The sequence below is a fragment of the Mesoplodon bidens genome (genome assembly GCF_964165515.1).
Source record: "Mesoplodon bidens genome assembly, chromosome: 5".
Classification (NCBI taxonomy): Eukaryota; Metazoa; Chordata; class Mammalia; order Artiodactyla; family Ziphiidae; genus Mesoplodon; species Mesoplodon bidens.
Genome location: NC_138161.1, coordinates 8650122 through 8757774, shown reverse-complemented (window position 1 = coordinate 8757774; position 107653 = coordinate 8650122). Strand labels below are relative to the sequence as shown.

The 107653-nt window shown below is 43.1% G+C and overlaps 1 protein-coding gene across 2 annotated transcripts; it reads right to left on the bottom strand.

The window, feature by feature from the left end:
* Nucleotides 1–43667: 43667 nt before the first annotated feature.
* Nucleotides 43668–97385, bottom strand: VPS26C (VPS26 endosomal protein sorting factor C). Of its 2 annotated transcripts, none has more exons than XM_081235987.1 (8): nucleotides 96717–97385; nucleotides 62363–62506; nucleotides 61116–61265; nucleotides 55165–55245; nucleotides 53005–53079; nucleotides 51126–51276; nucleotides 50693–50845; nucleotides 43668–46960 (listed from the first exon to the last, which is right to left on the bottom strand). In XM_081235987.1, exons 1-8 carry the CDS (start codon nucleotides 96771–96773, stop codon nucleotides 46878–46880), a joined length of 894 nt encoding a protein of 297 aa, XP_081092113.1. In that variant the 5' UTR covers nucleotides 96774–97385; the 3' UTR covers nucleotides 43668–46877. The 2 variants fall into 2 exon arrangements, with proteins under 2 accessions (XP_081092113.1, XP_081092114.1); XM_081235988.1 differs by having other exon boundaries at nucleotides 97170–97385.
* Between the last annotated feature and the right edge of the window lie 10268 nt (nucleotides 97386–107653).

The following is a 107653-nucleotide window of genomic DNA, read 5'->3' as shown; positions in this document are numbered from 1 at the left end:
TTAAGAGTTTGGATTATTTTCCCTGCTGAAAAGTTTAATCTATGCTATAAATAATGCATAATCCAATATAAAATTGAAATGGTACCCCAGCATTGCAAAATGTTGCTACACTTTTAAGGTAATTTCAAAGACCGTAGAGTGGAAACAGGTGGGAAAAGTGATCACACCACAAAACTGAAGCAACGAAATTATTTTAGGTAGTTTTTCAATCAGATGTCACTCTCTGGAAAAATGGATTAAAGGAAACAAGTAAAAGAGATAATAGAAAAGTGGAAATTTCTTTCGTCAACATATGAGGTACTTGCTGATGAGGCTGATAAAAAGGGAAGACAGTGAAGTAGATGGGAAGGCTTGTCTGAATGAGGACCAAAACCATCTCCAGTATGACCCTTCGTGAAAGAAATAGGAAATACATTTAACTTTACTCAAACTTGATTAATAAACGTTAATCATCAAACTTTATTAAAAAAATAATTGTAAGAAGAATGGATCATCGGTTGTATCTAATCCCTTTTTCTCCTCTTCACCCTGATATGATCTACTGAGAGGACACGTCCACCTTCAAGTAGCCATATACCTTCAGTGCTTTGCTGAGAAGGGTGGGCAACCCTGGACAACAATGAAAACAAATGTGTACTGAGTATCTACTGTGCGCTAGGCCCTGGGCTCGACATCCTGATACGGCAGTGAAGGAGAGACAAGGACTGTGAAATTTATCTTCCAGTTACAGACAGTAAACAAATTTAGAATGTAATTTCAGGTGCTGAGAAGGGCTTTAAAAAAGTATCAAGGAAGGTGTGTAGATTAATAATAAAATTCCTGTAAAGTGCTTAGCATAGTGCCTAGCACATAAGCCTGTGATAAAGGGGAGCCAGTGATTGTCACCAAGGTCAGGGCCTGGAAATTGCACAAGGGAGAGAGCTTGGTGGTCCTGTGTAAGAAAAGCTTTGTTAGATAAGGAGATTTCCTCAGTGTAGCCTAGACTGTGGAACGTAGTCAAGTAGAGAACAGAGAGAGAAGAGATCAAATCACCTCAAAGTCGTTTTGAAAAATAACAGCTTTGTTCCTGAAATCTCCCTGAGTTGACTTTGGTGACACTGTGATTCTGTAGCAAAGGATAATTTCACCTGTGGCTTTCCCAAATCACCTGGATGAGCAGTTTTGAGGTAGGTTTTCCATTCAGTTTGGTTTTAGGACCAGAGTTCTGTGCCTGGCTCGGCTGGGGGTTTGTACTGGAGCATGGGAGAGGCCTGGGGAGGCTCATCCCAGTAGAGGAGGCATGTGATCCCAGCTCCCCGGTTTGGGGGGAGAACTGCTGTTACCATCACCTCCAGTTTATATTGTCTCTTCCTATCTACCCTTTAAAGGTGAAAGAAAAAAAGACAAAATATTCAGCCCAAATCCAGAAATTAAACAGCATTAGTAAACGACAAAATCCTAATGCGACAACCATCAATAATCAGAAAAAAGTTTTTAGCCACATTAAGAACACTAATTTGGGGCATACATATGGGAAAAAATGAAGCTTGACCTCAAACCATATATAAACATCAATTCCAAATGGATGGATTCCAGTGGCCCTAAATATGAAAAGTAAAATAATAAGGCTTCTGCAGAAAACACAGTCTTCTTGGCCTTGGCAAAGATTTATTAGGACATGAAAAGCACCATGAAGATAAAAATCTGATAAATTGTATCATTACAATTAAGAACTCTATCAAGTCAAGCTATGAAGTGGAGGAAATTTTTAATATTTCCAACAAAGGCTTCGGAATATATTTAAAAATGTTAAGAAGAAGAAAAGAAAATGATGTTAAGAAAAAGGTGATATATTTAGAAATGAGCTAGAGACTTGAATAGGCTCTTCACAGATATCCAGATGGTTAATAGGCATCTTGATAGCCAGATTTGTTCAATATCCATCATCAGAGAAATACAAATTAAAACCAGTGACATAGGTGCCCACCAGGATGACTAAAATAAAAAAAGACTTGACAGCTAATACTGTAGTACCCTATGACAGAGTGCCCTCCCAAGGCATGCACTTAGCAGAATCGCGTGCCGTAGTACAAGTATTTTAATACTCGCTTCATTCATAATAGCCTCAAACTAGAAACCATCCAGATGTCCCTCAACATAGAATGGACAAATCATGGCCTATTCACGTGATGGGATACTCGGCAATGAAATGAAGGAATGACTACTACACAAAACCACACAGACGATTCTCACAAACAGTACTGAGCCAAAGTAGTGAAACAAAATAGAATTCCCTTGATGTGAGTTTCGAGAACTGGAAACTGGTCAGAGAGGTCAGCATCCTTACCTGTGAGGTGATGCTGCTAACGGGGAAAGGGCATTGGAAATGGTCTGCAGTCTTCAGCTGAGCAGTGCTGACCGGAGTCATTCAGAAAATTCATGGAGCTGTACATTAAACATGCGTGCACTTTTGTTTTCAGTAAAACTGAACAGCAAGTGTAAAAAACAAGACAAAGCTGATACACCTGGGCCCCAGAGGCATAGTGAGTATGTGGTCCCTGGCGAAGCTCATGGGAAGCTGGTCCTGCGCCTGTGTGCACGGCCCTCACAGCTGTTAGATTACATTCCCACCAGAGGCCCGGAGTGACCTGAACGCCCCGCCGTGGAACAGGTGCCCCCTCCTTGGGTTGCCGGCTCCTGCAGCCTCCCAGCAGGGACCTCAGCCCGCCAGCGGGCCTTCGGGAAGTTGCTCCGTAGGGTGGTGAGGAAGTGAGCCTGATGCCAAATTCGTTATTGCTGCCGAGTTGAGAGGAAAAAAGCCAGACCACACCTTGCTAGGATGGTGGTGCCAGTCATCTTGGAGTTGCCTGGTACTAGCATGGAGGACCGTCCCCTTTGCAAGAACCGGTGCTGGCATCCTTGGCGTGGGTGAGGTCTGGGGTGCTGGAGTCTGCTCGAACTGGCCCCAGTAACAAGAGCGAGTTGTTAGGTTTTCAGAACTTTTGTGATCTGGCTGTTAAACACAAACTACTCTTAAGAGTTGAATTACATAAACTTATAATTAATTATATAGAAAACAAAAGCAATTACTTCCTAATTACTACAGTTTATCATTCATGCTTTTGCTGGTTACTGACGTATATAGTGTCTGTAGGGTGGAAATACTACGTAATGGGATTCTATGCATCTCTTCCCAACTCTGTTCAATGGTGTCACATAGCTACCTTAGAAATTACATAGGTGTCACATAGATGGCTTGAAATTGGCTATGGTGGGAGTATTTACACCACAGAAATTGGCAAATGCTACATATAAGGCCCCCGCCCACTGCAAAGAATTTGTGAAAGCAGGAGTCTTGTCTGTACGAGAAAAAGCCTGTCTGATGGCACTGAAGATGCCCTTTGTGTCTTTCTCATTTCACACTTGACCTGGTGATTAGGGGACTTTAACACGTAAGCCCTCTGAGGCGATTCAGGCTGAATGAGTCCCTCCCCACGGCTCCATTTGGTGGGGGTCTCCACTCTCACTGCCATGGCTGCTTCCTGCCTCCCCCGGCCCTGGCCCCATCCTGGGTCTGTCATCCTGGGAAGAAGACGCTGCTCACTGCAGTGCCCAGGACGTGCTGGACCAGAGTCAGAGGCCCAAAGTCCATCGCCGAGTCAGCCTCTCCCACAGCAGCTTTGCTCCCCGACCTCGCCTGGCCCTGCTGCAGGTCCTCCTGTGCTGAAAACCAAGGCAGGCCCTCTTCTTGCCTCTGGCGACGCCCTGCCTTGAGAGCTTGCAGGTAAATCCAGAGCAAGTGTGCTTCAGGAGGGTCAAACAAGAAACAACCACGAGGACACCTCCAAGCCAGAGGCAACCGACTCATCTGCCCTCCCCTTGAAATTGGGCCAGCCCTCGGCATGCCACAGGAGCCTTCACAACACAGCAGTTAGTATTTAGTACCCGGGCCTCTGTGGCAGGACACTTCAAAGAGAAAGACTTGCTCTTTCTAACATGTATTTTTGTGTCCAACAGAGGTGTCATTGTTTTCAGCAAATACCTTGGGATTCGAGTGAATAAATACCATTCTGTTTTCGTAACTTTTTTCTCTCCACTTTTCAGAAGTTATGTATAAAGGCACTTTGCCTAATTCCTTGAGCGCTCTATTTCAGCTACTATTGATTTGGTGTGATAGAAAGGTCTTAATTTAGATCTCCCTGCTGCCAGTTCCAAGAAACCTGCCACCAGCTCCAAGCTTCGTGTCCTGAAGTGCCACCCCGTTCTAGCGGGGTGAGCCAACAGCCTCCCAAAAAAGAAAGCAATTGAACAGATCGACGTTACGCTTCCTGACGCTCTCTGCTGTCCCAGTGCCAGCGGGGCTTGGGCTTTTACTGGGGCCTCATTGGAGGCCACATTGCTTTTGCTTCCAGTTTCAAAACTACCACAGCCTCTTAAGTTGGCCAGACCTTTGACAGCTGAGGCCTAGCACTTGCTATACCCCTTCCCTGTGAGGGACGTGGCCATCAAACGTTTCCTGGGCCCGTATGAGACGACTGAGCCTGCGTCTCCTTGTCCCCACTGTGGACCTCTCCTGGGGGACCCGGGCCTTGTCGCCCCTTCCCTTCTCCCGGGGAGCCTCCGTTCATCCCTGCTGTGCTCTCTGGGGGTGAGTCACGTGGCCCTGACATTTCAGTGCGCTGTCCGTTCATTCGTGCGTCAAATCTCTGTCTAGCTCGTGCAGGCACCGTTCTAGGTGCTGGAGATGCGACAGGGAGCAGAAGCGATGAGAGGCCCAGCCTCAGGCCCTTGACGTTCCCGTAGGGGAGGCCGGCGTCAACTGTGCTGGTAGGTAGGTGTTTGGGTATGTCTCTGGTAATCTGGAGGAAGATGCAGCCAGAAAGCAGTGTGGGGCTTCCCTGGTGGCGCAGTGGTTGAGAGTCCGCCTGCCGATGCAGGGGACACGGGTTCGTGCCCCGGTCCGGGAGGATCCCACATGCCGCGGAGCGGCTGGGCCCGTGAGCCATGGCCGCTGAGCCTGCGCGTCCGGAGCCTGTGCTCCGCAAGGGCAGAGACCACAACAGTGAGAGGCCCGCGTACCACACACACACACAAAAAAAGAAAGCAGTGTGTATGGGAGGGGGAGGGTCACGATTCTAAACAATGGCCGGGGGTAACATCAGCCCTGAAGAGTTGGCAAGGAGCTCGGAGGACGGAGAAGGGAGGGCGTCCAGGCAGACAGAAGGCGGGAGCAGGGCCTGCAGGGGGCGACCTGCTGGCGTCTAAGGAGCGCCGCAGGCCAGTGTCCCCCTGGCTCTGGTGGACTGTGCAGAGGTGGGAGGTTCCCGGGGCAGGGACAGGGCACCCCGGGCAGGGGTTGGGTCTTGGGCCTTAGACCAGCCGATGTGGAGGCATTTCAGCATCTGACGGGCAGTGCGGCCTGCAGGTGACCCCTTGTTTAGTTCTACATGTGGACGTAGCGTCACAGAGGACCGGCTCCAGGCCAGGCAGGGGGCATTTCTGATACCTTTCAACTGCATTCCGTCAGCCTCCTAACTGAACCTTTGCTTCTAACCTGGGCGCCCCAGCCCCTTTCCCATCCCCCTCCAGTCACTGGAAATTCTGGCCCCAGTCAGGCCCCTAGGAGCTGCCTTCAGCGGATCTGCCTTATAGGGCTCTGGGGACACCGGTGGGTCCACGTATCCAGGCCTGAGCCCCTTCATTCACTGCCACCCTCCACCACCCGGTCATCAGCCTCTTCCCTGCCTCACTTCCCACACCGGGACCTAACGTAGTCCCTGGCCTGCAGCAGCCGGCCCCCTTCCAGTGCTCCCACCACGGGCTGGCACCAGAACCTCCCCTCTCTTCCTGCCACACTGCCTGCATCCCTTCAGTGGTGTGGCTGGCAAATTATTTCACCTCTTGGAGCTTCAGTTTCCACATGCGTATAATGAGAATTAATGAGTGTACTCGTACAGAGTTAGCTGCTCAATACACACTTAGAAAAACACCCCAGTTCAGGGTCAGAGCCACCACTGCAAACTGGCCTTGGCGGCCTCCGAATCTGGTACCTCCAGCCCCCATCCAACCTTCCTCACATCCCCGAGACACAGCCTCTTACCCTCACGGTCTCCCAACATGCTTTTCATGAATGACTTTCTCAAGTGTAGTAGAATGTTCTGGCTACTGCACGGAGTGATTACACACATCGCAGCACTTACTTTCTCCCAAGTACCCTGCAGAGCAGAGCTAACTCTTACCCGTTTTACAGGTGAGAAAACAAACCCCAAAGTTTACATAACTTCCCCAAGTTCACGTAGCTGGAAAGTGTCGAGTCAGGATTTGCCCCTGCTGGGCTGACTTGCATCTCTAGCTATTTATCTGCTGGCCACTTCCCCTGCAGCCAAAAGAGCTCAGGTTCCCAGGCCGCAACAGAAACTTCTCCAACCACATATTCTGAAAGCCTTCAATGTTTTACCACTAAGCATGTAGGTTTTCCATAGATGCCCTTGATCAGATCGAGCAAGTTCTTTTATATTCCTAATCGGCTGAGAGTTTTTTTAAGTCAGAAATTAATGTTGGATTTGTTAAATGCCTCTTCTGTGTCCATTTGGGTGGTCATGCAGTTTTCCTTTTTCAGTCTGTTCATATGGTAAATTATACTGATTGACTTTCAAATATTAAGGCAATCTTACTTTCCTGGGATAAATCCCATTTAACCATCCTTTTTCATATTGTTGAATTTGATTTTCTAATTTGTTTTAGAATTTTTGCATCTATGTGCGTGAGGAATATTAGTCTATATTATCTTTTCTTGTAATATCTTTCCTCTGGTTTTGATAACAGCGTTATTTTTGGCCTCATATGGTGAGTTTAGAAGTATTCCTCCTTTCTGATTTTCTAAAAGAGTTTGGGTAGAATTGGTAGTGTCTTTCATAAATGTTTGGTAGAATTTGTCATTAAACCCATCTGGACCTGGATTGTTGTGTTTTCATTTTGATTCACTTCAAAATACTTTTTAATTTTGATTTTCTCTTTGACCCATTGGGTTGTTTTAAAAGTATGTTATTTAGTTTCCAAATATTTTGGGGTTTTCATATATCTTTTTGTTATTTCTAATTTATTAATTTTGTTATTTCCACGAGTCAGAGAGCATACTTCGTATGATTTGAATCCTTTTAAAATTATTGAGTTGGTTTATGGCCCACGATGTAGGGCCAAAACTTGGCAAACATTCCATGTGCACTTAAAAAGAATGTGTATTCTGCTGTTGGTAGGTCAAGTGTTCTATAAATGTCAACCAACCAGTGAAATTAGTTGATAGTGTTGTTCAAGCCTTCTGTATACTTTCTGATTTTCTGTCAATTTGTTCTCCCCATTAGAGTGTGAAACTTCTGACTATAATTGTGGATTTCTTCTTGGAGTTCTAACAGATTTTACTTTGTGTGTTTTGAAGCTGTGTTATTAGGTACGTAAATATTTAGTATATGTCCTCTTGATGAATTGACTCCTTATCATTATGAAATGGCTGTTTTTTTTATTTCCAGTAATATTCTTTGGTCTGAGATCTACTTTGTCTGATATTAACATAGTTACTCCAGTTTTCTTTTGGTTAGTTTTGGAACAGTGTATCTTTTCCCATTCCTTTACTTTTAACCTAATTGTCTTTATGTTTAAACTAGGTATTTTGTAAGCAGCATATAGTTAGGTGTTACATTTTTAGCCAACCTGATAATTTATGCCTTTTAATTAGGGTGTCTGGACATTTACATTTGATGTAATTGTTGGTATTGTTGGGTTTAAATCCACCATCTTGCTATTTTCCTATTTGTAGTATCTTTTCATTCCCACTTCCCTCTTTTTGCCATATTTTTGAGTAATTGTGTATTAAATTTTTTGGTTTATTATCTATTTGATTTTAGTTGTTTTATGATTTATAATATGCATTTTTAACTTTCTTCAAATATTGATAATATCGTGCCAGTTTTCTTATGAATACCTTACTACAGTATTCTTCCATTTCCCCCTCCTGGCCTTTGTGTTATTGTTGCTGTACATTTTAAACCCTTTAAGTTAAATTATAAACTCTATAATACATTGCAATTGCTTTTGTTATAAACAGTCAACTGCTTCTTTTCTAACAACTTTATTAGATATAATTCACATACTATACAGTTCACGCATTTAAAGTGTATAATTACATCGTTTTCAGTATATGCAGAGTTGTGCAACAATCGCCACAATCAATTTTAGAATATCTTCATCACCCCAAAGTGAAACTTTATATCTTTTAACAGTCGCTCGCATTTCCTCCATCCTCCTAAATTCTAGATGACTGCTAATTTACTTTTGTCTCTATAGATTTGTCTATTCTGGACATTTGATATAAATGGAATCATAGAATATATGGCCTTTTGTGATTGCCTTCTTTCACTTAGCATAATGTTTTCAGAGTTCATCTATTTTATAGCATGTATCAGTACTTCATTTCTTTTTAATTGCTGAATACTATTCCATTGTATGAATACGCCACATTTTATTATCCATTCTTCAGTTGATGGACATTTTGTCTGCTTCCACTTTTTGACTTTTATGAATAATGCTGGAATGAACATTCACATTCAAGGTTTTATATGGACATATGTTTTTATTTCTCTTGGGTATGTACCTGGCAGTGGAAATGCTAGGTCACATGGGAACTCTACATTTAACTTTTTGAGAAACTGCCAGACTGTTTTCCAGAGTGGCTGGCTGCACCATTTTACATCCCCACCAGCAATATATGAGTGTTCCAACTTCTTCACATTCTCATTGGCACTTGCTATTTCTCATCTTTTTGATTATAGCCATCCTAATGGGTTTGAAATGCCATCTCATGTAGTTTCGATTTGTATTTTTTTTAACAGCTAAGGCTATGCATCTCAATGACTTCTTCCCCCCTCCCAGCTTTATATTGCAAAGTGATTACCATAATAAGGTTAGTCAGTACATCCATCACCTCACATAGTTACATGTGTGTGTTGGGAGGGGGTAAGAACTTCAAAGTTCTAGCAACGGTCTCTTAAGGAGATTTTTTAAATAGGGGGAAAACTCTCTTTTATATTTATGTATGTAGTATTTCTAGTATTCTTTCTTCCTTTATGTAGATACAGATTTCATTCTGGTATAACTTCTGCCTGGAGGACTTCCTTTAACATTTTTTGTGAATCAGGTCTTCTAGTGATGAATTCATTCAGCTTTTAAATATCTGAAAAACCCTTTATTTCACGTTTTTGTGAAATATATCTTTGGTGAATATACAGGTCTGTGTTGATAGCTTTTTGTTTTCAGTTCTCTAAATATATTTGCTTCATTGTCTTTGGGCTCACTTTGTTCCCAATGTGACATCTCATGTCATTCTTATCTTTGCTTCTCCGTATGTAACGTACCTTTTTTCTCTGGCTGCTTTTTAAGATTTTCTCTTTATCAATGGTGTTAAGCATTTTGATTATGATGTGCCTTTGATTTAGTTTTCTTCATGATTCTTATGTTTATGGTTCGTTGAGTTTCTTGGATTTGTGGGTTTATGATTTTCATCAAATTTAGAAAATTCTCAGCCATTATTATTTTTTTAATTTAGAAATATTTATTTATTTATTTTGGCTGTGCTGGGTCTTTGTTGTGGCATGCAGACTTCTTAATTGTGGCATGCATGTGGGATCTAGTTCCCCAACCGGGGATCAGACCCGGGCCCCCTGCATTGGGAGTGTGGAGTCTTATCCCCTGGACCACAAGGGAAGTCCCTCTCAGCCATTATTTAGTCAAATCTTTTTCTTGTTCTTCTCCCTTTTTTCCTGTGGTGTCCAGTTACAGGAATATTAGGCTACTTGAAGTTATCTTACAGCTCAATGATATTATGTTCATTTTTTTCAGTCTCTTTTTTTCTCTATGTTTCATTTTGGGTAGTATTCGTATGTCTTTAAGCTTACTAATATTTTTTTTACTACAGTGTTTGATCTGTTTGTAATCCCACCAAATGTATTTTTCATCTCATTGTAATTTTCAAGTCTAGAAGTTCACTTTAGGTCTTTTCAGTATTTCTGTGTCTCCACTTAACATGCTTGGCATTTCCTCTACCTTCTTGAATATGGTTATAATAACTGTTTTAATGTCCTTGTCTAATTCTATCATCTATACCCTTTTTTGGTCTGTTTCTATTGATTAATTTTCTCATCATTATGGGTCATGTTTCCCTGCTCCTTTGCATGTCTGGTAATTTTTTATTGAATGCTTGACAGTATAGCTTTTCTCTTATTGTATGGCGGATAGTTTTCTATACCTATAACTATTCTTGAGCTTTGTTCTGCAGTGTAGTTCAGTCACTTGGAAGTAGTTGGATACGTTTATCATTTGCTGTAAACTTTGTTAGTTCACACTAGATTTTAGTCTGGGGCTAATGTTTTCTTTACTGCTGTAGCAGTACCTTCTGAGCATTCTATCTGATGCCTTGTAAATTACAAACCTTTGTCTTCTAGCTGTTTGGAACAATTCCTGGTCCTGGGCGAAGCATAGGGGTTATTCCCTGCAGTCCTTTTGAGTGATTCTTTCTCCAGTCTGTTAGTTTCTTTATTTGCATGTGTTGGTCAGTACTCAGCTGAAGACTCAAGGGGGACCCTCTGCAAATCTCTGGGACTCTCTGTATGATTTCCTTTCCTCTGGGTACTCTGCCTTCTCAACTCTGGCCGCCTTGGCCTCTTTCGACTCTCAGCTCCATTTCCTCAATTCAGGAAGCCCACGGGCCTCCATTGGGGTTTCCCCTCCCTATGCTGTAGTCTGGAAGCTCTGTCCATACGGTAAGTTGGGGACATTATATAGCTCACCTCATTTTTTCCCGTTTCTGGAGGATTAGTCTTGTGCTGCCTGATGCCCAGTGTCTGCGTATCGTTTCTTTTTTTTTTTTTTTTTTCTGGTGTTTCAGTGTTTTGAGCAGGAGAGCACCTCTTATCCTTGCTATTCCTGGAAGCAGTAGTCTTAGAAGGCATTTTTTAAAATTGTGGTAAAATGTACGTAACATTAACTTTACCATTTTAACTGTGGTTTTTTTTTTTTTTTGGCTGCATTGGGTCTTTGTTGCTGCAGGTGGCTTTCTCTACTTGCGGCGAGTGGGGGCTACTCTTCGTGGCGGTGCGCTGGCTTCTCACTGCAGTGGCTTCTTTTGTTGCAGAGCACGGGCTCTAGGCGCATGGGCTTCAGTAGTTGCAGCACGTGGGCTCAGTAGTTGTGGCACGCGGGCTGTAGAGTGTGTGGGCTTCAGTAGTTGTGGCTCGCGGGCTCTAGAGCACAGGCTCCATAGTTATGGTGCACGGGCTTTGTTGATCCACGGCATGTGGGATCTTCCCTGACCAGGGATCAAACCCATGTCCCCTGTGTTGGCAGGTAGATTCTTAACCACTGCGCCACCAGGGAAGTCCCTTAACTATTTTTAAGTGTACAGTTCAGTGGCATTGAGTACGGTTGACCCGTGAATAACTGATTAGCATCATCCCCCTCAGCTGAAAATCCATGTGTGATTTTATAGTTGCCCTCTGTGTGTGAGGGTCCATATCCATGGATTCAGCCAATCGTGGATTGTATAGTGCTCTAGCATTTATTGAAAAAAACCCCACATCTTACTGGACCCATGCAGTTCAAACCCATTTTGTTCAAGGGCCAACTGTACATTCATATTTTTGTACAACCATCACCACCGTCCATTTCTAGAACTTTTCATCTTCTCAAACTGGAACTCTGTCCCCATTAACCACTAATGCCCTTGGATTATATACTTGATACTGTGGATGCTTCACTGTTGAGAGTCTCTAGTTCATTGTCTTCCCTTAAATAATGTGTCGTTTTATGCTGAAAGGCAGTTAATTTGCTGATAGAGCTTAACCTTCCCAGTCTTGTTAGTAGGCTTTGTGAGGGACAGATGGCCCTTGCCCTGGGGCTGGAGGAGTCTCAACTAAACGACCGGGTTGTTAGGCTAGGTGTCTCCGCTCTGGCTGGTCAGAACTCCAGCACTGTGTGATTTCCCAAAGCTCCCCTCGTCGCACGGCCCCCCAGTAGCTGTTCTCTGCAAGGCCTGTGGAGTCTTGTCCTGCACACACACAGCTTAGCATCTGGCTGAGGTTCAAGGGAGCTTCAATGGCAGTTTCTGAAGCCCCTTCTTTGTGCAGGTTTTCTCCTCCCTTGTGCCCTGCCCCGCGGATTCCAGCCACCTCAGCGGCCTGAACTCCAGTCTCTCTTGCTTGTCCCCAGCGGAGAGCCCAGCTGCTGTCGGGCCCCTTCCCTGTGCCCCGGGTTGGGAAGTGTCCCCAGGCAGAAAGCCATGGTGAGTCTGCACTCACCTCAGGTTTCACTCTCCTCCAGGGTCATCATGGTCCTGTGATGGTTTTCATCCAAAGTCCAAAAGCGACTGCTTCCTATTTGTCCAGCTTTATATTCTTTTACTGTGAGGGAACAGGTCCTGTACCTGTTCTTCAGTTCTGACGAGACCTGAAAGTCCTGGAGGGCATTTTAAAAACAGCATGTCTCACTCACCATTTGAAGTTGTTTGCATTTCTCTAATACAGACTCCTACTTCCCAACCCTCCCGCTTCTTCATGACATATAGTGCAATTACATCTCTGTGTAGGGCACGGTTTTGTGGAAGGAACAGATTGAGGAAGAGTTTCATGACTCAGTTGAGGTGTCAGAGCAGCAGAAACCCGGAGCAAGAGCCACTCTGAGGACAGAAACCCCCGTGGAACTTGCCAGTATATTGAGGGGAAATTTGGATTTTGATGAGGCTGGGCAGAAAAAGGAATGGATTCAACTTAACCTTGCCTGACTCAGAAATCCAAGAAATCCTGCTGACACCTTAGTTACCTTTATATTCCCCATAGCACCTAACAGGGGCTACCGCTTAGAAATGGAAAGAAGTTATCATAGAAACACAATAAATAAATGGATGAGTTTATGGTCTCACTTCAAAGGCAAAAGAGAATTTTTTCCTATATATTTCTGTAATTTGTTTTCTCAAGTGGTCAAAGGATTTTAGATTTAAGTTCCAATAGCAAACTCTCTTATATCCTAATACTTTTCCCCTGTGCCACACTTTAAAAGAGGTTGACTTTTTCTGTCTCAGGAAGCTTCTGCGTGGGCTTCCCTGGTGGCACAGTGGTTAAGAATCCGCCTGACAATGCAGGGGACACGGGTTCGATCCCTGGTCCGGGAAGATCCCGCATGCCACAGAGCAACTAAGCCCGTGCGCCACAACTACTGAGCCTGTGCTCTAGAGCCCGTGAGCCACAACTACTGAGCCTGCGCTCTAGAGCCCGTGAGCCGCAACTACTGGGCCTGCGCTCTAGAGCCTGCGAGCCATAACTACTGAGCCCTCACACCACAAGTACTGAAGCCCGTGCGCCAGAGCCCGTGCCCCGCAACAAGAGAAGCCACCACAATGAGAAGCCCGCGCACTGCAACCAAGAGTAGCCCCCACTCGCCACAGCTAGAGAAAAGCCCGCACGCAGCAACGAAGACCCAACACGGCCAAAAATAAATAAATAAATTTATTTCTAAAAAAGCTTCTGCATGTCAGGGCAGCCCGACCGCCCCAGAGACAGGTCGTTAGGCGTCTGGAGCGGCGCCCCTGGCAGGGCCTGCGCTCCCTTGACACGGCAGCTGGTGGAAAAGGGCCTCGGGGGACAGCGAGGAGAAGAAAGGAAAGTGACTGTGCAGAATGGACTCTACAGCTTGTCTCCACATGCCTGCTGCTCTGACCAAAGCCCTGAGGCTCTGCCAGCCTGGGGACCAAGCCTGTGACTGTGGAGCCCAAAGAGCCCTCATATGGCCTTCCCATCTCAGGGGGGGCCTGGGGCGCCGGCTTTGGGGCTTTGTGGCGGCCCTGGTTTCCTGTCTTCTCGCTGACCCTCCACTGCTTTCTCAGCAACTTCTGCCTCCCTCGCTGGCCCATCAGGCCGGGAGCTGTTCTGTGGGCAGCAGTAGGGCCTGCGGAGCCGCCCTAGGTTGTCAGTCTGAGGAGGCAGAGGCGCTTTCTGCTGGGACGGGACTCGGGGGAGGGGCGGGAGGACCCTGCAGACCCCTGTTGCCACCGAGAGGAAATATAAAGAGTGGCCTGGATGTGTGTGCCCTTCCAAATGTAAACTGGATGGCTAGTGGGAAGCAGCCGCATAGCACAGGGAGATCAGCTCGGGGCTTTGTGACCACCTAGAGGGGTGGGACAGGGAGGCTGGGAGGGAGACCCAAGAGGGAGAAGATGTGGGAACATATGTATACGTATAACTGATTCACTTTGTTATAAAGCAGAAACTAACACACCATTGTGAAGCAATTATACTCCAATAAAGATGTTGAAAAAAAAAGCGGGGGACAGTCCAAGGGGTGAGATGAGCCCGGAGCTCAGACAAAGGAGATGCGAATACTGGAAAAGTCTTGCCAGTGGTCACCACATCAATCCTAAAAATAGTCTCTTTAATCCTGAGGAAGCAACTAGAGGAGAAATTGGCTGGTTGGTTTTTAACCCTTCCGTGTCTGTTAGATGGACTGGCTGTCAAAGCCCCCGACCAGGGGGTGTGCTTGTGGAGGAGGGGAAGCAAGAGGTGGCGAGGCCACAATGAATAAACCCCACCAACATCCAAACCCTGCGGCTAAATAATACAGGCGGCTCCCTCCTCCTCTTTTACTGCCGTGCTTCCCTCACAGCCTGAGGCTCACTGGGGTTTAGTGGAAAGAGAATCTTGGAGTGGAGCGGATGGGCATTTAATGCCTGGCTAATGGCTCCTATTTAGTGAGCCTCGCTCTGGGCTGTGAGTATATTACACAGCTGATCCCAGGACCATGCAAGGCGGAGGAAGTGCCTGAAACAGAACCCTTTCCCGTCACGGACTTGTTCACAGAGTATCCTTCAGGGCGTCCAGCTGCTCTCGTCACTCTGAGTTTGCAGGGCCCGGGAGGGCCTGCGGACTCGGCTCATCCACAGGTTGAGACCTTAGTCTTCACCCAGTGGTTCTCCACTGTGTTCTACTCATTACAATCCCTGGAAGCCTTGAAGCATCCCATGACCAGGGTTCCCACACCAGCTAAATCTGACTCTTTAGGGGTGATAGCCACGTTATAGACTGATTTTGTGTCCCCCTAAGTTCTGAAGCCATGACCCCCCATGTGACTGTCTTTGGGAGCAGAGTGTTTAAGGAGGTAAATAAGGTTAGAAGAGACCATCAGTTCAGAACCCTAGTCCAATAGGATGGTGTCCTTGTAAGAAAAGGAAGAGACACCAGAGATGCACGTGCCCAGAGAAGGGATCCTGTGAGGGCACAGTGAGAAGGCTGTTTGCAAGCCAAAGAAGAGGCCTCAGGAGTAACCAACCCACAGCCGTCTTGATCCAGGATCTGGGACTTCCAGCTCCCAGCACTGTGAGTGACAGAATAGACTTCTCGTTTAACTCAGCCCATTTGTGATACTTCGCTATGGCGGCCCTTGCAGATGAACACAATCCAGCCTCAGCATTTTTCGTGTTTCAAAATAACTTTGGCTCTTCTAGGTTTTTTGCATTGCCAAATACAATTTAGAAGCAGACTGTCTAAAGCCTGCTGGGGGTTTTGGGATTGCATTGAATCTGTGAATCAATTTTGAAAGACTAAACACCTGAACAATATGGATTCTTCCAATTTCTAAACACAATATATCTCTCCATTAATTTATATCATTTTTAATTTTTCTCATCAATTTTTCTTTCTATATCATTTTAAATTTCTCTCATTGATGAGACACCAGTTTTCAGTCTGGTGTTTCATATCTTTCATTAAATGTATCCCTAAGTATTCTATGTATTTTGATACTACTGGAAATGCTATTTTTAAACTTTATTTTCTAAAAAAATAAGTTTTTGCTGGCACCCAAATATAATTTTTGTATATTGACTTTGTATCCTGCAACTTTGATAAATGTTATTAATTCTAGTAGTATTTTTTATTCCTTAGAATCTTCTATGTAGACAACCATGTCTGCAAATAGAGACAATTTTACTTTTTCCCTTCTAATCTTATGCCTTTTACTTTTTTCTTAATACACTGGCTAGGACCTCTGGTACAAGACGTTCTCACATCGTTCCCAGTTTTAGGGGAAGAGAATTTAGTCTTTCACCATTAGTATGATGTTAGCTGTAGGTTTTCCATTAGATGCCCTTTATCCAGTTAAGGAAGTTTCCTTCATATTCCTAGTTTGGTGAGAGGGTTTTGTTGTTTTTTTTAAATCATTAATAGATGTTGAATTTTGTCAGTTTTTTTTTTAGTGGTATGATTTTTCTCTTTTATTCTGTTAATGTGGTAAATCACATTGATTTTCAAGTGTTGAACCTCCAAGAAACCCTATTTGTTCAAGATGTATAGCTGGATTACATTTGATAAAATTCTGTTGAAGACTTTTGCATCTGTGTTCATGAGGGAGCTCAGTCTGTAAATTTCTTTGTTGGAATGTCTTTGTCAGGATGTGGTATTAGGGTTTTGTTGACCTCGTAAAATGAATTGTAGTGTTCCCTTTTCTGAAAGAGTTTGCATAATGTTGGTATTATTCTTTGTTAAATGTTTGATAATTTGGATTTTTCTCTGTGGAAAAGTTTTATATAGTGATTATATTTTTAAAATGCAAGGCCATTCCCATTTTCCATTTCTTTTTGAATCAGTTATGGTAATTTGTGTCTTTCAAGGAATTTTTCATTAATCTGAATTGTCAAACTTGTTGGGATAAAGTTGTTTAAATATTTCCTTACTATCGTTTTAATATGTAAAGGACGAGTAGATATTTCTTCATTCTTACTATTGGTTGTATTTTTTTTTCTTCATTAGTTTTGCCAGTTTATCAATTTTACTCATCTTTTCAGAGGACCAACTTTTGGCTTTGTTAAATTTTTCTATTGTTTATAGCTCTTCTTTTTCTAGCTTCTTAGATCGTTTTAAACTTATTGTCTTTCTTATCACATGCATTTAAATGGTAAATTTCCCTCTAAATCATGCTCTAGCTGCATCTTACAAATTTTGATGTGTTGTGTTTTCCTTTTTATTCAGTTCAAAATATGTTCTAAATTCCCTTATATCTTCTTTGATCCATGGGTTATTTAGAAGTGTATTTAGTCTCCAATATTTAAAGTTTTTCTAAATACCTTATTGTGATATTCAATTATATTGAACTACTGTGATCTAATATAATTCGGTTGTGATCGGAGAGCATACTTTGTATGATTTGAATCCTTTTAAATGTACTGAGATTTGTTTTATGGCCCAGCTTTTGAACCATGTTGGTAAATATACTAAGTGACCTGAGTCTGTGCTGCCAGAGGGAGATTTGAAACATCATCAAAGATGAATCCAGGGGCAAAACTGGGGTGTGAGTGGTGTCTGAGGAGTTCAGGGACGTGGAAGCATGGAGTGTGCAGCTGAGAGTGGGAGGGGGCTGGGCGGTGGGCAGGCCCTGGGAGCTTCATCCTGTAGGGCAGGGTGGTGCCCCGCCCCCTGCCCCAGGGTGGGTGTTTTGGAGATATGTGAGGATGTTCATGGTTGTTACAATGATTGGGAGTCAGGTGGGGAAGACCAGGGATGTGCGATATTGTGCAATGAGTTGGGTAATCCCATAGAGTGAGGACTGGCCCATTGCCCAGCGACTTTCCAAAGTCCCACCAAGCACAGTCCACACATCAGTGCTGCTGTCTGATAATGCAAGTCACATATCACATTTTAAATTTTCTAGTAGCTACATTAAAAAAAGTAAAAAGAAACTATTAAAATTAATTTTAGCAATATATTTTATTTAACCCAGTATATCCAAAATAATATTTCAACTGATATAAACATTATATATGTTACCATTGAGATATATCACGTCCTTTTTTTAAAAATTCTAAATCTAGCCTACAACATTCAGAGTAGCCACACTTCAAATGCTCAACAGTCACATGTGGCTAGTGGCTTATGGACAGTACGGGCTGAGACCCTAAAACTTCATTTTATGTATATAAATATCAAGTACCTTTTGAATTTTAATGTACTTGAATTTTCCAGGAACGTGTTACCATGCAAATAGAGGTTTGAGGGTTTTGGGTTTTTGGGGTTTTTTTTGGCCATACCTTACAACTTACATGATCTCAGCTCCCTGACCAGCGATTGAACTGGGCCCACAGCAGTGAAAGCCTGGAATCCTAACCACTAGGCCACCAAGGAACTCCCGAGGTTTGAGGTTTGACTCTACTTTTTTCTCTGAACGTTACCAAGAGTTGTTCATTTTGGAAAGTGGTATCATCCATCAGCACAGCACACCTGAATCAGCTACATTTGTAGCTGTCGCATTCATGGTGATCCTACCTGTGCATATAGGCACTGAGTATTTCAATATTCTGTCTTGATGTCTTCTAGTTTATCTATGTCTAAGCATCTACTTATTGAAATATATATATTATTTTATAACATTACTTTTTTTCTATTTAATTAATTTGGCTGCATTGGGTCTTCATTGCTGCGTGCGGGCTTTCTCTAGTTGTGGCGAGTGGGGGCTACTCTTCATCGTGGTGCATGGGCTTCTCATTGTGGTGGCTTCTCTTGTTGTGGAGCATGGGCTCTAGACATGCAGGCTTCAGTAGTTGTGGCACATGGGCTCAGTAGTTGTGACATGCAGGCTCTAGAGCACAGGCTCAGTAGTTGTGGTGCATGGGCTTAGTTGCTCTGCAGCATGTGGGATCTTCCTGGACCAGGGCTCGAACCCGTGTCCCCTGCATTGGCAGGTGGATTCTTAACCACTGTGCCACCAGGGAAGTCCCTATACCACATTACTTTTATTTCTTCTCTGTATTATAGTTGAACATTATATTGATTTTTAAAAATTATGTGCATAGGTGGCTTATACTATGTGTTCATTTCTTATCAGGTTACTGTAGGAGATATTTAAGTATATTCAGCTAATATTAAACTATTGCAAATCATGTAGATATTGGTTGTAAGTAAAAATATAAAAAGTACTAGTTATTAAAAGGAATATCCTTTCCCCTGTGCTGGAGGCAGGGAAAGTCCCTGGAGGCCGTGCAGCAGAGGAAGGGCCCTGATTTAGGTTTTAAGTCCCTCTCTGTCTGGAAGCAGGATAGAAACCAGAGCTGGTCTCGAATGTTGGGACAGAGAAAAGGGACAGATAATTTGCTTTATTCACTTCTTTATGTGAAAGCCACACCAAAAGTTCCCTGACTGTAGAAAACTCGGTGATGCCTTCAGATTGTTTTCCAAGGTAAAGGCCTTCCCAGAAAATATCTCCTACCATGTAAAATAACTTTTTTAAATGCCATTTTTTCTTACTAAGCCAAATATTTACTTTACAATATCAGGACCACCTTTCATCCTCTCATCTTGGAACCAATTTCCTGGTCTTAATCTGATTACATCCACCAGCATCTTATGAGTTTCCTCCTCTGAGAATTTCCCTCTTAAAGCTGGGTGGAGAATTAATGGTTCATCTGAAGATCCAGAGTAGCATACTATGAAATCACTTAGTCTCATTATGCTGCAGAAGAAAATATGTTTTATGCTTTTACATTTTTCTCAATGGCAATAAAAAGAAAAGAACATGACTCCTTAGTATAGATGTAGTAACTAATAGGAGAAAATGAAAATTTATTTTTAGGATATTACAAATATAAATTCAGAATTTCTCAGACCCTGTAACTCTATTTTCTAGTCTGTCTTACCCTAAAGTGAGAGGCCAGTGAAAACAGGGATCATCCGCTTGACCACAGGGCCCGTCCCCAGCATAACGCTTGCCCCGCGGTGAGTGGCCAATAGATATTGATTAAGTTGCTCTGTTTGTCCCTGCGTCTTCGTTGCACACTTTGAGGGAATGATAGTGGCCACACCCAGCAGTTTTTAGGGGCCGGGTCTTGTGCCAGCTGTTTGAATCCTTCAAGGTGGAAGTTATTGTCCCTATTTCATAGATGAGGAAAGATCTGATTTATCTACGTGCTCCAGAGGCAGGTCTGGGGACTATATGCCGTCACTAACTAAATATGGTTGAGCTAATTTAGGTTTTAAGCTCATCTGTTCTTCAAAACAATGGCCAATTCAGCGGTACTAACCACAGGTGGGTGATCTCATCAGCTCTTCTCCAGGCCCTTATTCAACAAACTTTTGTTGAGCACCCGCCCCATGCAGGGCCCGGGGGACTTACTGAAGCCTCTCATGCTGTGTGATGTGAGCTGGGCCAGGGGTGGGGTTGGAAAACCTTGTGCCCCCAAATTACTGCTCCATATCCGAGGGAGAAGTTTTAGAAGTGCCAGAAATCACTGTCTTCAATGAGCGAATCCCCAGCACAGGCTGTGGTCCTCTGGCTTTGAATGAGAATCAACAGCTGCCAGCCTGGGCTTTCTCCTCAGTGCTTAATCAGTCCAACTGTGGCCTGTAGGCTTTTAAAAGCCCTGCCCTAGATACTTCCAACATGCAACCAAGGTTGAGGACCAGGGTACCTGCAGATGTTGGCCACTTGGACAAGTGAATCAATCACATGCATATCAGGCCTGGAAGGGCTTTCTTGAGAAGTGGCCTGGTCACCTCCCTCCCCATAGGCAGGGGCGTATTTGGGACTAGCAGTGACTGGGAGTGCCAGCTCCAGCACTCACCACTAGGTGACCTTGGGCAAGTTACACTGACCTCTCAATGCCTCAGTTTCCTCATCTGTAAGATGGGGACATAAGAATACTCTCTTTATGGCCTTGCTGTGAGAATTAACAGTTAATACACATAAGGCATCTAGAACACTGCCTGGTGCATGGCAAGCACTAGATAAGTGTTAGCTGTTGTTACTAGCTACATGCCAGACATGAGAGACTCTGTCTCTCCTACCTTTAGAGACTCAAGCAAAACAAAGAAGGAAACAGCAGCCTTCCTTACTCCTCTCTTCTAGCCTGAGAGGCTTTGTCTGTACACAGATATTACTGCCCAGGGTGGGTGGGACCCATGGTCATGGACTTAGGTGTGCTGGCCAACACCTAGGTGAGGACCATCCTTGAATCCTGAGGATGCTCTGAGTTACACAATCTCTTCTTCCCCAGTCTCATGCCTTTTTCTAGCTCTCTGTTTTTTAAGCACTCTCTAAGCCTTTACTCCATTTTGTTGGCTTGTTTCAGGTTTATCTAAATCCCAGGATGAACTGTATATGTTGACAAAGGTTTAACGTCACACATAATACAAAAATTATCATAGCATACTTTACCTTTAAAAAATATTTTTGTAGATATTTTTTATTTTTCCCTTAATCTGAACCATAAATATATTTGTATATGTGTGTGTACATACATCCAGATATATGCCAACTTACAGTCCCATCCGCAATGCATTAGAACCCATAAATTTTTTATTTTGCCACACCACGTTACTTACAGGATCTCAATTCCCCAACCAGGGATTGAACCTAGGCCATGGCAGTGAAAGCCCCGAATCCTAACCACTAGGCCACCAGGGAACTTCCAAAATGTTTTTTAATTAAAAAAAATTTTTTTTTGAAGTATAGTTGATTTACAATATTGTGTTAGTTTCAAGTGTACAGCATAGTGAGTGATTCAGTATTTTTTGTTTTTTTGGTTACACCACGCAGCTTGTGGGATCTTAGTTCCCCAACAAGGGATCAAGCCCAGGCCCTTGTAGTGAAAGCACTGTCCTAACTGCTGGACTGCCAGGGAATTCCCATGAGTATTTTTGCAGATTATTTTCCATTATAGGTTATTACAATATACTGGGTATAATTCCCTGTGCCCTATGGTATATCCTTGTAGCTTATCTATTTTACATATAGTAGTTTGTTAATCCCATACCCCCAATTTGTCCCTCCCACTTCTCTCTCCCACTTGGTAAACACAAGGTTATTTTCTGTATCTGTGAGTCTGTTTCTGTTTTGTACATACTTTCATTTGTATTATTTTTTAGATTCCACATATAAGTGATATCATATAGTATTTGTCTTTCTCTGTCTGACTTATTTGACTAAGCATAATATTCTCTAGGCCCATCCATGTTGTTGCAAATGGCAGTATTTCATTCTTTTTTATGGCTGAGTAATATTCCACTGTGTGTGTATGAGTGTGTGTGTGTGTGTGTATATTACACTTCTTAATCCAATCATCTGTTGATGGGCATTTGGCTATTGTAAATAGTGCTCCTATGAACACTGGGGTGCATGTATCTTTTTGAATTAATGGTTTCATTTTTTCCAGGTATATATCCAGGAGTGGGATTGCTGGGTCATATGGTCAAAGAGAGCTGGGTCATTGCTCTATTTTTACTTTTTTAAGGAACCTCCATAGTGGCTGTACCCATTTACATTCCCAGCAACAGTGCACAAGGAGCCCCTTTGCTCCACACCCTCTCCAGCATTGGTTATTTGTAGACTTTATGATGATGGCCATTCTGATAGGTGTGAGGTGATACCTCATTGCACTTTTCATTTGCATTTCTCTAATAACTCGCCATGTTAAGCACCATTTATGTGCCTGTTAACCACCTGTACGTCTTCTTTGGGAAAATGTCAATCCAGGTCTTCTGCCCATTCTTTAAATATTAATTAATCTTTGGCTGCATTGGGTCTTCGTTGCTGCGTGCAGGCTTTCTCTAGTTGCGGCTGGGGGGTGGGTACTCTTTGTTACGGTGCGTGGGCTTCTTATTGTGGTGGCTTCTCGTTGCGGATCACAGGCTCTAGGTGCATGGGCTTCCATAGTTGTGGCACGTAGGCTCAGGAGTTGTGGCTCATGGGCTCTAGAGCGCAGGCTCAGCAGTTGTGGCGCACGGGCTTAGTTGCTCCATGGCACGTGGGATCTTCCCGGACCAGGGCTCGAACCCGTGTCCCCTGCATTGTCAGGCGGATTCTTAACCACTGTGCCACCAGGGAAGTCCTTGCCCTTTTTTTTTTAACACGTATCTATTCTTTTTCAAATTCTTTTCCCATTTAGGTTATTATAGAGTACTGAGCCGTGCGCCCTGTGCTATACAGTAGATCCTTGTTGATGCTGCCCATTTTTTGATTGGATTGTTTAGTTTTGATACTGGATTGTATGAGCTGTTTGTATATTTTGGATATTAACTCGTCAGTAGCACCGTTTGCAAATATTTTCTCCCATTCCATAGGCTGCCTTTTTGTTTTCTTGATGGTTTCCTTTGCTGTGCAAAAGCTTTTAAGTTTAATTAGGTCCCATTTGTTTATTTCTGCTTTTATTTCTTTTGCCTTGGGAGACTGATCCAAGAAAATATTACTACAATTTATGTCAGAGTGTTTTACCTATATTCTCTTCTAGGAATTTTATGGTTTCATGTCTTACATTTAGATCTTTAAACCATTTTGAATTTTTGTATATGGTGTGAGGGAATGTTCTAATCTGTTTTACATGTAACTGTGCAGTTTTCCCAGCACCCCTTGTTAAAGAGACTGTCTTTTCTCCATAATATATTCTTGCCTCCTTTATCATAGATTAATTGACCATAGGTGAATGGGTTTATTTCTGGGCTCTCTATTCTGTTCCGTTGACCCATGTTTCTGTTTTTGTGTCAATACCATGCTGTTTTCATTGCTATACCTTTGTAGTATAGTCTGAAGTCTGGGAGGGTTATACCTCCAGCTTTGTTCTTTTTCCTCAGGATTGCTTTGGTAATTTGGGGTCTTTTGTGGTTCCATATAAATTTTAGGATTATTTATTCTAGTTCTGTGAAAAATGTCCTGGGTATTTTGATAGGGATTGCATGAAATCTGTAGATTGCTTTGGGTAGTATGGCCATTTTAATAATATTAATTCTTCCAATCCAAGAGCCTGGGATATCTTTCCATTTCTTTGAATCATCTTCAGTTTTCTTCATCAGTATTTTATAGTTTTCAGAGTATAGGTATTTCACCTCCTTGGTTAAGTTTATTCCTAGGTATTTTTTTATGTGATTTTAAATGGGATTTTTGTTTTTACTTTTTCTTTCTGATATTTCAACATTAGTGTATAGAAATGAAACAGATTTCTGTATATTAATCTTGTATCCTGCAAACTTGAATTAATTTATTAGTACTAATAGTTTTGGGGTGGAGACTTCAGGGTTCTCTATGTAAAGTGTCATGTCATCTGCAAGCAGTGATAGTTTTACCTCTTCCCTTCCAATTTGGATACCTTTTATTTCTTTTTCTTGTCTGATTGCTGTGGCTAGGACTTCCAATACTATCTTAAATAGAAGTGGTGAGAGTGGGCATCCTTGTCTTATTCCTGAATTTAGCAGGAAGTCTTACAGCTTTTCACCATTGTGTCTTACATTGGCTCAATGGGTTTGTCATAAATGTGCTTTATTAGTTGAGACATGTTCCCTCTATACTCACTTTGATGTTTTTATAATGAATGGGTATTGAATTTTGTCAAATGCTTTTCCCACATCTATTGAGATGATCATGTGGCTTTTGTCTTTTGTTAATGTGGTGTGTCACATTGATTGACTTGTGTATGTTGAACCATCCTTGTGATCCTGGAATACATCCAACTTGATCACGGTGTATGATCCTTTTTATGTATTGTTGGATTCAGCTTGCTAATATTTTGTTGATTTTTGCATCTATATTCATTAAACATATTGACCTGTAATTTTTTTTGTTTTGGTAGTGTCTTTGTCTGGTTTTTGGTATCAAGGTAATGGTGGCTTGTAGAATGAATATGGGAGTATTCCCTCCTCTTCAATTTTTAAAAATAGTTTGAGAAGTATACTGTCTTCTTTATATGTTTGGTAGAATTCCCCCATGAAGCCATCCAGTCCTGGATTTTTGTTTGCTGGGAGTTTTTAAATTACAGATTCCATTTCACTTCTAGTTATCAATCTGTTCAAATTGTCTGTTTCTTCTTGACTCAATCTTGCCAGGCTGTATGTTTCTAGAAATGTATCCATTTCTTCTAGGTTGTCAAATTACTTGGCATATAACTTCATAGTATTCTCTCAGGATATTTTTGTATCTCTGTGGTATCAGCTGTTATTTTCTCATTTCTTTTTTTAATTTAATTTTTTATCGAAGTATAATTGATTTAAAATGTTATGCCAATCTCCTGTATAGCAAAGTGACTCAGTTGTACACATATATTTTTTTAAATATTCTTTTCCATTATGGTTTATCACAGGATATTGAATACAGTTCCCTGTGCTATACAGTAGGACCTTGTTGTTTATTCATCCTATATATAATAGTTTACATCTGCTGATCCCAAACTCCCAGTCCTTCCTTCCCTGACCCCCTCCTCCTTGGCAATCACAAGTCTGTTCTCTATGTCTGTGAGTCTGTTTCTGTTTTGTAGGTAGGTTCATTTGTGCCATGTAAGTGATACCATATGGTATTTGTCTCTGACTTGCTTCACTTAGTATGATAATCTCTAGTTGCATCCATGTTCCTGAAAATGGCATTATTTTGTTCTTTTTCTACAGCTGAATAGTATTCCATTGTATATATGTACCACATCTTCTTTATCCATTTATCTGTCAATGGACATTTAGGTTGTTTCCATGTTTTGGCTATTGTGAATATTGTTGCTATGAACATAGGGGTGCATGTATCTTTTTGAATTATAGTTTTGTCTGGGTATATATCCAGGAGTGGGATTGCTGGATCAAATGGTAGCTATATTTTTAGTTTTCTGAGGAACCTCCACACTGTTTTCCATAGTGGCTGCACCAACTTACATCCCCACCAGCAGGGTAGGAGGGTTTCCTTTTCTCCACACCCTCTCCAGCACTTGTTTGTAAACTTTTTAATAATGGCCATTCTGACTGGTGTGAGTTGGTATCTCATTGTAGTTTGATTTCCATTCCTCTATTAGTGAGGTTGAGCATCTTTTCACGTACCTACTGGCCATCTGTATGTCTTCTTTGGAGAAATGTCTATTAAGGTCTTCTGTCCATTTTTCAATTAGGTTGTTTGGTTTTTTGTTGTTTAGTTGTATAAGCTGTTTGTATATTTTGGAGATTAAGCCCTTGTCTGCAGCATCATTTGCAAATATTTTCTCCCATTCTATAGGTTGTCTTTTCATTTTTTTTATGGCTTCCTTTGCTGTGCAAAAGCTTGTAAATTTTTGTTTTTATTTCTACTGCCTTGGGAGATTGACCTAAGAAAACACTGGCATGGGGCCTCCCTGGTGGCGCAGTGGTTGAGAGTCCGCCTGCCGATGCAGGGGATGCGGGTTCGTGCCCCGGTCTGGGAGGATCCCATGTGCCGCGGAGCGGCTGGGCCCGTGAGCCATGGCCGCTGGGCCTGCGCGTCCGGAGCCTGTGCTCCGCAACGGGAGAGGCCACAGCAGTGAGAGGCCCGCATACCGCAAAAAGAAAAAAAAAAAAAAAAAAAAAAAAAAAAACACTGGCATGATTTATGTCAGAGAATGTTTTGCCTATGCTCTTCTAGGAGTTTTATGGTGTCATGTCTTATATTTAAGTCTTTAAGCCATTTTGAGTTTATTTTTTTGCATGGTATGAGGGTGTGTTCTAATTTCATTGATTTACATGCAGCTGTCCAACCTTCCCAGCACCACTTGCTAAAGAGACTTTTTCCCATTTTATATTCTTGCCTCCTTTGTCGAAGATTGACCATAGGCGTGTGGGTTAATTTCTGGGCTATCTATTCTGTTCCATTGATCCATATGCCTTTTTTTTTTTTTTAACCAATACCACAGTTTTGATTACTGTAGCTTTGCAGTATTGTCTGAAGTCTGGGAGAGTTATGCCTCCTGCTTTCTTCCCCTCAGGATTGCTTTGGCAATTCTGGGTCTTTGATGGTTCCATATAAATTTTTGGATTATTTGTTCCAGTTCTGTGAAAAATATGAGTATTTTCATAGGGATAGTATTTTATCTGTAGATTGCTTTGGGTAGTATTGCCATTTTAACAAAGAAAGCAAGAGAAAAGATGTGGTTTTATTTATAATTTAGGTAAAAATAAAAAGCACAGTTAATGAACACTTTTATTTAACTTTTTTAATTTAAAATTTGAAAAAGACAGCATATCTCATTTTATCAAGCAATTTGTTTAAACCTAGAAGTTAAAGAATACGTTGGAAGGTGTTTAAAGATTGTTCAGATTAAGTTTGGCAGGAAGACAGTACTTACCTTTTGTCTAATTAATTAATCTATAAATTAATTGACTGATGTGTAATAGTTATTAGCAAAGAGTAACACCACAGAGAATTTGATCATGGAGCAGAACCATGTTTTAAGTTTTACTTAGTGTTCCTTGCTTGTTTCAATCTGATTCATTGGCAATAAGTTCTTTGTTTATCTCCCTGAGTAATAAATACTTTGTATTCTTAGTTTCTGTTGGGAGGAAAGAACAGAAATGTGTAACATAGAGCTCAAATGGGAAAAGGATTATAGGTCATGTGACTGGCATTACAGTTATTCTTTTTTTAAAAAAAGGATTCCCACATTTCTGATTTCATACATTTCTGAATCAAGGAAAGAACTTACATAATTTTATATTCCCACAGAAATCATGCTTTTTACCCCTATCACTAGGTATTCCAGAACAGTGGCTGATAAATAGTATTGTTTAATAAATGTTTGCATACATGATGAAATTAATGAGGCTAACCTTTTTTCCTGAGTTTATTGGCCACATGATTTTTTCTTTCTCTTTTAATAAATTTATTCATTTATTTATCTGTGGCTGCACTGGATCTTCGTTGCTGCACGCTGGCTTTCTCTAGGTGCCGCGAGCGGCGGCTACTCTTTGTTGCGGTGCGTGGGCTTCTCATTGCATTGGCTTCTCTTGTTGTGGAGCACAGGCTCTAGCTGTGTGGGCTTCAGTAGTTGTGGCACATGGGCTCAGTAGTTGTGGCTTGTGGGCTCTAGAGCGCAGGCTCAGTAGATGTGGTGCACAGGCTTAGTTGCTTCGCGGCATGTGGGATTTTCCCGGACCAGGGATTGAACCTGTGTCCTCTGCATTGGCAGGCGGATTCTTAACCACTGTGTCACCAGGGAAGTCTCTGATTTTTCTTTTCTGAATTGTCTACTCATATTTTGACCTATTTTTCTTCTGAAATGATATTTTTCTTACTGACCTGTGTGATATTTTTATGTGACATTTTTCCTAACTGGTCTTTTTTCTCTTTTAACTTATAGAAAAATGTAATGTATTGAAGGTTCTTAATTTTTCCATCAATATTTTTCTTCATGATTTTTGTCAGTGTCATGTTTTAAAAGTTTCACCATCCAACAGTTACATATTATCTATATCTTCTTGTGGTATTACGATGTCATTATTTACTTTCATAACTTTAGACCTTTGGTATTTACTTCCTTTTGAGGTGCTTATTGGTAATATAATTTTTTAAAATTAATTAATTTATCTCTGGCTGTGTTGGGTCTTCGTTGCTGCACGCAGGATTCCTCTAGCCGTGGTGAGCGGGGGCTACTCTTTGTTGCGGTGCATGGGCTTCTCATTGCGGTGGCTTCTCTTGTTGCTGAGCACAGGCTCTAGGCACATGGGCTTCAGTAGTTGTGGCCCACGGGCTTAGTTGCTCCACAGCATGCAGGATCTTCCTGGACCAGGGCTTGAACCCGTGTCCCCTGCATTGGCAGGTGGATTCTTAACCACTGCACCACCAGGGAAGTCCCTGGTAATATAATTTTTAACACAATTTATAATATCAATTCTCCTGCAACTGATTTGAAATGCCAGTTTTACTTAGTATTCCTTGCTTGTTTCATATACTGAATTCTTACATATACACGTGTCCAATTATGGATTTTATATTTATTTAATTGACCTGTCTCTTTTGGCACTACTACCACACTTTTAATTTTCATATAATACTATCTCACATCTGGTTTATATTACTTTTTTGTTTTTCAAAATGTTATTGAATATCGTAACGTATTTATTCTTCCATATGAACCTTAGAGCTAAAGAAAATATTACGTTAAGCTGTGCATGGAACAAAGTTAAATGTTAAAATTTAAAAATTAATCTGAGAACTGGTATCTTTACACTTGAGTCTATATATAATAACATGGCATTCTCCTCAACTTTAAAAAGTATTTCTAAATGTTTTATAGATTTCCTTAAATAAGTCTTACAGATGTTTTATTAACAAGTTATATTAAAATTATTTATTGTATTTTATAGTTTTATTTCTATTGTGAATGGAAACATTGATAAAATTAAATCTATTGTTTAGAAAGCTATTTTTACACATCTATAAATATAACAGGCTATTTTATTGAAGTGCCTTTATAGTTATAATATTTTTCTTATTCAGTTGATTTTCTTGGGTTTCAAAGTTTTCAATCATATTATCTGCTAATAATGATAATTTTATGCCTCCTTTTGCAGTGTTTATACCTAATATAGGGAACAGAAACTCACTCAGATTAGTTTCAGTGGAAAACTTGTTAGGATGCATCTAGACAAGACGACAAAAGCTGTTTGGGATCCAAGGGAAGTCTAGGGATTTTTATTTTCCTCACCTACTCTCACAGTCCCTGTGATCTCTGCATGCTGTGCAAACGGATCTATATCCTTTTCCCTTAGCGTGAACCCATGGAAGGGGTCCTGGATTGGATTATCACTATGTCAGATGGAACTACCCTCCTGGGTTACCATAGTTGAAGTACCTGATCTAATCAGTTAAATCCAGATTAGAAGGGTTTCTTTTTTTTTATTTGTGAATTTTATTTTTTAGACAGCAGGTTCTTATTAGTTATCCATTTTATACATATTAGTGTATACATGTCAATCCCAATCTCCCAATTCATCACACTACCACCACACCACCCCTGCTGCTTTCCCCCCTTGGTGTCCATACGTTTGTTCTCTACATCTGTGTCTCAATTTCTGTCCTGCAAACTGGTTCATCTGTACCATTTTTCTAGGTTCCACATATATGTGTTAATATACGATATTTGTTTTTCTCTTTCTGACTTACTTCACTATGACAGTCTCTAGATTCATCCACGTCTCTACAAATGACCGAATGTCGTTCCTTTTTATGGGTGAGTAATATTCCATTGTATATATGTACCACATCTTCTTTATCCATTTGTCTGTCGATGGTCATTTAGGTTGCATCCATGACCTGCTATCGTAAATAGTGCTGCAGTGAACATTGTTTCTTTATAAGCACACATAACCATCACTGCGAGGCTTCCTAGTGCATCTAGTAAATCCCTCTCTTTTCTGATCTTACTGCATTGGCCAAACAGCAAATTTGAATACTTACTAGGAGAGCAGATACCCTCTTGCTCTCAAAATTAACAAGATAGCTCTAACACTTTATTATATAGCTTATTTGCTATTAATTTCTGTAAATCCATTTTCTTATATATTTTAAATTCTGTATTTCTCTAATAAGAGTTTTTGAAAATCAGGAATAGATGCCATGACCAACTGCTTCTTTGAATATGTGAATACAGATGCAAAAATTCCTGAATAAAATTCTAGCGAAGCAAAACCAGCAACATATAAAAAGAAAGAATTATACCGTTGTTTCTCAGTATCGGTAGGAGACTGGTTCCAGGACAGTGCCCCCACCCCACCAGCCCCATGGATACCCAAATCCACAGATGCTCAAATCCCTTATATAAAATGGCAAATTTGACCTGCAGGTGGTTGAATCCATGGGATGTAGAACCTGTGGATTTAGAGGGCCAAGTGTACACACTGCCAGTTTATCCCAGGAATGCAATGTTAATATCTGAAAATCAATTAATGTAATATACCATATTAACATAATAAAGGTCAAAACAACCACATGATTATCTCAGTAGATACAGAGAAAGCAACTGACAAAATACAACACCCTTTCCTGGTAAAGAAGGACACTCAGCAAACTGGGGATAGCAGGGAACTTCCTCAACCTGATAAGAGCATTTATGAAAAACCCATGTCTAACAAACATCGTACTTAACGGTGAAGGACTGAAAGGTTTCCTCCACGATCAGGAACAAGATAAGGATGTCTGCCCTTGGCACTTCTACTCAAAACCATAGGATCTAACCTGGGCACTTGGGTAAGAAAAGAAATAAGAGACATCCAGATTGGAAAGGGAAACATGAAACTATATTTGCAGATAACATGATCTTGTATATAGAAAATCCTGAGGAATTTACCAAAACAAAAAAACTGCAAAACCACCAAAACCTTTTAGAGGTAATAAATATCAGCAAGACTGCTAGATACAAAACAATACGTAAAAATCAATTGTATTTCTATACACTAGCAAAGAAGAACCTGAAATTAGGGTAAGAAAACAATTCCATTTACAACAGCATCAAAAAGAATAAGATACTTATAAATTTAACAAAAGAACTATTAGAATTGTACATTGAAAACAAAACATTGTTGAAAGAAGTTAAACAGGGTGTAAATAAATCAAAAGACTTCTCATGTTTATGAACTAGAAGACATAATATTGTAAAGACGGTAATACTCCCAAAATTGATTCTTTGTAATCCCTATCAAAATACAAGCTACCTCTTTTGGCAGAAATTGACAAGCTGGTCCTAAAATTCATATGGAAATGCAAAGGACCTAGAGTAGCCAAAAGAATTTTGAAAATGAAGATAAAAGTTATAGGACTCACACTTGACAATTTCAAAACTTACTATAAAGCTACAGTAATCAAAACAGTGAGGTACTGACATAAGAATAGACTTGAGAGTTCAGAAACCCACACATCTATGGTCAATTTTTTTTTTTTTAAAGGAAAGAGGTGGCTACGTTGGGTCTTTGCTGCTGCGTGTGGGCTTTCTATAGTTGCGGCAAGTGGGGGCTACTCTTTGTTGAGGCGCACAGGCTTCTCATTGCAGTGGCTTCTCGTTGTGGAGCATGGGCTGTAGGTGCGCGGGCTTCAGTAGTTGTGGCACGTGGGCTCAGTAGTTGTGGTGCACGGGCTTAGCTGCTTTGCAGCATGTGGGATCTTCCTGGACCAGAGATCGAACCTGAGTCCCCTGCACTGACAGGTGGATTCATAACCACTGAGCCACCAAGGAAGTCCCTATGGTCAATTTGTGACAAGGGTGCCAAGACAATTCAGTGGGGAAAAAAATAGATTTTTTGACAAATGGTGCTGGGACAACTGGATATCTACATATAACATAATGAAGTTAGATTCCCTACTTCACACCATATAAAAAATTAACTCAAAATTGATTATAGGCATAAATCTAATAGCTAAAACTTTTAAAAAAAAAACCATAGGTCTTCCCTGGTGGCGCAGTGGTTGAGAGTCCGCCTGCCGATGCAAGGGACGCGCGTTCGTGCCCTGGTCCAGGAGAATCCCACATGCCACGGAGCGGCTGGGCCTGTGAGCCATGGCCGCTGAGCCTGCGCGTCTGGAGCCAGTGCTCCACAACGGGAAAGGCCACAACAGTGAGAGGCCCGCGTACCGAAAAAAAAAAAAAAAAAAAAAAAAAAAAACCCAAAAAAACCATAGGAGTAAATATTCATGACCTTTGGATTAGGCAGTGGTTCCTTAGATAGGACATCAAAAGCTCAAGCAACAGGGACTTCCTTGGCTGTCCAGTGGTTAAGACTCTGTGCTCCCAATGCAGGGGGCACGGGTTCGATCCCTGGTCTGGGAACTAAGATCCTGCATGCTGCATGGTGTGGCCAAAAACAAACAAACAAACAAAGCTCAAGCGACAGAAGAAAAAAATAGATAAACTGGTCTACATCAAAACTTACAACTTTTTGTACTGCAAATTATACCATCAAGATGGTGAAAAGACAACCCACACAGAATGGGGGAAAATACTTGCAAATCATATATCTGAAAAGAGACTTATATGCCAAATATAGAAAGAACTCTCACAGCTCAACAGTAAAAAGACAAATAATCAAATTAAATAATTGGCAAAAGATCAGCACAGATATTTCTCCAAAGATGATATATCAATACAAATGGCCAATAAACACATAATAAGATGCTCAATACCATTAGTTACTAGGAAAATTAGAATCAAAATCACAAGATACCACTTCACACCCACTAGGATGACTATAATAAAAAAGGTGGACAATTACAGGTGGTGACAAGGATGTGGAGAAGTTGGAACCTTGTGCATTACTGGTGGGAATGTAAAATGGTGCAAATGCTTTAGAAAACATTTTACAGTTCCCCTAAAGGTTAAACACAGAGCCATCATATGATCCTGCAATTCTATTTCTAGATGTATATCTAAGAGAAATAAAAACATATGTCCATACAAAACCTTGTACATGAATGTTCACAGCAGAATTTTTTCTTAATAGCCAAAAAGTTAAAACAGTTCAAATGTCTGTTAACTGATGAATGAATAAACACAATGTGCTATGTCTATACAATGGAATGTTATTTAGCAATAAACAGTAATAAGGTACTAAGGAGATCAGCCAAGATGGTACAGTAGAAAGACCCTGAGCTCACCTCCTCTCATGGGCACACCAAAATTACAACTATTTACAGAACAGTTATTGACGAAAAAGACCTGAACCTACCAGAAAAGATCTTCTGCAACTAAAGATATTAAGAAGGAACCACAACAAGATGGGTGGGAGGGGCAGAATTGCAATACAGTCAGGTCCCATACCCTGGGGTGGGTGACCCACAAACGTGAGAATAATTACAATTGCAGAGGTCCTCCTAAGGGAGGGAGGGGTCTGAGCCCCACAGTGGGCTCCGCAGCGCCTATGCTGGGAAAATGAGCCCCCAGAACGTTTGGCTTTGAAGGCCAGTGGGGCTTGCTTTCAGGAGTCCCAGAGGGCTGGGGGAAATGGAGACTCCTCTCTTAAAGGGCACACACAAAAGCCCACACTCCAGGATCCAGGAAAGAAGCAGTAATTTGAAAGAAGCCTGGGTCAGACCCACCTGCTGATCTCAGAGAGTCTCCCAGAGAGGCGGGAGGCAACTGGAGCTCATCCTGTGGACACCGACACAGGCAGCAGTAGTTTTGGGGAGCTCTTTCTGCCACATGGATACTGCTGCTGGCAAGCATCATTTTGGAATCCTCCCTCTAGTTTCAGGACCCAGCCCCGCCCCCACCCAATAGCCTGAAGGCACCAGTACTGGGAGGCCTCAGGCCAAGCAACTAACTGGGTGGGGACACAGCCCCACCCACCAGCAGACAGGCTGCCCTAAGTCCCCCTGACCCCATAGCCACCCCTGGACATAAAGCCCTGCTTACCAGGGGGTGCAGAACCTGGCCCCATAAACCAGTGTGCAGGCACTAGACTTGGGACCCACAGGACACAGCTCCACCTACCAAGGCACCAGCCCCGTAATCTCTGGCCTGTCCGCCAGCAATCCTGCTCTAGCCTTGGGATGAGCCTTACCCACCAGCAGGCGGACAACAGCCCAGGATAAACACAGCCCCACAGACTGCAGACCCAGCCCACCCACCAGCAGGCTGGCACCAGCCCTGGGGCTGGCTGGGCCCTGGACCCACCACTGGCAGGCTAACACGAGCTTCAGGACACTCCAGATCCTGCAGCCAGATGTATCAGGGACTGGCCCCACATACCAGCAGTCCGACATCAGCTCTGGAACCCCTGGGCCCTGCAGCCAGACTCTAGGACCAGCTCTGCCTGCCAGTGGACTAGCACTAGCCCCAGAACCTGGCTTCACCCACCAGTGGGCAAACACCAGCCCTGGGGTCTCCTGGACCCCAACTTTGCCCACCAGTGAGCCAGTACTAGCCCCAAGGCCCCCCGGGGTTCCACAGCCAGCTGATTTATTACACTGCCCTGCCAACCAGTGGTCAGCAGCCTCTGCACAAGACAGGGCCTGCAGCCAACCAGACCGAGGGCCAAGCAAGACTACCAGATGACCCACAGTCATCAATCTGCCACAGCAGGCCCCACACAGCCCACAGAGGGGGCACCCCTAGAGCATATAGCTCAGGTGACCAGAGGGGAGTGCCCTGCTGGGACGCACAAGACGTCACCTACAAAAGGCCACTTCTACAGGTTGGGAAACATAACCAACTCACCAGATACATAAAAATAAAGACAGCAAGCTAGGCAAAATTAGGAGACAGAGGAACATATTCCAAGCAAAGAAGCAAGATAAAATCCCAGAAGAACTAAGTGAAGCGGAAACAGGTAATCTACCCAAGAAAGAGGTCAGGGTAATGATCAGAAAGATGATTAAAGAACGTTGGAGAAGAATGGATACACAAGGTGAGAAGTTAGAAGTTTTTAACAGAGTTGGAAAATATAAAAAACGAACAAACAGAGATGAATACAATAACGTAAATCAATAATATAGTAGAAGGCATCAACAGTAGACTAAATTATAGAGGAACAGATCAGTGAACTGGAACACAAAGTAGTGCAAATCAATGCGCTGAACAGAAAAAAAATAAAAGAGTAAAAAGAAATGAGGACAGTTTAAGAGACCATTGGGACAACATCAACATACTACTACTTGCATTATAGGGTTCCCAGAAGAAGAGACAGAGAAAGGGACTGAGTACATATTTAAAGACATAATAGCTGAAAACTTCCCTAATGTGGAAAAGGAAATAGTCATCCAATCAAGGAAGTGCAAAGCAGCCCCAAAAAGATTAATCCAAAGAGGAACATACTGTAACATACTGTAATTAAAATGGCAAAAATTAAAGATAAAGAGAGAATGTTAAAAGCACCAAGGGAAAAGCAACAAGTTACATAGAAGGGAACTCCCATAAGGCTATCAATCAGCAGACTTTTCAAAGGAAACTCTGCAGACCAGAGTGGAGTGGCATGATATATTTAAAATGATAAAAGGGAAAAACCTACAAACAAGAATACTCTAACCCAGCAAGGCTTTCATTCAGATTTGATGGAGATATCAAAATTTTACAGACGAGCAAAAGCTAAAAGAGTTCACCACCACCTAACAAAAATGTTAGAGTGACTTCTCTAAGCAAAAAAGAAAAGGTCACAACTAGAAATGTGAACATTACAAAAGGAAAAATCTCATTGGTAAAGGCAAATATGCAGTAAAGATAGTAAATCATCCATGCACAAAGCTAGTAGGGAAGGTTAAAAGACAAATGTAATAAAATCATCTATATACACAATAGGCAGTTAAGAGATATACAAAATAATTATATGTAAAATATGATGTCAAAAACAGTAATTGTGAGGGGAGGAGAGTATAAATGCAGGGTTAAAATGCATTGCAATTCAGAGATCAGCAACTTAGAACAATCACATACACATATAGATTGCTATATATAAACATCATGGTAACCACAAACCAAAAATAATAGATATGCACAAGAGAAAAGAGAAAAGAGGGGCTTCCCTGGTGGCGCAGTGGTTGAGAGTCCGCCTGCTGACGCAGGGGACACAGGTTCGTGCCCCGGTCTGGGAAGATCCCACATGCAGCGGAGCGGCTAGGGCCCGTGAGCCATGGCCGCTGAGCCTGCGCGTCTGGAGCCTGTGCTCCACAACGGGAGAGGCCACAACAGTGAGAGGCCCGCGTAACACAAAAGAAAAAAAAAAAAGAATCCAAGCATAACACTAGAGATAGTCATCAAATCACAAGAGAAGAAAACAAAAGAAGAAAGGAACAAAAAAGACCTACAAAACAACTCCAAGACAATTTTTAAAAACTGCAATAAGAACATACATATCAATAATTAAATGTAAATGGACTAAATTCTTCAATCAAAAGACATATAGTGGCTGAATTGATACAAAAATAAGTCCCATATATATGCTGCCTACAAGAGATTCATTTCAGATCTAAAGACACACACAGACTGAAAGGGGATGGAAAAAGGTATTCCATGCAAATGGAAATCAAAAGAAAGTTGGGGTAGCAATACTTTTTTTAAAAAAAATACATTTATTTATTTATTTATTTTATTTTTGGCTTCTCTTGTTGTGGAGCACGGGCTCTAGGCACACGGGCTCAGTAGTTGTGGCTCGTGGGCTCTAGAACACAGGCTCAGTAGTTGTGGTGCATGGACTTAGTTGCTCCGTGGCGTGTGGGATCTTCCTGGACCAGGGATCAAACCCACGTCCCCTGCATTGGCAGGCGGATTCTTAACCACTGTGCCACCAGGGAAGTCCCAATACTTATATCAGTCAAAACAGACTGATAGAGGAAGGACATTACATAATGATCAAGGGATCAATCCAAGAAGTAGATATAACAATTGTTAACAATTGTTTATTAACAATTGTTAATAAATACACACAAACACACACCCACCCACCCAACATAGGCCACAGCAGTGGTCAGAAAAGAAAAAGAAATAAAAGGAATCCAAATTGTGAAGGAAGAAGTAAAACTGTCACTGTTTGCTGGTAACATGATATTATGCCTAGAAAATCCTAAAGATGCCTCCAAAAAACTACTAGAGCTCATCAATGAATTCAGTAAAGTTGCAGGATATAAAATTAACATAAAGAAATCTGTTGCATTTCTATACACTAACAACAAACTATCTGAAAGAGAAATTAAAGAAACAATCCCATTTGCAATCACATTAAAAAGAATAAAATACCTAGGAATGAGCCTACCTAAGGAAGTAAAAGACCTGTACTCAGAAAACTATAAGACATTGATGAAAGAAACTGAAGATGACACAGATAAAAAGATACACCATGCTCATGGATTCGAAGAATTAATATTGTTAAAATGATCATACTACCCAAGGCAATCTACAGATTCAATGTAATCTCTATCAAAATACCAATGGTGGGCTTCCCTGGTGGCGCAGTGGTTGAGAGTCCACCTGCCGATGCAGGGGATGCGGGTTTGTGCCCCGGTCCGGGGGGATCTCACGTGCCGCGGAGCGGCTGGGTCCGCGGCTGGGCCCGTGAGCCATGGCCGCTGGGCCTGCGTGTCCGGAGCCTGTGCTCCGCAACGGGAGAGGCCACAGCAGTGAGAGGCCCGCGTACCGCAAAAAAAAAAAAAAAAAAAAAAAAAAAAACCAATGGCATGTTTCACAGAACTAGAACAAATAAATTTTAAAATTTTATGGAAACACAAAAGATCCTGAATAGCCAAAACAATCTTGAGAAAGAAGAACAGAAGAATCATGCTTCCTGACTTAAGACTATACTACAAAGCTACAGTATTCAAAAACAGTATGGTACTGACACAAAAACAGACACACAGCTCAATGGAACGGAATAGAAAGCCCAGAAATAAACCTACCCACTTATGGTCAATTAATCTACAACAAAGGAGGCAAGAATATACAATGGAGAAAAGACAATCTCTTCAATAAGTGGTGCTGGGAAAACTGGATAGCTACATGTGAAAGAATAAAATGAGGACATTTTCTAATACTGCATACAAAAATAAACTCAAAATGGATTAAAGACCTAAATGTAAGATCTGAAACCATAAAACTCCTAGAAAACAAAGGCGAACACTCTTTGACATAAGTCATAGCAATATTTTTTTGTATCTGTCCCCTAAGGCAAAGAAAAAACAGCAAAAATAAACAAATGGGGCCTAATTAAACTTAAAAGCTTTTGCACAGCCAAGAAAACCAATAAAATGAAAATACAATGTCCTGAATGGGAATGGGAGAATATATTTGCAAATGATATGACTAATAAGGGGATAATATCCAACATACATAAATGGCTCATACAACTCAACATGAAAAAAACAAACAACCTGATTTAAAAAATGGACATAAGACCTGAATAGACATTTTTTCCAAAGAAGACATACAGTCAACAGGAATATGAAATGATGCTCAAGATCATTAATCATCAGAGAAATGCAAATCAAAACTACAATGAGATATTACCTCACACCTGTCAGAATGGTTGTTATCAAAAAGACAATAAATAAGCAGTAAAGTATTGGTGAGGGTGTGGAGAAAACAACAATGAGGTATCACCTCACATCTATCAGAACGGCTATCATCAAGAAGTCTAAAAATAACAGAAGTTGTAGGGGATGTGGAGAAAAGGTAACCCTCGTACACTGTTGGTGGGAATGTAAACTGGTGCAGCCACTATGGAAAACAGAATGGAGGTTCCTCAAAAAATTAAAAATAGAACTGCCATACAATCCAGCAATTTCCCTCCTGGGTGTTTATCTGAAGTAAACAAAAACACTAATTCAAAAAGATATATATGCCCCTATATTCATTGCAGCATTTACAAAAGCCAAGATATGGAAGCAAATAAGTACCCATCTATACATGAATGGATAAAGAAGATGTGGTATGTGTATACACACACACACACACATATACGAACAATGGAATATTATTCAGCCATAAAAAAGAATTGTTACCAACTGCAACAACACGGATGGACTTAGAGGGCATTGTGCTTAGTGAAGTAAGTTCAGAAACACAAATATTGTATGTTAATCACTTATATGTACAATCTAAAAAGTAAAACTAGTGAATATAACAAAAAAGAAAAAAGACTCACAGATATAGAGAACAAACTAGTAAGTTACCAGTGGGGAGAGGGAAATGGGGAGTGGCAAAAGAGGGGCAGGGGATTAAGAGGTACAAACTACTATGCATAAAATGAATAAGCTAGGATATAAAGCTTTGATATATTATATGGCACAGGGAACATAGCCAATATTTTATAATACCTATAAATGGAGTATAACCTTTAAAAATTGTGAATCAATGTGTTGTCTGTATACCTTAAACCTATATAATATTGTAAATCAACTATACCTCAATAAAATCAGCCAACATAATATAAAAATAAAATGACTATTGAAAAAATAATATCTACTTTACAAGCTTCTGATGACAACATGAAATAAGCTATGTAAAGCTTATAGCATAAGACACCTGGCACATAATAAGTACTCAATAAAGTTATTATACTTATTGTGGTAGAAGATTTTTCTAACTTCCATGTAGTCTATTCAAATATAAATAAAAGCTGCCATGGAATATATTTATATCCATATTCTAGAATGGATTTAGGTCTGCACACCCAGGAATGCAGGCAGTTCATTTCCATTTGATAGTCCAAACAAAAACATCTGGCTCTGGTATCTGAAAGAAACTGCATGAAGTTTTTTTTAAGTTAAGAGTGTTCTATTTGTAGATCACAAACCCTTATCCCCAGCTTTTTACTCTATAAAGAAAATGCATGTGTGAACTAACCATTTGGAATCCTCTCGTAAAAGATGGTCATTACCCACTAATTAAAAATAAATCTAAACTATTAGGTATAAAATAAGCTACAAGGATATATTGTACAACACAGGGAGTATAGCCAATATTTTATAATAATTATAAATGGAGTATAACCTTTAAAAATTGTGAATCACTATATTATACACCTGTAATTTATATAATATGGTACATCAACTATACTTCAATAAAATTGTTTTTTAAATTAACAACCTATTGAGTGACAACTTAAGACTACATTTTTAATTCAAGTACTTAATGTATTCCTATGTATATATTCAAACACTATATAAATAAAATGCAGCAATATACATATATACATATATTACTGCATTTAATTCTCATGATGTTCTTATGAATAAGTATCATTGGTCCCATTTTACAAATGAGAAAACTGTGGCCTATGGAATTCAGTTATCTTGCTTATTAGGGTTACACAAGAAATAAGTATCCCAGTGCCCTAGTTCTTAGTACAATGCCCTACATATAAAACTATTTAATAGGGGCTTCCCTGGTGGCGCAATGGTTGAGAGTCCGCCTGCCGATGCAGGGGATGCGGGTTCGTGCCCCAGTCTGGGAAGATCCCACATGCCGCGGAGTGGCTGGGCCCGTGAGCCATGGCCGCTGGGCCTGCGCATCCGGAGCCTGTGCTCCGCAACGGGAGAGGCCACAACAGTGAGAGGCCCGCATACGAAACAAAACAAAACAGAAACAAAAATCTATTTAATAAATAATTGTGGGATTAATGACTGTTAGAATAAATTAATTTTAAAAATACATCTAAAAATGTAAAAAAAAAAACAAAACCAAAAAACTTATGAGCGAGGGGGAGGGAAAGAAAGGCCAAGACAGAAGGAGCACAAGGTGGCTGACAGGAGGAGGCTAAGAGGCGGCGCTGCACTTGACAACCAGCGTGCCGAGATGTCAGACGAGGCAGAAGTAGATGGGGGAGAGAGAGAGAGACTGAGAGACAGAGAGCCAAAGAGGGCAAGAGACTGGACTCTAAGAGACCCTGGACTGACAGCTCCACGCAGTTCAGAACCAGAACGACTATGGCTGAACCCGGGTTCTTGGCGACATGGCAAAGCACTGATCCTAACCTCTTATTCAGAATGTCCCAACAGGTATCAATGTCAGGGTACCAGAAAGAACCCAAACCAAAGCCCTGCTCTAGACTTTGTGGAAAGACTTACTGTCCTGCTGTGGAAAAAACTGTAAAACCCCATATTGTCACGTGATAGCGCATTTGTATGTGGTGCACAGACAGGCAGAAAGTGTGCACCTGTCCTTTGGTTGGTTGTGGGAACGAAGTAATTCCTTTCTAGGTTTGTTGAGGATTTGTCAGTAGCTGCCTCAAATGCAGTGAGTGATGGACGGCTCACCCTAAAAAGGAATTCCCCATTTCAGGAATGTCAGTTTAATGATTCCTCACTTTGTAGACTTTTTGCTCCTTGAGGGTAGTTTTTTGGTGAAGCTCAGTGTCATTCACTGGGAAACAGCTTGATTGATTCTTACTTTGTGAATTGCCATGTTAATCCAGGGAAAAACTACAGTTATCTTCAAATGAGTTAGAACTAAGCTGGGATGGATAGACTGAGATTAGACTGACTCACACTTCAAACGTCTCATCATTTCCCTTCCCAACTGCTTCTTTTTAGTTTTCTTGGACAACTTTGGAAAGTAACTATGGGACTGAATAAATCTTAAAATATGCTACCCCCCCCAAAAAAAATAAAGCAGTTATGAGGTAGTGACAAACGTTTCAATGCAAATGAACCTTAAATACATTATGCTAAATGAAAGAAGCCAGTCACAAAAGACCACACAATGTATGATTCCATTCACATGAAATACCCAGAATACACAAACCTATGGAGACAGAAAGAAAATTAGTGGTTGCTTGGCGCTGAAGAGGAAGGGACTGGCTGCTAATGGCTTCAGGCTTTCTTTTTAGAGTGAAAAAAATAATCTAAACTTAGATTTTGGTGATGGTTCCACATCTCTGTGAGTATACTAAAACTACCAAATTGCGCACTTCACATGGGTAAATTTTATGGTCCATGAATTATATTTCAATAAAGATGTTAACAGATAGACATCTTTTGGGTATGACATAATCTATATGACTCTGTACTTTTCTATACATTTGAAATTTCCAAAATAAAAAGGTTGAAATAAAATAATATATACCTTATGGCGTCCATCAAGATGATCCTCAATGGAGTTGGGACTTGACCTTTGACCTTTTCCCACCTTCATCCTTTCTCCCATTCTGATGCCTGGAATGCAGATGTGACGGCTGGAGCTAGCTGCCACTATCTTGGAACATGAAGACAAGGGTCACACCCTAGAAAAGGCATCACAGTGAGCTGGAAGTAGCCTGGATCTCTAAGAACATCTTGGCTCTGAGCTGCTATGCCAGCTCTGGACTACCTACCTGTGAATATTTATACGAGTCCTGTTTAAGCCACTCTTCACTTTGGGTCTCCCTTACTCACAGCTAAACCTAATCCTAACTGATAATGGCATATTTTTATATTAGGGCTATGCTGGTTTCATAAAATAAATTAGAAGGCTTTTCATCCTTCTCTATATCCTGCACAAGGTCAAATAACAGAGGAACTATCTAATCTTTAAAGCTTTGATAGAAACCTCCTGTAAAACCATCTGGGGCCTGGCACCTTTTCAGTGATACTTCTTTGGCAGTTTTTTCAATTTCTTCCATAGGCTATCATTTTATTCTGGTACCCCATCTTTTCTGGAGTCACTCTGCATTTTATCGACATTTACAAATTTATTAGCAGGAAATGCACATACTGTTATATTATAATTCTTATCAGGTTCCTTTTAATATGAAATTGTTCCTAGTGTTACATATTTTTCTCCCTTCATTTTGTTCTATTAAAGATCAGCTGGTTGAATTAGGCTTTTCAAAGTATAAACTTGTGGACTTATTTATAAATTTCCAGCGTTTTAAATTTCATATCAATATCAATTGGTTCCTGCTTTTATCATGATTATTTCCTATTTATTTTGCTTATCTAGGGTTTTAACTTGAATGCCTAACTCATTAGTTTTCATTCTCTCTGGTATAATAAAAACATTTAAGGCTATGAATTTTCCTCTGACTGCAGCACTGGACATAGTGCAAAGCTCTTGCTAAATAGTATATACTCATTTTCATTAAATCTAAAAGGGTCCATAAATGAAGTTTTAGTTTCCTCTTTGAAGAATGTGATAAAATTTACAAGTGGTTATACTGAATTTGATTTTCCTTTTAGTATCGATTTCTAATTTTATTGCATTATGGTAGAGTATGTGGCTTGGGCAATTTCTACATGTTAACATTTTACTGAGTTTTTTTCTTTGTGGCAAGAACGTATCATTGATTTTTGCAAATTTTCCATGGATTGAAAAGTATGTGTTTTCTGTAAAATATAAAGGAACATGGTGGTGAACATTTTAGGAAGTAAACACTCAATTCTTAAACTTGTCTGCTCTTTTACTGTACTGGGTTTTGAATTTGAGTTTTCTTAATATATACTGATGTTGAAGCTATTTGAAAACAAAAATGAATATTTAAGATTTTTATTTTTCTGCTCTTTTCTACCACTTTTCCACAGCTAAGTCTGAGCACAGCCCTTTCTTGGTGTATCCAGCAGCAGTAGGTCTGGGTTGCTGGCCCAGCCTCCCCAAGGTGGCTGCTCATCTGAAGACAGAAAAGCTCCTCCCACTTCTGTCACACAAGACCCAGAGGTTGTGCTCTTAAAACTCTAATCCTTGATCGAGATGGGAGGCAGTGATCACATCCCCTGTCGTGGGGCCCTTGCTGAACAAACCCCATCTCTCAGAAATCCTTTTCTCTGGAGCTGCTTCTTCATGGACCTTCACGGAGCCTCCTGCCAGTACTGGTCTTTGTCAAGGGAACCAAACAGAGGCCTCTCCTGGAGAAAGGACAGCTGATCCAGATGACAAGCAACCAAACATTCTAGTGTTATCTCAACCCTTGGTCTTCAACAAGCAGATGCTCCCCCAAATCTGATGAGTCCTGAAGAAGCAGGCACCAATGACGTCCTTGTGCCTTTCCATCAGCCGCAATCCCCTCAGCTTTAAATGGGGATGAGTTCCCTCCTCACAGTGTTGCTACACAATTAACTAAGATAACACGTGCATGGCACTCAGCATGGGGTCTGATCCAGAATAACAGTGAATGCTCACAGAGCTCCTGCTCTCATTAGATGCACAGACATGGCCGGTATCTGTCAACACTCCAGCAACTGAAACCATCTGCGTGGAGGCCCCTAAGCGGGAGCGGCCCAGCCCTCGGAGAGGGCGGCCTCACTTGAGAAAGCAGTTCCTGCAGAATTCAAGGATGTGTGGGAACCAGCACCAGACAAGAGGAGCACCACACTCACCAGCCTGCGGCAGCTCTCCTCCCAAAGCACAGGAGGAAAGGGCTGCGTCACAGCTGTCATCACAGAATTTATCTTGGTATTGACACTTCTCCCAGGAAAACCTAACCAAATCTTTTAGATTTCTAGAACCGTGACAGTGAAAACCAGCCTGTTTTCCTTCCACTCTGGTCAGGGAGGTTTTACTGGGTAGGGCTGGGTCAGCTGGGTCCTGCGGTGGCTGGATGAGATCAGTAACAGCTCCGGGGAGGGCTGGTCTACACCCACCCTGGTGTTTGACCAGCTGGGCCCGGGCAAGGTTCTGGACCCTTAAGAATCTTGATGCAGAGGGTGGGCATGAAGATCAAGGAGTATTTCTTCATACTACATGCATGTGGACCTCAGGCTGTACGAGAGGCATGGGTGGGATTGGACCCTCCGTCACAAGCTCCAGGGCAGGACAGGGCAGGGCTGCTGAAGCCCAGACACCCAGCAACCCTGTGCTCTGAAGACGACCCATTCCTTTCCCTCTCCGGTGACCGCGACACAGGTGGGAGGCTAGCTGTTCTGCTCACACGTTCCTTGTGCTCGGCGTGGTCTAGGTGGGGAGCAGGCCTGTTCCCGTCCAGCCACGGGAAGGGCCCCACGTCCTCCCTACCACACTCCACTGCAAAGGAGTTGGCAGTCAGTCCCCAGTCAGGTGGACACGGCTTCACGGAAATGCAACCCTATTTCTGAACTTGGAAGGGAATCAGAGGGGGGCTGTGGAGAGCACTGGTGATCTGCCACAGCCCAAAGTGCCGCCAGCATGTGGGGGTAATCTTACCCCAAAGGTCTTAAAGGTAATTCAGACTCAGGCTTGGGAATTATGAGCCTCAAGAAGGCAGAAATGACACCAGGGACCCACCTCCCCCCCAGCTACCGGAGCAGGTAGGCTCGGGACATGAGCTCTGGGTGAAGACAGGCACGGTATTTTGGCTTCTTTTTTAAACGTTTTATTTCTGATTGACGTCTCCACCTTTCCTGTGGAGCTCACGATGTGGCCGAGAACCAGAGCAAGGCCCCATTTCTGCTGGAGCTCCAAGAGCCAGAAGGTGCTCCTGCCTAACCGGGCATTTCCCCCAAAAATGTACTGTTTTAGGTTCACGGCCTCTTTCCTTCACCTCCCCTTCCTCCTGCTGTAATGGGAGAACCTGACAACGGACACCCCCAGCTCCAGCCAGGGCAGTAGTGGGACTGCTGCTGCCCAAGATACCCAAACATCCGAGTTTTCCTTAATAACTCATAGTGGAGGTGCCCGTCCAAGAAGCGCAAGGAAATGGCCCTCGCTCGGGCCCCTCGAGGTTGAATAAAATGATAAAGGCGGCCGGGCTGCGGGCAGCTCTTCAGGTGATAATTATTCCCTCAGGAGAGGAAGGCCAGGCAGCGTGCACAGTGCGCGGCTTATTTCTGAGGTTAATTGTGGACCCAGAGAAACAACAGCAGGATGTGAAGGAAGAAATGTGTTGTAACAGACCCGCCGTACACCGCAAATTCCAACAGGAGGCGAGGGAGAAAATGGCTTCAGGCCAAACTACCTCCCCCAACCCCGCCAACGCAGGTCCCTCAGGTGGGATGGAGGTGGGCCAAGTTCATCAGGTCCAGGTCCCGCCCAGCACAGAGGGGTCTTCACTGCTGGCCTGGGCCCAGGTCCCCTGCCACTCAGAACCCAGCCAACAACGGGCGTGGACACATGTTTTTATCCCCGACAGAACCTAGCACTTAAACGGACTCCGGGAAGACGGCAGCAGGCAACTTCACACCAGGTCCTGAGACTCAGAAATACTCCAGCACCAGCCGTGGTCACCAGATCCCCTCACTCCTGGGAGGGCAAAGCACACTTTCCCCAGGTCCCCAAAAGTTCTGAAGTTATCACGACAAACGTTATAAAAGACAAGAGAGTGGGAACCACGCTGCACATCTGCAGCAGGCGCCACAGCACCCTCCTTGGCGGGTGTCCACCAACGTCATGAGCAACCAGCACGCCTGTCGCCACCCTGTGGGGTCGGGGAGCTGTCGGGAGCCTGGCCACAGCCGTCAGCCAGACAGGAGGTTTCCTCTGTCCCTGACCTCACTTTCCAGCGAAGTTCAGACTCTGCTACAACTGTGCCCTGAACCTAAGAAGGAGCAGCTTAGTCAGGAGTCACAGGAAGTCTACTCTCTGGGAAACAATCTTGCCAACGCCATGAAGAAATCCTGATGAACTTCAAAGGGAAGCGCTGACTAGAGGGGCCTCGAGGGAATGAAGAAGAAGGGTCGGACTCATCTGATTCAGAACCACCAGGAGAGCGAAGTGGGTGCTGCCGGCTTGGGCTCCCGTAGGTCGGCACGGCCGCATCTCCCCCCGTTCCCGCCTACACCCTGCAGAGCTTCAGCGGGAAGTTCTCCGTGATGAGGTGCTCAGGGTGAAGCAGCACAACGATGTTCACCTCGAACTCTGGGAAGAGAAAGGACAGGCTTTATGCCCACCGGCCCGGAGCAGCGGGAACCAGACACCAACCCCGCTGCGGGCGCGGCGAGCTCTCGACAGAGAGGGAGCGCCGGGCGCTGCGTGGGTTTGCACGTACATCATCCCAAGCGTCCAGGAGAATCAGTGTAGATGGCTACACTGGCAGGACTGCCTAAGTAAGTTGGTCTTCTCACCTTGGAACGTGCTGTAAGGCCTCAGCTTCCCCAAACACTCTCCTGGTCCTTCATCTTTACTACAGAGAATCTTCTAGAATCCTGTCAATTCACGTGTACTCTTTGGCTTTATTTTTACATTTCCTACAGTTTTTTTATTTTATTTTATTTTATTTTGGCGGTACACGGGGTTCTCACTGTTGTGGCCTCTCCCGTTGCAGAGCACAGGCTCTGGACACGCAGGCTCAGTGGCCATGGCTCACGGGCCCAGCCGCTCCACGGCATGTGGGATCTTCCCGGACCGGGGCACAAACCTGTGTCCCCTGCATCGGCAGGAGGACTCTCAACCACTGTGCCACGAGGGAAGCCCCTCCTACAGTTCTTAATGGAAGAGTGGACTCCAAACTGGCCCACTGCTGTCTGGGGACGCGTCTCCCAGCCCAGGCAAGAAACAATGTTCAGAAACAGCAAGCAGTCTAACTGTAGTTCCTTTGGATACTGGTTGGTTTCCCTACAACACCTGTTCAAACATTCCTCTTTTACCTTTCAGCAAACAGGAGTCTTCTCCCCAGCTCTCCAGCCGCTAAGGGTAAGCTTACTGACAGAAAGAGGGGCACGCGTGACGAGGGAGTCCCCAAAGAGAGTCCAGCCCGGGTCCCTCCCCAGCATGAAGAGCGAGGCGGGCAGCACCGCAGCGCGGGGCTCAGCTGGGGAAGGGCCTGGGGGTCAGCTCGTCCAGGACCCCGTCTGTGGCCCAAGGACAACGTCCCCGTGTGTGGCTGTCACCTTCGCCAAGCATCAGCCGGGACAGGAGTTGTGCACCAGCAGCACGCACCCTGTGCCTTTCCTTTCTGTTCCTTGATGATGGTCACGCACTGGAACAGCCCCTGGCCCTGCCCGGCACCATCCCTCCCCAGGTCCTCTAACCACCTCGCGGTCCTCCCTGGCGGGGGGGCACCGTGAGCTGGGCTGGAGGACGCCGTGGGCCTGGCCGTGCACACGAAGCCCCCTGCGGTCAAGGTGAAGTGGTACACCCAGATGCGCGCCTAACGCAGGACGCGGGGCTCACCCCGCCCGCACCCGAGACCCAGAGCCGGACCCCGCCAGCCACGCGACAGCAACCCAGGGACTGCGAGAGGCTGCGGCGCTCAGTGACCATGGGCCACCTCCTCCCTGTGGGACCCCCCCCAGCTGACGGGGCGGCCACTGCACAAGCCCCGAACAGATGAAACAGGAGCCACGAGGACAAAAGCATCAGTGATGGCCTGGCTGATGGACTGAGGGCGTTATTTCTATGGAAAAATCACAGGCACCTCATTAAATCTTATATGGACACTTAGTCTGACAAATATAACACACAGAAGATAGAGGTGCCTAATGCATAGCACAGCAGAAAAAGATAATTTTTGGACCCTTTTTGAAGTTTATGTAGGAAAACCAAGTTGAGAAATCAACAGACAAGCTCCTCGTCAACTTCAAATCAAAGTACAGCCGACCTTTGAACAACACCGACCCCGCACAGCTGACAATCTGCATGGAGTTTACAGGCTGCCCCTTATTCAGCAGTTCCTCCACAGCTGTGGTTCTCCATCTGCAGATTCAACCAACCACGGCTCGTGTAGCACTGCAGTGTATGCTCCCGGAAAAACACCCGTTTCAGAAGACGGTGTGCAGCGTGGCAGGGAGCACCCTGGTGGCCAGGGAGCACTCCCGGTGGGATGCGCGGGGCTGGCACGAGGCTGTGGCCGGGAGGATCCTGGTGGCTGCAGGCACTGACTCTGCACTCGAGGCCCTGGTGCCTCTGGATTGTGTATAGTGGGCATATACTACCTACTCAATAACCATACAGAGTTTTTGAGAAAAAACATGGTACCTTGTTACCTCGGGTCAAGTTTGACCCTATGTCATCTTTCAGCTGACCGTGCTGTGCTTTTCCGTATTCGGTGAACAGCTGGGTCTGTCGCTCTCATTTCTATTGACAAGGGTGTCCTGACCCCATTATGTTCTCGCTACAGTATAACGTTTCAGATAAAGCACTCGAGGGCTCCATTGGTATTAGACTGTGCTTCTAGCCTGCCAGGCTGGCGGTGCTCCGGGGCTCACGCTCACACAAGGGCACAGAAAGGTCCGAGCAGCACCCAGTGATGCCAGGTGCGACCACCTTTCCCTCTCTTAAAACAAAGAGCAAACACTCAACTTCGGTGACGAAACTCTACTTACTTCAAATTTTTTTGTTTTTTGGCTGTACCATGCAGCTCGCAGAATCTTAGTTCCCAGACCAGGGACTGAACCTGGGCCACAGCAGTGAAAGTGCCAAGTCCAAACCACTGGACCAGCAGGGAATTCCCTCTACTTTCTTCAATTTTAAATTACATTATTTGTAATTATTTAAAGTAAAATCACAGTCTAATTAAAAAAAAAAAAAGATTGTCTCTGGACCAGTAATAATGTATGTTAAAAGATTTAGGGGGGGACTTCCCTGGTGGCGCAGTGGTTGAGAGTCCGCCTGCCAATGCAGGGGACACGGGTTTGTGCCCTGGTCCGGGAAGATCCCACATGCCGCAGAGCGGCTGGGCCCGTAAGCCATGGCCGCTGAGCCTGCGCGTCCGGAGCCTGTGCTCTGCAACGGGAGAGGCCACAGCAGTGAGAGGCCCGCGTACCGCCAAAAAAAAAAAAAAAGAAAGATTTAGGGGGAATATGACATTAAGAAAACACATTGGCCTTAGGGACTATGCCCCCATTTCTCAGTGAAATGGGTATAAAAACAATCATTTACCAAAAGCTCCTTATTCTATCTATTCACCAGTGAGCCTGCGCATGACACAGAGCCTGGGGACACTTCTGTGGTCTTTTGGTCAGTCTGCAGAAGGTCGTGTCAGCCAGGGCAGAGGCCCGAGGGTCCGTCCTGCTGTGTCTCTGTGGCAGGGAGTAAGCTCTCCACTGAACTTCGTAAGCATGAGCATTTTATTAGGATGAATGCACCATCAAAATACTTTATAAGAACGCTTAAAACCATGGTAAGGTTCATAATATAAAGGGAAGGGAGGAAAAGCAGGATAGAAAACTGCATCTGTCACGTGATTCAGATCTTGTGGTCAAAATATCTACCCATGTATTCATGGAAAACGACCAACACACTCTCAGCTGCTGGAGCTAAAGCCCTCGGGAAGATTACCGTTCACACTGGGCTGTCTCAGGTCTTACGTCTCCGTCAAATACCAGCCCATCAGGGAGCCGACCTGACCTCCTCATGTGCCCGGCCGGCTGGTCCCTGACTGAGTTAGTGTCCTTCACAGAGCTCGTGGTCACCTACCCGGCCCACGCTGTCTCCCTGGGCGGGGCGGGGGGGGGGGGGCGACACAAGTTCTTCAGAGCCGGGACTGCTCACCAGGGACCCTGAGCGCCACACAGCTGCTCTGCCTGCGTTTTTGTTGAGCGACCAAAGGACTGGGTGCTCTGGGCTGCATCTGACCCCAGCGGACCAGCAGGCCCGTCCCCTCCGGTGGCTGCACCCCTCCCGGGGGCATCCCAAGGGTGGCACACATACCCACTTTGAAGTTGGTGGTCTCCAGTGTCGGGCAGGTGAAGAGCCGGGGGAAGACCATGTATATGGGGACAGAGAGGCCCCGACACACGTCCCCGTCGGCGATCTGAATGTTCTGAATCTCTGTGGCATCGCGGGCGTACCCTTCTGCACAGCCTGGAGCAGGGAGAAAGCATCACGCGGTCAGAACACAGCAAACATCCAAACAGGCTGAGCCACAGGCCCTGCGCGAGTCTAGGAGAACCTGCGTCAGCCCACTCACCTGCTCTCCCCGTCTCTGCAGGATTCTGCAGTCCTCCCTCCCTCCACATCCCACGCTCCTCAAACATACGTTTCTTGGAATTGAGAGGCGAGCTCGTGGCTAAGGGCTGGCGGCAGTGGGGGCGGGGAGGATGGAGGGGAAGAACGGGCGATGGGGACGGGGTGAGGACCTCACCGCACGTCTCCACGCGCACCAGCTGCAGCTCGATGCTTTTGATGGCGGCCTCCGAGCTCTCCACCACCAGCTCTCCCGTTAGTGGCTGCGTGATAACACAGTTGGTCGAGTTGAGATGTCCTCTGATGAGAAATTTGGGGAGCAAGGCTCTCTAAAACAAGACAAAAACAGACACGTCAGGAGTGGGAGGCGCCAGGAGAAGGTACTCAAGTCGCTTTGGTACAAATAAAAACTGAAAACAGGGTCAGGTAATTTTTATAAAATCCACTGGGGCCCTGGTTTACAAAATGGGAAAAAAGGTACAACAGTACTTACATTTTCTGTCAACTTAAGTAACAGGCTGAATTATTCAACAGCTCTATCTACAGACGTAAGGCACCTGATGTTGCTGGCACAGAATGACCAGCTCGCTCACAGAAGCATCCTGATTGCCTAGATCAGGTCTGGAACACTCCTTCTCACCAAGGACACGACATAAAAATGTCTAAAGAAGTTGCTGACAGTGTTTAAGGACAACCAGTCACCAAAAGGAAAAAAAGAGGTTTTAAAAAGATAATCAATTTTTAAATGTTCCCAATTATGCAATTTTGAAAAACCAAGACATTAACTTTATTTCAAGGAAATTTAAAGAGAACAGTTTTCTTTGGTGCTTGACTAAAAAACCTATGGACCTTTTCTCTGCAGACAGAGGAAAATGGTCATGGGTGGGTGACGATGCCACGGGAAAAGCAGAAGTAAAGCGTTAGAGATATCTGTCCTAGCAGTCTTTCCTATGGCTGTGTCCCAGTTACTGCAGATAATTCAGAGTTTAGACCACCACTGTCCAACAGAAACATAACGGAAGCTACAAATGTGAAGCAACTGTGTAATTTAAAATTTTCTAGTAGCCACATTAAAAAAGTAGAAGGAAACAGGTAAAATTAGTCAATATATCCACAATATTGTCAATTCCACACATCATCAGTATTTTACAGTTATGAATGATGTTTTATATTCTCTTTTTCATACCGAGTCTTTGAAATCCAGTCAGTATCTCACCCTGAAGCTCATCTCGATCCGACCAGCCCCACCTCAAGGGTCAGTGGTCACGCGTGGCTGGTGCCCTGTACTGGAGGTCAAGAGCAAGGGCGCTCTGTACCTGGTAGCCCCCAAAGGCAAAGAACTCTACAAAGAGTCTTGATTCAAGACAGAATTCTAAAAGAGGCTATTTGTTTAGAAAAAGGAAAAGCAGTAGCAGTTCCCATTAAAATTCTCTTAGGCAACTGCGTGTTTCCAATCAAGGTTCAAATTCCTGAGAAGAAAATCTCACTGGCCTACTGGGGTCACTGCTCCAGAAACCAGAGAAGGGAGAGATTGTCAATGGATTTCTGAAAGGCTCCCCACGACACACCCCCGCCTCAGCTGTGCCTCCCCCGAGATGAAGCCAATAATCCCCTCAAATTGGCCTTTGACCTGACCCCAGTCAGGAGGGTCCAGGGAGCAGAATGCAGGGTTAGGGTAGGGAGGAAAAGCCACATCCACAAAAGACAAGTGACCAGGGGCCCAGCTGAAAAACCAGGGTATGCGGCCCCCCTGACAGGCAGTGGCGGCCCTGGGGCTCAGGGGAGGGGGTCTCTGACCACAGTGCCATAAAACTGGGAGAAGACAGTAAAAAATTATAAACATATACCCTCTCTTTTAAAAACCATCCTTCTGCTAAGTAGTTACTGAATTTAAAAAGAAAGTAAAATTGAAAATACAGACTATTTCGGGTAGAGACAAAAATTTCCTCTTGCTGATGACTTGATACCCAAGTAAAGAACAGGTGGGCAACAGTCTGTCAGTGGGATCCGGTTACTAAGGAAGCATCCCTGGCACTGGCGTGTAAGGAACACGTTACCTCTTTGACATTCTGTAAGGTTTCAGGCGTGACAGTGAAGGCCACGGGACTCGGAGTCAGTTTCCGCTTCTGAGGCTGCAAGAGGAGGAGGAACCCAAATCAGCGGAGAGTCCCCAGGCCAGACTTGCCTTTCCCCACTTAAGGACACACAAGGTAGCGTCGTGAACCAGGAAGACCTTGGCGCTAAGAGGCAGGATGCCTGGATTCTCAACACGGTTCTGCCAAGAAACAAGGGAGGCTGTGTGCTGTCCAAGGTCCTCATCCCCGTGACTCAGTTTCCTCATCTGTAAGATGGGGGGCAGGCTTCTTCATCTCTAAGGTCCCTTTCAGGTCCAGAATTTAAAAACAGAGCAGTGTCGTTGGGAGACATTTATGTGGAACCTCTTTCTGAGAATCAAAGCCACTGAATCGGCACCATGACCCTGTGCAGTGCTGTTACTGGCCCTGGTCCCACTTCACAGATGACAGTGAGGCACAGAGGGCTCAAATAGTGGCTCAAGCACGGGGCAGAGCTGAGATCCAAACCCAGGCAGCCTGGCTCCAAGGCCGGTGCTGTTAGCCACTCAGCTGCACAACTGTCTACCAGGAGGAATCACACCTATAATGTAAGTAGGTCTATGTTAACGTAATTCATTATATGTTGCCGTGATGAGTTAACAAGGGTCATCTCCGCATTACACAGGTGCAGAATCCATCAATACAGCCAAGCTTCACCGGGCCTGCCCAGTGTCTTTTACTCGTGGGCTGGCGCCAAAAGGCCACTGACGCCCAGATGGCCGGGGAGCCGTGGAGGAAAAAGGGCACCGACCGATGTGCCAAGTTCACTCACTCACCAAAAGCTTATTCTAGGAAATATTCTTCTTGAATATATTCTTTTTACTAATAGCTTCATGAACATATTCTTTAGGGAATAATATATTCTTCCTCACAGTATACAGAGGAATATTTAACTTCATGCACTACAGGTCACAGCATGGTTTGGCTTCTAGTGAAATCAGTCACGAAGACTCTTGAAGGCCGAGTGCGGGTGAACCCCAGGAGCAGGGAGGAAGCCCGAGCTCTGCGGCCACCCGCGGGCCGGGGGCCAGGGTCTGCGGGCCCAGCTCTGGGCGGGGGCCTGGGCTTGGGCTCATTCTTCTTCACGAAGTTGGAGACGCTTTTTATTTAGCACATAAAATGGCAGGTGACTTTTTTAGGGCATAATCTATGTGAGAAAAAGTTTTTTTGCTTCACTTTGAAAACCCTTGATGGAGAAAGGGAAAATATCCATCTAAATCAAGTTAACTTCCAAAAAGGAAAAATATTTTCATTATATTTTACATAACATATTGTATCGCTGAAAGAAATTCTTAACACTATGATTATTAAAAATTTATAAACAGGGAAACTACAAATATTGGAAATCCTAAAAGGTCACAAAAATGATGCAAGGGCATCTGTGATTTTGCCGATCTTATGCACAAGTAATCTGTCTTACATTTTCACTTAATCATCACTAAAAGATACCCATGGACATTTCATAGTAGTGTAAAAGGCCCTGCCCCAAAGGATCTGGAGAGGCTGAGACACAAAGGAATCCAGGGCCGTGGGCACGACTACTCACCACCACGTGTCACCTGCAGCACTGGCACGTGTTTTAAGGACACTCTGTCACTGCAAAGTACTAGCAGAAGGTGTCAGGAGAGGCTCCCCACCCCGGCCCGAGCACCCCTGCATGTTCTTGCTGCACAGGCCGAGAATGCAAGGCCCTGACCTTCTTTCCCTGGGCTGGGCCATTTCTCCCAGCTGTTCGCCGAAGCTGCCTTGAGGGACGAGGTGATGTCTCCCTCCAGGACAAAGAGCAGGCTTGCTCACTGCCTGCTGTAACAAAGGCGGATTCCCCAGCTTGGGGTTCCGCAGCTGAGGCACAAAACCCCACAGGTGCAGCGCCCCTTTGGGCCCGTGGCATCACCCCACAGGGCTCTGGTCCAGGGGAATGACACACATGCTGACACCGGCCATGCCGGGAGAAATCCAGTCCCCTGTCTCTAACCCAGGAGTCCCGAGTCTCTCCCCAGCATCCACGAAACACTACCAGGCTATCGCTTGTAAGTGGGGTCCAGTCCCAGACCCCACAGAAGATTCCTATTACTGAGCCCAGAGCCCCCGCGTGCAGCTTACAGCAGAGTGAACGATGAATTCACAGGTCTTGGTCAAGTCCTTGGCCAGCAGGGACCGCCGCATGTCACAGCGCAGGGTGTACTGGAGGGAAAGGCAGAGGAGAATACATCCTTTCAGATGGTTTGCTTTCATCGTGGAATTTCTTACAGAGAGGCACGTCAGTCAACATGTTTTAGGGAAACTGTGTCCTATTAATGTTATATGAAATTAATAAACATAATAGGGGGAGTTAATGCTCAGAACAAAAACGGTGCTATTAAAAAAACACTTTAAGGTTATTGCTCAGCCCGTTCCCATGGCCACTCTGTAGCTGGGCCCCCTGGAACACAGGTGCAGAGTGTCCCCTGCAACACAGGAGAGGCCGGAGCGGCAGAGCAGCGAGCGCAGGCCTGGAGCAGCAGCAGCTCCCAGCCGGTCACCTGCCTTACTGGACGGGCCCAGACGAGGGGCACAGCTGCTCTGGGCTTCAGCTTCTTGCTCGCTAACACGACCTGAGTGAGGACCCAGCGAGGTCACGCGGGATAAGCCAAGGCCTGGCACACAGCAGCTCTGGGTAAAACGGCAGCTGTTTTGTAGTGAGGATGAGAAAACACAGGCAGCAGGACTGCAAGCCCCCGGACGGCATCTAGACTTCACAGGCCACCCTGGGAGATGTGGGTCGGCCCCCAAATCGCTCTCGCTCGCTGGGTCCTTTGCACGGGCAGCACCGCGCTGGGCGCCGGGGCAAGGGCACAGCTGCGCCCCACGTGGGGAAGAGAAGCGATGCTAGTGACAGGGCTCAGAGTCCTGGAGCTCAGGCCTCCAGGGCATCTCAAAATGAGCTCTTCATATCTTAACCTGAGGAGGAAAAAAGAGGGGAAAGTCTTTGCAAAATTGTTATTTTAGAAAATTGAAATGTATGCACACGTAAAGAGGAGCGTATACGGAAGCCCCAGAGTCCGTTAGCCAGCTTCCCCAGCGGCCGGTCCTGTTCTTCCCCTCGGCCCTCCCCCGTATGCCAGCAAAGACGTATCCTGCGAGCAAGAGAACGTGGACAGGAAAGGGACGGAGCATCACGCTTGCTTTGAACGTGGCCGTATTCAACTCCTCTGCTGTCCCTGTGCTGTCCCTCTGAACTAGCCCCAGCCGGTGCGCCTGCTGCAATGGGCCCCGAGCCGAAAGCTCGGCTCCACCCGGGGCCGTCCCTTCACGTCCCTGTCCACGACAGACTGTGCGGTAACAACACTCGACAGCACCAGCACTGTCTTAATGTGAATCTTAAGCAAAAAATCGCAGAATGTATGTTTGATAAACTGAGCTGTTGTTTTAATCATCCGAGAAAAACATTAAAATAATTTGTAGAACTGGAACTATATGCACAGTTGAGTCAAGAAGCTACAACTAGGGCTTCCCTGGTGGCGCAGCGGTTGAGAGTCTGCCTGCCAATGCAGGGGACACGGGTTCGTGCCCCGGTCCGGGAAGATCCCACATGCCGCGGAGCGGCTGGGCCCGTGAGCCGTGGCCACTGAGCCTGCGCGTCCGGAGCCTGTGCTCCGCAACGGGAGAGGCCACAACAGTGACAGGCCCGCGTACCGTAAAAAAAAAAAAAAAAAAAAAAAAAAAGAAGCTACAACTATTATGCCCAATCTGTCCACGTTAAACAAGAAGCTGCTATGTACTTAAGGTACTCCTGGGAGATTAAAACATTAAAGAAAAAAAGAATCAACCTTTGTCTGCAAGGGCCTTCATATATATATATATATATAGAGATATAGATATACATATAGATATTCTCTATCGAGATTTCAATCTGGTCTCCCCAACCAGACAAGCTCAGTGAGGGCTGTACCATATATGTATATGCTATATTTGTGTGTATAATATACAATATATACATGCACGTATGCATGTCCATTGTCTTTCTCCTGTACAGCCCACACGCTGCCTACAATAGGAGCATTTTGTTCGGGCTTTGCCTGGTCTCCCTGATCGTTTTCCCAATGGGAACGTCCCTTCCTCATTTTCAGTCTCAGGGCTTTGGGCGGGGCTGATTTCCCCCCATCCCACGGGGGTGTGGAAGTGACCAGAAAGGCAGGACTGCTGCTGGGCCATGGGAAACAGTCCCTTCTGCTGGGGCTGCCAGGCCAGGAGATTGTAAGCCTGCGGCCGCCGGCCAACAACCAGCTTCGCCCCCGAGAACACCAAGCTGGGGGCTGAATGGTGTCCGCCCTGGCCTAGATGGTCCCCTGGAATTGAGAGTTCCATGATCCAATATCCCTTTTTTGGCTAAGCCAGTTTGAGCTGGATTTCTATAACTTGCAGATGAAACAGTGTGAGTAACGGGCACCAACTCTTGGTCACTGAAGGTTTTTAAGTGTGAAAGCAATCATTAGTAATACAAGGCAGCTGGTGGGAAGTGGGGGGAAGGGGAGAAAGATGGAGGAAAGAGGAAAAACACTGAGGTTATGTTTTAGGAATTGTGTTAAGTTATTAAAATTTTTTTCTTTTTTTTTTGGCCACACAGCACAGCTTGTGGGATCTTAGCTCCCGGACCAGGGATGGAACCCGTGGCCCCTGCAGTGGAGGCGTGGAGTCCTGACCACTGGACCGCCAGGGAAGTCCCACGTTAAGTTCTTTCACATGTACTTTCTCAATTAATTCTGATAATACAAATGTAAGAACTGTTGACAAAATATAAGGATAGTCACCATTAAATCATTTATTTAATCATTCAGAAAATATTTACTTGGCATGTTCTATGCACCAGGCACTACGCTAAGTACTTCACACCAAGGGCTCATCAACCCCCCAGGAAGAGGGGTCATGAAGCCTGCTTGGGGTCACAGAGTTGGGATCTGAATTTATACCTGCCTGCCTGCCTGCTGCTGAAACCCAGGCTCTGAATCTTTACGCAGTACTGTAACTCCAGCCCAGATCTGTCTGATCTGTCTGCTGCAAAGCCCTGGATCTTCTCGCTCTATCATGATTCTTCCCAGTTACTAAGGAGTGATCTACACGGTGTGAGCTACAGGAGGTCAGAGGGGGTCAGGAGGGTCAGACTTGAGCAGGGCTCCAAGAGGAGGTGCAAGATTCGATCTTTTTTTTTTTTTTTCTTTATGGATGCGCAGCATGCAGGATCTTAGTCCCCCGACCAGGGATGGAACCCGTGCCCCCTGCAGTAGAAGCGCGGAGTCTCAACCACTGGACTGCCGGGGAACTCTCAAGATTTGATTTTTTCGACTGTCAGTAAACACACGACAGGAACGAGGAAAGAGAACGCGTGTCAACAGATTTAAAGCAGACTCCTAGAAAGGAGTCTGTGAACAGGAGGACTAGCATCTCTATCATTTAGTTCTGATACACAGTTGCAGCAGACATGTTGGTACTGCTGTATTTTGTGTTTTATAGTATAAAACCTTGCTAGTATGGCCACAAGAGTAAAACAACCATAATACAACTTCCCCGTGATTTAAACAACTTTTAAAGGAAAAAGTGGCTGCACAGAAGACGACTAGAAACACGGACAGCTTCCTGTACGCTCTATCTACGAATAGGATGAGAAATGGATGCAAGGTGGCTGAGAAGAAGAATCAGAGCAAATAAGATCAAGCCCTCTGAGAAGTTACAAGGAAATCAGCCCCTGCAAGTTGGCAATTTAATACTGGCTACATTTTAAATCCTTTATTCTCTCTTATGATTTTTCCTGTTTTTACATTATGTTACTACAACACAATTCAGAGGATAAATGTAAAATGTCTTTGCACCCGTATAATTTGAGAAAGATGTTATTAGGGCTCAACAACAACACTTTCTATCCCAAGTCACGCACCCGGGACGCTTCACGGGAAGCTCCAGAAGCGATGGCACTGAGAAGGTGACGCCCCGTGGGGCACCTCTCTGCCCCACTGTCCAACAAGGAGGGTAGAAAAAGCCCCATCTCTAGAGACTGAGTGACTGAGTGAACTGATGAATGAAAAAGAGATCAAGAAGCTATAATCCTAGCTTCTCTCAAGAAGTATATTTCTCAAAAGAAGCAACGACAATTTGAATAAGAGCTGAGAATTTGATGATATTGGGGAATATTTATTCATTCTGACAGGTATGAAAATAGTTAACTGGGATTATGTAGAAGAATGTCCCTATTTTTTGGTGATAGATATTGAAGTATTTTGAAATGAATTGTCAAGATTCTGTAACTAACTTTGAAATGATTCAGAAAAAGAAAAATACAGATGAAACAAAGGTGGCAGAATTCTAATAAATGTTGAATCTAGTGGTAAGTGTAAGGTGACAAGCTCTTATAAATTTGAGGTTGAGAAGACATCTCTACGTTTTCAGAAATTTATGAGATATTTGGGGAGGTGCAGAATTCCAAGTTGTAGCATTCTGAGGTTAACCCTCAAAGTGGTAAAACCTGCTCACCAAAATAAAGGGGGTCGGGGTGATTATTTACCTTACTAAAGAATTAACCACATGTTAACTCTTCTTCTGCATTTTAACTAGTTTCCAACTTACACACAGCTACACAGGAACCCAAGTTTTGTATGTACATCTGTCTGGTTTCTTGGCAATACTTGGAAAAGGGTGAGATTTCCAATTTTATTTTAAACAAATTAATCTTTTAACAAGAATGATAAACACAGGAAAAGAAAGTGACAAGTAAGAAGTATGACCACAGAAAATCTGATGTTATTCTATTCAGTTTCTAATGAATATATGCTTCTATTGCTAAATAAGCAGCATCAAAGAACTACTGTGTGGGTAAAGCAGGTTGATGCTGATTCTGGCAAGAGAAGAAAATAATTTTGAAAATGCAACGTTTGCGATATTTTCAGTCTTGCTAAAAAGGAAAAAGGCAATACTTTCTTTCATGGTGAAAGTATTCCCAACCTAGAAAGCTGGTCAGAGGATGCGGGTCTCCACAGCAGCGACCTGTATGTCTATACAAGGAGCCTCCTCTGAACCTAGACACTTCATTGTCACTTCTTATGAGCCGCCCAAAGCCTCCAGGATATTTATTGCCTGGAACAGGTGCACTGACAACAAAGGACTAGAAAAGTTTTTCTTTACAGAAAGGTATTTATTGCGATAGAGTACATCATACTACATGAGTTTCTTCTTGACCGATCTCTTAGGCCATACATAAAACTCACATACAGACAAACCTTTGGTTAAACTCTCACAACTGTTTGGAGGATTTCTATTTTAAAAGTGCTACATTTTAAGCAGGGGAATGGTCTCTACCAAGACCAGATTATCAGCTAAAAATTAATAAATCAAAAAATTTCCTAACTGCCAGCCCTCTTGCACATACGTAAGACAAAATACTTTTGTCTCATCCAGCAGGGGAACCGCTGCAAGGCTGATAACACAAAAGTACCTTTCTTTCCGCTGAATAAAGGAAAGGCTCTCTTTCTCTCGCTCTGAGTCATGACTCCAAACTGCGCCTGAGACAACAATAGGGACTGTGAAAAGAACCCTGAACCAGCGGAGGTAGACGGGAAGTCATAAATCCACTTCCCCCTCATTTACAAGGTTTGTTCAATAAAGAATACAAGCCTATGTCAGAGCGGGAGCCTTTGGGTATGAAACAAAGAGATATTTATACGTATAAAATAGAAAAGTTAGTGTGGGTGCCAGAGAGAAGTGAGGGCATGTCTACTACCAACAATAAAAGCACCCCCCTTACAGTGTCAGTGTGGCCTGAACAGAGCCCCAAAGAAACAACGGAATTTTGGAAAGAAGCTACAGCTTGGGTCCTCCTAGATCCCCATCAAAGATAATGGTCATACATAAAATATGTTCTGCAGGGCAAAATGAGAAATCAGTACAGAATATACACGGGAGGGCTCAGCAATAAATACAGTATTAAATTCTTGGGTCCACCTATGAACTTTCAGTGAAAGAAAGACCAAGCTGTTTTGCAGAAGAAAAGTTGTGAAATCAGCTTCACAGGATAAGGAAACTCTCACCTGAATGTTGACAAACACGCCGTGGTAAGTCTCATACAGAACTCTGTTACCCTTCACGTGCAGAGGAAATTCAAAAGGAATTTCTGTTTTGCCACTGGGAAATTTTCCTGGTTTCACCATTTCGATGGTACTGTTGATAATCTGGATGGGCTGTAAAGAAAACCCAAGTCAGTCCATCAACAAGCACTTCTTGATGCACTTTCTTTCATGTTACTGCATCTATTAAATAATCTCCTGAGACACCACACCCCAGCCGTCAGCCACTACCATCCTGGTGCCCTGTCAGCAGTGAGTCGGCCCAAGGTCTCTGGTTCATTTGCAGGACTGGATGCCTAGGTGTTTGGTGCACAGTAGGAAGTGAACTGATATACTTCCCTCCCTTATCCCGAAGTATCTCAGTTGACTGTCCTAACGACCCTTCCAGCGGGCACCTCCACCCTTCAGGCGTGCATGGCACTTGGCAAGGCGCGGGGCCCTCGTGCAGCCCAGGGCACCTGTGTAGGCCTCCTCGGCTGGGCCCTTGGAGGGAAACAGTACTCACACTTGGAACCTGCCTAAAAGGCAGGTGTTACACCTTCCTTAGTTAAGGTACTCTAAGCCATTGATGTACAACCACTTTGAGAAAATCCACAGCTTCTGAAGTGAGTCTCTAAGTGTTGATGGAAGAAAATAAGAAAACTGTGGAAAAACCCGGGAAGGTCCTGAATCTGAATACTTTTAATGAACCTTTCTTTCCTCTCAACTCTTTCCCCTTCAAAACTTAAAGAGTTAATAATATGTCCTTCAGGAAAAGGAAACTATAAGTATAGAAAAAAGATTTCACTTTCTAGAACACAGAACTTTAAGTGACAGAAAAGAATGGCTCTACCTGCATCTTACCTGAACGCCATATCCAACAGCAGCTGGATTAAAGTAACAGTTAAAATAACAGCTCTGTTTTAGGAAGGTAAGTGCCAGAGTCCCAGGCGCGACTTCTCCAAGCGCTAGGCTCTTTAATGGCTGAAATCAGTCCCCCTAAAGCTCCCCTAATCCTGTCTAATGGGAATAAAAACAAGCAGACTTTCAATAACAGAATATATTCAAAATCAAAACATCTGAATGTTTTTTCAGTTTGATTAGTAAATAGTAAAAGCATAACTACCACCATTCCTTGCAAAATAGCGACAAATAACAAGCCAGACAGCAAGTATAAACCACCACAGACGTTTGAAAAACGAACTACAAACGTGCAACGCTAGCATTCTTACCTTAACAGAATTATAGAATGCTTCGAACACACCCACACTCTTGGCACTGAGTTGGAGGTTCACGGTTCCTTCCACGGTCAAGGAGACTCCCTGGTGCTGGACTGAATCCTTCCCAGATACGACCACCACCCCGGAGAGCATTTCCTGGGGGAGGGAAGACAGCCACCCAACACGTTAGCACGGCTCTTTCATCCACCTGGTTTACTAGCAAAGTCAGCCTCCGTAACCGTCAATTTGCTCAAAGATGCAGACACTCACTGAGTGCTTATCTCAGACCAGATGCCTGGATAGCAGGATGGGGAAGGGCCAGCCCTGGGGGGTCCCGGGGGAGCAGGGCGAGGAATCTCATCCCATCACCGCCTTCCAGACACACCTTCGTTCCCACTGGAGAATCCAAACAAATGTCTGATTTCAAAAGGGCAAAGAGAAGGGCCTGGGGGAATGGCAGATTCACCGACCATTACAAAGGAGCGTGTATGACGATCTCCTCAGAAGGAATATGACACAATAAGACCCTTTTCTTTAGGTTCTTTCTCAATTATGCTGACTAAGATGATTACACACTGTCAAACGCATGAGTAATTGAGCATGGCTGCTGGTCGGGTCTCCTCTGCCCAGAGAGCCTCGTGGGGGGCCTGGCAGTCGTGGATGTACCACCCGACGGCCACACGGCCCTTCACTAAGCCCCCAGCCCCTCTGTGTCCTGCTTCCCGCTGGTGGACAGTTGAGCCCAGATTTCCCTGGTTCATGAATCATTTAAGAAAGCCTTCACAACAGAGCATCCATTCACTTCTCTGGCGATAATCACTGAGTCATAGACTATGGACATTAACTACAGTCCTTCCTGTCACCGTGGGCTTGATGGTCTCAAGTTGCCACTGGGGTTTGAGTGGAACAGGAAGTTGAGAAGATTAACTAGCACCAACCAAAGGAAATCCACAATAGACACAAAACAACGTGTTTCTGAAATGACCTCGAGAAACGGTTTGTGACTGTTCTCAAGTGGTAATGTGATGGCAGAACTGATGACAAAAAGACGAAAAAAAGAAAAACAACAAAAACTAAAAATGGCCCCACAGATCAAAGCATTAAAAACATCTGTCCTCCTGGCGTTTAAATCTGCTTACCTTTTATTTTCTCTAGTCATCTGGTGAAAAAACTTTCACCAAGTTCTCACATTATGTGAAATTTTGGGAGCGGGGACTATTCTAACGTCCCTTAAATATGCCAAGTATTTTGGCTTTGTTTCCCATTCCCCATCCCAAAGCGCTGAAGTCTAAATTAAACAAACACTCTCAGCTCCCTTTTAAGCAGAATTCAAGGGGCAGAACTCATTTTGTTCTTGACATAAGAAGCTCGTAAGAGAATTTAAGTGAAAACCCTTCTGAAATACTAATTTTACTTTCAAATTTAATTAAAATTAATTCTATTAATTTTTTGTACAACCTAAATGAAATTTAAAAATGTAATTTTTAAGAATTTAAATCCACTAGTATATTTTAAGAAATATGCTTTACTAGCATGCCCCAGAATTAAAATCAGAGAAAACAATTTCATGAACTTTATCAATTAAACAACACAATAGTACTTGGTTCTGCTTCTATTTAATCGTAACGTATTCAGTTAATCTCATGGGAACAGGATCTGGGTTGACCACTGAATACCATATTATAATCACGACATCAATAGAACTGTTTCCTTCCTTAATCCCTATGGCATAAGAAGGAAAAAGCAGTGAAGTACCCTGGAAATTAGCAGAGTAAATATTTTATGATTCTTTTGTCATTCCTTGATTTCAATTAAGAAATACAGTAGAGAGAATAAAAAATTAATATAAAATTTGCAGGTAAATTAGGCATTCTAACAATACACAGGTCCATTCAATCCCTACCAACATAAGAAGGATAAAGAATGAGTCCAAGCACAGCCCATGGAGCCAAGAATTTTAAAATATATTTCAACAAAGAGTTAAGACCCATGGTAAGAAGACGACTGACACTTCTTTTTGCTTTTTTAAACTGAGGTATAACCGACATACAACACTGTATTTGTTTTAGGTGTACCAGACAATTCTTGGTTAATCCTGGTGAGAGAGGAGAGAATAATTTGTGTAACTGAAATTAAGGAGAACCCAAGACCTCACCAAGAACTTCCCGCTCAGACTCCCACCTAGAAGGCTCAACAGGGAGAAAAGAAGTCAGGGCCGTGGACAGCGAGGGTACCTCGCTGGTACCGTGACGTGATAAGCGGGGGTCCCTCACTGAGGGCCATGATTTCAAAGAGGAGCCCCTCCTGGACGTAAGGACGACAATGAACCCCGGAAGCAATGTACAGTGTGTGCTGATTTTCGGGGTGAGAAGAGCCAAGGCTTCTGTCACGCCAGCATGGAGGCCCCTGCCCTGAGACAGGTTACGAAACGGAGAGAGACGCAGGCCCCGCACTCGTGCGCGCGTAGCCGACACGAGGAGACAGATCCCGGCGCTCTGGCCCGCCCGTGTGGCCCTCGGAGGGGACCCGCAGCCGCCACGCTCCCACCAGCATCGGCAGAAGCCGGGCCCTGCTGGGGGGCGCGTCCCGCGCGGCGCCCGCGGCCGGCCCGCAGCAGGGGGGCTCCGGGCTCTGCCCGGAGGAGCCGAGTCCAGAGGAAGGCCTGGAACCCCGGCACCAGAGCCAAACCAGAAGCGGGGGCGCCCAAAGGCTCCGGGTCTCCCCGGCAGACCGGCCGCCGGCTTTCTCCGCAGAAGCCGCCGCCGAGGCTTCCCGAGGGGGCTGAGAGGCTGCGGCTTGTAACTCTGTGTTCTCTAAACGGAAGAGGCCGCTGGCGGACTCCACGACTCTTTTCTTCTTTGTTCTCCGGAATCTAATGCCAAACCCATAATTAGGGCTCTGGGCTGCAGGAGGGCAGCGTCGAGTCAGCAACGCCCCCCGCCCGGCCTCCTGGAAATCACCCAGAAGAACAAGACCCAAAACCACAAACGCCCTTCTCGGTGAAGCACGGAGACGGCTAAGTGCCGTGAAATAGGTGAAGAGACGAGCAGGGGCCGCGCAGTCAAAAGCCGAGGTGAGGCCCGCGGCTGCAGGAAGCCGCTTCTGGAAGGTGAGGGGCACCCGGGAGGGAGCCTCCCGACGCCCCGCGCGGGAAGCAGGAGCTGTGTGACCCGCCCCGCAGCTGCTTCTCACATACGGGGGGCGGGGGTAAAGGTTAGAGAGACTCAGGTCAAACCTCAGCCCGCGCGGTCCCGGAGTAAACCATCTCCTGCAAGGAGGAGACATTGAGAGAGCCAAGCACCTCTGCTCTTCTACGTAAAGGAACTCCACAGGGTAAAGGCCAGTCATTTCCACGGCCCTACAGACGGGGGGCTCCCGCCCCACCTGTGTGACCCCATCTCTAAACCCTCCCCCTCTGCCACTCCTCTCCACCGTCCGGGCCCCTCATCCAGCCTCAGGACGTGCGCACACACTCCTGCCCCCACCTGGATGCTCTTCTTCCAGAACCCACGTGGCTCGTGACAGAGACTGTCTCCTTGACCAAACTCCACTCAGCCTCTCTTGAGCTCTCTTTCAGCCAGGCCTCGGCTTTTCATTTCCGTGTTCCTCTCTGCATCTCGTCCGATTGTCGCAAGAATTCTGCTAAGTCAGTTTAACCATCCTCCATATCCATCACCCTCAACACCTGACCAGGTTCCTCATTATCCACCTCTCCTGGCCCCGCGGGGTGTCTGATGGACCTGGCCTGCCTTCAGCAAGAACCCTGTGAGCTGGTTTATTCCTTTACCCTCCTGATGTTTCTTCTCAGTAATTTTCCATCCAGTGAGCACCCCCCCACTCTGCTCCCTGGCGATAATTACCACCTGCCCACACTGCACTCAGAGTCGAGCCTCTTTTCCCCACGGCAAGACCCCACTGCAGTGGTCCCTACATCTATGGCCACAGTTCCCCCCTGAATAAAGTCTGCTTTACCATCTTCAACAAGGGCCATGGATAATTTTTTCCCTCACACTCGCTCCCTCCTCTCCATCAAGTTGGTGCTCAAATGACAACATCCTCATAAGGACTCCCCTGACCACTCCTATTAAAACTGCACTACCCCCTTCCAACACTCACTTATCCCCCCTCCCTAACTTTGCTCTGCAGCACTTGTCGCCTTCTAAAATACTCCATAGGTGCTTATCTATTTTCCTTATCATCTGTACTCCTGGAATGTAAACTCCACAAGGGTAGGGTGACAGCAAGAGCAGGCACTCGATGTTTACTGCTCGGATAAACGACCACCCACCAGAAAAAGACAGCACCATCAAGCACATGGAAACTGTGAACGTGCATTTCACCGTGAATTTTTAAATGACATGATGCCATTGCTTCTATGAGGGATGAACACAAGACAGAGCTATGAGAGTTCAGGGATAAGATGGTGAGGCAAAAGAAAGAGATAAAAAATATAAGAAAAGCTCAGAAAAGAAGTGGAAGGAAAAAATAAAACAAAACCATCACAGAAAACGAGGTGAAACTGAAAGGGGCTCAAAATACATACAGGACAGAAATGGGAAAATTCAAACAAATCGTGTGAAAATTTAAGAAAGAATTAAAAAGAATCACCAGAGAAAAAGATAAATACAAGAGACCATGAGGAACATCCAACATATGCATAATGAAGTTCCCAAATAAGAAAACTGAAATAATGGAACACAACATATTTACTGATGTAAGTTTTAAATACTGAAAAAGCAAATGGATTAGGAACGGTTAAGAAAAAAGACTCTAGTAAAACTATTCTACTTAAAAAAAGAAAGAATTCTTTAGGAGTCAGGCAAAAGAAAAGTCCCTTACAAGAGGGGGAAAAGCAGACTTCTTTACAGCAAAATACAATCCAAAATGAAAGTACAGCAATGCTCAAGGAAACAAAGTGTGATGATACTAGGGTTTTATATTTACCTCAACAGTTGCTCACATATAAAAGAAGTTTTAAATGTGCAAAAGCAAACAAACAAAACCCCAAGGAGCACTGCATAAAAAGCCTTCTTGAGGAACTGACTAGATAGTGAACTATAACTCTTCAAGAGAAACCCTGCATCAAAAAAACCAACTGTGGGCTTCCCTGGTGGCGCAGTGGTTGGGAGTCCGCCTGCCGATGCAGGGGACGCGGGTTCGTGCCCCGGTCCAGGAGGATCCCACATGCCGCGGAGCGGCTGGGCCCGTGAGCCATGGCTGCTGAGCCTGTGAGTCCGGAGCCTGTGCTCCGCAACGGGAGAGGCCACAACAGTGAGAGGCCCGCGTACTGCAAAAAAAAAAAAAAAGAACCAATTGTGAGGACTGGATCCATTCAACTGAAAGAAGAAGACTAAGACGTACGTGATGATTATGGTGAGAGCGCAGAGTGCAAGTCCTGGCAGCGCAGAAACTACTTCAATAACACCAGCTGGGCAACTAAGGGGCTAGAGAGTGGGAGGCAGCACGATGTACGCGGCTTCCTTGTCCTTGACAGCTCGGGTTGAAAAACGTATCACTGAAACCATGCTCTCCAATACGGTAGTCACTAGCCATAGGTGGCTATTTAAACTTCAATTTATATTAATTAATATTAAGGAAAATTTAAAGTTCAGGTCCTCCGTTGCCCTAGCTACATTTCAACTGCTTGCAAGCCACATTATGGCTAGTGGCTATCACAACAGACAGGGCAGATAAATAGCACATTCACATCATCACAGAGAGTCCTACTGCACCGTGCTGATTTAAAGTTAATAAATCAAAAATAAATAAATAAATAAATAAATAAATAATCCATTTATCGTCAAAAAAATAAAGTTAATAAATCAAATAATGTTGTGCAAATAAAGTTAACAAGTTAAACACCAATAAAGGTAATACTTGTAAATAACTAAGATCAGTTGGTAGAAGAGAAGGGAGAAGGAACGAAGAGGAGCCATACTAACTTCATCATTGTCCACAGTAGAGAATTAATAAATAACATCTAAAACAGAGAAGATCTGGGGTACAATAAAAAGCTGTAAGGATAAGAGTTATAATAAAACTGCAAATTATTAGAAGATCATACAAACAACATAAAGCAAGTAAGACTGTAGAGAGGCAGATGTTCTAAAAGCTACTTACAAAACAATACCCCAAGGACTTCCCTGGTGGCACAGTGGTTAAGACTCCACGCTCCCAATGCAGAGGGCCCGGGTTCGATCCCTGGTCAGGGAACTAGATCCCACACGCATGCTGCAACTAAGAGTTCGCATGCCACAACTAAGGAGCTGGCGAGCTGCAACTAAGGAGCCTGCCTGCCGCAATTAAGACCCAGTGCAGCCAAATAAATAAATAAAATAAATATTTTTAAAAATGTTAAAAAAAAAAAACCAATCCCTCAAATGATAACATAGCACCAGTGGCAGAATTAATGCCAAACATATGTCATATATATATATATATATATATTTTTTTTTTTTTTGCGGTACACGGGCCTCTCACTGTTGTGGCCTCTCCCTTTGCGGAGCACAGGCTCCGGACGCACAGGCTCAGCGGCCATGGCGCACAGGCCCAGCCGCTCCACGGCATGTGGGATCTTCCCGGACCGGGGCACGAACCCGTGTCCCCTGCATCAGCAGGCGGACTCTCAACCACTGCGCCACCAGGGAAGCCCCATATGTCATATTAATAAACAGGCTAAATTAATACCTATTAAAAAACAGACGTTCCGATTTTATCTCAGAGCAAAACCCAATTTTATGTTGTACGACAAAGAAGCACCTAAAAACGGCAGGGGTGAGGGTGGATTTGGAAAGGTTGAGGAAGAAAGGATAAGCAAAGGTATATGAAGCAAATGGAAGAAATAAATCGCGGGCTGTAATCTTAATATCAGACAAGGCTGAGTTCTGAGAAAGAAGGATTAAACCAACAAAGAAGGGCACTGTATGCTTTTAAAGGGTACAGCCCACAGGAGAGACATGCGGCATCACTATCTGTGGATCAAATAACACAGCATCAACACTCAGAGCAAAAACCACAGGGGATACAGGAGAAAACTGAGTAAAACACATTCATTGTGGGAAATGTTAATTTACCCCCCTTAGCCAGGATGGAAAAGAGGACAAAAAGAAGAAAAGATATAAGCACCTTAGTTACACATCAGTAAAGTATAACTAATTGAACTCAATACACAACATGCTGACCTCCACACCCTGAATGCAGTAAGTCCAACAGGTCTTTCTTTAGGGAAAAAAATAGCAAAGCAAATTATTAATCTAATCGAGAAATAAAAAATATCAAAGATAGAGCAGTAATTAAAATAAGAATAAAAGAACACATTGTTCAATTGCATATAAGTAAATCTGAAAAGTTGGTAAAGTGAATTACTTTTCTAGGAAAATATAATTTACCCAAACTAACTCCAAAAGAGACAGGAAAGCTAAACAAATAAATCACCATAGAAAAATCAGAGAAAGTTATATATAAGCCCCCCCAAAGCACCAGGCCCAGAGACTTCCACAGATCATTTCCAAATGTGTAAAGTACAGAAAATTCCAATGTTAAACTACTCCAAAACACAAAAAAGTAAAGAATTTCTTTTAAAAAATAAAGCAAATATATCAGTGACACCACAGTAAGACAATATCTATACACACAACACACCCATACAAAAAGAAAACTAGATTTTTCTCACTTATAAATACCAGTGCAAAAGCCCTATATAAGATATTAGCAATACAACCCAGTAGCAACTTAAAGGAATATTACACCATAAGTATGTGGGATTTAGTCCAGGAATGTATGGATAGCTCAACTGTTGAGGAAAACTATTAATACAACTCACAATTAATAGCTCTCTAGAGAAAAATCGTATAGTCATTTCCATAGATGCTAAAAAGTCACTTGCTAAAATTAATATCCATTCTTGATAAAATTCTTATTAGTAAAATAAGAATAGAAGGATATTTCCTTACCCAGAAGCCAGCATCAAACTTAATGGGAAATGAAATACATTGCATTTAAGTCAGGAATAAAACAAGGATGACCACTATCATCACTATTAACGTACTATATGTACTAGTTAATGCAATGAAACTAGAGAAAGAAGTATGAACTGAAATGGAGGCAAAATTATTATTATTTGTAGATGACACGATTGCATGCCTGAAAGAACCCAAGAGAATTTACTGAAAACTATCAACATGAAGAGAATTTCAGGAAGGAAGATAGCTGGGTACAAAATTAATATACAGAAATCAATAAGGCAACATGTACACAACAACTATCAATGAGAAGATACATTGGAAGAAAATACTTTCTTTTTAAAACCAACAAAAAGTTAAAACATTATAAATCAATTTAACAGGAAATGTCTAAAACCCTTAGAAGATGAAAACTTAAAACACAGCTGAAGGGCACAAAAGAAACAAATGGAAAGCCACACCATGTTTTTACACCCTTTACATGTCTACTTTCAGTCTATAAAGGTAACATAATCCAAAGAAAACAACATCAGAATTGTTTTTTCTTTTTTAGAGGTGGGCTGGGGTGAGACAGACTAGACAAGCTGATTTTAAAACTCATCTGGAATAATAAATAAATTTTATTTATTTATGAGGAGAAATGAGGGGGACTAGCCCTACGAGATATTATAACGTCTCAAAAACTTACAAAGTGAGGTGCAGGGCATGTACAGGCTGAAAGGTCAATGGAACAAGACGGAAACTCCAGAAATAAACCCAGATATACGGGAATTTAGTAGATGATAAAGGAAACATTTTAATCCAGAGGGAAAGTTGGAATATTCACTAAAAAGTACTGGAAAACCAGCCAGAGATCTGGGGGGAAAAACTGTCCAGAAAACTGGCAAAAAAAATTAAGTTGGATCCATACTGCAAACCTTTGCAGGTAAAAAGTTCTAAGTGCATCGAAGACTTAAATGTAAAAATTGAATAACCAAAATTTTAGAACCACAGGGAATGATTTTTATCATATCAAAGTGGCAAAGGCCTTTCTAAGAATGACTCAAAACTCAATAATAAATGACTACAAATACAACCAAAAATAGTTTGTTACATAAAAGTGATTACAAGCAACATCACTTATATAAATGATAAACTAGAGAAATAATGCAACTTAATATAACAGGTAAAAGGCTAATTTCTCTAATATTTTAAGCAACTTAATAAAACAGGTAAAAGGCTAATTTCACTAATATTTTAAGAACTCCTAAAAAATAAACAAAACAAAAACCACCTAACAACCTAATAGAAAAATTGAATGATACGAAAACAGGTCACAGAAAAGGAAAAGCAAATTGCTCCTAAGCCCAAGAAAAAATGCTCAATATCAATGATAACATGAGAAATGATCATTAAAACTATCCTAAGTGCCATTTTCCACCTATCAGATTAGCAAAGACCAAAATATGTGATCATACTATGGTAGGGGAGGGGGCAACAGGCACTCTCATACATTGCTAAGGGTAGCTGAGAATACCACAGTCTTGTACGGGCCATTTGGCAAAACCGAAAACATTTTACAAACACCTGGGCCCAGCAATACCACTTTTAGGAATTTTCCTCAAAGACATTTGCACGTTGAAATGATTATGTACAGTAGTTACTCACTGCAACATTGTTCGTAATAACAAAAGAATGTAAACAACCTAAATTCCAACGATAAGAAAATGGTGGTTTTCCCTTTAATATCTTGGAGATATTCATATTAGTACATATATGTTCTTTTTTTTAAAAGGCTGCATGTTGCACCATTGTGAAAAATGGGGAGAAAAAGAACATTTATATATATTTACTTGCATATGCATGAAATAACTTTGGCAGAAATGACAAGAAATCGAGAGCTTTTAGTTGCCCCATAGGAGAGGACCTTGATGGACAAAGGAGGGCAGGCGCATCCATTCTGGAACTCAAGAATTTTAAACCACCTGCACAGATGTTAACTGGTAACATAATAAATCAAGTTTAAAGTAAGATCAATCCCAGGCTGGGTGACCTCGAAGTGTAAAAATGTACAAAGTTCTAAGCCCCTTAAATGCTGATGACCCAAGGGCACAGTGGTCTTCCTCAGGAAAAGATCTGAAGACTGTACGCTAGAAAGTCACATTCTCCGGATCACCTCTTACTTTGGACTTGAACAAAACTGCTAGGGAAGTAAAAGTCTCCGAGTTAATGCCTCAGCCGCTCTCTCTCTAATATTTTCTTTCTGATGGTCCCAAGCAGCATGAGGAGCCTCCACAGCCATCGCTGTCCCCAGGAGTCCTCTGAGTCTCTGAACAAGTCCTTCCTTCTTAACATTTCAGCAATACTCTTAGAAACGCCTAGGATTCTTTTTTTTTTTTTTTTTGCGGTACGCTGGCCTCTCACTGTTGTGGCCTCTCCCTTTGCGGAGTACAGGCTCCGGACGCACAGGCTCAGCGGCCATGGCTCACGGGCCCAGTCGCTCCGCAGCACGTGGGATCTTCCCAGACCGGGGCACGAACCCGTGTCCCCTGCATCGGCAGGCGGACTCCCAACCACTGCGCCACCAGGGAAGCCCAACGCCTAGGATTCTTATACCACGTCGGCCTAGAGATCCTGTACCCCAAGCGTGAGTTGCCCTTTCACTTACAGACAGTGAACCAAATGTGTTAAGCAGTTCACTAACATAAAAAAAATCACAAGGTGAATCACTGCGCTGGGTGGGAAAACACAAGTGGACTTTTGCTTGTTGAAAGACTCTCGTCCTTCTTGGTGGCACTGAGAGACCCGTTTTGGTTGCAAAAGGGAAATCAGACCCATTGAAGAGATTTCAACTTCTTAGGTGTCCCCATCTCCATTTTTCTGTAAAACAACTGTTTTCCATCGTGTTTTAAAACAGAATAAACAATCACCAGATATTTCTCCACATATTAAGTAATGGGCCAGTACTGTGTGGTGTTTACTAAGGTTCTAGAAAGCAGAATTTTGAAGAGATGCATCATTTCCTATCTATCATTAAGACCAAGACAATGCTGTTGAGCAACCCCATTCCTAGATGTTACTCAAATGAAATCGAAGATTTTGTTCACACAAAAACCTGTACGCAAATATTTCTTGTAACTTCACTCATCATCACCCAAGTGTCCTTCAGCGGGCCAATGGAGGAACAGTGGTACATCCATGAAAGAGAAGACAACTCAGCAATAAAAAGGAACAAACTACTGACACACACGGCAACTTGAATGAGCCTCAAAGGCATTATGCTAAGTGGTAAAGCCAGATTCAAAAGGCTGCCTGTTGTACAACTGTATTTATGTCACATATGTGACTTTCTGCAAAAGGCCAACTATAGGGATTAAAACCACATCAGTGATTGCCTGAGGCTGGGGCGCGTGTGGGGCAAGAGGCTGAGTACAGAGGACACGAGGGAACTTGGGGGAGTGCCGGAACTCTTCCATATCTTGATTGTGATGGCGGCTAAGGTCTCAGAGAAACTTGCAGTGAAAAGAGCAATCTATTGTATGTGATAGACGTCAATTAAGAAACTCACAAAGATAATCAAGTATAGAAAGAAACACAGTTATCCTACCTTGTTGACAACAGGGTCACATTCTTAAAGTGATTAATATTTAAGTAAAAATCAAGCAGTTCATTAGCAATGAAACTGTAACAAAATACTGAGATACTAATTTGTGTGGCTTATATATACTTACTGCCAAAACAGTAGAAATAATATAATCATTCAGTCAACATATATTTTTGGCATGCGCACCATGTATCAGATAGTGTTCCAGGCACCAGGGACAGGGTAGTGAACAAAAGAGGTAAAGCCCTTGTTCTCAGTGGGCTTACATTTCAGTACTGCATTCTGATGGTGTACTAATATGGTAAAACAAAGCAGCTTTCTTCTAGGTCAGTATAGTACAAGTACAGGTCTAAATACTCAGTAAAATGGGCTGACAAAAATCACAGCTATTGTCCAATGGAGCCATCTCTGAAATTTCTAGTTCTGAAATTTTCTTGAGAGTCTGGAAAGGAAACCTGAGCCCCTGAATAAAAGTTGAGATGAAAGGGGCAAAATGAGATTGCCAATACTAGTCAGAAAAGTAAAAATTAATAAGAGTAAGTAAATATAAGGTCTTTAGCGCAGGAATATTAAAATCGAATCTTGGCGTGCTGCATGGTTTCAGGGGTTAGATGCTACATATTAGCAAAATTATGAGTTAATACAGATGACTAGATTTCAGATTTCAGTAACATTAAAACTCACAGAAACTTTATAGTGTTGATACTCGTTTGGCATTATTGGCCTAAGTGAAGGCAAAGACTCCAGACTATAAACCCAAGAGTTTAGGAGAGCTCTGACCACAGAGGCGTCTGGGAGATGGCCTGATTACAGGCCAAAGTAATGACTGTGGAATACAGGCAGATGGCCAAAGAAAATGCTCTGAGTAGCCAGCCCAACACTTACATAACGAACCACCACCACCAAATTGAATACCAGTCAGAGGGAACTCAAGTAGGAGTGAGACCGACAGTGCATCACCCAAATCCAAGGCACAGGCAAACTCCAGGAACAGAGAGCGAGAGGTGAGCCCTGCAGCAAACTAGGCCACGCCAAGGGCTGCTGAAAGCAGGAGCTCACAGAAGAACTCAGGGCAGTCACGTGCTGCCCAGCACAGGTGCAGCCTCCCTGCTTCAGACGGGCCCGGCAGCTCCCAGGGCCACCGCCCGGGGCCACCATCCCAGCCCACAGCAGAGGCTGGGAATGTGCAGCATTGGTCCTGGGAAACGCACATGGAGCAGTGAAGGGGAGACAGAGGATATTACTCCTCATCCAACACTCCCTCCTATTACCTGAATGTTCTCAGCAAGTTAAAAGAAAACTTTTTAAATGTACAAAACAAATATAAACTCTTTTGAAATACCCAAAACAAATGGACACTATGATACCTTTTTTTAATTTTAGAAAAGTTTTTTTCCTGATTATTACTGAAGAGGGGAATTTCGGCCCATCGGCCCCTTACTTTTCCACTGACGGGACTTGTGCTCCTTTCCCAAAGGTTATGATTTGCATTTTACAGTAATGGTCTTAAACAACCTCTTCTGATGAAACAAAGGAAGGGCCAGTTTTTGGCTGACGTCATGCCTAGTGTGTGACAGGAAAACTGTAAGCCTAAGTAAGACTGTCATCATGGTGGGACAGGGTAGTGAGGATTAACGGAAGCCAGTCGTCATTGGAAAGCATGCGTGCCAATGTCAGACAACACAAGAACCTGCCAACCGCTGGGAGGATGGCTGGTGGAACCCTTCCAGTTCCTCAGGGGCAAGCTCTGTCTGGGCATCAGAAATACAAGGTCAGAATGGATTCATTAGGTACAGGCTCCCATCAAGAGTTAAAGGCTACCTACAATCTCACACTACCCTTCCCAGGATGAGTTTAAACACCAGGGAGAACAGTGCAGGACAGACTCCATCAGCTTCTGCTGGGTCTACTGGCCCAAGAACCCCAGGTGAGCAGGTTTCAAGGAGGAAACTGGCAGAAGCCTAACGAAGGATGGTCAGTCCACAGGTAACCTTGGTACTCGTGGATGGTGGGTCTATGACCTGTATGGAGTTAGAAGGCTACCTTTTTTTGACTTAAATCCTCCAGTGAATAAAAGCAAAATGTTTTAAGCCTGGTTGTACGCACTGTTATATCAGAAAGTTAACAGAGCCTGTAAGTTTTGGCATAAAACAAAATAAAACGGGATGATATGAAAAAACTTCAACCCTGTTGGCTCTGGCTAGTCATTACATCCTACAACTAGTAGTTAGTTTCAGTTAGTTCCAGATGTGTGCAGATGCCTCAGCAGCCACCTTGGGATTTGAGGAAGAGTCAGGGAGGGCAGCGTGGGGGGATCACTTCAAATGAAAAAGTTCTGCTTTTACCTGCTTATAAAATGAACTATTTTAATGGATATTATATTTATTAAAATTAATATATCAGAATGCTAATTGATAAGACTTCATTTAATAAAAGAGTCTCATTGCTTAGAATTGCAGCAGGGAGGAGTGCAATCGTTACTCTAAACAGTGTTGTTCATTTTCTTGAGCTGTTTATGAGGAAACATTCACTGTAGTTTGTGAGATGAAGGGTAAGATATAGTTTCCATCACCTTTAGAAAGGCTCCATTCCTCTGAGCCGGAATCTTCTCCTGCCTGCAAGTGAGAGAGCAGACGGTCGCTTCAAAACAGACCATAAAAGACAAAGGAGATCCTTGTAAAAAATGTTTACTGAAGTACAGTTAATTTACAATATCATGTTAGTTTCAGGTGTACAGCAAAGTGATTCACTTACACACATATATGTTCTTTTTTTTACATTCTCTTCCATTATAGGTTATTACAAGATATTGAGTATGGTTCCCTGTGCTACACAATAGGTCCTTGTTGGTTATCTATTTTACATATAGTAGTGTGTATATTTTAATCCCAAACTCCTAATTTATCCCTCCACTCCTCCCCTTTGGTAACCGTAAGTTTGTTTTCTATGTCTATGAGTCTATTTCTGTTTTGGAAATAAGTTCCTTTGTATCATGTTTAGATTCCACATATAAGCAATATCATATGGTATTAGTCTTTGTCTGGCTTACTTCACTTAGTATGATCATCTCTAGGTCCATCCATGTTGCTGCAAATGGCCTTACTTCACTCTTTTTTATGGCTGAGTAATATTCCATTGTGTGTGTGTATCTCGTATCTTCTTTATCCATTCACCTGTTGATGGACGCTTAGGTTGCTTCCATGACCTGGCAATTGTAAATAATGCTACAATGAACATGGCGTGCATGTGTCTTTCTGAATTATGTTTTTCTCTGGATATACACCCAGGATTGGGATTGCAGGATCACACGGTAGCTCTGTTTTCAGGTTTTTAAGGAACCTCTATACTGTTCTCCATAGTGGCTATACCAGTTTACATTCCCACCAACAGTGTAGGACGGTTCCTTTTTCTCCACACTCCCTCCAGCATTTGTAGACTTTTTCATGATGGCCATTCTGACTGGTGTGAGGTGGTACCTCACTGTAGTTTTGATGTGCATTTCTCTAATAACTAGCGATGTTGAGCATCTTTTCATGTGCCTTTTGGCCACCTGGTCTTCTTTGGAGAAATGTCTTTTTAGATCTCCTGCCCATTTTTTGATTGGGTTGTTTGTTTTTCTGATATTGAGCTGTATGAGCTGCTTGTATACTTTGGAGATTAATCCCTTGTCAGTTGCATCATTTGCAAATATTTTCTCCCATTCTGTAGGTTGTCTTTTTATTTATGGTTTCTTTTGCTGTACAAAAGCTTTTAAGTTTAATTAGGTCCCATTTATTTTTGTTTTTATTTCCATTACTCTAGGAGATGGATCCAAAAAGATACTGTTGCGATTTATGTCAGTGTTCTGCCTATGTTTTCCTTTAGGAGTTTTATAGTAGCCGGTCTTACATTTAGGTCTTCAATCCACTTTGAGTTTATTTTTGTATATAGTGTTAGAGAATGTTCTAGTTTCATTCTCTTACATGTAGCTTTCCAGTTTTCCCAACACCTCTTAATGAAGAGACTGTGCTTTCTCTATTGTATGTTCTTGCCTTCTTTATCATAGAGTAATTTTTTTAAATAAATTTATTTATTTTATTTATCTTTGGCTGTGTTGGGTCTTCATTGCTGCACGCAGGCTTTCTCTAGTTGCAGCGAATGGGGGTTACTCTTTGTTGTGGTGTGCGGGCTTCTCAATGCAGTGGCTTCTCTTGTTGTGAAGCATGCGCTCTAGGCACGCGGGCTTCAGTAGCTGTGGCACGTGGGCTCAGTAGTTGTGGCTCGTGGGCTCCAAAGCACAGGCTCAGTAGTTGTGGCGCATGGGCTTGGTTGCTCTGTAGCATGTGGGATCTTCCTGGTCCAGGGCTCAAACCCATGTCCCCTGCATTGGCAGGTGGATTCTTAACCACTGCGCCACCAGGGAAGCCCTGTCGTAGATTCATTGACCATAGGTGCGTGGGTTTATTTCTGGGCTTCCTATCCTGTTCCATTGATCTATATTTGTTTTTGTGCCAGTACCATACTGTTTTGATTACTGTAGCTTTGTAGCATAGTCAAAGGCAGGGAGCCTGATTCCTCTAGCTCTTGTTTTTCTTTCTTAAGATTGCTTTGGCTATTCAGGGTCTTTTGCGTTTCCATACAAACTTTAAAAATTTTTGTTCTGTTTCTGTGAAAAATGCCATTGGTAGTTTGACAGAAATTGCACTGAATCTGTAGATTGCTTTAGGTAGTATGGTCATTTTGACAATATTGATTCTTCCAATCCAAGAACATGGTATATCTTCCCACTTGTTCCTTTCATCTTCAATTTCTTTCTTCAGCATCTTATAGTTATTGGAGTACAGGTCTTTTGCTTCCTTAGGTAGTTTTTTTCCTAGGTATTTTATTGTTTTTGATGGAATGGTAAATGGGATTGTTTCCTTAATTTCTCTTTCTGAACTTTCATTGTTAATGTATAGAAATACAGCAGATTTCTGTGTGTTAATTTTGCATCCTGCAACTTTACTGAATTCATTGATGAGCTCAAGTAGTTTTCTGGTAGTGTCTTTATGATTTTCTGTGTATAGTATCATGTCATCTGCAAACAGTGACAGTTTTACTTCTTTTCCTATTTGGATTCCTTTTATTTCTTTTCCTTCTGATTGCTGTGGCTAGGACTTCCAAAACTATCTTGAATAAAAGTGGAGAAAGTGGACATCCTTGTCTTGTTCCTGATCTTAGAGGACACATTTTCAGCTTTTCACCAGTAAGTATGATGTTAGCTGTGCTTTATCATATACGGCCTTTATTACGTTGAGGTAGGTTCCTTCTATGCCTGTTTTCTGGGGAGTTTTTGAATTTTATCAAAAGCTTTTTCTCCATCTATTGATATGATCATATGGTTTTTATTCTTCAGTTTGTTAATGTGGTGTATCACAGTGATTGGTTTGTGGATACTGAAAAATCCTTGCATCCCTGGGATAAATCCCAATTGATCATGGTGTCTGATCCTTTTAATGTATTGTTGGATTCGGTTTGCTAGTATTTTGTTGAGGATTTTGCGTCTATGTTCATCAGTGATACTGGCCTGTAATTTTTGTTTTTGTGTGGTATCATTATCTGATTTTGGTATCAGGGTGATGGTGGACTCACAGAATAAGTTTGGAAGTGTTTCTTCCTCTGCAATTTTTTGGAATCGTTTCAGAAGGATAAGTGTTAACTCTTCTCTACATGTTTGCTAGAATTCTCCTGTGAAGCCATCTGGTCCTGGACTTTTGGTTTTGGGAGTTTTTAAATCACAGATTCAATTTCAGTACTTGTAATTGGTCTGTTCATATTTTCTATTTCTTCCTGGTTCAGTCTTGGCAAACTGTACCTTTCTAAGTAATGAATAAAGCAATCTTTTAAAGAGCTGTTCACCATATAAATGTGCTCAGAAAGTCCTGTGTGCAAGTAGAGGACAATACTTGAAATTGATAGGCGTTCTTCACTTCACAAAAGTATTTTAAAAAAATTATACCTTTACTTGCTTCTGCCTATATGGAAAAGTATCTGAAAAGAGCCAGGACCCCAAGGCCAGAGAGCAACAGTGTACAGCTAGCTGGGTCTACCGCCCCACGCAGGGATTCAGACAGGCCTGAAGCAAGTCACTGCATGAACTGACCTCTCCCTAAATCCTCCATCCAAACAGGCCAAAGTTTATTTCTGAGCTTTGGAACGTTGTGCTTTTCTTGTTGGCATAATACCATCCATCGCTGATTTGCTAATAATGCTCTTCTGCAACAGTCTGGGCTTCGTGTGCTCACTGGGAGGGGAAGCAGGTCAGCCCACCTGGCCAATGGCTAACGGGTAAGTCTGTTCTCCCAACAGAAGTTGAAGCCTAGGACCCTACCTGGGGGAGGGGGTGGTGTCACAGATTTGTCTGGTAAATGAAGTGCATTTACAGATAACAACTGCCGATTAAAATCTTTGAATGAAATGAAGACATATTCAGAGCTAGGGGGTTAAAAATTCCCAAAGTGGAGCTGAGATGAAAAAGGAAAGCAAATAGAAAACTGGCTTCAACTTACAACTTTTCTGGAACCTGCCTGTGCTAAGAGGGCAGATGACAAGCCAAGAGGCCTGGAGAGCACACGGGGGCAGAGGTGCAGGGAGAGTGGTGGGAGTGAGAGGGGGCCAAGGATGGGCGTCAGGGAGGATATCAGAGAGTCTGGTTGGCTGAGCCCGGAGGATGGTGGGGAGGGAGAGGGCGCAGGTTTTAGAGTCGCAGGACCAGGGAGGGGGAGGTAAGCAGGACAGTAGCAATTAAGCTCCTGGCAGGTTGAGAGCGGGGACCCTCTCTAAGGAGGGTCACCTAGACTGGACACCTGTAGAAGAGAGCAGCTGGGCTCTGCCAACTCAGGCTGGGGCAGCAGTGGGGAGGGGGTCAGAGAGGGGGAATGATGGGAGAAGACGGGTGCTGCTGACTCTCCAGCCTGCGAGCAGCACAGCTAGGAGTTCAGCACTGGGGGCCCATCACTGCAGGAGTGGCTGGTGTCAAAGACTGCAGGTTTCGGGCCATGGAGAGGGCACTGCTGGCTGCACAGGCTGAACCCAGGATCACACAAGGCCAGGAGGTCTGGACTGTGGTCTCAGCATCAAGAGGAAGGCGGAGGAAAACCCAACCACCCTGCAAGAGTCAGAGCAGCTGGCAGGGGGAGGGGAGTGTCAAGGGTGTCCCTGACCTGCTGAGACTTGTCCCGAGTCTAGACATGGACACGCCCACAGGGGCCAGGCAGGCGTCACTAATGCTCAGGCCAGGACAGAATCTGTTGCAACAAACACCAAACGGAGAACTAACCAACACTCTGACTGCATCCCAGGGTTCAAACGGCATTGGACAACTCTGAAAATACTTCTCATGCATTATATAAGGGTTGGGCTATGACTGAGGGGACAAGCCTTTTCAGGAGTATTAGATAATTAGTGAGAAAAAACACCCACTTAAGGTTCAGATGACTGCGTTCCTTAATGGGTTCATACCTCCCACAAAGTTATTTTGAGATCCCTCCTAGCTCAAAGATCTACCCTAAGAATTTGCACCAGCATTCAACTATAACTGACCGTTCACGTATCAAGAATCCAGCAGAACAAAGCAGAACAGTTAGGCTTCTTTTTTTCATACCATTCTAGCTTTGCAATTTTTCTTCATAATAATGAACTGGCATATAAAGGATTTTTCCACTTTAAACTTTTCTTTTTTTAAACAAGAAATTACATGAAAGCCAAGCAAGACAAAACGCAAACCTAGAAATTCTTGTGGTAACAGTAATCAGCCCACCATACATAAATCCTTTATCACTGTAACCTGGCTACGCTGGACAGTAGATCTCCCGTTTATATTTTTCACAACCATAATATATAACAGTGTCATTTTCATGAGCACATGTGCCAGGATTTCAGAAGGTAAAACATTCTGAATTTATAAAAACAAATGAACTATATTTACATTGCAAAAAGATTTACCGTAGGTCTCTTTTAGCCAATAAGCTCTAGTACATTGAAAATATAATGCAACTTAGAATGCATTTGAGTCAAACTTTTGGTTCAAGAACACATCTACTGCACCAAGCAAAGAAGTACATAACAAAGCCCAAGCCACACCCAGCTTGCAGTGCCCAAAATGCTGTAATCTCTATATGCTCTGCTGGGTCCCTGGCCTCCATTCTCCAAGTTCACCATGGGGAGACATCCAGCAATCTGTACGGCATCTGATAAGCCCTTACTGTTTGTAAGGTGCACCACTTGTAAGGTGCATGAACGACATGATTAACATCAAGGCAGACAGAGCAATTCTAAGTGCAAACTGAGATCGTGGAAAAGCATAAGGATACCACCACCTACCATTTGACCCCTACTTCAGGTCAAACCTATAGTAAATGTCTTAAAACTTTCTCTCATTTAATTCTCACAACAAAGCCTCTGACCAGGTATCAGCCCCGTCCTCCGGATGAGAATTAAGACCTGGAGAAGGCACACAGAGTTCCAGGCTTGGGAATAAAAAGACGTGATTTCAAACATTCACTGTTACATCAATGCCCTTGACGTGTCGCTGAATTCTCTGAGCCTCAGTCTTCTCACGCATAAAATGGGAGAGAAATGCCATCTCTTCAGTATGTGTGAGCATTAAAGCAGTCTGTGTGTTGGAAAGGGCTGTACTGGTACCATGTTATCATAAAACAGTTTCAGTTAAGTCTTCTCTTCCTCAAAATTTCCAGGAATTTTCCCTGGAAATACAGAAGTAGGGAATTTTTTTCACATTCCTGATTGCTCTGTATCATATATGGGGCTTTGAAAACACAAATTAACTTTCTGGATTCAATGAGTCATCTCAGGGAGAAGCTGGCATTGCTCAAGCTCTGAGGAAGTTCTCCTGTCTCTGAGCTGTGCAAATTGTGACAAAGACTCTGGGGAATCAAATTCTGGACAATTTTCTATTTCTGAGTTAGAAGATAACCATAACCATAACCATATATACAGGAATTCTGAAGTCCCTGTTCCCACATTTATTTGAACCATTCTCTTATGAATGACCTTCCTAGGGACTTCCCTGGTGGCACAGTGGTTAAGAATCTGCCTGCCAATGCAGGGGACACGGGTTCGAGCCCCGGCCCAGGAAGATCCCACATGCCATGGAGCAACTAAGCCCGTGTGCCACAACTGCTGAGCCTGTGCTCTAGAGCCCATGAGCCACAACTACTGAGCCCGTGTGCCACAACTACTGAGTCCGTGTGCCACAACTACCGAAGCCTGCGCGCCTAAAGCCCATGCCCCACAGCAAGAGAAGCCACCGCAATGAGACGCCCGTGCACTGCAACGAAGAGTAGCCACCACTCACCGCAACTAGGGAAAGGCCACGTGCAGCAATGAAGACCCAACACAGCCAAAAATAAATAAATAAATTTATTTTTTAAAAAAGAATGACCTCCCTAAAGCAAATACAAGTAATGGGGGGGGGGTCATGTGTAGCTGTGGGGATACATCAAAATAAGAATCTTAACAGCATCTGTCTAAAATTTATGTATAGAATATTATTTATAATTACAAAGCAAAATCTGTACTATACCTATAAGACAACAGTTTTCCTTTTCTGATCAATGCATTCATAAAACTATTAGTCTTATGAATTTTGCTTAAAGTCTATGTTTTAAGGCTTCAACTATCATTTAATAAAGTTTCTGAGCACTTATCAAGTGGCAGGTACTGAAAGGCCTAGGAATACAAATATAAACAAATTATTTTAGTTAGGCCGACTCAGAGAACAAATTAATTACAGCAGAAGTTAATCACTGTGATGACTGCGGTATATATAAAGTATGCTGGCAACCCATCATAGGTTACTACTAAATTATAGAAAACAATCCCGTGTTAGTCTTTCTTTTCTCTGACCACTGGAATTTCCTGGCATTCTTTTTCATCACAACCTCACTTTCTGGTTAAAGTTACTCTTCTCATAAGGACTTCTCTAAAATTTAAATATTAAATTTGGGAATTACTATAAGCCTCTAGTGAGAGTTTTTATAACAGAAATTAGAACACACACTTCTAAGCAACTCACATGTCAAAGAAAAAGATCATAATGGAAATTAGAAGAAATTTAAGTTGACAATCAAATCTTGAGGGCCAGGGCAGTGGAGCTTTTTTGGGGGGTCTTCCCACATCCCCACAGAACATCAGGCTGCTAAACCATGAAGCCGCAACACCATCTTTTGGAACAGCACCTTCTGCCAGCATCTAGGCAGTGATTCGACTTCTTCCAATCTCTCCCTCTCTCCTGGTCCCCTGCTCCTTTCCTGTAGGACCTGGGTGGGGTTTCAAGGGCGTCTGCTTTACAATAATTCACCAACCTATTAAAAACAAAAACTTATGGGATGCAACTAAAGTTGTACTTAGAGAAAAGTGTCTGCATTTTAAAAAGATGGTTACAATTTGGTAAGCTAAACAGCCAATTTATGAAATTAAAAAACGAAAACAGGGACTTCCCTGGTGGTCCAGTGGTTAGGACTCTGCGTTTCCACTGCAAGGGGCATGCATTTGATCCCTAGTCAGGGAACTAAGACCCTGCATGCTGCCAGGCTTGGTCAAAACAAAAAAACACAACAAACAAAAAACACAGGAGAAGAGCAGAATAAACCCAAGGCAAAGAAAATAAATATTCTGGGAAGAGAATATAGCAAAGTCACTTAAAAAAAAAAAAATCACTGTCAAGTTGGGGAGGGGCATGAAGGAACGGAAGGGAACGCAGCCAGTGCTTTCCCTGTCCACTTAGGCACCAGGGAGCCTCTTGGGCTCCCCGGCCTAAGCCCCTGCCCTGGAAGCCTCCCTCCTGTCGGGGAGAACCTGAGCCCTGCCCCTGCACCCCTACACGCGGAGACCCCCTCTGAGACCCCCTCCAATGCTCGGGGCCTAAACCCCACCCACACCCCCCACCAGGTCCCCACCTTCAAACTCTGGAAGCCCACATCCCAGAGGCCTTGCTTCCCACAGGTTGCCTCTCCCCTTCCCTAAGCAGGCCCTAAGCAGAGTCCCCGCCCCACGCTGGAACGTCACGCCCCCCCCCACCCCCGTCCCAACTTGAACCCTGCCCCTGCCTAAGCTCCACACCACGCTACCTCCCGGCGCCTAAACTTTGCCCCCATAGCCAAGGCTTTTTTTTTTTTCCTTTCTTTTCTTTTGTCCTCTTTTAGATCAGGGTTCTGTTTTACCTTGTTAATTCACTGTTGTTGATTCTTTTATATTTTTATTCTTTCTAATAAATCTTTTATTTTTCTTATTTTATTTTATTCTTTATACTTTGTTAGTGATCTATCTCCTTTTGGCTTGCTCCCCCCCCCTTTTTTTTTCTTTTTTCTGCTGTGGTTTTATTTTACCTTGTTGCAGTTGATTCAACTATAGTTTTATTTTTCCTAATATACTTTTTATCTTTCTAATTTTATTTTGTTCTTTATTCTTTGATATCATACTGCTCCTTTCATCCTTTCTCTCTTCCTTTTTTTTTTTTTTTTTAACCACTCCACGAAGCTTGCAAGATCTTGGTTCCCAGGCCGGAGGTCAGGCCTGAGCTCTGAGTCCAGTGGTGGGAGCTCTGAGTCCAAACCACTGGACGAACAGAGAACCTTAGACCCCAGAGAATATCAGTTGGAAAAAGGCCTCCTGGAAGTCCTCATCTCAGCACCAAGACCCAGCTCTATCTAACTGCCCACATACTCCAGTGCTGGACGTCTCAGGCCAAACAACAAGTAAGACAAGAATACAGCACCACCCATCAAAAAAAAAAAAAAAAATGACAAAAGTACGTTAAAGACGAAGGAGCAAGGTAGAAACCTTCAAGACCAAATAAATGAAGACAAAATAGGCAACCTACCTGGAAAAAGAACTCAGAGTAATGATAGTAAAGATGATCCAAAATCTTGGAAACAGAATGGAGAAAATACAAAAAACATTTAACAAGGATCTAGAAGAAAGAAAGCACAAACAAACAGTGATGAACAACTGAAATTAAAAATACTCTAGAAGGAATCAATAACAGAATAACTGAGGCAGAAGAATGGATAAGTGACCTGGAAGATAAAATGGTGGAAATAACTGCCAGGAAGCAGAATAAAGAAAAAAGAATGAAAAGAATTGACGACAGTCTCAGAAACCTCTGGGACAAAATTAAACAAACCAACATTTGAATTATAGGGGTCCCAGAAAAAGAAGAAAAAAAAAAAGGGTCTGAGAAAATATTTGAAGAGATTATAGTCAAAAACTTCCCTAACATGGAAAAGGAAATAGTCAAGTCCAAGGCAAAGAGAGTACCATACAGGATAAACCCAAAGAGAAACACACCGAGACACAAATTAATCAAACTATCAAAAATTAAATACAAAGAAAAATATTAAAAGCAGCCAGGGAAAAGCAACAAATAACATACAAGGGAATCCCCATAAGGTTAACAGCTGATTTTTCAGCAGAAACTCTGCAAGCAAGACGGGAGTGGCAGGACATATTTAAAATGATGAAAGGGAAAAATCTACAACCAAGATTACTCTACCCAGCAAGGATCTCATTCAGATTCGATAGAGAAATTAAAACCTTTACAGATAAGCAAAAGTTAAGAGAATTCAGCACCACCAAACCAGCTTTACAACAAATGCTAAAGGAACTTCTCTAGGCAAGAAACACAAGAGAAGGAAAAGGCCTACAAAAACAAACCTAGAACAATTAAGAAAATGGTAATAGGAACATACATATCGATAATTACCTTAAATGTAAATGGATTAAATGCTCCAACCAAAAAGACATAGACTGGCTGAATGGATACAAAAACAAGACCTGTACATATGCTGTCTACAAGAGACCCACTTCAGACCTAGTGACACGTACAGACTGAATGTGAGGGGATGGAAAAAGATATTCCATGCAAATGGAAATCAAAAGAAAGCTGGACTAGCAATTGTCATATCAGACAAAATAGACTTTAAAATAAAGACTATTACAAGAGACAAAGAAGGACGCTACATTATGATCAAGGGATCAATCCAAGAAGAAGATATAACAATTGTAAATACTTATGCACCCAACATAGGAGCCTCTCAATACATAAGGCAAATGCTAACAGCCATAAAAGGGTAAATCGACAGTAACACAATCATAGTAGGAGACTTTAACACCCCCCTTTCAACAATGGACAGATCATCCAAAATCAAAATAATTAAGGAAACACAAGCTTTAAATGATACATTAAACAAGATGGACTTAATTGATATTTATAGGACATTCCATTCAAAAACAACAGAATACACTTTCTTTTCAAGTGCTCATGGAACATTCTCCAAGATAGATCATATCTTGGGTCAGAAATCAAGCCTTGGTAAATTTAAGAAAATTGAAATTGTATCAAGTATCTTTTCCGACCACAACAATGAGACTAGATATCAATTACAGGAAAAAGTCTGTAAAAAATACGAACACATGGAGGCTAAACAATATGCTACTAAATAACCAAGAGATCACTGAAGAAATCAAAGAGGAAATCAAAAAACACCTAGAAACAAATGACAATGAACACACTACAACCCAAAACCTGTGGGACGCAGCAAAAGCAGTTCTAAGAGGGAAGCTTATAGCAATACAATCTTACCTCAAGAAACGAGAAAAATCTCAAATAAACAACCTAACCTTACACCGAAAGCAATTAGAGAAAGAAGAATAAAAAACCCCCAAAGTTAGCAGAAGGAAAGAAACCATAAAGATCAGATCAGAAATAAATGAAAAAGAAATGAAAGAAACAATAACAAAGATCAATAAAACTGCAGCTGGTTCTTTGAGAAGATAAACAAAATTGATAAACCATTAGCCAGACTCACCAAGAAAAAGGGAGAAGACTCAAATCAACAGACTTAGAAATGAAAAAGGAGAAGTAACAACTGACACTGCAGAAATACAAAGGATCATGAGAGATTACTACAAGCAACTATATACCAATAAAATGGACAACCTGGAAGAAATGGACAAATTCTTAGAAAAGCAGAACCTTCCAAGACTGAACCGGGAAGAAATAGAAAATATAAACAGACCAATCACAAGCGATGAAATTGAAACTGTGATGAAAAATCTTCCAACAAACAAAAGCCCAGGACCAGATGGCTTCACAGGCGAATTCTATCAAACATTTAGAGAAGAGCTAACACCTATCCTTCTCAAACTCTTCCAAAATATAGCAGAGGGAGAAACACTCCCAAACTCATTCTATGAGGGACCATCACCCTGATACCAAAACCAGACAAAGATGTCACAAAAAAAGAAAACTACAGGCCAATATCTCTGATGAAAATAGATGCAAAAATCCTTAACAAAATACTAGCAAACAGAATCCAACAGCACATTAAAAGGATCATACACCATAATCAAGTGGGGTTTATCCTAGGAATGCAAGGATTCTTCAATATATGCAAATCAATGTGATACACCATATTAACAAGTTGAAGCATAAAAACCACAGGATAATCTCAATAGATGCAGAAAGACTTTTGACAAAATTCAACACTCATTTATGATAAAAGCTCTCCAGAAAGTAGGCATAGAGGGAACCTATCTCAACATAATAAAGGCCATATACGACAAACCCACAGCTAACATCATTCTCAATGGTGAAAAACTGAAACCACTCCCTCTAAGATCAGGAACAAGACAAGGTTGCCCACTCTCCCCACTATTATTCAACACAGGTTTGGCAGTTTTAGCCACAGCAATCAGAGAAGAAAAAGAAATAAAAGGAATCCAAGTCAGAAAAGAAGAAGTAAAACTGTCACTGTCTGCAGATGACATGATACTATACATAGAGAATCCTAAAGATGCTACCAGAAAACTACTAGAGCTAATCAATGAATCTGGTAGAGTAGCAGGATACAAAATTAATGCACAGAAATCTCCTGCATTCCTATATACTGATGAAAAATCTGAAAGAGAAATTAAGGAAACACTCCCATTTACCACTGCAACAAAAAAGAATAAAATACCTAGGAATAAACCTACCTAAGGAGACAGAAGACCTGTATGCAGAAAACTATTGATGAACTAAGACACTGATGAAAGAAATTAAAGATGATACAAACAGATAGAGAGATATACTATGTTCTTGGATTGGAAGAATCAACACTGTGAAAATGACTATACTACCTAAAGCAATCTACAGATTCAATGCAATCCCTATCAAACTACCAATGGCATTTTTCACAGAACTAGAAGAAAAAATTTCACAATTTGTATGAAAACACAAAAGACCCCGAATAGCCAAAACAATCTTGAGAAAGAAAAACGGAGCTGGAAGAATCAGGCTCCTGTACTTCAGACTACACTACAAAGCTACAGTAATCAAGACAGTATGGTACTGGCACAAAACCAGAAATATAGATCAATGGAACAGGATAGAAAGCCCAGAGATAAACCCATGCACAGATGGTCACCTTATCTTTGATAAAGGAGGCAAGAGTATACAATGGAGAAAAGACAGTCTCTTCAATAAGCTGTGCTGGGAAAACTGGACAGCAACATGTAAAAGAATGAAATTAGAACACTTCCTAACACCATACACAAAAATAAACTGAAAATGGATTAAAGACCTAAAGGTAAAGCCAGACACTCTAAAACTCTTAGAGAAAAACATAGGCAGAACACTCTATGACATAAATCACAGCAAGATCCTTTTTGACCCACCTCCTAGAGAAATGCAAATAAAAACAAAAATAAACAAATGGGACCTAATGAACTTTAAAAGCTTTTGCATAGCAAAGGAAACCATAAGAAAGATGAAAAAACAACCCTCAGAGTAGGAGAAAATATTTGCAAATGAAGCAACTGACAAAGGATTAAGCTCCAAAATATACAAGCAGCTCCAGCAGCTCAATATCTAAAAAACAAACAACCTAATCTAAAAATGGGCAGAAGAGGTAAATAGACATTTCTCCAAAGAAGATATACAGATTGCCAACAAACACATGAAAGGATGCTCAACATCACTAACCATTAGAGAAATGCAAATCAAAACTACAACGAGGTATCACCTCACTACAGTCAGAATGGCCATCATCAAAAAATCTACAAACAATAAATGATGGAGAGGGTGTGGAGAAAAGGGAACCCTCTCGCACTGTTGGTGGGAATGTAAATTGATACAGCCACTACGGAAAACAGTATGGAGGTTTCTTAAAAAACTAAAAATAGGGGCTTCCCTGGTGGCGCAGTGGTTGAGAGTCCGCCTGCCGATGCAGGCGACACGGGTTCATGCCCTGGTCTGGGAAGATCCCACATGCCGCGGAGCGGCTGGGACGTGAGCCATGGCCGCTGAGTCTGCGCGTCCGGAGCCTGTGCTCTGCAACGGGAGAGGCCACAACAGTGAGAGGCCCGCATATGGGAAAAAAAAAAAAAAAACCAAAACTAAAAATAGAACTACCATACAACCCAGCAATCCCACTACTGGGCATATACCCTGAGAAAACCCTAATTCAAAAAGAGTCATGTAGGACTTCCCTGGTGGCACAATGGTTAAGAATCTGCCTGCTAATGTAGGGGAGACGGGTTCGAGCCCAGGTACAGGAAGATCCCACATGCCGTGGAGCAACTAAGCCCGTGCGCCACAACTACTAAGCCTGCTCTCTAGAGCCCGAGTGCCACAACGACTGAGCCCACGTGCCACAACTACTGAAGCCTGCGCGCCTAGAGCCCATGCTCCGTAAAAAGAGAAGCCACCACAATGAGAAGCCTGCGCACCACAACGAAGAGTAGCCTCCGCTCGCTTTAACTAGAGAAAGCTCGCGTGCAGCAATGACGACCCAATGCAGCTGAAAATAAATAAATAAATAAACATATATAATTTAAAAAGAGTCATACCACAATGTTCATTGTAGCTCTATTTACAATAGCCAGGACGTGGAAGCAACCTAAGTGTCCATCGACAGATGAATAGATAAAGAAGATGTGGCACATACATATAATGGAATACTCCTCAGCCATAAAAAGAAATGAAATTGAGTTATTTGTAGTGAGGTGGATGGACCTACAGACTGTCATACAGAGTAAAGTAAGTCAGAAAGAGAAAAACAAACACCGTATGCTAACACATATATATGGAATCTAAAAGAAAATGGTTCTGATGAACATAGGGGCAGGACAGGAATAAAGACGCAGACATAGAGAATGGACTTGAGGACATGGGGAGGGAGAAGGGTAAGCTGGGACAAAGTGAGAGAGTGGCATGGACATATATACACTACCAAATGTAAAACAGATAGCTAGTGGGAAGCAGCCGCATAGCACAGGGAGATAAGCTCGGTGCTTTGTGACCACCTAGAGGGGTGGGATAGGGAGGGTGGGAGGGAGACGCAAGAGGAAGGGGATATGGGGATTGATTCACTTTGTTACACAGCAGAAACTAACACAACACTGTAAAGCAATTATACTCCAATAAAGATGTAAAAAAAAAAAACCATTAAAACAGATGACTGTCAAACGAGATGAGCATGAGCAGCAGTGAAAGGTGGGGAGGTGGAGTGAAAGACGCCGTTCACTGGACTCACTGCCCCACAAATGTCTGCCAGCTCCTGCCCACTGTGTTCACACTGTCTGTTCCTTCTGATGGAAACACACACACAGTGCCAGGTGGGGAGGGAGACCCCGGCCCGCACACAGCTTTCAGAAGTAGGCTGGAGCATCACTGCCTCAGTGAAGCTCCAGAAGGGCCCTCCCCCCACCCCCAAACGACTACACCTTCCTCTGAGCTCCCTCACACACCAGAGATGCACCCATTCCAGCACAAGTATGTTAGCACCTTTTGTTTTCTCTTTACCTACTTCTCTCCAGACCTGTAAGGAGATTCACAGACACTGGTTGAATAAATCTGTTGTTTTTGTTTCGTTTGTTTTGTTTTTTTACCGGTACGCAGGCCTCGCACTGTTGTGGCCTCTCCCGTTGCGGAGCACAGGCTCCGGACGCTCAGACTCAGCGGCCATGGCTCACAGGCCTAGCCACTCTGCGGCATGTGGGATCTTCCCGGACCGGGGCACGAACCCGCGTCCCCTGTGTCGGCAGGCGGACTCTCAACCACTGTGCCGCCAGGGAAGACCAATAAATAAATAAATAAATCTGTTTTGATTCAGTAACAGTCTGAAAAGAATGAGTTGATGAAGATGTGGTGATACGGAAAGGTATCCAAGATAAGGATATACCGTTCAGCAAAAAGAACAAGTTTTGTGTATGTCTGCGTGCGTGTCTGCGTACATGTGCAACTATTACTCATAGGAAATGTCTGGAATAGTACATAAACGGTCAGCGGATACGTCCAGGGACAGAAAAAGTGGTCTGAAAGAGGAAGAACTTGACTTTTCACTTTCCAGCCTTCTGTCAAATGTTTTGTTTATATTTTTAAAAATTATTCAACTGTGATTTTAAAAAAAAATACCACCACTTTGAATGAGCGGCTTTTTCTAGGAAAAACCCAAATGACAATTTTAAACCCAAGAATAACTTAGGTTCTCTGGTGTCCACAGAATCAAAACCATTTTCAAATGCTTCCACAACAACTAAGATACTGAAAATCACAGGAACAGACTTGGCTGCACGTGCTCCGAGGAGTCGTCACAGCAGCTTTTTAACTGAAATATTACAATGCTATTCACAGCACTCCTAGGAAACTAATAACTACTATTCCTACGTAAAAAGCTCCTCCATTTTGCACAAAAATGGGCGCTCTTAGGGAGGAGGTGTAATAAGAGTGTTGGCTGAACACACTCTGCAATCTGATGACCTGCACTGGAATCCAGGCTGTCATTAGCTGGGTGATCTGGGGCAAATTCCTTAACTTGTCTAGGCCTCAGTTTCCTCATTAGTAAAATGGGAGTAATGCTGCCAGGCTCACAAAACCCTACACCAGTGTTTCCCGAGTCCCTCAGGTGGAACATAAGACTGTCGTTAAATGGACAAACATGTTTCACTTGAATGACAAGCACTTAAAACCCGAGAACACAGGTGGCAGCCACCTCGAGCAAACCAGGACAATTACAGGTGCTGTGCTCTGGCAGGCGCATGGATGAGTCCGATTTATAGCAACCGAATCTTTACCAATACTGTTGAGCTGTACTGAGAAAACTGAAAATTTGTATTTATTAGTCCCACCTGCCGCCAGCTAAGAGTCGAGAGGGTGAGACAGACAGGACCCCCCTTGTACAACCATGGTGCAAACTGGGCTTGAGACCCGCGCTGTCTGTGGGCACTGAGACCTCGGAGGGTCCTTCTCCCTGGGGCTCTGAGAGCAGCCCTGACAGTGCTGGTTGCCTCCTCTGCCCATCCTTAACCACAGATGACGGAGTCCATCCAACACGAGTCACAGCACGCGTTTCCAGGTGTATATTTTTGTCCAGTGATTAGATTTATTCATTTAACAACTTTTTTTGGCTTTAAAAAATATACAGTGGACCCTTGGACAACATGCATTTAAACTGTGTGGGCCCACGGTGGATTTTTTTCAATAAATATATTGGAAAAAGTTTTTGAGATTTGTGACGATTTGAAAAAACTCACAAGAAAAACCATATAGCCTAGAAACATGGAAAAAATTAAGAAAAAGTTAGTTATGTCACGAATGTGACATCGGTGTATAGGCTAGGCTACCACAAAGCAATCATACTGTTGCTTATTCATTATCAGGGCATGAATTGTTACATCTGTAAATAAATGTGAATTTATTTTTCACATTATCTCTTGATTTTTGATGTCTAGTATTAGTAATACATATAGCATCTACAGTGTTTTGTATCATATAAGACAATATTGATGTAGGTACTGACAGACGAGTCACCTTGTAAAGAGACAAACTATGGTATTGAAAAATACAGTACAATGCTCTATAAATGTATTTTTTCTTCCTTACAATTTTCTAAATAACATTTCCTTTTCTCTAGCTTACTTCATTGTAAGCATACAGTATATGATACATATAACACACAAAATATGTGTTAACAGTGTGTGTTATTGGTAAGGCAGTAGTCTATTGGTAGTCAAGTTTGGGGGGAGTCAAAAGTGAAACAGATTTTCGACTGCACGTGGGGTTGGCACCTCAAACCCTTGCATTGTTCAAGAGTCAACTGTACACAGCAACCCTCTATTTAGGAGAAGTTACACAGGGTTTTCTTTCACAATTGCCATATGAGGTCTCCTTTTGAAATGCATTTAGTGTAAAATACATTAAGTGTAAAAGTGAAGACTGGGAAATACTGTCATAAACCAACAGGTGCAGATTCTGTTCCTTATCCTGGCATGAAGGGATGTGCATCGGATGAGCAGAGCTAATACCCCCTTCCACCCTGCCACCCACAAGGAGTGGTCCTGGCTGCGTTAAGACTTCCAGCTGGGTCAAATGGATGATTCCATCTCTTCAACTTTTTCAAATGTACTTTTCATTACTGATACCATATTTTAAACCACAGAAAACGTTTCAGCATCTCAGCTGCTATAACATCTCTGAATGGAATCTGCTAACTTCTGAATGAAAATAATAAGTATTAAAGTTAAGTGTACATATCGCCTGTCACTGCCTCCCCCAATTCTTATTTTGATATTTTCCAAGCTACAAAAAAGTTATGAGAATACAAAGTAGAGGAAAAATTGGAACTCTCACACACTGCTAGTGGAGTGTGAAGTTGTGCAGGTGCTTTGGAAAACAGTTTGGTAGGTCTTCAAAAAACTAAACATAAATTTACCATATCACCCAGCAAATCCACTCCTAGGTATATATCCAAGAGAAACGCAAACATATGTTCACACAGAAACTTGTACTAGAATGTTCATAGTAGCATTATTCATGATAGTCAAAAAGTGAAAACAACCCAAATGTCCATCAACAGATGAATGGATACATAAAATGTGACATATCCATACAACAGATTACTATTCAGGCATTAAAACAAATGAGGAACTGATACATGCTCCAACATGCATGATTGTTGAACACATTATGCTAAGTGAAAGAAGCCACTCACAAAAGGCCACACACTGTATGATCCCATATACATGAAATGTCCTAATTAGGCAAACCCACTGAGACAGAAAGTAGATCTGTGATTGCCAGGGGCTAAGAAGGAGAGGGAATTAGGAATGACTACTCTACTCATGGGTACAGGGTTTCTTTTGGGGGTGATAAAAATGTTCTAAAATTAGATGGTGGTGATGGTTGCACAACCCTGAATATATTACAACCACTGAACTGTACACTCGAAAAGGGTGAATTTTATGGTATTAGATCTCAATAAAGAATACAAAGTAGACCCATATAACTTTCAACTAGAGTCACCAGTTGTTAATATTTTGGCACATTGCTTTCTTTCTCCTCACATGTGCGCACACATACAATATGGCTGGACCATTTAAAATTTAGTTATTGTGACACTTCACTCCTAAGCACTTCAGCACGTGGAGTATTCTCCCACATAACCAAAATATGAATATCATACTGGGGAAAATTAACACCAAAACGAAACTTGTATTTAACATATAGCCCATATTCAAATTTATCAAAAATTAGGCACTCTATTTGGTTTTCAAATCCCTTTCATCTCTTGAATCTAAAAAAATTCTTTTTAATGATACTAACATATTTGAAGAATCCAGGCCAATTACTGTACAGACTGTTTCTCAATATGAATATGCCTGTTTCCTTATGAACTGAGGGAAGTTAAGCATTTTTGGCAGGAAGGCTACATAGGTGAGTTGTATCCTTCTCAGTTTTCCATGCCAGAACCCTCTATTGTTATGCCAGAACATGTCAGTCTCATTAGTGGTGACAGTGATGGAAAGGTGGTATTCATTGTTGGTCGTGGTTAGGATGGTGACTAGCAGATTCCTCCACTATAAAGGTAACTCTTCCTCTCTGTAATTAATAATCTGGAGATGACCAATTGAATCTGTAATATTAGGTTTCCGCAAATATCTTGCACCGAAAGGCTTTAGCGTCCCTTTTGAGACCTCCCTGCATTCACGTGACCAACCACTACTCTCAATTTTATTCCACAGACTGTGAGAGCTGGCTGTGATTTCAACCCTGGCTGCACATCAGAATCACTGGTGTCTCTGGGTGTGAGACCCCAGTTAGCGTATTTTTAAATTCCCCTGAGTGATGGATTCTGATGTACAGCAAGGGTTGAGATTCCGCGACTTAGAGGTAGAGGAACCTTGCATCCTCATTTGGTAAATAAGGAAAATGACGCCCTAAGAGGTTAAGTAGCCAGTGGCCCAAAACTTGTTAATGGCATAGTTAAGATTTTTTCTGACTTGCATTTTAATATGCTATTCGTTTTGTATGTTATTAAAACAACAAAACCAGAGAAATGAATAACTTTTGCATGGTGTTAAAGCTGAGCACGGCCTAAAGTGCGTATTTCTGCTTCCAAGGTTAATTCTGCCTTTCTGTCCTTAGACCTTTGCACTCAACTTAGAAGTGAGGAACGGGGCGTTTGGTCATCAAGCTCCTCCCCCCTCAGTGCTCACAGCGACAGCTCAAGCCCGGGGGCCCAAGGCCGAGCTGGATGTTCAAGGGGCCCGACGGTTAGCGCTGCAGCCCTGGGGCCAGCCTCTCGGCCCTGCATGCCTCCCCAACCCCGGCGGCGACTCCGGCGGGGGCCGCTCTTAGAGCAGCCAGCCGCGCAAGCGAGACGCACCTGGCAGGGATGCACCTGGCTGGTCCGCACCTGACCGGGACTTACCTGGAGGTGCGCCTTGCCCCGCCCAGGAAAACCCAGAAGTATGCGGGACCTGGGAGACAACAGAACCTGCAGGCACACCCACTCCTACTTACCCCGGCGTGATAAACCTTGTTCGCTCTTTTAACCTTAATGTCCAGGGCGGTCCCCATCTCGAATACTCCGTTTCGGGAACCACTTCCTGCCGCGCGTGACCCAAGGGAAAAGAGGGCACCCCACCCCTCCGTCCGGGGTCCCGCCCTTTTCTTCTCTCCACCAGCAGTTACGACACGTGACCCCGCGCCTGACGCCTGTTAGACTCCCCCGCCTTCCTCCTTCCGGCGCAGGGGCGGGCCTTAGCGCTTGCCGAAGACTGTCAGTCTTCGCCCCGCCGGCCAGGAGGGGCGGGACAGGATTAACCCCACCTCTTCCGTAAAGATAGTCGTTAACACCGGAAATACCCTTCGTCTCGCCCGTTTACTAGAGGAAGGGGGATACTCGGCTCTCCCGGCGTGCCCCGCGGCAGGGGGCGGTGCCAGGGATGCGTTGCGGGCGCAGCCAGTACGTACAGGCTGAGGCTCCCGTCAGGCTGTGCGGTGCAAAGAGGCGTTGCGCTGTTGAGTTGGCTTTAAGGCGGTGATAACTGGGGGCTGCTTTTCCTTCCAATCCCTTCCTCTCGTCATCTCTCGTCCTCCCTCGCTTTCTTTCGGGGGCTCTGAAGACGGAGGCCTTGTGTCCGCCCTCGGCTAGGCAGTTCTCCCTGCCCGTTCCGAGGCCTCGCGCTCTCTGCCTGCAAAACGTGGATTGGCGGGCGGCTTGGCCGCCCCGCCCCCGCCGCCGGGCCGGGGGCCAAGGTCTCGGGGAGCGCGGGTGACCTCGCCCAGCCTCGCAGGGCCGCGGGGGCTTGTGGGTACTCCCCCGGCGCGCGCCCTGGAACGGGGTGTTGAATATTCATATTGGTGCGCAGAATGTGGGGAGGCGCGGCTCGCAGGCCATGGGTCCCGGCAGTGCATGGAAATGAAAACCTCAAAGCAGAAACGGTCCTGCCTAATCTTTTTATTCCCAGCAAGAGCTGACTACACACAAGGAGTACATTGCTTTGTGGGAGGATTGCCTCCAGACAGGGCAGCAGTACGGTGCTAGGCAACAGTACTACGTTGATTGAAATAAAATCCCTTGTCAATGTTTTAAACAACTTTTCTAATAAGCAGAGAGGTAAATTTTCATTGTTTTGGTAGCTGACTTAATACAGTGCTTTTTGTTTGTTTAAAATTCTTTGATTCTATTTGTTTTTTTAAGTGCGTTACTTTTAGGATTACATGAGAATTTTTCCGTAAAACGGTATCTGAATTAGTATCACGAGTGCCTCTCTCTTGGGAATGTAAGGTGCTTTACAGGACAACAGTGATGGTACTATAGCTACAATTGCTTTTGAAGGTTGATACATCGGTGTTTCCCAATATTCAGTTTTCAGCTCCTCTGTGCCCTCGGGGCTTCGTCTCGGTCTTGGATACCTTTCTGACAACTCAGACGCAGCAATTCTGAAAGTTCATTAGGGACTTAATAATCACTGTCTAGTCTATTTGCAATTCAGGACGTGGATCCCTTTCCACCAGACTCACCCATCATTTCCAAATGGTAAAATGTCAATCTCAGTAGACAAAGCAGGGAAACAGGAAGAGAAACACCTTAAAAGGATCCACATTCCAGACTTGTTTGCTTCAGCAAACCTGCTTTATACTTATTTTGTAACAGAACATTTCTTGTTCGTTGAGGACAAGTGTGCTGTATTTCACTCATCTATGTAGGTTGTACACAGTCTTTCTGGAATGCTGGTGCACTGCAAAGAGCTTTAGTTCAGGCAGTTAGTGTAAACAGTTTGTTGGACCCTCTCCGTGTGATGGCTTCCAAACAGAAGAACAGTCCATTTTTTCTCCGATCGCTGCTCTTTTGAATATTTTCTATCCCTTAACCACACCTTAGGTGATACTGTTCTGGTCAATTAAGTTACTAAAAATCAGACCCTGTCAGAGTGTTGATCTCGTGGCTTGAGTGGGATCCTAGATTCTTAGGGTGCTAAGGTACAAGTCATGGTTCTGGCTCTCAGACACTTCCTCAACATCCTCTTGAAGGCCTGGCTTCCGTGTTGAGGCAAGTTTCTCTTAACTGGCCACTGCTAGAGTTCTATCTTAGTTGATCCCTGCTTCTCTGGATAACTGGCTCTTGTTTGAAACCCCTTTCATGGGGGTACATATGGGAAGACCTGATGGGCCTTGCCCTCTCCATATGTTTTCATGGAAGATCTACCTTCAGCTCGATCTTTTCCATCACCCCACTGACAGCACCCAGCAGTATACCAAGTCTTGTGGATGAGGGTCCAGCAAGAAAGCTGGAGACGATTTATCTTCCACAGAGTCCACCTGACTTGAGAAACACGCACCCTTGCCACACAAAAGGGCCAGACTGGAGGCTGCCCGTGGCCTCTGTTCTCCACTCTGCCACCTCTCTTCCATCTTCTTGCTCCCTCCTGAAACACAGACAGAAGTAAATCAGCAAGAACGCTGACTAGACAGGTTTGCAGGTAGGAAATGGGACACCAGCCTCTCCTTCCAGTAGTCCCTACTGATAGCGGAGAGATTATCGTACAGCCTCCCCACTCCATCACTTCCCACCAGAAACACTCCCCAAGGCCAACTACCTCCTTTCATTCCCTCGCCTGCCTTCCGATAATAGACCGAGAAGGAGAGGATTGAGAAAGTATTCCGTGGAAGCAGGGCTAGATCTGCAGCTTTTATTAATCCGTGGGGAAAGTGTCTGTCTCCAATTGTGGCATCTTTTGTTAGAAGATGGGGTACTATGTTGTTTTCAGCCTTGAGCTTAGTGCTCGTTCTGGGACAAGAGGAGAGGCCCCACTAAACATCTTTTAGTGGATGCTGTGATTCTCTGTTCAGACCTTCTTTCACGACTGAAGGACATGTTCCCTGATCTACTCAGAGTATTGCTCTCAACAGTTCTCAGTTACGTCACTCTTCAAAACTTGCCCTCAGGGCTTCCCTGGTGGCACAGTGGTTGAGAGTCCGCCTGCCAATGCAGGGGACACGGGTTCGTGCCCCGGTCCGGGAAGATCCCACATGCCACGGAGCGGCTGGGCCCGTGAGCCGTGGCCGCTGAGCCTGCGCATCCGGAGCCTGTGCTCCACAACGGGAGAGGCCACAACAGTGTACCACACACACAAAAAAAACTATGGCAGAATTTTATAGTGTATTAGTTTAGTAGTGCAGCTGTAACGAAATACAGTACTACAAATTGGGTGGCTTAAAACAACAAATTGTTCTTTCAAGTTAGGTTCTGGAGGCTGGAAGTCTTAAAACAAGGTGTTGGCAGGATCAGCTCCTTCCTAGGGCCATGAGGGAAGGACCAGCTCCAGGCCTCTCTCCTTGGCTTGCAGACCGCTGTCTTCTCCCTGTGTCCCTTCACATTGTCTTCTTTTTCTGTGTCTTCACTTTCACAGGGCGTTCTCCCTTGTATGTGTATATGCCTGCAAATTCTTCCTTTTTGTAGAGACACCAGTCATATTGTATTAGGGCCTACACTAATGACCTCACTGTAACTCCATTAACTCTGTAAAGACCCTATTTCCAAATTCTGTCACATTCTGAGGTGCTGGGGGTTAGATCTTCAACATATGAATTTGGTGGGGACACAGTTCAACCTGTAACAGTAACAAAATATATACAACAAAAATATTCAGGCATATAAAGATAAATAGGTACAGTAAGTAAAAGATTTTAACACAACACAGTGTATCAGATCAAGCAGATAAAAAACAAAGACATAGAGGACTTTAACAAAGTAACTAAGAAGAGCAATTAGCAAATAAGAAAATAAGATGGAATTACAGGGAATTCACTTTTTTGAGTGTCCATGATGATTTATAAGCATTGATTGTACACTTGGCCACAAAGACCCTCTCAAATTCAATTAACTAGGTATAGTACAGAAACTTTAACCACCAAAACTTTGACCACTTGGAGATTAAGACATTCTTTCCCAAATACATTAGGTCAAGGAGTAAATAAAAATACAATAACCAGCTAATAACAAGGTAAGAATGCTTCCTATCAAAACTTATGGGATACAGCCAAAGGAAGAAAAATTATTCGAAAAAGAGTTTGAAAATTTATTAAAACAACTGTTCGATGCAGCAACGAAGACCCAATGCAGCACCCCGCCAAAAAAAACATTGTTTGAAAATTTGGCCAGAGTAAAATGATATGAAATCAGGGATTTGTTATAAAATAACTCCAGGACGAGGGGGAGCAGCAGGAAGAAGGGAGGAGTTGTGACTGGGCAGGATGATTGTTGAAACAGATGTTGATAATTACTGAAGCTGGCTGATGGGAACATGGAGCTTTATTATACCATCTCTCTGCTTTGTACGTATCTTTGAATTCCATAGTAGAAGACAAGATAAATATATGCAGTAGGATAATATTGTTTAACTATTAGCTGAAGTATTTTTTATGCCCTGTAATTCCTAGTAGGTGCCCCCCCAACATTCCTTACATCAAATTTATACCCTGAATCAAAAAATGTGTGATAAAGAGCACTTTTCCAAAGATATGAAATGTGTCTGGTCTAGAGGAAGGGGTATGAACAGAGAATGGAGCAAAACAGATCCTGGGGTGAGGTCTGGCTATCTGTCCTCTGAAGTCAACAGCCCACCTGGAGATGGGGATGGACAGGGCTGCAGAAAATGATGGGAAACTCAGAGAGGCTGAGTGAGCATGACAGAGCAGAGGATGAGCAGATCCAGCAAGAGTGCGTTGTCAGGGCTTCCCTGGTGGCGCAGTGGTTGGGAGTCCGCCTGCCGATGCAAGGGACGCGGGTTCGTGCCCCGGTCCGGGGAGATCCCGCATGCCGCGGAGCGGCTGGGCCCGTGAGCCATGGCTGCTGAGCCTGCGCGTCCGGAGCCTGTGCTCCGCAACGGGAGAGGCCACAACAGTGAGAGGCCCGCGTACAGCAAAAAATAAAAAAATAAAAAAAATAAGAGTGCGTTGTGAGTTGGGTGGAGAGAGCTCAAGCTTCTCTGGAAGCCCTCTAGTGTGGTGTTACCTTTGCTGAAATGGACTGCAAATTACTGCAGCTGGGTCACTGGCCAAGAGACATGGCATTTTCTTTTCTTTTTTGTTTTTTAAATTTTTATTGGAATATAATTGATTTACAATGTTGTGTTAGTTTCAGGTGTACAGCAAAGTGAATCAGCTATACGTATACATATATCCACTCTTTTTTAGATTCTTTTCCCATATAGGTCATTAAACAGTAATGAAAAGAGTTTCCTGTGCTATACAGCAGGTCCTTATTAGTTATCTATTTTATATACAGTAGTGTGTACATGTCAAGTCCAGTCTCCCATTTGTACCATTTTTTAAGATTCCACATGTAAGTGATATCGTATGATATTTGTCTTTCTCTGACTTACTTCACTCACTATGACAGTCTCTAGGTCCAACCATGTTGCTGCAAATGGCATTATTTTATTCATTTTTATGGCTGAGTAAGATTCCATTGTATACATGTACCACATCTTCTGTACCCATTCCTCTGTTGTTGGATATTTAGGTTGCTTCCATGTCCTGGCTATTGTAAATAGTGCTGCAATGAACATTGGGGTGCATCTATCTTTTTAAATTATGGTCTTCTCTGGATATATAACCAGGAGTGGGATTGCTGGATCATATGGTAGTTCTATTTTTAGTTTTTTAAAGAACCTCTATACTGTTCTCCATAGTGGCTCTATCAATTTACATTCCCACCAACAGTGCAAGAGGGTTCCCTTTTCTCCACATCCTCTCCAGCATTTATTGTTTGTAGATTTTTTGATGATGGCCATTCTGACCAGTGTGTAGTGATACCTAATTGTAGTTTTGATTTGCATTTCTCTAATAATTAGTGATGTTGAGCATCTTTTCATGTGCTTTTTGGCCATCTGTATATCTTCTTTGGAGAAATGTCTATTTAGATATTCCACCCATTTCTTGATTGGATTGTTTGTTGTTTTTGATACTGAGCTACATGAGCTCTCTGTATATTTTGGAGATTAATCCCTTGTCAGTTGCTTCATTTGTAAATATTTTCTCCCATTCTGAGGGTTGTCTTTTCATTTTGTTTATGGTTTCCTTTGCTGTGCAAAAAATTTTAAGGTTAATCAGGTCCCATTTGTTTATTTTTGTTTTTATTTTCATTACTCTAGGAGGTGGATCAAAAAAGATCTTGCTGAGATTTATGTCAGACAGTGTTCTCCCTGTTTCCCTCTAAGAGTTTTATAGTATCCAGCCTTACATTTAGGTCCATTTTGAGTTTATTTTTGTATATGGCATTAGGGAGTGTTCTAATTTCATTCTTTTACAAGTAGCTGTCCAGTTTTCCCAGCACCACTTATTGAAGAGACTGTCTTTTCTCCATTGTATATTCTTGCCTCCTTTGTCATAGATTAGGTTACCATAGGTGCAGGGGTTTATCTCTGACTTTCTATCCTGTTCCATTGATCTATATTTCTGTTTTTGTGGTACATGGCATTATTGAACCACACAACTCTCCCATCCCAGCCAAGGAGGAGAATGGGGATATGAAAGGAGAAGGTAAGACGCTATCAGCTGAGTCCCAGCTGAACAGTAAGATTGATTTTTTCCCCCACCCTCAGCAGAAATGATTGCTGGAGAGCTAAACTGGGTTAATTTATAGAGAAATGAAGATTGTTACTTTTTTGGCCATTTATATGCTGTGTCTGTAAATTTTAAAACAGCTACATATACAAAAATCAATACACATTTCTATTTTACAGCAATAACCAGTTAGAAAATAAAATGAAAATGGGGATTGTATCCTAAATAGCAATAAAAGTCTAAAATACTTGTGAGTAATTTGAGTGTAACATATGCTTGAGTTACATGAATAAAGCTATAAGGCTGAATTAAGATATATGAATTATGAAAAATGGAGAGATGGATAGTATTTCTGAATAGAATATCTAAATACTTTAAAATGCCCATCCTTATAAAATTATTTTTTAGTATTCATTAATTCCCCTCAATATAATTTTTAATGAGGAAATTTAATGAAATTATGTTAAAATTCTTCTGAAAACATAATGAATGCTAAAAAATGATGTATCTTTTTAAAAAGTTAATTGCAGGGAAAAGAGTCCTACTTAGCACAAAGTAGAGCTATAAGAGTTAAAACCACATCATTCTGGCATAAGATCAGTTGGACAGGATAGCTCAGAACAGACACCAATATATTAGTATATAAGATTTTAATATATGATAAGTTATCACAAATCTGTAGAAAACAGAGGATTATTCGGCAAATGATATTAGACTAAATGACTTGATAGAAGAAAAATTCATTTAGATTTTGCTATCTCACCATAAGCTCTCCTATCCCCTCCTCCCACCAAAAACTAGTTGGATTAAGAGTTCAGGAAATGACAAAACAGGGAATTCCCTGGCAGTCCAGTGGTTAGGACTCAGCCCTTTCACTGCTGGGCCCAGGTTCAATCCCTGGTCAGGGAACTAAGATCCTGCAAGCTGTGCAGTACAGCCAAAAAAATAATAATAATAAAAGGAAATGATAAAACAAGTTAGGCATAGACTTTTTTTATACAGTTTTTTTTAATGTTTATTTTATTTTATTTTTGGCTGCATTGGGTCTTCGTTGCTGTGCGCGGGCTTCTCATTGTGGTGGCTTCTCTTGTGGAGCACGGGATCTAGGTGTGCGGGCTTCAGTAGTTGTGGCGAGCAGGCTCAGTAGTTGTGGCTCACGGGCTCTAGGGCACAGGCTCAGTAGTTGTGGTGCACAGGCTTAGTTGCTCCACGGCATGTGGGATCTTCCCAGACGAGGGCTTGAACCCGTGTCCCCTGCATCAGCAGGTGGATTCTCAACCTCTACACCACAAGGGAAGTCCCAGGGACTTTTTTTTAATGTGAAAAACCTGTATGAGAAAAGCTATTAATGTCTTGCAAAAGACTTAAAAGCAGATTTGAACGGAAGGAAGAGCATATCATGTTCATGGATAGGAAGGTTCAGTGTCATCAAAGTGTTAATTCTCCCCTACTTAATTTATAACTTTAGCCGTGCCAATAACAATACCATCTTCTCCTTATTCCTGGAGCCAGGCTAATTGATTATAAAGTTTATATGTAGTAATAAATAAGCAAGAATAGCCAGAAAAAGTCCCAGTGAGGAATGAGCAAGTGGGATGGAGAGGCCTAGGCTATATTTTACAGATATTCGCACATGTGACTCACCTTAACCAATAGCATGAGGTGGGAATTCCAGGCCTGAGCCTCAAAAGGCCTGGCAACCTCTGCTTTTGCACTTTGGGAGCTCTGAGAACCATATAAGGAGTCCCAAGGCCCTGGTGAAGAGACCACGTTGAGGGGCTACAAGGAGCCCCCAGGCTCTAAGACGAGTCTTCCTGCCATTCCCTCAAGGGCTCCGCAGGTGGATGAAGCCATCTTCAATGTTCCACCCCCACTGCCATCTGACTACAGTCACATGAATGACACAAAGTAAGACCAGCAGAAGAATTACTCAGCTGAGCCTGTCAGCCCACAGAACTGTGACAAATAATAAAATGCTGGGCTTCCCTGGTGGCGCAGTGGTTGAGAGTCCACCTGCCGATGCAGGGGACATGGGTTCATGCCCCGGTCCGGGAAGATCCCACATGCCGCAGAGCGGCTGGGCCCGTGAGCCATGGCTGCTGAGCCTGCACGTCCGGAGCCTGGAGAGGCCACAACAGTGAGAGGCCCGCGTACCGCAAAAAAAAAAAAAAAAAAAGATTTTGACTGTCAAATCTATAAGAAGAACTTTAAAACACAGGATATGAATAACACTTGCAAAAGAGAAAATTAAGTAGTAAGCAGACATATGCAAAAATGTTTAACTTAAAAGAAAAAAAAACCCAAAGAAATGCTAGTAAGAATCTTCCATTTCAGAGATTAATTTAGCAAAAAATACTCAATATTGGCAGATAAGAGGTGAAACAAAAATCTTCATTCATTTATAATAGGAATGTGAATGGTATGACAAAGGTGGAAAAAGATTTGGCAATATATACCAAAGTTTCTTAAATGTTAATATTCTCTGACCTGGTAATTTGACTGTTGTAAATCTATCTAAACAATCCTAAATTTGAAAAAAAACCCATAAACATCACAGTATTCACGGCAAATTATTAGTAATGAAAAATTGGAAAAAACCTAATTGACAAAACCGTCATGGTTTGGTAAACTATACCTTCAAATCAGTGAGATATTATCAGGCACTAAAAACATGGTTATGCTTAAAGAAAAAAAAAGAAGACCTAAAGTGATGGAGAAATATTCTATGTTTATTGAGTACAAGACTCAGTATTATTAAGATGTCCATTCTTCCACTCAGTGCAATCCCATTTAGCAACCTCAGTAACCTTTTTGGTAAAAAGGGACAAACTAATTTAAAAATTTACACGATAATGCAAAGAACTCAAAATAGCCAACATAGTTTTGAAAAAGAAGAACAAAGTTGGAGGATTTATATTGTCTAACAAACAACCTTATTAATAAATGGTTAAGAGGGCTTCCCTGGTGGCGCAGTGGTTGAGAGTCCGCCTGCCGATGCTAGGGGACACGGGTTTGTGCCCCGGTCCGGGAAGATCCCACATGCTGCGGAGCGGCTGGGCTTGTGAGCCATGGCCGCTGAGCCTGCGTGTCTGGAGCCTGTACTCCACAACGGGAGAGGCCACAACAGTGAGAGGCCCACGTACCGCAAAAAAAAAATAAATAAATGGTTAAGAGACTTCAGTAGGCACTTCACAAGAGAAAAAAATATGAATAGCCAATAAACACACTTAAAGATGATCAGCATCATTAACTATTATGGAAATGCAAATTAAAATTATGCTGAGATATATTACACACCACTAGCATGGCTAAAATGAAAGAGTTTGACTATACCAAGTATCGGTGAGGTTGTGGAGGAACTGGGACCCTCACTTGCTGATGGGAATGCAAAATGAAACAATCATTTTGTAAAAGAGTTTGGCAGTTTCTTATAAAGTTAAACATACCCTTATGATATGGCTTAGCACAATCACTCCTAGGTGTTTACCCTAGAAAATAAAAACATATGTCTACACAAAGACTTGTAGTTGCATGTTCATTGTGTTTGCATCTTGTAGCATTACTGATAATAGACAAAAACTGGAAACAACCCGAATATTCATCAAGTGGTGAATGGAAAAACAAATAGCAGTATACCCACACAATGGATCACTACTTATCAATACAAAAAACAAGCTATTGGGACTTCCCTGGTGGCGCAGTCGTTAGGAGTCCACCTGCCAATGCAAGGGACATTGGTTCGATCCCTGGCCTGGGAGGGTCCCACAGGCTGCGGAGCAACCAAGCCTGTGCACCACAGCTACTGAGCCTGCGCTCTAGAGCCTGCGAGCCACAACTACTGAGCCCACATGCCAAAACTACTGAAGCCCGTGTGCTCTAGGGCCTATGCTCCACAACAAGAGAAGCCACCACAATAAGCAGCCTGTGCACTGCAACGAAGAGCAGCCCCCACTTGCTGCAACTAGAGAAAGCCCGTGCAGCAACGAAGACCCAACGCAGCCAAAAATTTAAAAAACAAAAAACAAAAAAACAGAAAAACACTACACAGTATTACAAGAAAAAGACAAAATAACAACAACTAAAAAACAAGCTACTGATACATACAACAGCATGGATGAATCTAAAGACATGCTGAGCAGAAGAAGCCAGCCGTAAGACTACATAATATAAGTTCCAAGCAGGCAAAACTAATCAATAGTGACATAAAATGGACCAGTGGATACCTGTGAGGAGGTTGGGGGACAGACTACAGACAGGAGGGTACTTCTTAAGATGAAGGAAATAATCTATATCTTGAGCGCAAGTTAGTTACACAGGTTATCCATTTGTTAAAACTCATCAAACTGTGTATATATACGGTGGGTGTGGCTTATTTTATATAAATT

Bases quoted from the DNA above. Each gene is read 5' to 3' on its own strand.
- VPS26C (XM_081235987.1), bottom strand. From the start codon at position 96,773: ATGGGGACCGCCCTGGACATTAAGGTTAAAAGAGCGAACAAGGTTTAT. The intron at 62,507-96,716 runs GTAAGTAGGAGT...TCCCTCCCCCAG, and splicing joins ACAAGGTTTATCACGCCGGG to GAAATGCTCTCCGGGGTGGT. The intron at 61,266-62,362 runs GTAAGAATGCTA...TTTTCTTTACAG, and splicing joins CATTCTATAATTCTGTTAAG to CCCATCCAGATTATCAACAG.